The following is a 144,179-nucleotide window of genomic DNA, read 5'->3' on the forward strand; positions in this document are numbered from 1 at the left end:
CATTTTAAGCATCGAAGTATTTAACTAACATGTGAAATAGCGTGTGAAAAAGTGGTAGTTTTAAGCTTTTCTGCTAATATAATATGGAATCGCGTATCTAAAGAATTTAATAACGATATGATTATATTCGTGTACTGCGACAGGGCTGTGTAGGGCTGTTTCGCCTCTCTCTTCATGCGACTGTACCAGGAAGAGGATTTCTTTCTATTCGAAACGTGTATTTTAAAAGTTCAGGTGGGTAGCTGCGTCAGCATGCGTAGGCTGCAAAGGAACAAGTAATAGGTTTATTCCATGCTGAAAAAAAGAAGAAAGAGAACACAACGTTTCGGCCGTGGAGCCTTCTTCAGGTGTGAGAGAGACAGGGCAGTAGGCAAAGGTAAAGTAGCGGGAGAACAAAGGTTGGGAGGGAGGAGGAGTGAGAGGCGGGAGCAGGGGACAGAAAGAGAGGCCAATCAAGAGGTGTGAAGTCAGAATGGGTGCAGAGAGGTGTGAAATGAAACTTCCAATGAATGGAGAAAATTTAAAAGAACAGTAGTCTGTCGTTAAGGGAAGGGAGAAGGTGTGATCCTAGCTGCAGAATAATTTTAGTTTCGGTGGTCTTTCTGATGTATGAGTTTGGAAAACCTTCTTTGAGAACACAGACGGAGAGATTAGAGTGGTCGTGGCCGTCAGAGGTGAAATGAGAAACAATGGGCTTGGAGAGATCTTTAATCTTTACAGCCCTGACGTGTTCTCTGAAACGGTCTCCGAGTCTCCTTCCCGTTTCTCCAATGAGGGACGGCCTGACGGCCACGACCACTCTAATCTCTCCGTCTGTGTTCTCAAAGACGGTTTTCCAAACTCATACATCAGAAAGACCACCGAAACTAAAATTATTCTGCAGCTAGGATCACACCTTCTCCCTTCCCTTAACGACAGACTACTGTTCTTTTAAATTTTCTCCATTCATTGGAAGTTTCATTTCACACCTCTCTGCACCCATTCTGACTTCACACCTCTTGATTGGCCTCTCTTTCTGTCCCCTGCTCCCGCCTCTCACTCCTCCTCCCTCCCAACCTTTGTTCTCCCGCTACTTTACCTTTGCCTACTGCCCTGTCTCTCTCACACCTGAAGAAGGCTCCACGGCCGAAACGTTGTGTTCTCTTTCTTCTTTTTTTCAGCATGGAATAAACCTATTACTTGTGTATTTTAAAAGTTTAAGAAGTAAAAACCTTACAGCGTACACAGATTTCTAAACTGATCAGGATCGTTATCTTTGTCTTAAGCATAATAATGTTCACCGCTCTCTCCAGCAAATTAATAGTAAACTTTATTTTATATAGCGTTTTAAAAGAATAAGTAATTAGATTGCTCATAAACCTAATCACTTGCTTTTTCTTTTTATTTAGGCTCAGATTTCAACTATAGATCGTATTATTAATAACCATAATAACAACCAACCAACAAAAACAACCATATAAACATAATACCAACCAAAAACATAGATAACAACCACAATACAAAATCAAATATATCAAACCATTATACTCTCTCAAATTCCTCCAATTATCATAATCCCGCCCCTTATGCAAAACCAAACCCTCCTCCCATCCCAGTTTATCCTCTTTATCATAAACAAAATCCACCTCAATTTTCAACATAAAGCATTACACAAAATCAATACCTCAACACTCCATACTCAACAACGATAATTCACAAACAGCCAGAACATGTAACTCCACATTGCCAAACAGACTTCATTTCCATAGCCCCGCCCCTTATGCAAAACCAACATCCCTCCCCTGTTCTCTCTCTCCCCTGGCGTTTGTAATAGTTTTTATTTTCAAATAAATTTTAGCAAAGTCATGTATTTTAAAAATCTTAAGATTTTTATATTTATGTCTTTATTTAGTGGTTTCATTAGTGACAAAGGCTAAACTTTCTTGGAAAAATGTCTTTTATGTAAACCATGTTTGCTATTAATTCATTCAGGGCTAAAATATGTTCATTGTCTTCAAATGAAAGAAGGGTTCCTTTCGCTGTGGTCGGGTTGAAATTAGAAGCTTGCCACGCCCGGACTGTTACACCAACGTATTAGCATGTTAAAGCGATTTCATTGAGGAGCCTAGCCTTTCTTAACTAGCACTGTACTTACTGGGTTTTTGAGGGGGGAGAGGTGTCTTTCGCTGTGAAACCAGTTTAATTCGTCACAGCCAGCACTCCTGCAGAGAGGGGGGTTGTACTTGCAGTGTATACAGTAGATGGGAAAGCCAGAGCCGACCTCTACGCCGCCCACATGTTATGCTCTTCCTTAATGTCTAAGCCGGAACACATCATTATATCTCATTTTGTATTTCTTAAAAAAAAAATCGTTTGCCTAGCCTAACAGTATTGTTGTTATTGTTTTTAACCTGTAAAGCGCCTTGAGGAGCCACCTTTAAAGGCGCCATATACAATAAAGTTCATTATTATTACTATTGTTAATTTGCTGGACAGAGAGGTGAACATTATTACACAGAAGACAAAGAAAGCGATTTACGTTGCATTGTGCATTGTGCTGCTGTAATACATTTTTAAATAATTAGAAGTCTAAACAGTATCAGCTTTGTTTATGTTTTTTAAATAAAGGCGATTTAAACGTGATTTAAATCAATATAAATGTTTATATTGTTACGCCTAGGTGACTATTCATTGTTATTAAAATGACTTAAATTCGTTGTGATATTTAGAAATATAAATTTGTATGGTGCGAGTGAGGTTTTTTTCCCCCCAACAACTTTCCAGAGGAGCTATAAATATTTTAAATAAATACACACAGTATTGCTCATAAGGTCTACTATTTGAGGTCCAGTTATTTAGATGCATACATCTTATTTTATCTCAGCTTTTCAGCTGAGATACACAGATCATACATAAACAATGCAGTAAAAAAATGTCTCATCAAGTATTTAATCATTAGGTATAACAGTTTCCCTTTAGGCCTCTGAAAACACCACCTTCTACCTTGTGAATACCAGTACCTCCTAATTGTCTAAAGGCTTTATTTAAAAAATTTTAAAAAAAAACTGATGTGCTGAAACAGTACAATTAAACACGCTCTGCAGAAAAGGGGATGGTTGTTAGGTCAGCTTCAGTTTTACACGTACAGTACACATTTGATCTCATTAAAATTATGAGGTACCCTGTATCTGCAGGACTCAAGAGGCTCTCAGTCATGTCACTTTGCAGTTGATGTCTCCTAGAGGTTCCTAGATTCTTATTGTAAATAAAAGGAACAGTATACAGTGGGACTTTTTCAAAAACGGGGAACAAATTTCAACATCCGACTGCACCGAGCACACAAATATTGGTTCTAGGCTCCTGAATCACCTTTGGTCCCTGGATCATTGCTTTTAACCATTTACACAAGGTTTTTACTGTAAAGCACTTTCACAGCTCAACGTAAATGGACCTTCTGGGGCACAGGCTTTAAAGGAGCTTTTTAAAAAAAACAGACTTTGCCTTTCCTGTTATAAGCTATTCTTTTAGCATATGACAAGCATGCCCTTATTATGGTGATATCCTCCTAAACATTGGAGAAATAACTCTAGAATATCAATTAAAACAGAAATGCTTCAAATCACTTGGGATACAACAAAAAAGTGGTGTATTATAAAGTGTGTTAAAAATGTAGCTAGTTTGTTTTCATACCTTAGATTATAATAAAACCTCACCATTTAACACCAACAGGTGTTTTCTTGAAGTCTGCTAGCTTCAAAGTTTATGGTTTGGCTTTTGTGTATAATGATAGTGAACTGCATTGGAAATGTAGGAAAGTAAGCATTAATAAGCAGGAAAATTAAACCAAGAAACACCTAAAGTACTGGACTATATTGCAGATAAACTACCGATCTACCTTTTAAGCCTGTACAACCTGCAGAACTCCAGCTTTAATTGATTGGACTCAACAGCCTAAGTTTTAAGATTATCCTTACAAGTGTGGAAAAGCATGGGCGTAATGTTGCAGCCTTCACTGTTGTTTTAGAAGTTGTTTTTTCCAGCTGTACATGAACATTTCTGTCTTGAGTCTTTCTTAACAATATGGTGTAAACAGTGTCTGGTTTCTACTGTGATCATTATTTCATTACTGAAGTAGCCTTTTGATATTTGCACAGTATTTTTTGTTGCTATGGCTGTTTTCATATTCATAGTTTTCTTCTGTTAAAACTTAAAATCTCTCGCATTAAATTGGCTACAAATGCAAGAATTCAACCAGATATTCTTACTTGTAAAATGTCTACTGTTGCATTGCAGTTAGTTAATGTAGTTAGTCCAGAGTCAGCAATCTAAACTTTATTGCTAAGCTTTAATGATTGATGTTGTACCAGTAACCTTTAGAAATACTATAGTACTTCACAAATGCTTTGTGTGTTTGGAAATCTTTTGAGTAAAAGCCTTATAAAAATAGGTTTAGTTTTTACAGGACATCACAAAGAAATAGGATGGTATAATTCTTATAATTGCTTAGTGATTGTATTTGGAAGATTATGGACTAAACAGACTTCAGGGATGCCAGTGGATCATTGTGCTAATTGGAATTATTCCAAAAATCAAGTGACCTCTTTGCTGTAGTATCTTTAGTATTATTTATTTAGTATTAATAAAGAATAGATTTATTAAAGTCGTGCGATGTGTAAGCGGGATATGTAAAATAATGTAAAATAAAGTTTTTTTATTATTGTTATAGAGAAACATGATCAGATTTTCCCTGGTTCAGAAAAAAGACGATTAAAATCTGTAATCTTTCCACTTGTATGTCATCGGACATTAACGAGTACAACCCCCCTCTCTGCCAGAGTGCTGGCTGTGACGAATTAAACCGGTTTCACAGGAATTTTCAAAGTAGGAAGTACAGTGTTAACTAGTAGCTAGGCTCCTCAATGAAATCGCTTTAACATGCTAATGCGTTGGTGTAACAGTCCGGGCGTGGCAAGCTTCCAGTCAACTCAACTCGATTGGAAGACAATGAATGTATTTTAGCCCTAAATGAATTAATAGCAAACATGGTTTACATAAAAGACATTTTTCCAAGAAAGTTTATAATAATACGATCTATAGTTGAAATCTGAGCCTAAATATAAAGGAAAAGCATTTTCAGAGAGCAATCACGCTGTGTTTATGTAGAAAAAGCGATTAGGTTTATGAGCAATCTAATTACCTATTCGCTTAAAACGCTATATAAAATAAAGTTTATTTAAAGATGAATGCTAAGTGTCGCAGTTTAAATAATTTTCGTAGTAGGGCTTGGACAGATTCCAAGTGCATTTTTGCAATTTACGTTGCATTGTCCAATGTGCTGTTGTAATACAGTTTAGAATACAGTAAGTCTAAACTGTATCAGCTTTATTTATGGGTTGCAATTTAGAAAAAGTAAAAAACCACACTCAAAATGCAATTTAGAGCTTTCTGGCAAGAGGAGACACCCAAATTATAATCTAACATGCCACTGTTTATGCATGAACAAAGTTATACTGCAATTTTCCTTAGATACGCGATTAAAAAAAATAAATTTTTTGAATCCCCGGCGGAACACATTCCATAAGAATCAGCGCTTTTATACAGTATATCGCCTTTAAACACATATATTTAAACACGCGTTTACGATTTAAATCAAAATGCGATTCAAATCAATATAAATGTTTATTTTGTAACGCATAGGTGACTATTCATTGTTATTAAAAAGACTTAAATTTGATCATGTTGTGATATTTAGAAATATAAATTTGTTTGGTGCGAGTGAGGTTTTATTTAATCTCTGACCAAGGGAAACGTTTCATTTTTTCAAAGAAATGTTTGTTAAAAAATAAAGTCATAGTTCCATGGGATTCAATCACAGACCGTGTGACATGGGAGTCAGGAAACTAACCCACAGCGCCACCAGCGTGGTCACATGCTGAGGGCTGAAAAAGCACTACAGAAACATTATCGACAGACAATGTACAGATTTGATAAAGCTATAAAATAATGTAATTAGGCACAGAACAAGTTTACAGCACAGTACAATAATAAATGCTGACCATGACTTTAGAAGCATAAATTACCTTACACTCAATTTAAACGCAAGCTGTCTTTAGCCCTCTAAGCTGGTTCATACAGAAATGTAGAAAACCAGGCTCAGAACAAACAGCTTCATTAGCGAATACATATGCAGGACAACTGGAGAAGACGTTTTACAGTGGATGGATTTTTAGAAACATCCCATCAGTGACATCACTGAAGTCAACTCCTAGGTAACTGTCGTGTGGATAGTTTCACAAGAATCAGACAAAGGTTTAAGCATCACTTGTTCTAGATAAAACTGCAAAAAAAAAACAACAACCCATAATGTACTTCTTTGCGGCTCTGTTTGCCCAAATCATATATTCACAAAGTGAAATTAGAAAATAATATTATGTAACCAAAATCCGCAATATGGAAACAGAACCTGTGTAATTGTTGACAGATGATGTACTCGTAACGTTTTTACAAGACGAACTACAACATTTAAAAAATGACTTGTATGTACTTGATATCTCTAATCAATCCACTGCACTGCATTAAAACAAAACGAAAACTAGAACGCCCTGGGCATACCGTTTCGCGCTTCTTATCAGTTGCTCAAAAGTAATTTGACCGTATGAAATGCATAATATAAACCTAGAAACATATACGTGAGCAGTATTTACATAGTATCGGTGTCAAGACATACCTCTCAAATACTGTAAATCAAGTTAAAAATATCTCAAGACCGATTCTGGTCATAATGAAACCAAGTTTCGTGTATGTTTTCTTTAAAGTACCGAGACCAGCCATATACTGTATGTTTATGTTCCAAAATTAATATCGTTTATGGCCTTCACACGCGTTGCAGTATGCTCCTATTCTTTTTATGCTCAGGCACTAAGATTTCCCTTCAGTGGTAAAATTCCATATAAATATTCAATACTTAAACAGGCACAGTTAAGACATTAAATATACATATACATACTGTATACAGTACAGTTTGCATACGGTAATATGTTTATGTTCCTAAATCAATCTCTTTTATGAGCATGTGAAAGGCATGGTGAATCGATTCTCAAAAATTACTGTACTTTGCATGATTGAAAAAAAATATGTGATTGCGAAATGCTGTGGTGTTACTTTTACAAAGACGGTCAATGAAAAAAAGAATGTGGACCAGGGCAATACTTTGAGTTTACAGCTTGTCCAAGGTCATTTATTATTAATACTATTAGTAATATCTTCGTTAAAGACTTTGATGGCTACAGCTCAAACATGAGAGGTTGAGCTTTATTAGCTCCACCTTGCGGAAATTCCGGATACTATTATTTTGCTAGCGGTATTTACCGGTAACTCGCGGTAGACTGCGTACAGCGTACCGGAAAATAATGCGGTATCGCCCGTGCATTTTGAATGGCTGCATCTGTACCTTCTTCCTTGAGAAATTTTAATTATTGTCTGTGTCTGCCTCTTCCATTCTCTACTGCATTCTAATTAATTTTTTTTAGTTGTGCTAATTTTATCCTTCTTTTCTTCTAAACTTTTTTTTCTTCTAACTGTAAAGCGCTTAAAGAAACTACTTTTAAAGGTGCTACTTAAAATATATTTTTTTATTATTATATAATGTGCTAAGCATACTGATGCACTTTAGCTGTCGTTGCATCATCCAGGTGGGTGCTTCACATTTTGGTGGAAGGGAGTCTCCATTGACTATAAAGTGCTTTGAGTGGAGTGTCCATAAAAGTGCTGCAAATGTAAGGGATTATTATTAATTATTATAAACACACACTGAATGAACTACATTATTTGAGGTAGCTTAAAACTTAATTCACAAATGAAAATAAAAAGCTAATTAGCTGATAGTTACCATTGTAAGTGGAAAACCTCTCCAATCTCTGGTCAGACTAAACAAACAATCAGCAATGAAAGTCAATAAATTATTAAAATAGTTGAATAAATTATTTTGGAGCCGTGGTAGCTCAGAAGGCAAGGGTGTCTAGCTCCTGACCAGAAGGTCCCGGGTGCAATCCCAGGTAGGGGCAAGTGATATAGCTTGCTCTGATTCCTTCCAGATGGCTCCCAGGTCCACTCAGCCTGCTTTTCAAATGAGTACCGGGGGTTAATCCTTCCAGAGGTAATAGGCTGTTCGGAGTTGTTTTGCTGACCACATCACCTCCACTTCCAGTGTTGGATGGTTGAGAAAAATAGTGGCCCTTGCTCCCCACTCCCCAATGGGCCTTAATGGCCTGAACAGGGGATCTTAGCTATCTATAAATCATTTTAAAAGTTAATTTTTCAACTGTGTATTTTCAAAAATGTATTTTGTGCACGGCAAATTACAAATTTCAAAAGGTACAAAACCTGTTCATTACATACTATATGTATTTTGCTTGTATAGCACTTTAAACAGAAGTTAATGCAACTCAGTTTTTACGTTTCAGTAAAATGTATTTATACTGTTTTCAAGAATGAATTGTGCATGTGAAATTTAGACATGCAATTGTAAAAATACTTTTCATTAAAAATTTCATTCCATAGTATGATATTTCTGAGAGAACATTTTTCAATCTTTAATCCCCAAGCAAATTGATGCATACTATATTCATTGTACCTACAAGTGAAGCAGGACTGAAACACTAATTTAAAAAGATTTCATTTCCTAATTAAACACAGTTGTGCAAATCAAATGGTTACCAAATTAATTGGTGTCAGCCTGGCCACATGTGAAAGCTAAATAATAAAGCCAATGACAGACGATGATCCTTAACATATGTTGCCTAGTACGTGCAAACTTTCTGCAGCATTTTTAGCTTTCACCAGGTGTTAATAGAATAGGAGCAATGCAGTGACTTACAAATAAGGTACTACGACACAAGCATATAAAGTAATACTCCAAACTCTCACTTCCCAAAAGAATTACACAGTGAAAAGTTTTACTTCTGTACGAAATAAACTTACAGCAGTCTACAAAGCATCCCGTTCACTTTAATACTTGAAAGTGAATTGCTTGGAATACCAAAAGCACAGGGAGCATTAAAGCATGATTTAATGTAACATAAACATTTCAGTTTTATCAGTATTTCATTTTTAACATTACTTTGTTAGCTAAATGGACTTCAGCCATTGTTGACAAGGTAAACTTTCAGAAGTGATTTTACTCCACTCTTTTATGGACAGGAAGAGAATTTACTATTAACATGTTGCCATCCTTCCATCCATTTTCTAACCAGTTTTTCCAACTCATGGTCACAAGGGAACTGCAGCCTATCCCAGCAAGGCAGAATAAACCAGGGATGCAAGTCCGTTGCGGGTCAGACACACAGATACAAAAACAGATATCTAAATACTCTCACCTAGGGCCAATTTTCCCAGATGCCAATTAACCTACCAGTATATCTTTGGACTGTGGGAAGAAACTGGAGCACCCAGAGGAAACCCATACAAACACAGAGAGAACATACAAACTCAACATAGATGGTAACCCAGGTACGGAATGTCCCCAGTACTGTGAGCCAGCAATGCTAACCACTGTGCCACTGTGCTGCGCCTAGGTTGCCATGTTGTCATGTAATTGAAACACTCTCAAAAAGACATGGGATTAGGTGCAAAACTCTGCATATTCCCAGCTGTATTAGGAAGGTTTTCTAAATCACTAATGCCATTTTTCTCACACGCCGAATTTTATTTTGGTACAAAGTAATGGTTTCAATGATTACAGACTGCTGTATTTGTGAGAAGTGATAATATGAATGTTTTCATTTAAATATGCTTTCAGATGTTTATAGGACTTGCAGAAATGCAGTTCTTACTGTGCAGCTTCTCTTTACAAAGGTAATATATTGTCTTTCAGTGTAAGATAGGTGCTTTGCACAAAAACATTCCACCAGCTTTTACAGTAGATCACAAACTTTCATGAATTTATAAGTGTCACTTATTTATGGGAGATTGTGCAACATTAATAGATCATAATGACAAGAGGAAGAAGAAAGAATATGTGCATTGCACAGCAAAAATATATAACACATTATCTGACTAACAGAATTGACAATTAACAATTGAGAAACAACTTAGAACATATACTGTAAATGATGAAGACCACCTAAGCTTAATTAGACTTTAAAGTCTACAACATTAACTTAGTACATTGCGTGATGCCTGGAAAACAACAAATCCAAGGCTTTGTTAAGCATAAAGAGTATGGATAGCAAACTTGTTTGTCTTTCCATTGTCCTGGAATCAAGAACAAGGACAAAATAATGCTAAGTAGCACATAAAAAGCCCTCAAGGATTGGTGAAAGTATATTAAACATAACAGATAATTGGTGTGTTGTTTTCACTTAAAAGTGGTATAAAAATGAACCAATAGCTAACTTGCCATACAATGACACCAGGCTCCAGTTGAATGATGTATGGCTACCAGCAGTGAATTTTGCCAAAATGCACATCTGAAGGTTCATCAGATAATCAAAATATGCAAAGTACTGTATGGTTCTTTTGTAATATGTTAGAAGAAATTGTTCTGCTTACAGGATTACCATTGTAGTGTGCTCTCACGAGGAACCAGTTCTGTAGGGGTTTGGGCATTTACTGGGACAATTATTAATTGCAGCAGTAAATCACAAAATTGATTCTTTTAATGGCCTTAGAATCCAACCATGCGATATAACTCAAACAACGCACACACACAGGTACTAATACACAAGGATACATTTATTAATACATAGAATGTGCATATAAACCTAACAGATCTTATCATGAGGGTTATCAGAATACAAAAGGTATATATTCAGTCAGTAACGAAGAGTTACATATATCAAGAGGACATACGGTCGGTATATCATTCATTTAGACCGTTTCGTAATTGAACTTGGTTACAACTTCTACATTAGATACTCAAAACATACATAACTCTTAGGAATTAAATTGATATCAACTGGTTGGGATAACAATTTAATTCTCGAGCTGTAATGCAGTGAAGTTGAATACTCATCCAATTTCTGGGGATTCAGATCTCCTGAGGGCGCAAAGAAGCAGTTGCAGGCTTGTTGCTGTCCAATCCGCGCTCTCTGGCTCGGTGCCAGGCTGTGCTGTGCGGCTTGCGACGGTGCGCTGCTGATGCTCTCAGAAGACCGGCTAGTTAGTGTTGACTTTAACTAGCAAAGTTGTGCACAGGAGAAAAGATGACTGTGGGTCCCAGCAGGTCAGGAAGAGGACCGGTTCGTTCCTGATGAAGCGCTAGTTCTGAATAGTGATTCAGCTGTCCACAGTTCCGACCTGTTCACGAGGCTTGCTGCTGATGCTAACCTCGGGTGGATCTTTTGGTTACTCTCTGGCAACCTCCGCTCTCGACTCTTAGAACAAAGGAAAGTTCTGGCACTCGGACACACTGGCCGTTCCGTGGTTGTCTGGGCTGAGTCTCAGGATGGTCAGGAGGCGCGCTGCGAGAATGTCCTGCCCTTGGGAGCCTTTCTGCTCCTGGGCCGTCCTGCCCTGGAATTGTTCTTCCCCTGGAATTCTCCTTAGAATTCCCTTTAGAATAGTCTCAGGCCCTCTGTGTTGCCTGTTTTTACCTGGAGGAACTTCAGCTCGTTCATTGGCTGAAAGTTTCATGGGCATCAGAGACCCACGTGGGTTACTCAGCCCTACCAGTCCCTGATTGGTTGATCAAGGTGAGATATGAGTCACTTACTCCTGACACCTAGGAATGCAGTCCAGATGTCCATCTGGCACTCCCTAGACAGATAGGCGCCAATGGATGACCATTGATCATGATAGCCAGGCTTAGCTAAGTGCATCCCCATTTGGGAGCTATCCCTTATCAAAAGAAAACATCTTTAAATCAGCCTGCATGAATAGCTTCTCTGTGGCTGCACCACAGAGATGAAGAGAGAGATGGGGCCTCATTTAGGAAAGCACAGCAACACTTAATTCTGTCTTATTAACAAGCATTGCCGCTACACCATTTATCTTGTTACAGTACCTTCTTTTGAGCTTGGCTATTCCATAATATTTGTTGTTGCATTATTAGGCTAATTTTGTCATACAAAATGCTCAGAATTTGTTGGAAGAGAAGGCATAGACATTTATTTTCTTGTATGTGCTAAAGAACTGTAGTCATCCAGCACCTTTATGTGAAGTAAAAGTAGTCATGCTAGTCCATGAATGTTGCAATTTTACACTTCACGTGCTTGGAATGTACAGGACACTGTAGAACATAATCACTGTAAAGAAAGATAACAGTATGTTGTATTCAAATGAAAGAAAATGTGTTCATTTATGGCAATTATAAGTCACTTTTTTGTGGATGGAAAGAATGTTATTTAATTTCTTCATGAACTGAAAAACTGTTTATGCTTCAAACCTTTTCTTTAGCTCAGACACTTTTTTAACAGGTGGTAAGTCTTCTTCATTTGCAGGTGATGGTGTCTCAACAGATGTTCTGCCATCTCGCTCTCCTGCGTCTTGTTTTGTGTCTTGGTTGATTGTTTTGGTTACTAATCTTCCATTCTGTGAGACATCTGTCACTGGTGCTACGTATATTTTACTTGGGACAGTTTCCGGGCTACGACAGAAATTACTAGCTGTTTTCAGACCAGGGATAGGTTTGGGTGAGATGGTAGGTACCTGAGCTTTCCCTTCAGTTACAGGTTTTGTAACTTTGGACTGAAAAAGTGCTACAGCTGACTGTACCCTGGGCAGTGAAGGTTTGTTTTCTTTTCTGTTTTCTTCATCTGAATCTGCTCTAGATGTTGAATTTGTCACAGTGATGTCTGGGCCATGATCTCCCAGACATTTGTCCTTCTTTTTGTCAAAGACCTCAGGAACTGACTGTGATGCCAATTCCTTTTTAGACACTTTTGTGCTTGTGGACACATCTAAATTGCTCAATTTTGTGGCTTCAGGAGGAGTATTTAATTCCCCATCATTCTGCTGGGTATCGGTTTCTGAGCAACCTCTAGAAACCTGTAAGCCACTTTGCTTTGAGGTATATTCTGATTCCTGGAGATTCCCAGATGTAGACTCCTCTTTTCTTATTTTTTCAAAGTCTTTGTCAATTTCAGATTTGTCTTTAATTTCATTACCCAGCTCCCAGGGAATTCCAGAGGAAGGTGATTTATCTGCCATGGGAGAGGAGAGATTATCTTCATCTTTTAAGCATTTCTCTTCATCCATTAGGCCTCTGTCCCACATGCCACTGTTACGATGTGCAAGTTTTCCTTCAGACATCTGAGGTGACCCTGAAGTGCAGGGTACATTTAAAGAAGAAGGACTGGGGAGGTCCTTGTCAGATTTTGAAGCTTTATCAGTTGTCTCTTCCACTACAGGACTTTCCTCTGTACTCATCTCTCTGTTTTCCAAAGAAATCTCATCGGCTTCATCAAGTTCCCAGCTCAACTGACTCCCAGCCTGTGACAGAGAGTATACCAAGCTTTCATTGCTAGGGGTGACTGATTTCAGCTGAGGAACAAAGTGAAGAAAGTTATGATAAGTAACAAAGGAATGCACTCAAAAACATTACACATGCCAGTGCTTCTAATGTAGCGTGCTAAGCACAATTATGTGGCATTTAGTCTTGAAACATACATTAAGTACATACTTGAAACAAATAACATTATGTATTTTTAGAAAATAAAACGCTAAGTAATGATGGGAACTCATCAATGTTGTCTATAAAGATGCTTTTACAACCCCCAAGCACATGCTAGATAAACGCACAGTGCTTGATCGACCCACCCACACTGTAGTGCATCTTGCGGACTTGGTTCTCACACTCAATGCCTTCTCATTTAATAACCTTTTTTATCAGCAGGTTAGTGGAGTTGCCATGAGCACCAGGATGGGACCTAGCAATGCCAGTATTTTTGTTGGCTGGGTAGAAGAATGCTTCTTTGCTTCTTATACTGGCTTTGTCCCTGACCTCTACAAGCGATATATCGATGACTGCGTCAGTGCTGCTACATGCTCTAATGACCAGCTAGAGCACTTCCTGCATCAATTCTCTAACTCTCACCCATCCCTCAAATATACAGTTAACATATCTTCCACCACTCTTCCGTTTCTAGACATCTTTTAACCATCCATGACTCTCATCCTCAGTCTATTACAAACCCACAGATTCACACAGCTATCTCTTATACAGCTCTTTTCATCCCACTCACACCAAAAACTCTCTCCCTTTTCCACAGTTCATCAGGCTACGTCGACTCTGCAGTGACGACATGGATTTCCAGAACCAAGCACTCAAAATGTATCCTTTTCTCATCAACAGAGGATACCCCACCCATGTTATCGATAGGGCCCTCACCTGGGCCAAAAATAGTCCTCAGATCATCAACTCGACCAGGAACTCCCAGTCTCACAACCGCATTGCTTTGGTGCTTCCCTACCACTCTAACACACTTTCTATCCCCAGGACCATTATTAACAACTACTCCATTTTACAGGGTGATCCCTCCATCGGTACCCTTTTTTTCTAACCACCCAATCATCTCAAACAGCCGACCACCCAATCTACGTAAACTTCTGGTTCACAGCTCCCTTGACCACACTCGGCAATCATCCCCACCAGGCACCCTCCCCTGCAACAGAACTCACTACGTCACTTGCAAATACATAACTAACAACACGCTCATTGAGAGCCCCTCAGGTCAATTCCGGATCACCCAGACGACATCTTATACCTCCAGCAACCTCATTTACTTTTCTTCTAGCCCATGGTTTCTCATTTCACCTCAGACGGCCATGATCACACTGATCTCCCTGTCTCTGTTCTCAAAGAAGGGTTTCTCAACTCCCATAGCAGAAAAACAACAGAAACAAAACTCATCCTGAAACTAGGTTCACACCATCCAATTTCTCTCAACGACCAACTTATTTTCATGTAATCTTCTCTATTCTCATGCAGGTTTTGACACCTTTCTTCACCCTTCCCCACTTTGCACTTCCTGAGTGGCCTCTCTGCCTTTCTGCCCCTCCTGCCTCCTCCCCTCTCCCAACTTTTTTTCTTCTGTGCTATTTAATCTTTGCTGTCTGCCCTGTCTTTCTCACACCTGAAGAAGGTTTCACAGCCAAAACGTTGTGTTTTCTCTCTTCTCTTTTCAGCATGGAATAAACCTATTACTCGTTCCTTTGCAGACTATGCATGCTGACACATAACAATAATAATAATTAGCTGTTGTGGTGACTTAATCCAAGCAGTGGAAATAATAATTTATTATAGAGCAGTAAGTAAATATTATCCAGTACTTGCTCCCTTTGAGATTCATTAACACAACATTGGTTGGATTGTGCACAATATTTGGTATGGATGGCCATCATCATGGCTGTTCATCATCACCATCACTGCTATTACCATCATTACATTAACATTGGTGTATGATCTAATTTTTGTTCAATGTAAACTTGCTATCCATTTTATTATTTCTTACTCACTTAACAGCTTATAATGATCATTTTTGCTCTGTACCCAGAAACATGTAAATTCTTCATTATATATTTTCATTTTACATTACAGTTTTCCTTATGGTTCATGATATATTTCAGCCCCTTCACAGCTGTCTACATGCAACTATGTATAGCGTTAAAGCCACATAGCATCACAGTGAAGAATTTTATGCCGCCAAAGGGCCAGGCCACCTCTTCTGGAATAACTAGATTATATCTAGTATAGAAAAGTGTCATGTCACCCCATGTAACAGATACAGTTTCTGGATTAGCATTGTGGTGCAATTATATATATATATATTTTATGGAATGCTGCAGTTTTTAAAAAAACATTAATACAGAATAAGTGTTGGTAATTTTATATTGTATTAGAGTGCCCTTGCCCAGTATCAATCCAAGGTCTCCGGATGGAGGGGAAGACAACGAGAAGTAATTATTGTCCGGCTCAATGTCTTGAGGACTGAGGATTGCGAAATGCTATTGCTGTAGGTGCTGCTGATTGGAATTTCAAAGACGAAGAGCAGGATAATTAATAACAAATTTCGGAAGAGACAGAACACTGATAAAAGGGACACTTGATCTAAGTGGGAGGAATGGACAGCTCTATAAACTATTCATTCTGACTGCAAGTGTTTGGCCCTCTCTCCTGCCCATACTGTACCTTGCCTGGCTTTAACTCCATTCGGTTGAGATGGGTCATAGAACATGTGGCCCAGTATACCGTGGATCTGGACTGGACGGCTCAGTAGCAATGGGGCACAACTAAAAGATGCCAATGGAGAATTTTCTCTTGTAAAGTTTTCTTCATGCAAATAGTTAACTAAATTATTGTTAATTGAATGGAATGTGAATGTTCACATGTTTTGTTAATATGATTCCCTAAAGAGAGGGAGAGGTAAATGAATGTCAGTAAAACCAGAGAGGTGGAGTTATTCACACTAGATAAGCAAAACACATTTGTGCTGGGTAAATATGTATAGCCGAAGCTCAAAGTAGAGATTTCATTTAGGCTTTTGTTCATGGAGTTATCTTTCATTTGTTTTTGTTAAAATCCAGTTAATGGAGCCAGGCAGATCCCGTACCATTGCATTAGTATTGGTCTAGACCAGTTTTACTCTAAAAGGTGCCTACAGCTACTCTCTCTGAAATGAATAGTCTAGTTCTATATTTGTTTCAGTGTGGAGAGATTTTCATATTATTGATGTGATAAAAAACAAAATCAAACAAGATTTATTGACCTTATACAGAATTTTGCACTATTTGGGAGGATTAAAGAGGTTTACTGAAATAACTACATTTCTAAAGTAGCTGCATTGTTACATAATAAAAACAGCCATTTCAGTTTTAAAATTCTTCATCCCCTTCACCATTTAAATAGCCTATGACAAACAGATGATATCTGTCAATGACACCAGACAGATGATCACATACTGAATGAACCACTGTATTATATGTACTGTACCTGGACTTTATCCTTTAGCCTGATGGGAATATCTGAGAAATTAACAGTGTTACTTTAGGGATTTTGCTGTGCATTACATATGTAGGTATGATTTCACAATGTGAAGATATACATGGGGAGCAGTATGGCAGTGTGGCCATGAGTTTAAGAAGCTGACTGTGTTATAATAGAAAGGATTCTATTCTCTGAATAGTTTTTACCTAGAATCTTTTTTTCACAAAAATATGTTTATGGAAAATTGAGCAAAGTTGTGAATATTTATATTTAATTTCAGAGCAGTGAGAAACCTGTGTATTGTCATAGTTAAACTTCCATACCCTTGTGATGTAGTCCCCATTATCGGCACTGAAGACATCTAGGCTGCGAGTTCCGTAAAGTAATCCTCGTTCATGGGATGTCTGTGAACTCAGTGTGTCAAAAATTTCTCCTAGAAGATCCATTTCTTCTGAGACAGTGAAGAACTGCTCATCCGGATCTTCTAGTTCAGTTTGTTCATTGCTAGCCCCCATTCCTTCCCCATCAGCTGACCTAAAAGTCAGAAAAGAAGCTTTAATGACATTACCTCCATCATGCTACTGTTTGGAGTACAACGATGAACCTAGAGAGTTTTGCAACAAAGTCCTATGCAGATGAAACCAAAATAATCCTTTACCAAAGTGATGGAAGTGATAAAAGTGTGGAGAAAGAAAGAAACTGCAGATTTCCAAAGAATACCACCACATCTGTGAAACATGGTCTGGCAGAAGTTGAACGAATTATTTAGTTTACTTGAACATTTTGTCTGCTAATGTAGAAGAAAATGCTTCCATACTAATTAGTCAATGTTTCACCTTGTACCATGCAGGCAATAGAAACAAAACATTCATCAGGGTGAAAACAGTGGCAAATTTAGGACTAAATCGACCTCCAGATTTAAATGAAATTGACTACACTGTCCCAAAAGATTTGGAGGGCACTGCCAAAGTTGTTATTTAACATCTGGTAATTTCAAGAGAATGTGCAATAACACAAGTTGTTATATGTTAAATGTGTTAAATTATTTCTATTTAAGGGAAAACGTTAAACCCAAAGTTTTCCTGGGATTATATAGCAATATGGTTAGTACTTTAGCTAAAATCTCAAAATAGGAGAGTTAAACTCCCATTCATTGCAATGTGTTGTAATTGGAATGCTCAAAACAGATTTGCATAAACTTAAATTGTCACAGTAAGGCACTATTTATGATCTTAAAGTGCATGATGTGCATGATTAGTGTGAACATTAACTCCAGATTAATTGACTGAATTAAAATGTGACATCTAATTTAAGAGTGATAGTCTAGAATGCACATACTGTATTGTACCTAAAAAACATTTCTTTAATGAGATTACTAGTGAAAGCACTTACAGATTTCAACCAGCAGAAGTCCCAAAGCACATCTGTAGGTGTTTGCTCAGTGAGTTGCACAAACAAAATGCACAGATAGAAAACTCAGGAATGATAAATTAACATGCTGTGGGGAATAGATTGCAGTTATTTATAAGCTTTTTGCATTCTTTTAACACACTTTTTAGTGTTAGTGTTTTTAGTAATAATTCTGAGAAACATGTTTGGTTAAATTTAGCAGTTCAAGATTTTGGGTCATACCCAGAATCCTCATCCCAGCCCAGGGCCCAAGCACTATTCCTGTCTTCTGCCTTCTCCTCTAGTGGACTTGTAAATCTTCGGGGTGGACGTTTTGGTCGAGACTAAAAAATAAATCAGAATATTAGAAAAGAAACACAGTATATAACATAAATACAATAGAAATGTGTCAGATAAACTGAGGCTGACAGTTTTACTTTGTGCAACAGCTAACCTTGCCAAAGTGCTGTGTGATAGGTAGGCGGCTCTGCAGGCAGTCGGACTGTATCCTTCTTTGGAACTGGGGGCCTCCTCCATTATCGGCACGCAAGGAACCCCCACGCTGTAACCACCGCTCATCTCCAGAGTCCTGAGAAGCAGGATAAAAAACAAATCAGTAACAATAACCGATTTGTATTGCGCAGATCAAAATATGTGCACAAAATTATAAATGAGTGTCCTGCCACTGTACTAATGAATTGTTTGTTTAAACTTTTTATTATTTCATCAAAGAGCTCTAGAAATTAAAAAGGCTTGTAAAGACACGTTAATCAATTGAGATATTCTTACCTTGTTTGTTAGACGGTTTTTCATCTCCTTCAATCCTGATTTGGCATGGCCCTTGGCCTGGAAAATTTGTGTGAAATAAATTTTGCAGAACTAGGACAAGGAGTCATCACCTTTGTTTCTGCTTTTTATCTCTATAAACAAATTTATTTTCTATAGACAATAACAAGCACTGTAATCTATTACTGTTCCTCAGGTTGCACAAGTAGGTTTTGAATATTCTCAGGCAGTTTATAACAGTTTTGCAGTACACGTTTATTTTTTTCTTAAACACAATAAAATTCAAAACAGTATAAAATAATCTTCTCCCTTTTTAAAAAAACAGCATTTTTAATACAGAGGCAAAACATCTAGTACTGGTATTTACTCCTGGTCTGGGATGGTGGCTTTTGGGATCTCATTCCACCTTGAAGACCTTAATGACTTAAATCAAATCATTTGTTCACACCATTTGTCTATACTATCATAATATTTCCAGATCTTTCCTTATTCACTTACAAGGATTATAAATTGCCTAGAAAACCTAGTGAACTGCAGGATTTACAGTACAGGAACTGCAGTGAATAACAATATCAATGTCATTAACACATTTAGTAGTTTTGAATGTTTCAAAGTATGTGAGTATACAGAGTTCAAGTATTTAGATCACCTCAAAATTCAAAACAAAGCAAATTTCCAAAACCTATTTTGATGAAGGCAGTGAGTTTTTGAGGTTGTATTTTGCATTGCTCAGTACTCAAGTTTGATTCGGTCCATACTATTTTTCTCAACTGGATATTAGGAAGGGAGACACCCTGGAGATTGAGTTGACATCAGAACTGGAGTCCCCTATCTGTTCCAGAGAGGAGATGGGAACCAGCAGGGACAGAACTGCTTGTTTCCCAAGTAACTTTACTGTGTGAGTATCCTCCCCCTTTGCGGGGGCTTAAAGTGTGAGCAGATAAGCATTTGTGCCTCTAGTCTCTAAAAAGTTCAACCTGTACTTCAGTTCTCAACTAGTTTGTACTTATACTCCATATACTGTAAAAAAAAAACTCATGGCACAGTAGATTGTTGATATATAGCATTAGTCCTTGAATGCCTTGCATTATTGATTGGCATGTGCTGCTAACTTACAATACAGCCATCTATACTCTACACATTCAGTACTTACACATTTATACATGTTCAGCATGGCAGGATTAGCCCTGGACTTCACTGTAAGGATCAATGCACCACCTCCTTTCTATTGGAAAATGAGAAACGTACAAAATTTAAAAGCTGTAGATGGTGTCAAACCTCTTTCATAAACCCTCTTGTTATACAAGATTATATACTCTTTTAGTTAACTTTAATGGATAAAGCCCTGAATCCAAAATTATAAAGAGAAAAATGAAGAAGTTTGAAACCAAAGTCAACCAAAGTTTGGTTGAACCCAAAGTTTGAAACCATCTAAAGTCATGTCATATCTTTCAGTTCTGTATTTGCTCCTTCCCAAAACCTTGCTTTCAGCATGTGAGAATCTGTTTCCAGTTAACAACGCTGGGTATGTGTCCCTTTCTGAAGATTTTCTGGATGGAACAAAGGTCTTTACTTAAATATGGGATATAAAGGAGCAAACTGAAACTGCTCAAAAAATTTTTTTGCTGACCATGAGGTTGAAAAAACATTGTTCAGTTATCTGACTGGCTGATAGGTACCTCTTCAAGTATACACTCACAGCAGCTTAACATGAACTTTTGATAATTTCACTTAAGTAAAATGTAAAGTCAGACCACAGATTCAAAATATCTCTCCAACCAGCCCCAGCATAAACAGCCCACTTAAGCAGAGGATTAACTCTCTAAGCCAAAAGGCCGGCCTCCAGCTGTCCGGGAGTCCTTAGATTTCTGTTACACCTACTCTGCATCCTACCTTCTTTCTCCCAATGTAATTATCACTCTGCTTTCCTTGTTTATTTTATCCCCTATCCTTCATTCCTTGTCATTGTCTCTTTCAGTTTCAGCCCACCAAAATCTAATTGCTGCCATGGTTTTCTTTCTTTTCTCTATAACAGCTGGAGTATCTGCCCATTCTTTATATTCTTTTTGTTTAAAAATGATTTGGCCATTTCTGTATTTCATACTTATCCATTTTGAAATTGCAAATCACCTAATACACCTGACCACTACAACCCCTGCACCACACACGGGATTATATGGACCTAGAAACACAGCCCTACAACATGACCAGCTGTTAATGGATATGTTGCAAAGTTCCATTGGAGGGTTAGAGGAATGGTGTATCTCTTGATAACTGCATTGGAATATTTCAAACCCTTGTAGGTCCCATGAGTCATTGTTACATGACAAACCATGAATGTTTTGATCACTCCATAGTGTTCAGCCAGTTGTGTACTACCATTTGTAGAATTGAGGTCAAAGTCTGCTAATCAAATAGTCCAGACTGAAACTGCTGGTGTACAGTATACTATATGTTATACGTACTGTTATCATACAGTGCTCTGATCAAGTGCCTTTATAAGCTTAGCTACAGAGGGACCTTGAATATGTTATTTCTGTGTTAATTATCATGCTGTATTTTGTCTCGCAATATACAGTACATGCCTATTAAATACATAATGATAAAATCACAAGCTTAGTGACAGGTAATTCAGCATCATTCTGATCATGGACAGTTCCTTTTAAGACCCAAACTTTTCAGATCATTCAGAATTTCCTTTGCCAGTACTATACGCAGAAGTATGATAGAGTATAATATGTACAAGAATGATTTGCCATCTTCTCAGCTTGCAAAAACATCAAACATCAGAAATCAGGACATCACAGGAATATCACCAGTTATGTCATTCTTTATTTTATGTTTAACTTTCCCCTACTTTACAATTTGAGTGATTTTCAGAGCTCAAACGATTAAAATGATTTTAGATTAAAAGGCACGGTTAAATTAATTGATTACTATCAATATGGAATGTTAAGATATGTCCTAAGACATATGTCCTCAAAGATATGTCCTCAACCATCTGTCTAGTCAAAAGTGATCTAGAGATAAAACTATGGATCAAAACTGAAGAACGCAATCCACTTTGACTTCTGAACTATTTATCCAATAAAATATATACAGCATATTTAAATTATACCTTTAAGTTGCCCACAAGCTGCTGATATGATTTTGATCCTCCTAGAAGCAAAAAGATCAATGTTATTACAATTTTAAGTAAATACAACAGATTTTATATGAGTACAATGCAGTTTCTTCTTAACAGCAATGTTAAGAAGCAACAGGCTCTGAGACTGGTTCTAGAAAGAAGTACATTTTCTTTTCATTTTTGTTTTTTTAATGAAATTATCATCATATGATTGTTCAGATTAAATAAACACTGAGCTGTTGCATTCCTGTCATTACAGAGCATTTTATACTTTCTCAGCTAATAAATGTATACATTTCTAATGATAAAGATTTGATTCAAAATGTATGTCTCAAACGCCTAAAATACAAGCACTGAGCTATGCATCAGTAAAATTTGAAATATAAAAGTATCATTGTTTCGAGTTTTGAACTCGAGTTGGGTTTGAGTTTTCACCCCATTCCAATGATATCTCATTGATTTAATTTACATATAATTCAATTTGTATACATTCATCTATCCATTCATTTTCTAACTGCCTCATCCAGTACAGAGTCATGGGGGACGCTATAGCCTAACCCAGCAAGCAACAGGTGCAAGGAAGGATACACCTTGTACAAGATGCCGGTACCTTGCAGGGTACATACAGACACATACATATACACTCACAACAGGGTCAATATTTTTTCCAGGAGCAAATAAACCTAGTAACATGTCTTTGGACTGTAGGAGGAAACAGGAATACCCTAAGGAAACCCACACAAACACAAGGAGAACATGTAAACTACATGTAGATAACACCTCAGGATTCGAAACCAGGCTCCAGCCCTGCGAGGCAAAAATAACATGCAGTAGATTGTAACAAAAACATGTCCACTCTCTTTTTCAAGGAACTCTAACATAAACAGGAACAAATGCTAAACCATTTTCTGTGTAAATAAGCTTTAGCTTTCTGACCTGAATCTACTTTTAGCAGTTTATCTTGTTATGTTCTAAAAAGCTAGCGGACACTTAGAAACACTGGTTCTGTTTAAGCAGTTCTTTTTAAGGATGTGAATGAGGAGCAATAATTGAACTTGTTTATGTTTTTAAATGAATACGTTCCAATTTAAAAAGATTTTGTAGAATAAATAAACATATTTTTAAAATGTATTTATTTGATTGGAGAGCAGAAGGCAGACCACCACTAATGAGAGAAGCTGTTAGTGTCACTTCTTCTCTCAATTGCTTTGGCTAATTAACAAGGTCTATAATAACATGAATTTCTGTAGTGGTATAGCAGTCAGAATCCCTTCAAACCAAAAACAACAGTATAAGTAAAGGGAAATGCTTTGTGTCATAAATTCAGCTGTAAAACTTCTGTTGTTTTTTCCTTCAGAATGATAGGATGCCAAAGTTGTTCTATAATTATAAAGTTATGCACTGCTGTCATCAAAATAAACATTCCAGTCTGGCAGTAAACTAGAAGTATTTACAATTCAACAATTGTTGGAACTCTATGAGCTTTCTGAAGGATTTAAATTGTACTCTGCTGTTTCACAAATTGTTTATAACTTGGTTAAATATGAGCAAAACAGGTTGATACAGGAATTTGAAAATAATTAAATATCATTAAGCAAAGAATACATATTCATATCATTAAGTAAAGAATACATAAAACAATAAAATAGCTCATTAATGTGATAAAATAAGAAACAAATATAAAATAAGATATTTGGAAGATATTTAAGGAGTTGGTAATAAGACTTGGCCATGATGTAAGAATATATTTTAATTATTAAGGAACAGGTAAAGGTTTGTTCCATGCTGAAAACAGAAAAAAAAAGAAACACAGCATTGATTTTCTTTTCTTCTCTTTTCTGCATGGAATAAACCTTTACTTGTTCCTTTACAGCCTACTCATGCTGACAAAGCTACCTACTTGAACTATTTTAATTATTAGTTTCATACCTGCAGACACCCCACAGTGGCTAATTTCTTCCTCAAAAGCATCTGCAAATTCCTTCCCACTGTTTAACTTTTCAAGACGGTTATCGATGAACTAGGCAAGATATGAGAAAAAACAACATTGTCTGCTTAATTCCATTTTTTGGAAAAGAGAAAGTACAAATTAAGAACAACGTCACATTTCTCTAATAGTTCTGAATCTCTTCCCTATTTTTTGTCATTTTTATTAAACATATTTTGTTTGTTCATACTTAAAACACTAAACAAAAACCTAATAGAGTCCACGAGGGGGGGTCTAATTAAACATCAATATTAATCATATCTTGAGAAGGAGCCGGTTACAACCTGATCTCATCATATTTCAGGAACTAATCAAGTTTGGCTCTGGTCAGTATTGAGCTAGGAGAAGCTGCAGATGAAATGAGGCCCCGATATTGGTAGCTGCCTTTTTCAAAAATCGTACAGATGCAGCCATTCAAAATGCGCGGGAGATACCGCATTATTTTGCGGTGCGCTTTACGCGGTCTACCGCGAGTTACCGTAAATTCTCCTATAATACCGCAATTAAAATAATAGTATCCGGAATTTCTGCAAGGTGGAGCTAATAAAGCTCAACCTCTCATGTTTGAGCTGTCACCATCAAAGTCTTTAAACGAAGATATTACTAATAGTATTAATAATGAATGACCTTGGACAAGCTGTAAACTCAAAGTATTGCCCTGGTCCACATTCTTTTTTTCATTGACCGTCTTTGTAAAAGTAACACCACAGCATTTCGCAATCACGCATTTGTTTCCAATCATGCAAAGTACAGTAATTTTTGAGAATCGATTCACCATGCCTTTCACATGCTCATAAAAGAGATTGATTTAGGAACATAAACATATTACCGTATGCAAACTGTACTGTATACAGTATGTATATGTTTATTTAATGTCTTAACTGTGCCCGTTTAAGCATTGAATATGTATATGGAATTTTACCACTGAAGGGAAATAGTACCTGAGCATAAAAAGAATAGGAGCATACTGTAACGCCTGTGAAGGCCATAAACGATATTAATTTTGGAACTTAAACATACAGTATATGGCTGGTCTCGGTACTTTAAAGAAAACATACACACCAGTATTCCATTTCTCCCTAAACATTTTAAGCATCGAAGTCTTTAACTAACGTAATACCGGAGTCAACAAGCATACTTTTAGAATTTGATTAAAAGGGAATATAATATGGAATCGCGTATCTAAAGAAATTAATAACGATATAATTATATTCATGTACCGCAACACAAGAATAGTACACGCTGTACATTGTCTGTTGCAACGTAAATTGCAAAAATGCACTTGGAATCTGTCGAAGCCCTACTTTGTCAGGCATTTTCTTTTACTGCAACGGACATAAAAACTCCCTTGCTTTTAACAGAGCGTTTCATAATTTCTAACTACGAAAATTATTTAAACTGCGACACTTATCATTCAACCAGAGCTCGAAATATCACAAGGATCCTCAAGAGCACAGCAAAGACTGTATTAAAAGAATCGCGTATCTAAAGAAATTAATAAGATATAATTATATTTGTGTACTGCGACAGGGCTGTGTAGGGCTGTTTCACCTCTCTCTTCATGTAACTCTATTCAAAAGCCATTTAGCAAAGAGGGGATGAGAAGAGTGACAAACTAGTACACTTTAGATCTTTTTTTCTGAACCTGATCATGTTTCTCTATAACAATAATAAAAAACATTATTTTACATATCACCTTTAAAAGTGGCATCTCAAAGCAATACAGTAGATGGAAAAACAGTTAAAAGGACCAAAGTAAATACCAGACAAACGCAAACGCGTTTTTAATAAAATGCTTTTATTCATTCAGCAGAGAGTGAGAGGGACATCCAGCAGAGAGAGACACACACACCGGTTTTCATTGACAAAAAGTAATTGTTTTTTTACATTCCTCTTGTCTAACAGGAATGTTTTGTTTGTGGACAGACTGTTAGACTAGAGGAAAAGAGCGCCTCCTTCTACGAAGCATTTCGTTGATCCGATCACGAATTCTTTTCCAGTCGCACGAAGTAAGGGTTGAGAATCTCCGATTCACCATGCTACTAATGGTTTCCCGGAGATTGCAAGGCAAGGCACTTTTGCTTCTGGACCCATCGAAATTTACAGACGTGGTCCACCCCCAGTAAATTTCAAAAGTCACAAGATTTCGAAACACGGGGGCGGCATAGTGGTCGGCTCTTGCTTTCCCGTCCAATGAAAGGCAGGTTCCTTTTGCCAAAGTCAGGAGACATTAGAGGCTTGCCACACCCGGACTGTTTAACCAACGCATTAGCACGTCAAACCCCATTGAGGAGCCGGGCGCAATAATTGTTTTGTCCCTTGATTTACTGATCTGCATTAATTACAGAAATCGAGTTCCTGCTCTTTGCAGACGACCTGGTCCTGCTGTTGCCCACAGAACAGAGGCTGCGGCAGAACCTGGCACTGCTGGAGCAGCTGTCACGCCCTCTGTAGCCAGAGGGCGCTCCTTCTCTGTCCTGTACCTGGTTTCTGTCTGCTGTTCTTCCGGTCCCTCTCTTTCCCTTGGGCTACATATTTCCGGGTCTTGCACTCTGTCCTCGCTCAGCATTGACGTTCGGATGTCCTGAGACCCGCCTAGCACCAGGGCGCCCCATGTCCGCTCCCTGAGGGCATAGGTTTCTATACGGCATTCCTGAACTCTTTGCACTATGAGCCCGGGCCTTTTTCCCGTCTCGCCGCTAGGCATATGGGTCTTTTTCCGCTCTCCTGCTCCCCACGGTTAGTCCCTTTGGACGTCCGTGACAGAATGCTGAGCCACTTACTGACCCCGCGAGCGGCGCTTTTTGTCTTGCCGCAGTTTTTTCTTGTTCTCTGGGCTGTTTTTTTTTTCAGTTCCTCTATTCTAATCGCTGGATATCACTCCGATCTTCTGTGCCTGTGAGCGGGTCCTGCACCTGGCTTTCCTCGGGTAGATCACTCCGATATCAGTGATTGAATGTTGAGCTGGCTTTCCTATTCTTATTACTGGATATCACTCCGAGCTTCTGTGTCTGGAGCGGGTTTTCGTGCCTGGCTCTTCCTGGTCTTGCTCTCTCCGATATCAGTGATAGAATGGTAAGCTTTCTGCCATTCCTCCATTCTTTTCGCTGGATATCACTCCGGGCATCTGTGTCTGTGAGCGGACTTCGGTCTGGCTTTCCTCAGGTTGTCCACTCCGATATCAGCGTTAGAATGTGAACGTGCCCATTGCCCAGTCTGCGGTATTTTTCCCCGGGGTTTTTGTAGTTGTTTTTTTGTTTTTTGCCTTTTGTTTTGATTTTTTTTTCTTCCTGGTTTCCCCTCCTTTTTGGTCCCTCCTGCTCTGTGTCTGTTTTTGGTTCCTATCTGTTTTGTGTGGTTGTCTCCCTGGTCTTTCCCAGGTTTTTGTCTGTTGTGTATGTGCTTGTGTACTTTTTTGTTTTAAGTCTCCGGAGCTCTACTCTACTCCCCCTTCCTCCACCCAATAAAGGTTTATACCCCGGAGGAGGGGGTAGCTCTCAGCCGTGGACTCCCGGAGGTTTCCTTTCAGTTAAATGAGGTTTTTCCTCCCCCCAGTGCTGGGCAGCTCATGTATTTGTATGGGCGTCGGGAGCCGCCCATGAAGGGGGGGGTACTGTCACGCCCTCTGTAGCCAGAGGGCGCTCCTTCTCTGTCCTGTCCCTGGTTTCTGTCTGCTGTCCTTCCGGTCCCTCTCTTTCCCTTGGGCTACATATTTCCGGGTCTTGCACTCTGTCCTCGCTCAGCATTGACGTTCGGATGTCCTGAGACCCACCTAGCACCAGGGCGTCCCACGTCCGCTCCCTGAGGGCATAGGTTTCTATACGGCATTCCTGAACTCTTTGCACTATGAGCCCGGGCCTTTTTCCCGTCTCGCCACTACGCATATGGGTCTTTTTCCGCTCTCCTGCTCCCCACGGTTAGTCCCTTTGGACGTCCATGACAGCAGCACTGTCAGACCTGGGCGCTGACAGTCAATCTGGACAAGACCAGAGTTATGGTTTTCCAGAAAAAAAGCCAGACCTCAGGGAAACAGGTACAAATTCACACTTAACAACAACACATTAACACCTAACAACGGGAGCAGGGCCGAATTAGGCCAGTACCCACTATTGTTAAACATACAAAAAAGAATATTAAAGTATTGGCTTCAGTATTAGCCATACAGAACATTAAAGTGCCCCTTTCCATTCAGCGAGTGTCTGAGACGCTGTGTCCTATCTTCTGACAGTCGCTGTTGTGAATGTCTGTAGAGTGTATCTTATTTTTAGTACTATATTTTTATATTATATTCCCTATTAATCAAACTCTAAGAGCACTCTGTCAAAGTGCAATGAAATACAATATTGTTGTTGTTGCTGTTATTGTTGTTTTTATCCTGTAAAGCGTTTTGAGAAGCCACCTTTAAAGGCGATATATAAAAGCGCTGATTCTTATGGAATGTGTTCCGCCGGGGAACAAGTATAACCTTGTTCATGCACAAACAGTGGCATGTTACATTATTAATTTGGGTGTCTCCTCTTGCCAGAAAGCTCTAAATTGCATTTTGAGTGCGGTTTTTGACTTTTTTTAAATTGCAACCCGTAAATAAAGCTGATACTGTTTAGACTTATATTAGGATTTAGACTTATATTAGGATTATATACTTTGTGAAAAGTGATAGTCTTTTAACCTTTTCTGTGAATTCGCTTGTTATCTAACAAATGCATACTTTTAGAATTTGATTAACAGGGAATATAATATGGAATTGCGTATCTAAACAAATTAATAACGATATAATTATATTCATGTACTGTCTGGCGGAATAAACTGAAGAGGTTAGTTAATGCGACACGGAATTACTTTCCACCCCCTCTACATTCTCAGAGTAGAACAGACTAACCTTCTAATGAAAGACGGTCCACCCCCCACAGACAAGAAAAGTGCCCTCAGGCACTTAAACTTAATATGGTCAGTAACGGTAAACAGTAACATGGTCAGAAGGAGCACGTACAAATGTTTCCGAAATAACCACATGTAAGACTCTGATGCTTAAAATGTTTAGGGAGAAAGTGGAATACTGGTGTGTATTTTTTCTTTGAACTACCAATACCAGCCATATACAGTCTGTAACATAGGGATTTCTATATGTCTTTATTTAGTGGTTACATTAGTGACAAAGGCTAAACTTTTAGCTTCAGTAACGTGTACATATCTCCTCTTTTTATAAAACGACATGGTTGAAAACTGTTCCAGAGCCACTGTTGTTTCATCAGTGAAAAGTACATCATGAAATGCCTCTCCCTGTTCAATCCACTGGAAAAAAGAAAAGGAGCATAAAGCGTCTGATGGTCATAGACGATATTCATTTAGGAACAGCATCAGAGATATGTTTTTAACTGCACTGCATCGGAGAGAATACCATAGTGTGTTTTTTTTTTACTCCCCGGCGGAAACTGGCTTCCATAAGAATCAGTATGGCTCAGAGATTAAATAAAACCTCACTCGCACCAAACAAATGTATATTTCTAAATATCACAACATGATCGAATTTAAGTCATTTTAATAACAATGAATAGTCACCTAGGCGTTACAATATAAACATTTATATTGATTTAAATTGCGTTTTGATTTAAATCGCAAAAGCGGGTTTAAATATATGTGTTTTTTGATTCACAATCAGACAAATGCAACATAAATTGATATCTTTGTCTTCTAAGTATCTTAATAAACTTTCAGCATAGCTTTCTCCCCATTTAGATTTATTTTTCTTGGGATCTTGGGATCAAACATGGAAAGATTAGATTGTAATCGTTTTTATTTTTTAAATACATTTTAGAAAAGTGTAATCTATACTAAAAAGCTGTACACCACCTGCTATAAAGATACATATTGTAATACTTTCGGGTTCGGATAGGACAGACACAAGAACTCAGACTTGCGTAGTTAAAGCAAGTTAAAGCCTTGATTTTATATATCACATTTAAAAGTGGCATCTCAAAGCAAAGTAAATACCCAACACTGATTGTAACCATCTGTCATGCTAATAAAGCACCTTGAATTGAATTGAGAGAGAGAGATTTAAACTGCGACACTTATCATTCAACCAGAGCTCGAAATATCACAAGGATCTCAAGAGCACAGCAAAGACTGTATTAAAAGTATACTAGTGACAAACTAGTATACTTTAGATCTTTTTTTCTGAACCGGGGAAAATCTGATCATGTTTCTCTATAACAATAATAAAAAACATTATTTTACATATCACCTTTATGTGATATCACCTTAAGGACAGCACATACAAGGGTTAATTGCACAATGGACCGCGCAAAGAAATTTAAAATAGTCTTCTTTAGGTGTGAGGGCAGGAGTGGATCGCAGAAGGCATAATCAGCAAATTAGGAAAACAAAGAACAGGACAGGCGAGACGTTTATCCAGAGAGCGAGTGATCAGAAAAAGGAACAGCTGTTAGGCCCAGGTTTTACGCTCTCTCTCTGCTGAATGAATAAAAGCATTTTATTAAAAACGCGTTTGCATTTGTTTGGGTATTTACTTTGTAATCTGTGGTTTATATCTACTGTATTGCTTTGAGATGCCACTTTTAAAGGTGATATGTAAAATAAAGTTTTTTATTATTGTTATAGAAAAACATGATCAGATTTTCCCTGGTTCAGAAAAAAGACGATTAAAATCTGTAATCTTTCCACTTGTATGTCATCGGAAAATACAAGAAGTTTCTGTTTTGTGTAAGGATGGTATCAAAAAGTAATCCTGAGAGTGGTGAGTGGTGAGAAAGCTGTGCTCCTCAAAGTGCTTTACAGGATAAAAACAATAACAACAATAGTGTTAGGCTGGGCAAATGATTTTTTTATAGAAATACAAAATGAGATATAATGATGTGTTCCGGCTTAGACATTAACGAGTACAACCCCCCTCTCTGCGGAAGTGCTGGCTGTCAATAATTAAGCCGGTTTCACAGGTATTTTCAAAGTAGAAGGGGGCGAGATTTCCAGCGAAAGACACCTCCCCCCTCCAAAAGTACAGTACTTACTAGTTAAGAAAGCTAGGCTCCTCAATGAAATCACTTTAACATGCTAATGCATTGGTGTAACAGTCCGGTAGAAATGTAACAGTCCGGTAGAAATTAAAATTCATTCTATACAGGAATCGCATATTTGGGTACCGTTTCATAAAACTTTCATGCTTAAAATGTTTAGGGAGAAATGGAAGACTGGTGTGTATTTTTTCTTTAAACTACCAAGACCAGCCATACACAGTACAGTTTACGTACATACAGTAATGTTTATGTTCCTAAATTAATATCGTTTATGACCTTCAGCTGCGTTATGCTCCTCTTCTTTCTATGCTCAGCTACTAAAATTTCCCTTTAGTGGTAAAATTCCATATAAATATTCAAAACTAAGCGGATTAAAATGTGCACATTAAAGACATTAAATGATTAAATCTTTTCACTACCAACCAATGCACCACGAGTGCCCCTGTCGGTCATTTTGGCCAGCCAATCACTTACCGCGGTGCCCTGCGGTGCCCCGCGGTGGCTTGTGGGTAGTTTACCATACCGCGGGTTTGTACAGCGCATTTTGAATGGCTGCATCTGTAAGTAATATAACCCTGGTCTCTTGTGTGAATTCTACTCTGAAATTGGCCTCATTTTATACAGAGCACCTTTGTATTCTTGGGGGGTGAAGACTGTATAATTGCAATAAATAATGTAATATAAATAATAGCAGTAATCTGTTAGCAGTGAACCAGTCACATTAAACGTCTGCTAAAAATAAATTCTTGAAGCCTTCCGAGAATTGTAATTCAACTATTGAGATACCTAGGTGGAACTTCAAATAGTGAATGCACTTTATGTGCATGTTTAAAATGGATAAGCATACCTGCTTGAAGAATTGTAGGTGGACTGCGTTTTCTAGAAATTGCATCATGGTGTTAGATTTGTGGTTAATAAAGGATTCCTCGGAAAATGTAATTTGGTTGTCCTAGAAAACAAAGGTTGAAGATATAATCAAAATACGACATGGAGCTGCTGAATTTCTCACCTCACAGTTTAAGAGAGTTCCTCTCTTTAATGAGAAACCCGAACACATCAGATCTGATATCAGAACTCTTCTCCCAGTAATACAATATATAAAGAATAACATAATATGTTAAAAAGTATGGGAGCTCCTGAATGGCTTAACATATAGACAGTTAATCAGAACACAGGGTGAACTGACCCAGATGGTGCCATTTGATGGTGCCATTTTGAAACCGGTTCATGTCATTATCTGATGCATTTGTCCACACTGGATGTGCTTAAGTTGGACATGGTCAAGCTTTTGGCATGGCAATCTGTGATCTGCTGGACATTTACAAACTTATAGTGATGTCAGATAGGAAAACTTCTCCAGACGGCAGTAACTGTCATGTAATGCACTGTGCAACTCACAAATGTCTCTTCCAGGTGGGTCAGAGGAGTGTACACTGTATCTAACTGTTGTGAGGTCACTGTTCTTATGTGTGGTATTGGGGTTGTAGCCACAAAGAAAGACTTAAACTATTTGCCATTCAAATTATGGTGGGTATATGTCAAATTGAAAACATTTGCAGATTTTAAATTTCTGTATTATAATTCAAATAAACAAAATACATCAAACAAAAAATCAATAATGAACTAGAACTTGATGCCCTGATCTGTGGCTTGAGGACAGGGGACCATACTTACCGACTCACAGACAAGTGCGTCCCGGTAGCCCCCGAACAGCAGTGATTGTGCCCTCAGAAATGCACGTGCCACGCCATCCCCAGTAGCGGCAGACTGTTTCTTTAGTTTCATCTTCAAAAGTGACACCTGAGACAGATAAAGTCACAGATGAATCTAATGTGCTCTAGAAATATCTCCACTTACAGTATGACATTTTGAGCTGTTTGTGGGTTTCCACATCTACTGTTTCTAACTTCAACCTGTCCTTTTTCAGAAATCACGTGCTTCAGTGATCACTAACCTTTCCTTGACATGCCTTCAAAACAGTGCAAAACAATGTGTGTGGCATGCTTTACCAAAAAGCAAGATGACCTCTGGTGCCACTTGTTCTGCCTGTAGGCTTTTATTTCTATGTTTTTGTTCATTGTCATTTCCATTATTTTTATTACATCAGCAGCACAGATTCTGCTAAACACAGGGCTTTAAACTTCTATGCATGTTGAAGTCTCTATTTCAACCATATTCAAGCATGAAAAACAGCCTGATGTTTTGTGAAAAAAAATGTTATAGTACTAGTAGCTTGAAGCAAATTCTGATAAACTGTTAAAAATATCTTTAATACAGAAAATATATTATTTTACTTTGAAAAATTGAAATTGCATTCAAATAACTAAAAAAAAGTCAAACTTATTCTTGACTTCTTCAAAATATTTCAAGTCTTCAGGCAATGTTTACAAGTGCACGTCTTTTAAAGAGATTAGGATCTATCTCCCTCTGTGGCATTAGGCTTTACATAGTCACTATATTTAAATTTGAGCTGTCTGTTATACACCAGGTCTGTTTGGGAAATATTTTGAAAAGCTTTCTGAGTTATATTAGTGTGTCAATGTCAAAAATAGTTTTATCCATTTGTCTTTTTTCAATAGCTGCTTAGTCACAGTCACAGTGCCCAGAGCCTAATCACAAAATATTCTTGTCCATTACAGATTAGAAACCTTAATGTGCAGAAACGTATTATTTTAGGAAACTTGGTAAAGAAACAATGAAATTGTTAGTTTCCTGACTATACTATTAAGCACAGTATGCCATTTCAGGATTGTGAATGCACAAAATCAATTCTGAGAAACCCCCCCAAATTCTGACAGGACTATTGGATATATGTTCTAGTTGTCCTAGCCACATGTTTCTCTAACTTTTGAAACCACATACCACATCTGAAGGAATCTTCTTTAAATCTTCAAATGGTGATTCCATAGTGTTTGTGTCAACATTCAAAATGATGACATCTTCTAAAGCCCGACTCTTAACTCTCTGAAGGGTGAAAGAAGACAAAGGGTTGTACAGTTTTTGAGTCAAGTCAGGTCTTTTCAATAATAATAGAATGGAAACCATAGAAGAGTAAAAACCATCTAAAATAGATGGAAGCTCTTTTGAAGCTAGAATTTCAATACCAAACATTGCAAACTGGTTTGAGCTGTTAATTGTGACAGGAATTCCTGTTTCTAGAGCTGTAATTTGATAGTGTGCTTTTAATTTTGCTAACAACAAAAGAAAGCCATGTTTTTTATAGTATTTACTAAGATATCTTTAAAACCTGTGCTTCGCCTCTGCTGTTTCTGTCTTACCACACAAACTATTTCTGTAGCCCTGCATGAATATCTGTCTGGTTCTCCTTTAAAAAAGGAAATTACAAAGTTGCTTTGTAAATGATGCCCTTCATTTTTGCATTTCAAAGACTTTGTGCAATCCTAATCAAACCACCATTTTCATTTCCCAGCTATGATTCATGAAGAAATCTTTCAAGACATGTTCCTTGCTCTGAAAGCTAAATAGTACATTGAATGGCTAGCTAAGATGAAAAAAGTATAATAAAATAACAGGACACTTAATGCAAGATGTGATATGCATCTAGTAAGGAACTATTTGCAAACATGATTATATCAAACATGAAGATTTAGACTAGTCCATTAAACAAATGCAATCACAAATACTTCTTTATTTGTTTTTCCTTTAGGGAAATTATTTTAATGCCTTGTATTGGCATTAAAAAAGATTGTCTCCCTTTCTTAAACCAATAATAAAAAGAGAAGGCAATATGTGTCTGTATCTTTACATTCTTATATACAGATGTACTAACCTTTATCTATATTATTACAATTTTTTCCTGCTGGTGATAAAAAGGGCATGACTATTGCTTTGTCTTGTGACATAGAACCTGAAGTGTTGCAAACAAAATATGCTTCACATGCTCTTAGTCAATCCTGACCTTGGAATAATAGCAAGCTGTTGATGGTAGTGACTAAAAGTTACATCTACCCAGTGTAAAAAATGATTGAACTGTTCCTGTACAAAAATAAGCCTGGATAAACAGCTATGGTAGAGACATATTTCCCAATCCATCCATCCATTGCTATCTGCATTTTCCAATTCAGGGGCATGGGGTAGCCAGAGCCTATGCCGGCAAGCAATGGACACAAGGCAGGATACACCCTGGACTGGTCACCAGTCCATTGCAGAGCAACACAGACATGCACATACTCAAACCAGGGACATTTGTCCTGGAAGCCAATTAACCTATCAGTATGTCTTTGGACTGTGGGAGGAAACAGGAACACATTCCATGCAGATAGCACCCTAGGTCTGGAATTGAACTCAGGCCCCAGTGCTGAGAGGTAGCAAAGCTACCCAACTGTGTTGTCTCTCTCATATGTCTTACTGTGAATATAATATTCAGTAGAAACTTCTGAAGATAGTAAAAATGTACCTCCATTAGACTTGAGTGGACACCAATAAGGTAGGGCATTGGAGCACTGCAAAACAGAAGAGAAACAATGAAGCACTTTGATACAGAAATGCATAGGTTTTGTTTTTATGTCTCATTCCACAGGGACCTACCAGCAGTAATCCAGCAGGTGGGGTGGCAGCACTGGGATGAATATGTGTTGCCAGTACATCGGATAGAGCATGGCACTGGTGGCATGGACACAGGCAGTCAGCTGAAACACCATCACAGAAAGAAAATGACATATTTAAAAACAGAAAATAGCACTAAAAGAAGATTGTAAGTCAATGCAGCTTAAACTTAGAAAACTGATAAATTGCTTTACCAACTGGCAAACAAAAAAATACATAGAATAAACATAAAACCAGAATGAAATTAATTATTCTTTAAGGAGGAATACCACTAATGGTATACCACTAATACACCTTTTCAAGCTTTGTAAAAAAAGGCAGGATGGCTCACTGTGCTTAGTTTGCTTGAAGTGATGAGTATTCTCCTCTCGAATAGCATACTGGCATAGAGATGCAGAAGGTTGCTGACATCCACTGTCACTACCAGTTCTGTAAGATTCCTCTAAGAAAATGCAGATGGGGAAACAATTAGAGTCTTTGCATCTTATTGCTGTAAATGCATGCAAAATTTCAGATATTTGAATGTATAGTGTAGCCAATCATACAGTACATACACACACATACACAATATACCCACAACTTACTGCATGTCATCAGAAAACGAAAGCAGAAAACAAATTAATCTTATATTTAACAAGGTAAATAAAATTAACATTGATGATCTGGAGACTCATTTACACAACAAGATATTTACTAAAATAACATAAGTGAAGTATCTTTCTCTAGCGTACACCAGCAATAACCTACCCAAACAGCAACCCACATTTGAACCCCAAACCCATCTGTCTGAAGTCCTAACCATTATTCCATGCTGCTGCCTATTTTCTACATTATTCAGTGGTAATTGAAGGTAAAGACATTTAATTAGTGTGACCAGGACTGAAGATTTGCTGTCAAAGATTCCTACTCTTTCCTTAAACAAAGGCAAATTAGACTCATGTTATTTCTCTCTATCCCATGACCTGCCATGTTTTGGATCGCAGATGTTGATGATTGGTAACTACTGTATCTTATTCTGATTGGAGTTAACATTTCTTTCAGTGAATAACCTGATTACTCATATTTTTCAAACAGAAATCATGATGGTTTTTGACATCAGAAAAAAGTGCATTCTTGTTTTGGACATGTTGTGATACCCCTTATCACCCCTTGACAAATAACTTTTTCATTAATAAATTAATTAAATGATGATTAAAATTAAAAGACGTAGAGCTTAGTTATTATTAGATTATTTGATATTTATTACTTAATTAGAGCACAGGCACTATTTTCACAAATATATCAAATTCCAAACATACAGCAGCACATCACTGTGGATGTGTAATTTTTTTCTTTTGTGTGCATTCTATTGTATTAGTGAGCACGCAGTTTTAGCTTTAGGGGCATTGTGTAAATGTGAAATAAAGGGTGTTGTTTAAATTAATTTATTGTATTATTTAACCTGGATGTTGTAGTGAGATTATACAAGATGGTCAATTCAAGCAGGGAATGTTCAGGAAGCCTGATTTGGAATAGCAGGGTTAGAACACTTGATCTAGTAAAAAAAAGGCTACAATGGGACTTCTAGTGTGGAAAGAAAGATCACTTCTACAGACCAGAGCTACTGCTACCACTCTTAAGAGGAAGCACCCCACATACGATCTTCCAACACTATTTCCAATAGTAACCTGATGTTCTTCAAGGGTCTGACCATAAGCAGGTGTTAATGAGTTTTCTGAGATCTGAAAAGATCAGGCTTGATGGTGGTATAGTCACTGGCATTTCAAAATTGTTGCAAATGAAATTTCAGACAAAACCCAAAGCCAGTAAATACTTCACAGCAAAATACAAAAATTAAAAATACAATCTATACAATTAGGTTATTCTGAAGATCATCAGCACTTACACTTTCAGGTATGGTAGGCAGGCTTCCTAAGTCTGGCGCGATGAAATATGGCAGCTAACGGCAAAAGCATTAAGAAAGAAATGGTTAACCAGTTTCTCAAGCAAGTTTCTCTTGCTACCTACAGTGAGCACTGTGCATTTCTAAATAGAAATTTTTATGCCCAAAATATATACAACAGGACTGAATGTTAACATGACATGTTGAGGATGACAATTAAATTGTGAAAATATGTTATGTTCTTTGGATTTTAGGTTAGGTTTTAGGTCACCAAAATTCAAGCAAAAACTCTAAAAGCCCATTGAAGACACATCATAGCGTGGAATCATTTCAATAAAAAGATAAGAAATGAGAAGACATCATATTCTGTTTGGGCCATTGAGTTGCTTGTTGAGTGAGAATTGCCAAATGTTGTTTCTAGAAAGCTGTAAGACACTCATTGCCAGGTCTCCATATACAGAAGAGTGGAATATGAAATATATTATTTTTTCTTTTAGCTACTAATTTACCATCAAATTCATATCAGAGCAAATAATTTCTAGATCAGCAGGGATGTTGAATGGATGTTTGTTTTTTTCAAATCCAATTTTAGCATGACAAATGTATGATGAATCACAGCCCCAGACTGGATCTGAAATAATTATATACATACTTCAGCATAACATAGTATAGATAGTACGTTTCAAAGTGGAATATTAAATTAATTTCTGATTAAACTCTGATTTATCCATTTTATAAATTACAAATAAGCAACCCCTCCCACATACTTATGTGTTCCTTAAAGTTGTTATTCTACAGATATTCTACAGGATCTACAAGATATTTACAGGATCTGCATGTTAATGTTAATGGAGCTCATACGTGGTGTTTTCTAAGATAATAAAAGAGTATTGCTCTCAGTTGTGGTCAGTCTAAACTACACTCACGATGTCCTCCTGGCACAACATAATAGAAAGTACAAACATACCTAAAACATAGGGTTGGTAATCTTTGTTTCCGTTCACCACACTTCCAAGTTGACAACGATGTCACGAAAGGTATATTTTCCAGTTTTATTAGTTAGAACTGTTTTGTGTTCACTTCTTTCATTCATATGTTGCATAACAGAAACTTAGCGTTTTTTACACCCATGAAGCTCTCTATGAGGACTACTAATGAAAAGCAACACGCACATGGAAAGTAGTAAGGTGTTGTATAGAACAGGGGGACAGGTACGTTTCTCAAAATACAGAAGTGGTACACTCACGGCTCATACACACATTCTCTTTTACACACACCCTGTCTGATTACATGAACAATACAGACCTTCTTGTCAGCTCTTTCTGTTAATACCAAAAACAAATAAATAAGTCTTCAGACCTTCCAGACTGGTTTTTGCAAAAAATTGTTTGTTAGTATAGAACAATGCATGCAGCATTAATTGATTTTATTAGTTTGATTAGTTACATATTAGGAATCTTATGCAGATTTAATTGCGGACCTGAGCATAGTTATGCTAAACAAAGTTAAGTATGCTCTCTCCATATGGACTGGTGTCAGGACTCAGAAAACCACACAGTATACAATATATACTGTATATATACAATATATTTGTCACATAACTCCTTTTCCATTTGCCTTTATAAGCATTAACATAAATACAAAGAAAAGACTAATTATTGGGACAGTGAAGTTTAATTTGTCATTTTTGCAAATAATGAACTTTGTATTTGAGATCAATCAGATTAGATTAATATGAGAGAAAATACAGAAATTCAGACTATAATGTTATTCAGTAAATATGTATAGTGATTTTTGAATGCTCTAAAAGAGAGATGTTTTATAAAGCCAAGTAATTTATCACTGAATTTCTTAGCAGATCTCTTCAGATGTGCCCTGGACACTATTCAAGTAACACTCTTTAAGTAGGTATGAGACCAAAATATTAGTGTGAGACCTTACCTCACTTTTTTATTTTCTGCAATAAAATTCAGTAAGAGGTTTTTTTTTTTTACATAATTTAATACTTTTACTTTTGTGAAATTTGGGAATTGCTGGTTAAGCCACCTGAAGTGACTCATTCCAAATGGAGAGTGGAAGCAGTAACATCATGTTTGCTCATTATTTTTGTATTCAGAACTCACTGTAAGTAAACAAGCTACTGTATAAAGCAGTAACCCTCTGACAAACCAACACACATCTTAGATGGTAATTTTTTTAATATTAATGAAAATCTTTTTGAATTTGCTCCATTTCCAATTTTTTCTCTCTCAATAAACCCCAAAATGACAACATATTATTGCATGTCTGCCTTGGTTGTAGACATGAAGGACTACACTTGTTAGTCTGGTTAGCTACAGGCTCAATGGCACATTCTGACACCAGAATCTTACACTCACCCCGAGATTCCCACTAGACAGGTCTTTAATATTCTTGCCCTGCTGTTTGAGCAGAGCCACTGTGGTGAGCTGCAGCTCCTGGTCCTTATTGTGAAAATACAGGGCAAAATCATTTTTCATTACACTCCACGTCTTTCAGCACAAATGTCTATACAGTAAGCATTGGGAATGTCAGTTGACCCCACAATAAAGAGACATTTTGACACAGAACACACTTCTAAAGTTTCCCCTAAACTGAAATAAATGTTAAAAAGTATCTTTTAATGTGGATATACAGAGAGGCATTGACATTGTGACAAATTGAATTTTATTAAACACAAAATACATAGTATTTCATGTTTTAGAAATACAATTGTTTTAGAATTTAAAATTCAAACTCATTACATTTATTTGTTAAATTTTAATTTAATTAATTTTTCAGTTTTCACAATAATATTTCACTTCATATTAGTCATATCACTTTACTGTTTTTTTCATTGTTGGCTTGTGGTATTTAAGATACAATGGTAATTTAGCAAAGGAATAATGCTAAAGATACATATTAATCTATTTCAGTTTAGAGTATGGGAAACTACTACTCTACTGCCTCTTAGGGCCTAATTATTGTGGGTCCTTTTACATGCTCTGGTCTTCCTGCATGCAACTCTGCTGTGATTTGCATGCACTTGGCATGAAAACAATACCTTTGCAAAGTCATTTTTTTCATAATCCAGAAGTTGATTTTTATAATATAATAGGCATGCATGTGTATTTTTTTTACCTTTCCACTATTTGGATCATTATGGCAACAGTTCACAGTGCTGGGAAAAAACATGAAAAGGCATGGGAATGTAAAATTCCATCATGATGAAACGATTTTCCTCCAAAGGGTTTAATTGACTCAAGTAAATCAAAATGTCAGTAACCCCTTCTATATTCTATATAGAATGATTTGCAAAATAATACACTCCTCAGTTACAATATTAAATAACTGTGTAAAGTTACAATGAAAAATTACAAATGTTTTTGTTTTAAAATGAAATGTTTCATTCAAAAGAGTGCTGATCAAATTGAACACTGTTGTATGTGAAGAATGACAAAACCTGCTAAGATAAAATTAAGTTTACAGATTGTGCTTAAGTCATTACCCGGTGGAAGCATCTTTGGCAGCAATTACTTGTGTCAGTGTTTTTGGATATTTCTTTTACAACTTTGCAGAAGACCATTTTTTCTATTTTCCATTATTTCCACTTCTGCCCATTCTTTCTGCCATAATTGTTCCAGTTCTGATAAGGTTGTTGGTTATCATTTATGGACTGTAGTCTTCAAGTCTTGCCATACATTTTCTATTGGGGTGAAGTCAGGACTTTAACTGGGCCAGTCAAAGGCATGATTCTGTTCTTGTCAAAAATTATGAGTATGACTTTGCTCTGCTGCTTTATAGCATTATCTTGCTAAAATGTAAATTGTCAACCAAGTTTTAGATTCTTGTGTAACTCAATCAGTTTTTCCTCTAGGATTCACCAGTACTTTCTTCAGTAAGATGAAACCATAATATGGAAACTTTGCAGAACATTAACCAGAATTTTCTCACTGAGAATAATAGTAAGAGAACATCTAAATTATACATAATAGCTGTCAGTACATTTAATTAAAAGAGCGTTCACCAAAGGTTCTTACATAGCTATAATGATAATCATTGAAGTTGCATTACTCTTTCTGATGTGCATATTATGTGTCTTTTAGCACTAGTGACAGATTAGTAGATTGCATTGTTCTTGTACAAAGAGTTTATTCTAGCATAAAAGGGGCACAAATAACACAATGCCCTTCTGTTTCTTCTGGAAAAAAAGCATTCTGAACCGTCACTGAAGCATCTAAGGTCAGACACTAATACAGTATACTGTATCTTCTGGTATTTTTACATTTTACAGTATTTGATATTCTCAAACCCCTGCATAGAAAAAATAGACTTACAATGTCTCATTTTTAACAAGATTCTACCAAAAATATTGCTGTGTGCACTGCCTGTAGCAAACTCATTTAATATCATTACCAGTTCTCTCCTTTAGTTTAATATTTAACTGTTTATAAGCAATGCATAATTTCTCTCTAGGAACCAGACTGCCATTATTTCATATTTTAAAAGTCTTTATTAAATTATTAATGCAACTTATAAATGTATCATATTAATGCAAGTAATAAGATACATTTATATTTTTCATAAATACTGTATTTATTATTGTTTAATAATTTGCTCAGGACAATATTTTCTCTCACCTTGTCTTAACATGTGGTTAACTTTGACTTTTTAATTTGACATTCTTTATATTTTCTTGTTATATACATCTAATAATTAAATTTTAAAAATGCCAGCAAAATCAAGATCAAAACAAAACCGTTAATGAATAGTGACATTATTATATTAAAATTTCTTCTCAAACATCATTTTGCATGCCCTATGTCTGACAATGTTTTAAAACAATTTAAAAATTGTTGGTTGACATCATCCCCTTGTACGGTATGTTTATTAAGTTATTTTATTATATTTAACTTTTTCTTTGTACTTAGGTCTAGCTAGATTCTATCCAGCCTTTATTTAAGAATATTTTGCAAACTCATCTCCATGAATTTTTCCATATCCCCCAAAAAGACAATGGAACTGGGCTACCCTATGACATATACAGTAATACCTCTTTCCATCTACTGTATTTTCAATACTATGCATCCAAATAAAACAGCAGAGAAGTAAAGTAACATACCATTTAAATCCCAGACCAACAGATCTTGCAATGAACAAAATGCAGTTGATTGTGATGTAAACTGTTTTTTTTTATGGTCAGAGGCTTGCTACAGGGCTGACACTTAAATCAGTGGGAGGCTACTGATTTTACAAAGCTCTCATTGTTTTTCCTCCTGTGATATAGTTTCCATTCAAATGGAGTCTGTGTCCTGATGGTGAGATATTACAGACTCTGCTTATGGAGGGGATGGGTGCTGCAACCATTGACTATTATTAGACTTCACTGGACTTCCTTTTTGCACTGATCGTATGATGAGGTTGGTACTAGGAACAATTTGTTTTCTGGTTAGAGATAAAGGAGGTAAATCATATTTTCCTCCTTGCAACCACAATAAACTAGTTGAAAAGGTTATGTTTATTTAGAAGAGGTATCCCCAACTATAAGCCTTGGTGTGCAGAACCCAGCAGACTTTCTATGTCTGTTTAAATCTTCAACAGCTTAAATTATTTAAAAAAAGGGGATGGAGTGATGGCTCTGTGGCTAAGGATCTGGGGCTGTGGCTGGAAGATTGGTTCAAATCCTGTGGCTGGCAGAGGGTTCCTACTCTGTTGGCCTCCTAAACAAGGCCTTTAACCCCAGCTGCTCCAGGGGTGCTGTACAATGGCTGACCCTGTGCTCTGACCCCAAGCTTCTCTCCCTGTCTGTGTGTCTCATGGAGAGCAAGCTGGGGTATGTGAAAAGTTTAATTCCTAATGCAAGAAATTGTATAGGGCTGATAAAGTGATTACAACATTTTTTTGTTTTGTACCTGTACATTTTCAGAATTATTGTGAATAAAGCTACTATTTTAAAGTCCAAGTCCAGTATTTAATCAATCTTTAACTTATACTGGTGCCATCCTGGGGCAACTACATACTGAAAGAGGGTACTAAATGTCATAAAATGGCAAAGGTTATTATTTAAGAGGGTATCAACTGTATTAATTACAATTCTGTTGTGAAAAGAAGTGCAAAGGCTTTTCATTTTGGTTCTTTCAGTTCTGTCTCATTTTGTAAATGCTCAATTAGAATTCTTTCAGTTCTTGGGAAAAAAATGATTGGATTTAGTTATAAAAAATAATTATTTTAAAAAGGGACACATACCAGTTGGAGGACAACAGGGCTGTCGGGTTGAGGGATGGGATGTTTGTAGAGAGCTGAAAGCAATTCCTTCATTTCATTTTTCTGTGAATAAATATGTATAGTTATTTAGCTTTTCTTTAGCTTTTCCATGGGCAGCACTAAAGGCAAGAACTAAACTGAGTTAACCCGACATAATATCATGACTAAAATAACATGTTAAACACATGTAAATTGTAGTGTATTTTAAACCCAGTGTGTATTGTTATTTGACTTGTAATGGGTTGACTTATTTGTTTTATAAAACTATAAATTAAAGGAGACTGGTCAATATAGCTTGCAAATCCTGCTATGTTTATCCTTTTAAGTAGGAAGGCACTCAAATGTTCTGGTAAAGAAATGTCTTCCACATTCAGAACTTGAATATAAATATATCCCTGATATAAAAACTGTATATCAGAACTTTATAAATCCCCAAATTATATACTGTAATTTATATAATTGTTTGTATGTCCTATGGTCTTTTATTTTGGAAACAAAAAATATAACACAATGTAGTTCTAATAACTGCAGGTAGTAGGTATTATAAATACAGTTCATTATTAAAAAAACTAAATAATTTTAGATATTCAGGCTGTTGAGTGGTTCAACCCATGCTCTTATTTGTGAGAGGCTGAGCTCTATGATCACAGTCTGGGTCATGTTACTAGCTGACTGTGACCACGATTCCCCAAGTGGTGGTTCTCAATTGGCTAAGCACCATGGACAGTGAGGTGGGATTAATCAGTCAGGGTTGTTGGCTCTGAGTTACACAATGTCCCCTTTGGCCTCCTTTGTGCTTGTAGGTATGTAGTGCTGTCCCTGGGGAAGTGCTTTTTCTCCAGTCAGCGCTGAACCTCCTGTACAAACTGCCTGTGCTGCCTGTGATGTATTAAAGCTGGCTCAAAGATGGGCAGAATGGAGAAGTCTGCCTACACTTCCTAATATAAGTTCAGGTAGGTAGCTGTGTCAGCATGCGTAGGCTGCAAAGGGACAGGTAGAGGTTTATTCCATGTTGAAAGGAAAAGAAAAGAGACACAACGTTTCAGCTTTGGAGCCTTCGTCAGCTGAAGGCTCCACAGCCGATACATTGTGTCTTTTTTCTTTTTCTTTCAACATGTAATAAACCTTTACCTATTCCCCTACACTTCCTAATAGCCCATTTCCTGACCCACTCAAGGTGTGGTTCCTCCTTCTTTTATCCCACATTGGACGGACACAGAAACAGGACACTAGAAGGGGTGGTGTTGAGGAATAAACAGAATAAACAGAATAAACGGAGACAAACAAAGGTGAAAAGCTATTAAAGAAAAATTAGTGATCCACCAGAGGAAAATAGGAATGCACACAAATACAGGAATCAATTACATCAATATCTTTTGGTATCACTATTTACTATAAATGACAGGTACGCTTATTCCATGGCAGGAAAATAAATCTGTCACTGCTTATTCAACTTATTATCAGGTTGTGACAATAGAGAGAGATTCTCTCTAATCACTGACCAAAAGTGTTACTTAGCTTATTTTTTTCTTTTGTTGATATCACACAGTGTACATAAGGGCAGAAAAGTTAGGATTTTAGTGTAGTATGTGCCAGTCTTGGCTTACAGGCATAATAAAAAAGTGGTGCTAAACTTAGGACATGATGGAAAACGTGACCCTAATCATGTTGTTTGCTGTTGGCTGAGGCCTTGAAAGAATGTCAATTAAACAATAAAAAAATAAATTAAGCATGATATCTCATAGAAGAATTCTGACTGCGACCACACTTACACTTAGTAATACAACAAAATCAAGAACCTAATTGTACAGCTGAAAAGATTTATCAAAAAAGAAAAGTTTCTGAAATGAGTTCTAGAGAGACCAGTGTGCTGCACACTTGAGCCACAGTATTGACTCACAGTATTTCTGCCCTTTTATTAAAATGAAACAGTATGAAAGGAGAATATTTTTTTCACATTTACCTGAAGTTTATGTGACTCACAATTTTCACATGGCTTACACAGTACAAGTGTGAGCACTAAACTTGTCAGCTCTCTATACCTAAATGGCACACCTAGTTTGTCAGTAGCTGTAGTGCATAAAAGGCTTATAATCTTTCTTTTCATCCGTAAGTTGTTACTTGCATTTGCTTAAAGATCCGTTTCCAGCTATTAGGAAAAATTAGCATTCAGTAACCCTTCAGTGATAAATTAACATTTTAAAACATGAGTTTATTTGTAATTACAACTATATATTGTTATTTTTAGTTACATACTGTATATACTGTCTCTCCTGTCAGATAGCCCTACCTGTCCTTTAGTCAGACAGTCTGCCAGGTTATTCAGAAGTTTGTAGAACACTTCAAACCAAGGTAGATAACTGGAATAAAAATGGTGATGGGTGACAAGAAACAAAAGGTTATTTGAAGTGAAGCTGTTTTCTCTCAATCTATGTGGTATTTAATATTTTCAGTTGTCATTGATGTTATTTTAATGAACAGCCTTTCAAATTACAGAGACAACACTAATGGGATTTTCCACACATCCTGATAGAATCTAAATACATCTTTAATACAGAGTTGCCCAGCAGACAGAAGGCTTGTCAGATTTTTCAGAAATATGGAATCAAAGGTATTGTCTGGATACTATTTTATTACTAATTAAATCCTCCCAATTAATGGTGGATTAAGGTCAGATAACTAGAGATGTCTGTGTATTTATTTCAAAATCTTTTGTTCCTTGGGATGATTCTGATTGAAATTGTTCTGTTTTAACCGTTATTATTATTTTCAAAAATAAATCCTTTACTCCACAAGTGACCTTCTCATATTAAAATGGGATGATAATTTGCTGTCATTCTGCTTAGAATAAACTACCCTTCATCCTTCTTGTAAATAAATCTTCACTCCATCTACAAATAATGATTGTAGTCATAATGGCACATTCACATTATAGTCACTGCTGTTCAAAAATTGATTCGATTTTTAGTAATTTTTTTAAACATTCTGGATACAGTATGTAGTATCATACTGTAGGTGCTAACAGATCTCCGCGGCCTCTTTCCTCATTGTGTCTATCGAAAATATACAACAGGCATTAGGGAGAATTTGCTATAAATAAACAAAAATAATGGATACAAAATGTATCTTTAATTTTAAATATTTTAAATAATTGTCAATAAATGTAGCTCATAATGCAAGTAATGGAGTCACATCAAGGGAAGACTGTCGCACAATTAATTTTCTTCTCATTATCATAAATTACCATTATTTCCAGTGATCTTAAAAAATAATGTTAAATATACAAACATTGGTATATTTGCCCATTTAACCATTCACACACTTTTATCAAGTTAACTGTATTGATTAGGTTTATTAGTAATTCGGTATAAAAATTACTTTTTGGATCTTACCATTTAACTTTAACAAACCTACCTAGGTGTATATTTTGGTTGAATATGGATCCAACTTCTCCTACTTCCAATTTCTCCTGGTTTCAGTGTGTCAAATGTATCTCTGTCATCCAATTCTCCAATCACTACACTAAAACACTGAAGACCAGATGTATACTTATTGTATATATCCCAGAATCAAACCTCTCTTTTCGTGTTTGTCTCATGCAACCTTCCTCCACCCGTGCTTCTCCCTCTTGGTTAACTATTCACTCTGCATGAAGGTCCTGAATTTCTCATCCTGTGAGCAGGGTTCTGGACCTTAGCCCAGAGGGTTAAGACAAATATCACTGTACCTATAAACCCAGAAATCATCGTCAAATACATCTAATACATCTAACGTCTTTTTTTCCCATGAATATCTTTTTTTGCACCACTTGCAAGATAAAGAGGACTATTGTGGAAGATATGTGGATTAAAAGTACTGGAGTTTTCCTCACCTGAGGATACAAAGACAAGTCCTGGAATTGGAAGTGAGACGACAGAAACCAAAGCGCTGATTGCCTTCCAGATCTGTCAATACAAATGTGAAGTGCTGCACTGCTGGGCACTCTTTCACCCTAGAGGCCAAAAATAAAAATGAATACTGGTGCTCTTTTACATTCTGCATTTTTTGCTTAAAACTTTCCAGTTCATCCAGGATAGAGTTTTGTTTTCCACTGGCTCAGGGATTGACTCCTGTTTGCCACAGCCCTTATTAGGAAAGAGGGAAGATTGTCTTACCAAAACAATTATAAAGTCATGTTAATTAAACCAAATTAAATAGGATTTTACAGATTTCTGTTTTTACCTTTCAACGTCATAGGGAAAGCAGAATCTTGGTAGAGTTTGCCGGGATTCCTAAAACAAGGAAATAAAGCAATTAATTATTATATTTATTTTTGTCTCTAATGCAACTTACAATGGCACCTATTTACACAACTGGACATCTTGGTGAAATAATATGAAGTATTGAACCAATGGGCACAGGAGCAGTGTTTCATTTTGTTCATGATCTTAGAACCTTCGTTTTAAAAGCCCCTAACCACTACTTCACATTGCTGCCTAAAATAAGACCACACAGTACAAGCAGAAGACACATGGGCAGTTAAAAGGAATACAAAAACATCATGATTAAGAGATCACATTTTAAACTAGTGTCCCTTGTCATAAAAAGTGTTATTTTTGCCACATACCTCACAGACATCACAGACATTGAAACAAAGAGGAAAGATGAAAATAATGTTGACCATCTCATTTGTGGAGTAAAAAGGGGGTAAAGACAACAAGATGAGGGAGGTACAGGGGCAGGGCTGACGAGAAATAAGGACACTTGCAGGATGTGTGCAGTGGATATGAATGGAAGACGCATGAACCATGCAGATCACACAGACCATGCAAATGGACACATTTTAGAAATCTCAGGCACAGGGAAGTAGCACTGAAAGTTTCATGCCCTTGCACAAAGAGACTAAAGGTTGTCAGATATAGATTGACAAGGAGCATGCTGGGAGTCAAGACTGCCACTTGTCATTGTACAGGTCACTGGGAAATCAAGAAAGGTGTAGTTCTGGAAGGCAGGTCGTCATAAAACTGGAGCAGCCTCATTCCTGGTGTGACATCAGTAGCACAGTGATGAAAGGACAAAAAATGTGACCTTGAAAGTTGTAAAGAGTTTTGAAGTAGTGGTTGCAGAAGATACAGGAAGAGCGAGGCAGGAAAGAAAGATAAAGCACTTAGGAAACAGGGCCTTTTATGCTAGAAGGTACCAGGAATCCAAAGTGGTTGGACTAGAGAGCAGTAAAGGATGAGGCCTGGTCCTACTGAAGTAATCTCAGAGGCCAGGTTTGGAGCGGAAATATCCTGGAATTCAGGAGCAACAAGGTTGTCTATTCAAGCAGACAGTTAAAGTGGATGTGATACTGATCAAGTTGATCTGGCTGGACATTATTATTAGCATTACGCATTATTATTCTATGCAAGGACGTACTGTATGTAAGTTGAAAACATCAGCACTGAGAAATGTTACAATAATGCATGGGGCATGAAAATGAAGGCCAATTGTAAGTGATTATGCAAAAACAGTTGTTGATTCATGGTTGACACCGTGAACACAAGCAGAAGACACAAGTCTCTGCATGTCATGTAGCATAAAAAAACTGTTTGAGTTAACTTTTTGTTTGAGTTAATTAATTGTGTAATTTAGGTGTTATGATCATATATCTTCTTCCAATCTTGAATTCAAATATTTCATTTTAAATATATCCTCTCTTAGAGACATTCCTGTCTCTAACTGTAAGTGATCAGATTACTGGGATGTTTTTTCTCACTGCTGCACAGAAATAGGCAGGAAGGGCAGACACGAAACTGGTTAGCTCATATGGGGAACTGACATCTTCCTGGCATTTTAATGTTGCTTAGGAATCTTTTTTTAAATGACTTTCAATTACTTTTTTAAATACCTGGTCATTGAAATCTTCAGGGAATTGAAATAAAACCTCCGGATCTGTGAAACGATAAGCAAAAAAATGTTATTCCTATCAGTGTTGTACATCTTTACAATCCAATCTAATTAGGTAGGCCAATTCAGAGTTCAGAGTGATCACAATTTATTTAATGGTCAGTGGCCAGAGGTTAAAAATAAGAACATAAGTTAAATTTGAGAGTGTCGAACAAAGTGGTTGAACTTACAGATATCAAACATATTTTTTACTTAATGCATTAGAACATACAATGTTACAAGCAAGTGGTGGCTAGTTGTTACAACAATGCTCAGGAGTCCTGGGTGTGAGCTTGATGGGGTGGTACCAAAAGTAATAACTCTACACTGTGCATCTGCAATGGAATGTGTGCTTTTACATTTTAGAATTCAGACAACACATGTTATAAATGCCAGGAGGCTCTTAAGTTTGCCTGCTCAAGGGGTGTCCTTATGTACTGTATGTAACTGATATGATTCTAATTATAAATTGCAAATTTCTTAAATTTGATGATGATGTGGGGGAATGGCCTGTAGTTTGAAGTTATGAATATCGCAATAAGCAGATCTAATGCAAATTAAGCTTAGTATAAACAATTAGAATATTAATTATAATTACTACTAATTCATTCTGTTTAGTATTTTTCATCATATAGATAAGCAATTAGACTGGTAAGTGTAACAACCTTTGTGATGAGAAAAAGTGTTGGATATTAATTATAAGATGTGCAGTGCAGACGCGCACAGTTTATAATGACAAACTGTGGCATCTCTTTTTCATCAAATTAGTTTACAGAGAAGCAATGATAAAAGAAAACTGGATGTAAGAGAAGACACTACAGTATAATTCAATAAAAACCATGCAGTAGAATACAGGGATATCATAAACATATACTGCAAGTACATTCAGAACAGATTCAAGGAATCCTTTTCATCTATTGTTACACTGAAAGATTAATGTTTGGAATAGTTTGCCTAGTTATGTCACTGAAGTTGATACACTGGGAGAGATCAGGGAAAAAAAGGAGGATGCTGTACTATTTTAGATTGGAAAATGTGAGTAGAGTTCTGATAGGATGGACTACTATATCCCATTTCAGGCTAATCTTGAAAATTAATTTTAACAAGATGTCCACTGTTTGTAGCAAGCAGGTCTTCCATTTTTACATGCATAATGTAAATTCCTTTGATCTCATCAGTCAGTTTTCCTTTTATTGTTTTGAATATGTGGCAGCCAATAATAAATTATTTAAATAAATAGAAAACCTTGGCAAGGTACAACACTCAACAAAGACCCTTTATTAGCAAAGCAGGTGACAATCTGATTATTCCTTCTATGCTGAGAAATTCATCTCCCAAAAGGACCTTTTAAAAAAATACAGAAACCTGTCTATTATTTTCCGAAAACATCTGAAAACATCAACAGGAAGACAAGTCAAATTGTTTCTCAGTGTGGTTTTTCAATAGCTAGACTCATGGGTCACCTGACAGGAAATCACTCTGTGACTCTCAGAACATAAAAAAATTCATTAATCACTGGCTAATTTTTACATTTATACTAACATTCATTAAGTTTCAGTGTTACAAGGTTCAGAAATAGGTTAGACCAGAAATAGGTTAGATAAATTTAATTTAGGGCTTTCTGGATGAAAAAAAGTCAGATGCAGGCCAGACCTGAATAAACAGTAAATATTAAGGGGAAAGAAAATATAAAATTGATATAAGTGATACTGCGTTATAAAATTGCTTCTGCTGAGTTTAAGGAACTTAGTATGGGTGCATCTTTCAAAAAAATATTAATATAAATATAAAATAAATAATGAAGTGTTTTGAATCTGTTTTAAGTCTATGTTATTTCAGTGATGTCTTCAGTAATACATATGCAATGCTGATATGCTGAATGTGAGCATAAACCTTGATCTATCGAAATATTTTGACTTGTCACCTTTGTCCTTGGCAATGGGACAGGATGCTTCAAAGAACCAATAAAATGTTCCTTCAGGATTTTCTCTGTGAAGAAAAATTACAAAAGCAAACAGGAAAAATTTTATACTCAATAAAGCAAATGAAGATGCTGAAAAACTGAGATTAATGTCTATATCAATAAATGTCACATGCAAACACAATACAGCCTCACAGGTAGAATATGTCATTATCTTTTCTCAAAGGATGTGTAAGCACTTGTTTCAAACTTATTTTATCTAACTAGTTTAAAATTAAGAACATATTCTTGCAACAAGAAAAAAAAACTCTTTTAACTATTTTTAGTATAAAAATAGACTTCAGAGAAGGAAACTGTAAAATTAAATGGGTATTAATAAATTGTTACTTTTGAAATCATCGATGCATTCTGTATTTTTGCAGATAGCTATAGGATTGGAACAGGTTGTTTAAGCTGCTTGCCATAATAATAATAATAATAATAATAATAATAATAATAATAATAATAATATCTGTTTTGCTTTTGTAGTATTTAAACCATGAGCAGTAGATAAAAACAACCAGTTTATCTAGCAAAACACTTACAGTATACACTTAACCTAGGTACTGAAATATAAATGTATTTGTTGATTATATCTAAACATCACCAAGGAAACACCCATGAAGTAGTTTGAATGTTAATTTAATTTGAAGCCAAATTAACTACACCTCTTCAACATCTTTAATAAATAAACTGTGCACTGCATGCTGACAAGCTACACAGGATGTCTGTGTGGTCACTATCGCTTTTTAAGGAAACAGTATTTCAAGAGGCCTACAGATAGGAAATAACAGATCTCTCCTTCAGAAGAGTCACTGTTAAAAAGACAGCTCTACTTTTTTACCTTAGGTCTTTAAAGTCTGTGCTCTCTTGTTGAATTACAATAATTGGTATATGACACAATGTTGAAACAGTAAGATCTGTAAAGCATTCAGATTAAGAGTGTCATTGAATTGTCAGTACACAGCACCTCAGTTTTCTTTGTACAACAGACTGGAGGTGAAAGGAAGTAAAAGGACTAGAACTTAATAGAATATGGTGAAGAATAGCCTAACTAAAGAATTAAGTCTAACAACTTTTAACTTGGTAAATAGTTGGGTTTAGGAATTATGTGTTAAATACTGATATTTCATAAGAAATATTTTAATTGGAAACAAACTAAAGTACTAATGAGTGTGAAAAGCATTAACAGCATTTGGAATGGTTCTGTAACATGTATCAATATAGTTTTCCATCAAAAGATGCAGTGATTTATAAAGGCATTTCCGATGGTCAAGAAGATGCTACCAGTATGAGATTTGGACATATCTCAGCCATTGTTAACTACAACGAAGTATGAATATTTATTTTGAATATTGAAAAGGAAAGAAAGACACATAAACCCATCAATTGAAATTGTAAAGCATTAAAGATAAAAGATTTTGAGAGACAAGGGGTTTTACAGCAACATTTTGTATAGTATACGCATTGCAACAAATCAGAAAACAATTATCCAATAATAAATTTCCAGTACACATTTCAACAGTGAAAACATCCTGTCTCAGTCATGGGGTAAGATGTCTTGAAGAGGTGTTTCTGGAGGTCCTAAAATTAATCTTTGATGAACTACTCTATGTGCTTTTGAGGATGAGAGGACACTCAATGTTCTGAAATGTGCTGTCATTAAAGATGAAAAACTATTAAAATGGGTTGAATGGGTACATTCTCCTTAGTATGAGCATGTAAGTTAATTGTAAATTAGCTCTGGTGTAACTAATTGCCTTCCAAATCACACAAAAAGCTAAATACCCTCCACCTTTGGGTGTGTAGACTTTCTATTTGCGCTTAAGCTTAATATTTTGGAATATTCTCTTCTTTTCAGTGTTTTTCAGAAACATAATTGATAATCTTCCGTTGAAATTTAACTAACTGCAGGTTAAACCATGTAAATCTGTATGCTACATTGCATAATATCCCTTTACTTTTGTGCATATGTAGAGTGGAACAAATTGATGATAAGGTACACTTGGCAATGAGCTGATTAATCTGATGATAAAATAATGGTAATGGTTATATCATAAGAAGGCCTACAAATAAGGAGAGGTCATTTGGCCTGTCTAGCTTGTTTGGTAGTTAGTAGTTACTGTAATTAATCCAAGGATCTTATCGAGCTGTTTCTTGAAGGATGCCAGAGTATCGGCTTCAAATAAATGGCGGGGTAGCTTGTTCCACACTCCCACAACTCTTTGGGTAAATAACCACCTGTCATTTATTTAAAAACTTTATTGGTTGTACTTGTACTTCCATGCAGTTTCCACTTGTGTCCTTTTGTATGCGTTTCATTGTCCTTCACTGGCAAAAGTGATGATAAGAAAAAAAAAATTTTTCTGTCCTTTCTTAACCTGTTTTCCTTTTTTCTAAACATTGCCTCCCATTTGATATTAAAATATTTGCAGTTAGTTGATCAACCTAATTTAATTACGCAGACCCCAAAAATGTCAAATGAAATATGGTATTGATATGAAATATGAATTGCCTATACTTTCAAACTTTAAGATTTTTTTCTTACATCATTAGTATACAAGTTTTGGCTACAAATAATCCAACCAACAAGGAATTCACAATTAAATAAGTGCTATAGGCCTAAATGACTTAGTCGCATTTATCATATATCTTTCATCGCTGCGTGATGCTTTCAATGGATTGATGATTATTTGCTAGCATTAAAAATAATTGAATGTTAGACTGCATTCAAAATACTTAAGTGTTAAATGTCTCACAATTTTAAGAAAAAAGAAGAAATGTTATTATATTAAAAAGTTAATATACAGTACAGTAATCATTCTGACTCTCCCATCTGCAGAAGAAGGCTTAGCAAAATCTAGTTTTAATCATAGCCAGAAACTGTACTGATTAGGAACAGATTCTAATAAGGTTAATTAAAAGAGTTCAATAAATTAATGCTTGCTTTGAAGCAAGTGTATTTGTTAAGTGTTACTTGCAAAGAAACATTGTAGGTTATGAGTAATACATTTTATTCTATCAGCATTTTTCAGACATTGTATTTTTCATTCTTTTTACAATACACTCACACATATCTGTCTCATTGTTAAATTCTCACAAATTAAGTACTGCATGTACACTCCTAAAAATGCTGAATTCCAGATTTGAAAAGAGATGAAAGCCTTTCAGTTCTTTTTTTTTCACTTACTTCACTCTTACATGACAGCATTACAGATCTCTGATGGGGGAAGTAAGCTTAAAAACCACAGTAACAAAAAAAGTCAAGATGATTCGTTATGGAGCATCACAAAACTGTCTCGCTAAGACACCTTAAATAAAAATTAAGACTTACTTGATCCTGGATCCCATAATTGTTTGGTAACTTCACATGTCAGTTTTAAAAAGAATTGTCTTTACAATTTTTAAATGAAATAATTCAGGAACTAGCACCCAGGCAACAGAACTCAATTATAATACCGAGGCTGTGCATACTTCCTGAATGCGGCATGACGTTATTCTTCTAACCATAGGAAATATATCCGGCCAGATTCAGCAGTAGAGCGTATATACCATATATATAATTCTTTTGTAAAATACATGCTAAAACTATATAATCACTAATACAGTAATACATAGTTAATACTGATAAATAACTCAGTGCTCTAACACCTTTACTCCTTCAAAAAGTTTTCAAATTATCGGATCATTAGCCCATATGAAAGTGTACCTAATATTACTTCTAGTTCTCATGCAGTTGAAACTCCAAACCTAAAGCTGTTAAAATAAGAATGGTAAAGTTACTTAAAGTACAGTGCTCACAGAACACTGTAAGATTTTGAAAGAATTGCCAAACCTTGATTGATTCTAGAAGAAATCAAAGGCTAAGACACCTGGACACTTGTCACTCGAATCCTTTAAACAAAATAACTAATTAATTAGTAATTTATCATTAGATGTTGTAGGAAATATGAAAATGTATACAGTGTTGTAAAAAAGAAAATACACCCCTGTATGATTCTAAAGTTTTACATATTAAGACATTTATTACCTCTATCTAGTCCTCACCAAGATATAGGGATAGTAGGGATCCCACAGTGAGTTCTTTACTCTGCCTATGGTCAGATGACACAGCAACTGACCATACTCTATGCTAATGTAATAGAGATGATAAGTTTTTTTTTATTCTGACGCATATGCCTAATGTAAATAAGCTGCTGTGCTCTAATCATTGTTTGAAGACCATATAAAAAACGATTGATTGCCCCTTTTTAGGGCCCAGACTGGAGGTTAGTACTTTCTAATCATAGATACATACATGTATGTGCATAAGGTTATGCTACCAATAAAATATTTGAGACCAGGAAATAAAGTTCTCTTGCAGCTCTGGTTAGTTGAAAGAGAAGAGAAGACACCGGTGATTGATTTTAAAACTGGGAGTTGTGTTTACTAAAGTAAAGCAGGGATCTGCAGTAAGACACCTGTCCTTTCTAATGATTTAGGTTAGTAGTACTAATCAAAATTACAGATGATACCACAGAAAGATCCCAAATACTGTAGGAGCTGCAAAGCAAATAAAAATAACTTGGACTTATTTCAAGATGGGACAAATGTCCGGGCAGATGGCAATTAATATTGATGGATACAGTTACAGTAAGTGCATGGGAAACACTGAAACTCAATAAGCCATCTATGAAGAAGAATCAGATGTCTATGTTGGTGCATTGTGAGGTGGATTTGTGAGTGAAGCACCTGTGAATGGGAAAAAAAAAAACATGGAATGAGTCAGACTAGATCTGATTGAGCAAATAGCTCAGTGAAATTCAGTGGAATTCCACAGGAAGGAGAAGAGCTGACAGTATTTGCTATGGGTAAATTAAGAAGCTTATAAAAAGAGCAAAGAGAAAAATTATTTGAGACTGTGTCTAAGCTCAAGGCTCTTAGGAGTGAGTGAATGTACTGTAGAGAGAGCTCATCAATACACGTTTTAGCTGACTTACAGTGTAGTGCAGAGAGTTTGGGATAGTTGACCAAATATAGCTTAGGTCAGTACTAGGAGCTGTCATCAGTGCTAAGTAGGTGGCTGTTAGGAAGATTGTTCGCCTGTTGGAAGAGTTCTGTGGAGCAACAAGGAGGACCAGCTGAACCTAATGCTGATGGGAGGCATTAGGACCTGATGTAGCTGGACATTGCTTGTCAGTGTATCAGTGTACTTCTTTAATAAGTGAGAGGAGTCTAGAAGACATGGGTAATATTCAGGATTCAATCCATCTCTTCAATATCAGCAGATAAATGGGCAGTCCTGGAGTGTGTGATGAGAGAAAGTTTCACTATTGCCATTTGTTAGGTCTGATACAAAGGTACACCTGCCTAAGATCAGCTGAAAGAGTTAGTGATCTGGGGAGCTAGTGGCTGAGTGACCATGGAATTGAATTCTTTAGTGCATGAAATTAAGATTTTGAAGAAGATAAGAAACTGAATGTCAATGGAAGCACTGATGTCTACAGCAGATTCAACTAACATGTGTTACATACTGGAGAGAGTCAGGTCCAAAAGACCAGACTAGATCACCTAGTATGTGAAAAATATTACTTCCAGTGGTATGTGTGCCATCATAATCGTCAACTTTTTCTTAAATTCAGTTCTGGGCATTGCGTTATAAAAAGATTTTGTGCTCTGGAATCGGTCCAGAGAAAAGCAACAGGATCCATTTTTTGGGCTTAAAGCAATATCCCAATGAGAGGTGACTCTAGGTCGAGCTCCCAGCTCTTCACAGCATGCTTCTTCCTCTGATGAGGCCACTGTGTCCCAAGGTTCATCTGCTTTAAGCTATGGCAGTGCCTTTCCTTGTGAATGAAGGCCTGCCCGTTTTCTCCAGGGATGCACTGTCTGGGAGCTCAACCTAGAGTCACCTCTCAACAAGTAACAGGTGTAAGACATGCATCCAAGACTGAACCTCAAAGGGAGGTGGTGAGCCTGCTCCGAGACTTTCTGTCTGGGCAACAAAAGAGAGAGGAAGGATTGTTTGAAGAATTACGTGGACGTAAAACCTCCCTTCAGGAGATCTAAATTGTACCCAGGATTGTACCTGCATCGCAGGCTCAGGGAGCAACACCTGGAAGCACGGAGACAGCAGAAAGTCCAGGGCTTGCTCTTTCTACACCGGCACTACGTCAACGCACTACAGTGACATCGGGTCAGGACCAGTGTCCACCAAGTTTGACACCCATGTCTGCTACACGTGCTTCAGCAGAGGGCATGTTCCGGAAAGAGCCTAAGATGCCCCCCTACCAGCAAGGTGAGGACATTGAAAACTATCTCCTGTGATTTGACCGCATGGCCAGAACCTGGAAGTGGCCAGAGGAGGAGTGGGCCTGTCGGCTAGTACCTCTGCTTACAGGCAAGGCCTTGGAGGCTTACAGTGCCATGGATGAGGACCGATCTAACATATACAGTGACTTGAAAGGGGCGCTACTTACTAAATTTGACATATCCCCAGAAACATACAGACATCGCTTCAGGATGACCACAGTTTCTCCAGGAGAAACGCCTACGGAAACCTACTACCGCATGAGGGGTCTGTACAGAAGATGGATTCGCCCAGAACAGTGTTCCAAAGAGGAGACTGGCGAGGGCATTATTTTGGAGCAGCTGCTACGTGTCCTCCCCTATGACACCAGGACTTGGGTGAAAGAGCATGAGCCAGCCGATATGTTGACAGCAGCCAATCTGGCTCTGCAATATATCAACGCGCGACAAGGGGGCCATCCACGACATCCATCTTCTGTGTCAAGAAGGACCAGAGATAATCAAGAGCCCAGAGGTAACTCTGTTGATGTAACGAACAGTTCTTTCCGGACCCTATGCGGACGACACAGTCCGACGGAGTGGGGGAACACTAGGGAAACGTCATGCAGGAATACGGGGCTGAAGACAGGGGGGCGTGTCCAAGGTGCGCTGGTGCACGGGGGAAGGTGTGGCCGAGGCGAACAATCCGAGAGAGTAGTCCTTAGGGATAATCCAAAACGCAAGGGTAAGTCCAAAACCAGGAGATCCATCAGAACAAGATAAAAACCACGAAGGCCGGGTCGGAACCGGCGGACGGGGAACAGGAACGGGAACAGAGGTTAAAACCTTAACGGGACCAGGCGCTTCCTGGTCCCGGACTCGCATGATATGGAAATCAGATGCAGAGCCCGGATGAGCGTCAGCGCCTGGCTTTTAAGGTGGGCTGGGAATAGGGAACAGGTGCAGAGAATAAAGTCTAGTGAAAGGGCTGGAGCACCCTTAAGGAGGGGGAACTATAATCGTGACAGTTGAGGCAAGGAGGACACAGGGGGAGGTCAAGGACCCTAGTTTGCGTGGTACTAGTAAAGGCCTGGTCTATTTTTATTGCCAGCAGCCAGGACATAAAGCTTCCGCCTGCCCAGTGCACAAGCCAAAACTGACTAGGTTTTGTTATGTCCCAAGAGAGGATGACATTCCTGGGTGGGAAGAAGGAGGAGAATATTAGCAGTTTTGCAAATTGTTCTGTTCTAATTAATGGTCAGAAAGCAAATGCTTTACTGGACACTGGCACTTCAATGACTCTTGTAAAAAAATCCCTGGTTTCGGATAGTAGAATCAACTTTGAAAACCAAACATCTGTACAGTGCATACATGGAGATAAAAGGAAATACCCAATGACAGAACTTACTGTGGGGGTGGATGAACAGATGTATTTGTTAAATGTAGGGGTTTAGTCTCGCTATACTGTAGCTGCAGTGGAGAGCTGATAGGACCTAAGCATGGTAGGACTCCTGGTCTCTATTTCTTAGAGAAAGGGTTTGTTTTTTTTGTGTGTGTATTAAGTTCCATTTTTTGTTTTTTTTTGCTATATATAATTGTTTGTGGGGAGCACTGTCCTAATAAACTATCACTTTTGCACCTAAGTGCAATTGCGGCTGAGCCATCATTTTGTTTTAAAAGGACTCACTTGGGCGACCCTCCTGCCCTCCCGGTGACAGTGATCTTATTTGCATGTGGGTTATTAGCTATTATTTCAAGCTTTGCACAAACAGCCAAATTATAATGCACTCTGTTCTCTGATCTGTGTAATTTTTCTATGATAGAAAGTCCAATGGCTCTCAGGTTTTACATCTTGGGTGATACAAATTTTAATATAAGTTGCTGTTCCCTGTGCTGAGGAAATATTTCTGGAAATGGATCCAAAACACTGGATTCATACAGCTTTGATTTTATACATTGCATTTGAGATTGGAAAGGCTGTTATCTGAAACCACTACATACAATAAGAGTATTTTACCAATTGTATTGTTAGTATTTAAAAAAAAGACATTGTTATACAGTCATGCCTGCCACTGATTTTTTTAATATCCAGTTTTTAATATTTTCATGATCTATTCCTTAAAGATCCTTTCATGCAATGTGAAGATTTCTTAAAATCCTCAAAATATTGTTTCCTAATACTCTCCTTTGCTCTAAGCTCCTTACATTGGCTTTGTCAGCAAATAAACTGAGCATTCTAAGTCGTTTTTCAAATTCCTGATAATTCAATTGTGTAAAAAACATTTAACTATAATAGCCGCTTAAACCACTTAATGTATTGCTTTATTAACAGCTCCATTACATAGCATAGCTAAGGTGATGTTAGGTCCAATTTGATTTCATTCCAATTTTGAAGTTATGTAAGTAATTTGAATAATTTGAGGTAAAAAGCATAGGTAAATATATAACACTAAGCTTACAGTAAGTAAGTAGCTGTGACTTGAACTTCTTCAAACTATTTCTGCTGCGACCCACTATGCCTTCTGCTAAATCTTTTCCTAGACCACCTCATCATTCCTTCTTCTCCTCCCTGGGCTACTTGCTCCCTTCTCTCCATATACAGCACTATGCCACCTATTCTTATTAGAAAATATATATATACACAGTAGTGCCATTAGATCCTAATGAAATCAATGGTCAAATTAATTCGAGCTTATTTGACGCAAGCTGAGAGAATGGCAGTCTGACTGTAAAGATAAGGATGACTGAACACTCCTTCACTTTTGATAGTAATGAGCAAGGGAGCCGCTGCCAGGATGTGCTTGATGAGCTAAAACTTCATTGTTAAAGCCTACTGTGTAAAACCAACCCTTATGGCCAGTCAATTACCTGGGAACCTGCAGTGTTATATGGGGGTAGTACTATTTCAGTCCTCCTTTCAGACGTGTAGTTTTGCTGTTTGTGCCATGTGAAGAGGCACTCTGATGAATTTCAGAGAAAGATGTCTTCATCTGTTTTCTGCTGGTAAAAGGATTTTACAGAATGATGTGGATTGAATGACATCTCTGTGATTTCAAATTTTGATAGATAAAGAAAACCAATCTCCTTATTGGTATTTGAATGGAAATTTACAATAATCAAGCAAATATTGTATAATGATTAAAATATAATTTAAAATGAATTAAACTAATGTGGTTCAGGTTCAAGAGATTCAGATACATGTGAACTCATATTCCTTATCTAGCATTTTTCTGTTCCTTTTTCTGATTTAGTGCTGCCATCTAGAGGGTGATTTCAGCCAAGCAAAGGGACTGGAGTAAAGAATAAAATCACAAGGAGGACTGCAAAAAAATCTGTTTCACCTCTTTATTCTGCTGAAGCAATACTGACATCTTGTTTAATCAAGTGCAAGAAAGATTAACCACTACTGCGTTTCCTTTTCATTTCTGCAAGGCATGAAGAGACAAAGAATTTTGAGTGCATTCATTTCCCACAAAACAAAACATCACAGTATTATGCTACACCATCTTGACTACTATAGCAGGGGAAGGTAGGTGAAAGATTCCAGTGTGGATGTGTCTTGAAGAAAGGAAGGGAGAACTTGGAAAAACATCCAGACTTCTAATCATGGAAAACCACCTATTTCCAAGAACAAAACACAAGGCTTACAGAAAGACAAAGAGAAAGAGACCGCACTGGCTGACAATGTGATTTTATGCAACCTCTTCTTCTGCCTCTTCCTCAAATTCGCCTTCCTCGGCAGTGGCATCTTGATACTGTTGGTACTCAGACACAAGGTCATTCATGTTACTTTCAGCCTCAGTGAACTCCATCTCATCCATGCCTTCACCGGTGTACCAGTGCAGGAAAGCCTTGCGCCTGAACATAGCGGTGAACTGCTCAGAGATGCGCTTGAACAGCTCCTGGATGGCCGTGCTGTTTCCGATGAAGGTGGCAGCCATCTTAAGCCCTCTGGGTGGAATGTCACAGACAGCTGTCTTCACATTATTGGGAATCCACTCCACAAAATAGCTGCTGTTCTTGTTCTGTACGTTGAGCATTTGCTCATCTACTTCCTTCATGGACATCCTTCCGCGGAAGACAGCAGCTACAGTCAGATAACGGCCATGGCGGGGGTCGCAGGCCGCCATCATGTTTTTGGCATCGAACATCTGTTGCGTGAGCTCGGGAACTGTCAGAGCACGGTATTGCTGGCTCCCCCTGCTGGTGAGGGGGGCAAACCCGGGCATGAAGAAGTGCAGACGAGGGAAGGGCACCATGTTGACAGCCAGTTTGCGTAGATCAGCATTGAGCTGGCCAGGGAATCGAAGGCACGTGGTGACCCCACTCATGGTGGCAGAAACCAGATGGTTCAGGTCGCCATAGGTTGGGGTGGTAAGCTTGAGCGTACGGAAGCAGATGTCATACAAAGCCTCATTGTCGATGCAGTAGGTCTCATCTGTGTTTTCCACCAGCTGGTGCACCGAGAGGGTAGCGTTGTAAGGCTCCACAACGGTGTCAGAGACCTTAGGTGAGGGCACGACGCTGAAGGTGTTCATGATCCTGTCAGGATACTCCTCCCGGATTTTGCTGATCAGCAATGTGCCCATGCCAGACCCAGTGCCTCCACCCAGAGAGTGGGTAAGCTGAAACCCCTGCAGGCAGTCACAGCTCTCTGCCTCCTTCCGAACTACATCGAGAACAGAGTCGACCAGTTCGGCCCCCTCTGTGTAGTGTCCCTTTGCCCAGTTGTTTCCAGCACCACTTTGCCCTGGAAGGGACATGTATACAAATTCATCCATTTAAAGCACAATGTAAAAGTATTTATTTTAATGAAAAACTGTCAAGGAATTCCTGCCCTGAATTATGCAATCCACACTAACTTCACAATATGAACAAAGCATGGTTTTGGTTGGTTATTGATTTCATAGGCTAAATAAAAAGATGATGAACCTTTTAGTCATATCTTTGACTTACCAGTCAATTTCTAACTACAGCAAAATGAGCCAACATATATAAAGGGATAGCATACTTAATGCTTTAGTATGTGGCATTAATTTGCTTGGAATAAGAAATAACAGCCCTGGCCAAAGATCAACATTGCCACAACCTCCCTTATTTAACAAGTAATGAACCAGGGAGGCAGCTACAAGTGTGCAGCTTGTAGCGGAGGGAGTGGAGCTAGTGTAAAATTATCATTTTTCACACTTTATCCAGTGTGGCAGATGGTCCCATGAAAGGATTGTGATAAGCTTGGCCTGCCACAAGAAGATGCCAAAAATACAGCTTAAAAAAATTTCCTGAAATAGATTAAGTGATTGTTTAGTAGTCAATGATTATACGAACTGGAAATATTAATTAATTTTCACATGGAGTAAATAATTTATTTTCTTAATTTATTTAATAGTGTTGGGAGCAAACCTTTTGGAGCAGTTTCAGTTTGTAAGGAGCAGTAAGACATCATAAGGTAATCAAAAGACTGGGGGGAGTTGATCAGAAAGAATTAATTGTGCTTACTTATTTTACATTACCAAGTAGTATTTTGTTTTGTTTTGTTAAAGCCTTTCAAAAAATAAAACTAGGAAACCACCTGAACTTTCAAAAACAGCTGTGTTTGCAGTGGTCTATGTATGAAGGTCTCCTGACTCATGCAGCCAAAAACAGGGATTTTCCACACCAGTTTTTAGGCTGTAGTCAGACATTAAATTCAGTAATAAATCAAATTCTAACTAATGACTTTATTCATTTTCTATTATTTTCTTAATACATGTCAAAGTGTGATAAAAATATTACTCACCGAACACAAAGTTATCGGGCCTAAAAATCTGACCAAAAGGCCCAGACCTCACGGAGTCCATGGTACCCGGTTCCAGGTCCACAAGGATTGCTCTTGGGACATATTTTCCCCCTGAAATCCAGAAAAACAGATAATCAGGAGATGCCTTCTCTGTATAGGTGTAGAAGAGAAACTTGACAGCCTCCTGTATAGCCTACAGGTTCTGTTAAACACTCTAGCAATAGGTATATTTGCATAACATTATCATTATATCTATAAAGTACCCAGACAAATGTCTCCAGACATAAACCTGATTGAAAACCTGTGATCTCAACTGAAGAGGGCAGTCCATAAGGATACCAAGGACCTGGAATATCTCTGTATAAAGGAATGGTCCAAGATTCTTCTCAATGTGTTCTCCAACCGTATTAACCTTTACATGAAATGGCTTTGTGCTGTTATCTGTGCCAGAGACAGTTACACCAAGTACTAGAAACAGGGGATCCAATACTTCTAATGCCTATGTTTTTTGGAAAAAATAGTGTTACTCATCAAAAAGACATTTGTTTTGAAATAACTGTATTAAAATAAAAGCCTATATTTTTATTTTCTTTTTTGCTCATCTTTATTGAGGATGCCAATAATCATTCAGCCCACTTTGTAATATGGGTGAAGACACAATAAAACATGAAGATGAAATGAAATGACCTATCAAAAATCACGTTCTCCTAAGTGGAATGATAAAGATCTGAATTTAAAGTTTGTCTGATTGTTTCTATAGCCTGAATTTAATAATAATAATTAATAATTACTTACACTTATATAGCGCTTTTCTGGACACTCCACTCAAAGCGCTTTACAGGTAATGGGGACTCCCCTCCACCACCACCAATGTGCAGCATCCACCTGGATGATGTGACGGCAGCCATAGTGCGCCAGAACGCTCACCACACATCAGAATTTAACATTCAATCTTAGCTGGGATTGCGTAAACCAGGGTCATGTACAAAGTTTCTCTCCTTGGATAAAAATATAATATACTAAACCATATCAATTCAGTGTGTTCCGAATGATAGCCTTTGTAGGAACAAATTGTGTCCTTTAAACTAATTTAAACTGCTGAAAATATCTTTGCCTTCACTTTTCATGGATATATGGTCAATTTAGGAACACAACACATCTTACATTAATAATATAATAAGATAAATTATATACTACAGAAACTCAGATAACCAGGTTTTGTTTACAGTACTTGTCAGTTTTAATATTTAAACATTTGTGATGTTGTAATTGTGTTTTAGTCTGATATAATCTGATTATACCAATAATCAAAACTTTCACAGGCTCCTTCCTGTGCTATGAATTATATTGATTACTATATTTTCACCAATTGAAGAATGCTATTATTTTCAATAGAACAGCGAATTCAATAGTGTTAAATAATCACAACTACAATATTTTAAATAACTATGAGTAAAAATGATAAAAAACATATTGTATTCAAAGGGTAATAATCATATTCTAAGGGACAGTAAAGCCAGCATCTAGTCAAGTTAAAATTAAAGTTAACTGCAATATAAAGGCACGTTATTATAAAAAGCAACAGCAATACTACAAAGAAACAATACTTGTACAGGATGTAGGCTGAGCCTTGTATTTTTATAATTTATCATGTTAATGGTTATCTTAAAGTAGTTCCAGATCAACTCTATCCCAGCACAGCAAATGAGTTTAAAACCCGTATCCTAGACAACATCCCCTCACAGTCATGCTTCGCTGACTTAGACACTGTTAGAGAATATATCTTAGTCTTTTTTCTGCACATGTACAAATTGGCCTTTGTTCATTCTCCATTGTTATCTATAAACCACCATAGTGCCCATTTATTGCCATCTGAGGGCTGTGCTTGACAAACGGTCTTTATCCATTAGTAAATCAATATATGCTGCTTAATACAGATTTCTTCTCTTTCTGATTGATGGCAAAAATATAGTTTGTTCAGTGATTTTTTCTGTTTTTATCATTTGTCTTTTGGTCTGTAATTATAAGGAACAAGACTTTAGTGAGCCTTAAATTCAAAATGTTTCTATGCTTAAATAAAACAAATTTAAAAACAAAATGTTTTAATTATAGGACTATAGTATGATTAGGTATTTTTCAATAATAGGGACCAAACTAATGCTATAAGAGTAATTTAAAATGAAATGTAAATGAATGTAATTTTATTTGCATGATCCTACATTAGAAGTAATAAATGGGTGAGACTGAATGAAGTCATGGAAGTAGTAACACATGCAAAACGAAGAAATAAAGAGCATAGGAAACCTGTGTGTTACCTGTGGCCTCATTGTAGTAGACGCTGATCCTCTCAAGCTGCAGGTCACTGTCTCCATGGTAAGTTCCAGTTGGGTCAATGCCATGTTCATCACTGATGACTTCCCAGAACTACCAGACAAACAGAGAGTTCATAATGCCAGGAACTATGCTGGTGGAATAAGGCAAATATCTAGTTAGACAATTAGATAAGATCACTTCATTAGCCATAAACAATTTCTTGTATTAGGAATTTGTCTTTTTGCATACCCCAACTTGCTCGCCATGAGACACACAGACAGGGGGAGAAGCTTGGGGTCAGAGCGCAGGGTCGGCCATTTATACGGCACCCCTGGAGCAGTTGGGGTTAAGGGCCTTGCTCAGGGGCCCAACAGAGTACGATTCCTCTGTCGGCTACAACATCCGAACCAGCAACCTTCCAGCTACTGGCACAGATCCTTAGCCACAGAGCCACCACACTGGCCCTTTTAGTGAATTAGGATAATTCACTTGTCTTTACAGTTGTCTTTATAGTACCTTGACTAGCTGAGTAATTGATTTGCATTGTCCACCCATCCATTTTCTAACCACAAACATTTTCTAACCCAATTCAAGGTTGCAGGGGAGCTGTACAAGCAATGGGTGAAAGGAATGATACACCATATGCACCAGGATCAATACACATGAACACACATACAAACTCCATGCAGGTAGCATTCCAGGTCCAGAACTGAATCCACCACTGCAAGGAGGCAATGCTAACCAATAATTGAATATTGAGCTCAAGCTCAAGAAGTGTTTGATACTTGAGTCGAGATATTGCCAAAATGAGACAAAATGATTTTAATTAATGCAGTACATGGTATCACAGTGAGGATTTCCTGCTTGCTGTTGGTATCTTATTGTAAAACCTTATACAGTAAATATCATAAGCAGGCATATCACTCTGCAACTCACAACTGGCAACCCACTGAAACTAAGCAGGTGTGAGCCTAGATAGGAGACCTCCTGGGAAAAAGTAAGGCTGCTGCTGGAAGAGGTGTTAGTGAGGCCAGCAGGGGGTGCTCACCCTGCGGTCCATGTGGGTCCTAATGCCCCAGTATAGTGATGGGGACATTATACTGTAAACAGACGCTGTCCTTCGGCTGTGATGTAAAACCGAGGTCCTTACTCAATGTGGTCATTAAAGATTGCAGCTGATGTGTGGTGAGCGTTCTGGCGCACTATGGCTGCCGTCGCATCATCCAGGTGGATGCTACACATTGGTGGTGGTGGAGGGGAGTCCCCATTACCTTAAAAGCGCTTTGAGTGGAGTGTCCAGAAAAGCGCTATATAAGTGTAATCAATTATTATTATTATAAGCCTCCCTATATAAGAGTGTCCTATCATAATACATGGCCAACAACTAATTATAATGATTAAAGTTAGCCTGTCCAGAAAACAGATGCCAGGAAATTGGCTCTGTGAGGAACAAGCCATGTTTTGGAAGGCAGGAGGGTCACTGCAGCATTCCAGGACCATCCATCCATCTGTGTAATTATTTTCAGACAGCAGTGGCTACATGAGAAATTCCAGGAAGAAATAAACATTCCATCTGCAGAAAGATACACTCGTGGTCTGCAGGAAAATGATCTGCTGGCTCAGATGCCACTCAGGGGTAACACTGACAGCTGAGAGATGAAGCTGCCATCTTCTGTAGGGCATAGTACATCAGAGGTAGTGGCAGAGAGGGTGCATAAGTGTGTTTTTCACAAATGAAGGCCGGTTTGTCTCAATGCCTGTGGTACTGTTCAAGTCAATAAAAGGAAAAAGAAAAAGTGTGATTATGCAAAGAGGAAACTCTTTAAACAAAGAAGTGCCTTTGGTGCTTATTGACAATCTTACTACTAAGAAAGACACAGAAAAAGCCCTTGATCCAACAGATATCCTATTCCTACATACCAGTCTCTAAGTGTTGTAAGTGATCTTCCACCAGAACAATGTAAGACCACAATTATGCTGGGATTAGCATACTACAACTATACAATTTCAAGAAAACCATACTGTAGCTTGCTCTCCTACTCATTTCTGGATTTCTTTTATGCTGGCCACCACCGAGAATCTCTACAACTAGGGTTCCATGAACCCTACTAATGGGGAATTGCACACAGGTGTTTCAAATAAGGAATTACACAGGCCAGCACTTCTGGTCTCACCACACATATATTCTTACATATGAGAAGGCAACAGCACAAAGAATATTCATAAACTTATTTTGTCATTGGCTATGTTAAAGCTCCATAATTCAATTCTGGATCAATTATGTCTCCTATTGTGCTTGACAGCTGAACTCACAGGAACACCTGAAAACATTTTCCAAAGATAAAGGAACATATTTTTGACACAAGGACAATAGAGATACATGGTCAGAAAGACAGGCACCACTATGTTTCAAAAACAGTACTAAAGACTACATCTTTTCATAGCTGTTCCAATCAGTAAATTATTTTATTTGATATAGCTCTCTTCACAAAACTTTTCCAAAGAGCAGATTCCCAAACAGAAGTCCCTGCAAATCCCTGATGCATCTGGTGTTCTAAATAAATTGTGTAATGTTCAAAAACCAGCAATTCAGGATATTATCAACTAAATGTTTAATTATAATAACTATTTAAAATCAATAATCTGTGCAATTCATTTTTCAAACAACTACATAACTGCTGTGTCATGATCATGACACTCTTGGGTCTGTCCACCGCAAAGAATATTGGAATGTGATTGGCTTGCACATTGTAGTTATTAAAAAAAAATCAGTTGCTCTCTGGACGGTACTCTGACCTTAAAGCAGGGATTCCCAATCCTATACAATCCTATACTGTATAGGCTATAGGCAGGTGTTTCTACAGTTTGCAGTGCAAATGGGCTCCGACCTAAAAGTGCTCATTATTAGCATAATTGGAATAGTTTAACAAGTTCTCTGAGCTCTTCATGTATGGGTACTATAAGGGTATTTGGATATTTTAGATTATATGTATGTTTTATGGAGTAACCAAAATATTATGTTGTAATGTTCTACAGTATGTATTCACTTGAGACAGAAGATGGTCAACGTGGGAATCAAGGGGTTGTTTTAAGATTACAAATTCATTTTTTTTTGCTTAAAATATTACTAATACTTTATGTTCTCAGGATACAGATACTGGAGAAGGGGCTTGTGTACCGCAAAAAATGCATTTACAGTATCTATGTGTGCCAGGGGATGAATCACTGCTTTGTAATAGCGAAAACCTGCAAAGCTCATTGGCCCTTCAGTATCAACCTACGCCAAAGAGAGGCGCAACTGTTGCGGATATGAAGCTGTTAAAAATTGCTAGCCAGCAGAACATTTGTTCTAATCTGATAAATTTAAGGTAACAGAGATGTTAGTCAATTAAATTTCGTGGTACCTTACGGGGCGGTTGCATGTAATCGGGTCACTGGAACCCGTGTGGTGGCGGTAGTTGCACACCGCACTCGCACCCTGCAGTGACTGATTATCATATCAAAGCGCGTTTCACTGCAAATATTTTATCCTCCAATTGTTAAGTATGGTTTTTGGTCTCAGCTACAAAACAAAGAATAGAATTAACGTTGATTCGTTTCAATCCAGAAATGCAAGAAACGCAATGATTTCAAATGTTATTGTATTATTCAAAAGAGAAAAAATAACGGACAAAAACGTATGAATTAATCGTACAATAAAAGAGGTCAATGCTGAATCTATAACAGAGACTGTGCAGACCGAAAAGATGAAAAAAGCAGGAAACATCTTATTTTCCCCTTTATCCTTCAGAAAATGACACATTCCATCTTTCAGAATGGGTCTTTCTATTCGTTTTTTTTATCTCGTAAAAATTCTGCATTGAAATATTTTGTTATTCATATAAGAGCACAAAATTATGAATGATAATATGCAGTTTGTTTAAGGTCTTGCATGTATTTTTTCAATCGTGAAATACATAATCAAGCTAATTGTGTAGTAAATCATTTTTCACTTCCCCGACCTGAAAAATTCAGATAATAAAATCTCAACCGAACGCACGATTTCATAATTTCGTTGATTACGAAAAACTAGCTACATGCAAATAATTAAAATGTAACAGCCTGTGCTACATTCCCGAGTTGTTTTTTTTTCCACCCTGATGGATGAGAACAGCCACCATTTTCTACAGTACCCTTTCTCCTGTACTTTACCGAGCCCCGCCGCTTTGATTTAGATTCTGGAACAATCTGAGAATTCAGAAAATTTGATTTAGCAATTCTACATACTTGACAAACTCATCCAATCGGTTATCAACTTCGCATCGTGAAAAGATGGAAATAAATGCATCTGGCGAAAAGTAAATTAATTAAACAATACAACTGTAGTAATTTAAATTTTGGCCTTTTCTTCTTCGGACAGCATTATCGCTAGGGCTTTCTTGTATTGTATTTACCTTGGCTCCAATTTGGTTTCCACATTGCCCAGCTTGCAGATGAACTATTTCACGCATCTTGATCCCGAAGAGCAGATATTATAAATGCTGCCACTGATATTGTTTAATATTATTATTTTACGCGAACTGTAACACCTGAAGAAGGATGCCACTAGTCTCTTTAGCTCTCACGCCCAGCTCTCCCTGATATGCGCTCATATGTACTGAAATGTACTGGTCCTCTACTGCAGCATGACGTCATCCCCATGGCAACTACGAACCTTAAAGGGAACCGCTAGACTACATGGAGGTTTAGTTCTTTATTAAAGCTTATTGAATTACACATTATACAATACTGGAAACGCTATTTACGTAAATTAATCTGCAGTATTTATCGTATTGTTGCACATTTATTCAGAATTTGACACTAGGTTAATAAAATCTGTCCCCGGTAACACAAGACTAGCTTTTTCAGTTTCCTTTCTGAAAGAAACAAAAAATGTCAACAGCAGGACTTGTTTTGTCTTTTGGGAAAAAAAAAACTATAAAAAGTAGTTCTCTAACTACATACTGAGATTTATTACATCAATAAATTTAAAGGATTGAATTATATTATTGTGTCACATGATTGCACTCAGCTAGATTTTAGCAAATATTTTTCCTTAAAGTGATTAATAATAAGAACTCCTTACACTTATTTAGAGATTTTCTGGACACTCCACTCAAAGCGCTTTACAGGTAATGGGGACTCCCCTGCAGCAATGTGCAGCACACACCTGGATGATGCGAAGGCAGCCATAGCGCACCCGTATGCTCACCATACATTAGCTATCAGTGGGGAGGAGAACAGTGTGATGAAGCCAGTTCATAGATGGGGATTATCAGGAGGACTTGATTGGTAATGGCCAATGGGAAATTTTAGCCAGGACCTTGCGGTAACACCCTTACTCTTTTCTAAAAGCACCCTGATATTTTTAATGACCACAGAGAGTCAGGTCTCACTGAAGGACAGCACATTTTTAAAGTATTGTGTTCCCATCACTCTCTTGGGGCATTAGGACCCACACAGACCACAGGGTGAGTGCCCTCTACTAGACCCATTAACACCTCTTCTAGCAGCAACATCATTTTTTCCGAGGATGTCTCCCAAACAGGGCCTTGGCAGGCTCACACCTGCTTAGCTTTAGTGGGTTCCCAATTGAGAGTTGCAGGATGACATGGCTGCTAGCTGATGATTACCACATTTCATTTTTTACCTTTTTTCTACCTTTCAATGACAACTTCAAAGGGAAATTTCAAACTAACGGAATCCATCCCAATTGATTAAGTGAAGAAACCACAGTTAATATCATATCTTGAGTAAGCTCATAAGTATAAATGAGTTCAATAATGTCTGGTTCAGATGTATCAGGTTGTTGATCAAAAATTTTTAATTTTTAATGATGGACACTTAGATGATACTCCTATTATTGGGCTATCACCATTCAAGAGCCCAGTGTGGAACTTCTGAATACTTTAAAAGGCATTTATTCCATTCCATGTGATAACCACTTAGGTTTAGAAGTACATACTTTATTGTAATCTGAACAAGACTATATTTCTAAAATGTATCACCACAACCCTTTTTTCATCTAGGGATACAGCCATGCAGGATTATATCTATAAAAATCTTCAGGACTTTTATTACTTTGACTGTATTTAGCCCATTACCTCTGCTGTTTTGTTTTTTGTGTCTGAGCTTTCTGTGGACTCTATCATAGATATCATCAACTATTCATTCTGTTTGTTAGCAAAATAAACCACTTGCCTCTCCTTATCTCCAATCCCTGCATTTCAGTTCTACTGGGAAACCACTTGGACACCCTTTCATACCCAGAAATAACTATTGTGGGATGTATTAACAACTTAACAATGCTTGGACAATAATTCTAAACCTCACTTCTGAGACACCTGGCTTCCCTTCTAAATTAGCTGCAGGGTTAATTGATGTCTTTACTTGCAAGTTCAGTCATCTTGTTAATTTGTTTCTACACTCAGTGCTGAGTTTCAAAAATACCCCAATTATAGAGTTTCCAAAGGCTTTACCTTTCAGAACCTTCTCCTCACCTTAGTTACCCTTATATCTGACTATTTTAGACTTTATGTCTTGTTTCTTGTATGTTTTGTTTCAGGGACAGGAGTTATGTTTTATTATGACATGCAATACAGTGGATATAAAAAGTCTACACACCCATATTGAAATTGCAGGTTTTTGTGATGTAAAGCCAGAAATCAAGATACATCATGTCAGACCATTTACCATCTTTAATGTGACCTTGCAAACAACAAAATTCAAAAGAAAAACAAATAGATAATGATTAGGAAAAATAATTGAAATTTAAAACCCTACTGAACCCTTGTTGCACACCCTTTTATAATTGGGGCTGTAGCTGAGTTAACCAATCACATTCAAAATCATGTCCAAAGGTAAGGAACATACACCTGTCATCAATGAAAATGATTCTGATTAAACCCAAATAAAAATCAGCTGTTCCTGTAGGATTTCCTTGAAACGTTCGGGTTGCATCCTACTGGGATAGCCATGGTCTGCAAGGAGCTGACAAAACATCTACGGGATCTTATTGTTGAAAGGTACTGATCAGGAGAGGGGTATAAAAGAAAATCAAAGGCATTGAATGTACAGTACCATGCAGCACTGTGAAGACTATCATCAATAAGTGGAGACACAGGGACATTGCCAAGATCAGGATGACCCTCCAAAGTTGATGACAGGACAAGGAGAAAACTTATCAGGGAGGCTACCAAGAGGCTTACAGCAACATTAAAGGAGCTGCAGGAATGTCTGACAGATACTGGTCACTCCTTGCATGTGGCAACAATCTCAAGTATTCTGCACATGTCTGGGCTATGGAGTAGGGTGGCAAGACATGAAACAATTTTTCACAAAAAAGAACATCCAAGCCCATCTAATCACCCCAAACCATGTGGGGAAAATGTCTTATGGTCTGATGAGACAAAGGTTGAACTTTTTGGCCTTAATTCTAAAAGATCTGTTTAGCGCAAAGACAACACAGCCCATCATCCAAACAACACCATACCTAATGTGAAGCATGGTGGTGGCAGCATCATGCTTTGGGGCTGCTTCTCTTCAGCTGGGACCAAGGCTGTAGTCAAAATAGATGGGATAATGACTAGCTCCAAATATCAATATATTATGGCACAAAACGTGCCGGCCTCCGTCAAAACTGAAGATGAAGATGAATCTCACCTTCTAACATGATAAAGACCCAAAGCACACATCCAAGTCAACCAAGGAATGGCTTCAGAAAAGGAAGATCAAAGTCTTGGAAAAGCCCAGTCAGAGCCCAGACAATATGCCTGTCCAATGGGAACTACAGAGCATTAACCTCATCTGTGACACTACTCACTCTGGAGAGGAAACCACAGAGAATCAGAGTGCAGCTCGATTATGACAGAGATAAGGTATATTTCTTTGATTCCAGTGACAAGACAAACATTTACAAGAGAAGCATGTATTGAGAGGGTGTATCTGATCTTCAGTTCAGGAAGTGATCCTGGTGCTCTGCCAATTAGTTATGTGAAAGTTACAATAAACATACTGTAGGATAGTATGGTGTGTTCAGGGTCAAGAAAATTCCATACAGTTAATTGCAGATGCACGAACTCAAGCACATTAGAGTTTTCACTACACATCAGAATAAAAACAGTAATGTGAATATTATCACCAGAGAACTTCTTAACCACTTTACATTCCCTGCAATATTAAATCCCTGTTATTAATACTCCACTGCCATGGGCTTCATGCACTGTACTGAATGCCTATGAAGAAAAATACAAGATGTGAAAAGGGGGTTAACTTAAGTCCTTTCTGCCTGAAGATTAGACTTCTAAGCAACAGGAGTTTATAGCAGGAAAGGGAGAACTGATAAGGGTTCCAGATGCCAGCCATGAAACCCCAGAGGGTAACTTAAATCCCTGACCATTTGGCCAAAAGGCTGTAAACTGGCCAAACACCATGACCTCCCCCCTTTACCATAATAATGAGTGACATCAGAAGTGGCAGGAAAACCCTATATAAACTGAAAGTTTGTACCAGCACTTTGAACAATACTTCGGTTTTGTTGTTTCTTGAGGGAAACAAGACTTCGGCTTTATTGTTCTTTGCATGCAATAAACTCATCTGTTTAACTTAATCTCGGGATCCAATACCTCATGCTTTCTGTTACAACACCTAGAATAGAAATGGGAATTATTTTTTTTAGCAGGATACTCTTATTTGATTGAAAATGGTCTTTTCTTACATAGCCAAAGAGATCTATACAATTTTGAGCAATTCACCATTTTTTAAAACTCAATGGTGTATGAAGTAGAAAAAAATGAATACTTACTATAAGAATCACTGTATGTGAAATAATAAGTATGTTAAATATGAAGTGTACTTTATGTAGCAGAATTAAAGGAGAAATCGGGATCAGGGCATGTAATTAGGAAATAAGACACAAGGACTGTGTGGGCATCCCTGTTCTTTATAATGTTGAGGATCTTTGAGTAACTGGTCTTCACCATACAGGCTAGTGGAAACACACAAAAGTTACAGCCAAAAGAGATATAACAGGACCTCAGAAACAGAGCAATTAATGTTTATTAGTTTGGAGAGGGATACAGAACCTTTTCTAAACACTTGAGACTCCATCCATCCACTATGAGACAGACAATCTATGGATGGAAAATATTAAATACCAGTTACAATACTGACCGGTCGGTCAATATTAAATCACACTCGGTTATTAATTATTTAAAAATTAAAAAAACAAAATAATATGACATGCAAAAACCTATAGTAAGTACAGTATTACATGCAATATTGTATTTCTTATTTGATAATTAGTCCACCGTTATTTAGGTATTAAGGTATAACAAGTTTATGCTTGCTTTAAAACCTGTGTAACAATGTAGTGATGTTGCCGCCTTGAAACAATGTAGGAATCTCTTGCAGTGAAAATCATCTGGCACAGAGCAGTTTGCTGCTCTCTAGAGAGTGGGGATTGCTATTGCTCAGCTCTGTAACTGTCATGCATTTTTTGCATGTTTTTTTTTACATTTTGAAACCAGTTTCCCTGGTTCTTCAATATGTACAGATTCGGGTTTTGCAATGGGCTTTCGCAAAGCAGGGAACAACATATTTACAGAAGGAATTTTAAAAAATGTATACTTGTGAGCAGAACAGTGCACATAACTGTACTTCCTTCTCTTTCGCACACATGTATCTGAAGAAAAATATATGCAGTGCCTTATGAAATGAACAGTGAAATCTTAATTATGGAATTGTTATATGAAGGAAGCAAAATTAACAGACCTCTCTCTAGCTCAAGTTCAAGTCTTATTACTGAGTACAATGAAATGCTTACTTTAATGTTTTCCTCACATGACAAATGGCATAATAGATTATATGAAAGATGACATTGACATAGAAAATGACATTACAAAAGACATCACAATTCTTGGAGACAGGAACAGGGTAGTGGCTGTAATTTTAACCAGCATTTAGAAAGCAGCTGTGCGCAATTCAGAAGAGGCAATATTTTCAGTTCAAAGCACAAATTCAGGTGGTAGCAGTCTTTTGAGTTTAGTGCAAAACAGAAGGGGAATAAGTGGGGGGAGAATTTAAGATGTTAAGTTTAGGAGTCTTATGGCTGTGGAGTAGAAGCTGTCTTTGAACCTAGAGGCCCGGGCTCTTGGTTTTTGATTCTATTATTCACCTTTCTGAAGCAGCGTGTGGTAAAAGTGGTCTGGATGGAAGGGAGTTCTGTACCAGTGATGGCCTCAGCTGTCTCCACCACCTTCTGTAATTTTCTTTTTTCTTTCATGAGCTGAGCAGTTACCAAACTGTAATGCATCCAGTGAGAATACTTTCTAGTGCGTATCTGTAGAACTTTTGAGTGTTTGTGAAGCCATACCAAATCTCTTGAGTCTCCCGAGGAATTAGAGGCGCTGGTGTGCTCTCCTGATTGCTTTGTCAATGTGACAGGACCAGGTCAGGTTCTTGGTGATGTGAATGCCCAGGAACTTGAAGATTCTGACCATCTCCACAGCAGCCTCATTGATGTAGATGGGGGTGTGGCCACTTCCATGCTTCCTGAAGTCAACAGCCAGCTCCTTAGTTTTCTTGAAGCTGAGGGAGAGGTTGTTGTCCTGCCAACATACCACCTGGTTCTCAACTTCTTTCCTTTAGATAGATAGATAGATAGATAGATAGATACTTTATTGATCCCGTGAGGGAAATTGCAGACTCTGTTTCATCATTATTTGTGATCAGACCTACAATGGTGGTGTCATCAGCAAATTTAAAGATGGAATTGGAACTGTATCTAGTCATACAATCATGGGTGAACAGGGAGTAGAGCAAAGGACTGAACACACAGTCCTGGGGGGCTCCTGTGTTAAGGATCGGAGTGAAGGAGATGCTGTTGCCTATTCTCACAGATTGAGATCTACCTGTAATGAAGTCCAGGATCCAGTTACAAAGAGTACTACTAAAGCCCAGGTCCGAGAGCTTGATGACTATCTTGGAATCCACTGAAGTGGATCAGAATTGTCAATGAAGCCAGAGTTAATGTGTGTCATTATTAACCTCTCAAAGCACTACATTTTAATGGATGTGAGTGTTATTGGGCAATAGTCATTAAGACACATTACCTTATTTTTCTTTGGTACTGGAATAATGGTGGTCCTCTTAAAGCAGGTAGGAACAGCAGACTATAGAAGATAAACATTAACTCTACATTCCCCGGAATCCTACAGAGATAAACTGCTGCATGTCATCATTGTCTGTATCCAGTAATTGGGATTGGTCAGGTAACTACATTGTAACGCAGCTAGGTTGTGGTGAAAAGGATCCGATGCAGATGCAGGAGTCCTTGGGAGGCGAGTAAGCAAACAGAGCAAAACCAGGAGCTGAGTCGTAGTCCGAAGGCGTAAGGTAGGTCAAGATCCGGTTAAGGCACTGGTGGCGAACAATCCAGAACATGAGACAGGTTTGTGGTCGAAACAAGAGCGGCAGGGTCAATTCCGAAAATAGTCACAGGTAGCAAACAATCCAAGGGGCGAGACGAGAACCGAAGTCCGAAGGCAAAAGGTGAAGTCAGAAATTCCAGTAAGGCAAAAGGGAAAGAAACGCTAGGTTGAGCAACAAGAAGTGAACTCAATACCGAGCAGCGATACGCGGGTAAGGGAGGCTTAAATAATGCAGCCTGCCGCACAGTTAGGCGGCTGATGAGAAATTAACACGTGCGGCGGCGTTTGTAATTATCACCCTGCTGCTGGAACTGATTAGTCCTCTTGGGAGCTGGTCTGGGCCGGTTAGTGGTCGTGACATACATGAACCATAATGAGAACGTCTTCCCTTAAAGTTCTGAGCTCAGAGTCACAGTGGCTATCATCTTTTAGGACTATGGTGATCTTAACACAGTTTTCCTGAACATACTGTACTTGGTTCTTTGTACTGTAGACATAATCAGTGTATCCTCTCAATGTGATTCTTCTCCTGATGGTGGAAGATACATACTGAAAATGCATATGAACCATTCACTCCATGGGTGAAGTTTGTACTAGCATTACACTAGAATATTATGTGAGTTTGGATCTAGTCCATCAAACAAGTGTCTTTCTTCAATGCCTAACTGGAGAGAATATTCAGAATGTGATTGAAAACATGTGGCCAGAAAGGAGTGGGATACATGATTGTGTTGAGTGAAAAATAATCTTATATACAGTATGTATTTTGCTACTCTAAGTTAAACTCTCTAAATAGTACTAATTTTGCCTTGCCAGTCAGATATGATGAATGCATTTTAAGTTTATTATGCAAAGGTTAGTGTACTAACTTTTATTTTTTTAATTTTCCAATACATTTTCAAAGCAAATGCATGAGTGAAGTTTTCAATCCCTAAATAGCAGTCAACCCCAATTTTGTTCATTTTGTCTGCAGTTTCAAAACAAAAGTTTGAGAGAAAACAGCAGTTCAGACAAATGGTAATAGAATCTACATGAATACAACAATCAAAGCGCTGACTGACAAAGAACTTTCTCCAACAGAAATTTAATATTACTTGCTAATTGCAATTACTGTAAACTTGCTTCACCATTTAACAATATTCCTACATCTGTGTCCCTTTCTAATTTTTGTCAATTAACTTGATTGTGTGGCATTTTCCTTTTGCATAGAGTGCAAATAACCTCTTTGTGATTTTTTAACTCATTTGTTTTAACTGATTTCTCCCACAGGCTTATATCTTACAAGTATGGTACTGTATATTTTCTTTCTTAAGTTGGCTTGGATAAAGATGCCTAATAATCAAAGCAATGATAAGAGCATGACCCAGAGAGTTACAGTATGTATTACCATGCCCAAATATAACTAGCCACACTTTCATGCAAACAATGGTCAACTGAGATAATCCCGTAACATACAGTACCTGCTTCTCATTATTTGCCATTATTGGTTTGTGTGTCATGGCAGCACAGTGGCACTGTGGTTAGCCACCATTGCTGCCTTTCAATGCTGGGGCCCAGGGTTCAGTTTCAAAACTATGATGTTATCTGTGTAGAGTTTGTATGTGCTCCCCTTGTTCACATGGGTTTCTAAATACAGGTTCCAGGTCCTCTGGTTTCCTCACACAGTCCAAGACATAAGTTTAATTGGCTTCTGGGCCCTGGTATAAGTGTGTGTTTTTCTGTGCCTGCGTGTCTGCCACTTTCCCACCTTGTGCCTGTTGTTTGCAAGGAAAGGCTCTGGCTAATCTGAATGAAGCATTTAGTAAATGGATGGATGGTGTGTATGTATTTGTATGCACAGCTTCAGGTATGCTTCACACCCGAGAAATGCAGATAAACTACCATGTTCAGTTTGGTAACATTTCCGTGGACAAAATGCAAGGCAAATTCATGTGGGTGGACAAGATCTACAAGTACTTGGGAGACTCTTTTCTCACTGTGATAACACCTTCTAAGATGTTCTTGATTTTTGCTGGGGTATTTTGTCATATTTTGCTTTGTATGTTTATGTATGTATTGTTCATAGCTATTGAGTTGCTAAACCTGCCCAGTTTTTTAAAGAACCAAAAAACACTAGTGTGCAGAGAACCATATGTAATGCCCTTAACTATTTTCATCAGACTTGCTCAGCACAAATAGACTGAGAACTCAAATGCAGTGTCCAGAGGATTTCTGGCACCTCACACTCCCACACAAGGTCCCCTCTGGGCAGTGCCTTGGGATAATCAGAGGAAACAACAAGTTTCACCAGTTGCCCTTCTCTCCCTTCTCAAAAGTACAGCAACTTCTAGCTTTGAAAGTTCCAGCCCATGTGTATCTCCCTGCTGAGCACACAGTACTTTTCATGTGTCATTTATGTTATATCATTAGTCAAAACTAACAAAATAGTCTTTTTTTATCAATGTACAGTAGTTTATACTGTACATCACTCTGTTAGGAAATGTTTTCATAAAACCCATTAGAAAGTGAGCACAGATATCCAAAGTTTCTTCACACCCAATAACATTTTCATCTTAGAGACCTTTTTGTGATATTTACTTTATTTGTTGACATTGTTATTAGATTGTTACATCCCAGTGTGTGGTCTGTGTGTGTTTTGTTGCTGTGTTCCATACTTCCTGACCTTGATTGTTCTCCCTCCCTCATCGGTCCATCATTACATCATTGTTTCTGTGTGACATCATCTTCAATTAACTCTCGGCCAATCAGAATGCAGATTATACAGTATATTAGTTGGAGGTTTTTAGAAGGAAGGGACGTTTTGTTTGACTTCGGTCCCGCTCGGCTTGGCTTCGGTTTCATTTCACTTTTGGTTTTGCTTCGGCTTCGTTCGCCTCGTGTGTGTGTGTTTCATATAGCTTTGTTGCTTTGTTGCTTTGTGTTCTCCTCGTACTTTCGTGTTTGTTTGTGTTTATCCTTGTTTAGCCATTACCTTGCCCAGACGTTTTGTATCCACCTCTGTGTTCTCCTCTGTGTTCAACCTCTGTGTTCCAACCAAGATGGCGCCGTGTTAGTGGCAGCCTGCTACAGCAGCTCTGTGTCTTTTTGTTGTCTTTTTGTTTCTTTCAGTTAGTTAATGCTAGTGAGTTAGTGTTTTTTTTTTCTTCATACCTTTGCCGGCAACTAGATTTGCGATCACAACATGATGGATACTAGGAAGCTGAGAAACGTTTTCTTGTTTTTTCTGATACTCGGATACAGGCATTGTCTACACGCGGGACCAGCTGATCGCGCTAGTGCGTCCGGCTCTACTCACTGGAGAGAAGTCATCGGTGCCGGAGGAGCTGAGGAGGAGAAGCCGAGGCTGTAGGGCTGGTGCGACGCGAAAGGCGAAGAGAAGGAGATTTAAACCCTACCTTCCTTCGATCATCATGGGAAATGTGAGGTCCTTAGTGAACAAGATGGACGAACTGGGAGCATTGGTGAGAAGCCAGAGGGAGTATCGTGAATGCAGTATCATGTGTTTCACCGAGACATGGCTGCAGGAACTTATTCCGGACTCGAACGTTACCATCGGCGGCTTTCAGACGGTGCGGGCGGACAGAAACACCGAGAGCGGTAAGAGGAAAGGAGGGGGGCTCGCGGTGCTTGTGAACAACAGATGGTGTAATCCTGGACATACTCATGTTAAGGAGCGCGTCTGTAACCCGGACATCGAACTGGTAGCCGTAGGACTGCGTCCGTACTATCTGCCGCGGGAGTTTACATGCACCATCTTTGTTGTTGTTTACATTCCACCTACGGCAAATGCAGAGGTAGCGTGTGATGTCATAAACACAGTCACAGCCAGGCTACAAACAAAGCACCCAAGCGCTTTTATAGCTATTTCAGGGGACTTTAACCACGTATCTATTTCCACCACTCTGCCTACTTTCCACCAGTTTGTTAAGTGCCCGACCAGAGAAAACAAAACACTGGACTTATTATATGCCAATGCTAAGGATGCATATAGTTCCACAGCCCTTCCCCCCCTTGGCAGATCAGATCACAACCTTGTCTTGCTTACACCACTATACACGCCTATTGTCCAGCGCCAACCTGTGACCATGAGGACTGTGAGGAGATGGTCCCAGGAGGCTATGGAGGATCTACGTGGTGCTTTGGAGGCCACCGACTGGGATGTGCTTTGCGAACCACATGGGGACGACATAGACAGCATGGTGGACTGTGTCACTTCTGCGTGTCACTATATTAACTTCTGCGTAGACAACACCATCCCCACCAAAGACGTACACTGCTTTTCCAATAACAAACCCTGGATCACCAGCGACCTGAAGGCTCTTCTGAATGACAAGAAGAGAGCCTTTAGGAGGGGAGATAAGGAAGAGGTCAAGCGTGTACAGAGGGAGCTAAAGCAGAAGTTAAGAGAGAGCAAGTACGCATACAGGAAGAAGGTAGAGGACAAGCTGCAAAGGAATAGGGTGAGAGATGTATGGAGCAGCATGAGAGAGATCACTGGCTTCAAACAGGCTGGGGGTGCAACAGAAGGGAACCTGGAGATGGCCAACGAGTTGAACCAGTTCTTTAACAGGTTTGATTCTGGGTCCTCTGTGGCGCAACACCCATCCCCCCACAGCCACACGCTCCCTAACCCTTCACAGCTGCGACTGCCCAACACCTCCTCCATCCCCCCACAAACATGGCCGCCTACAGCGACAACCCCCGACGGCTACTCACCCACCCATCCCCCACAGCTGCCACTCTCCAACACCTCCGCCATTAACACCTGCAGCACTGAAAGCACTATGAGCACCATCCCCCAGGCCAGGCTGACCATCACAGCTGACCAGGTGAAGAAGGAGCTGAAGAGGCTGCATGAGGGTAAGGCCACAGGACCAGATAACATCTGTCCCAGAGTTCTGAGGGCCTGTGCTGATCAGCTGAGCGGAGTGCTCCAGCGACTGTTCAACCTGAGCCTGCGCTTGGAGAGAGTCCTGGTGCTCTGGAAGACATCATGCCTGGTCCCGGTACCAAAGAAAGGGCGCCCCTCTGTCCTCAATGACTACAGACCAGTTGCACTGACTTCTTACATCATGAAGACACTGGAGAGGCTGGTTTTATCCCACCTGAGACCCCTGGTCAGCTCATCACTGGACACCCTACAGTTTGCCTACCAGCCCAGTGTTGGTGTGGAGGATGCGATCATCTACATGCTGCAAAGGGCCTACTCACACCTGGGCAGGGCTGGCAACACTGTAAGGATCATGTTTTTCGACTTCTCCAGTGCCTTCAATACCATCCAGCCCTTACTTCTAAGGAGGAAGCTGGAGGAGATGCAAGTCGATGCCTCCACGACCTCGTGGATCACTGACTACCTGGCAGGCAGACCACAGTCTGTGAGACTTCAGAACTGTGTGTCTGAACAGGTAGTGAGCAACACAGGGGCACCTCAAGGGACAGTTCTTTCTCCATTCTTCTTCACCCTCTATACTTCGGATTTTAAGTACAACTCAAAGTCATGCCACCTGCAGAAGTTCTCAGATGACTCTGCAATTGTGGGATGTATCAAGGGTGAGCAGGAGGAGGAGTACAGAGGACTGGTCAGCAGCTTTGTGGAGTGGTGTGGGGTTAACCACTTGGAACTGAATGTTACAAAGACAAAGGAACTGGTGGTAGATTTCAGGAGGAAAAAGGTCAAACCTACTCCTGTCTACATCCATGGGACTGGCGTGGAGATGGTGGACTCGTACAAGTACCTGGGAGTGCACATCGACGATAGACTGGAATGGTCTAAGAACATCGAGGCCATCTATAAGAAGGGACAGAGCCGACTTTACTTCTTGAGGAGGCTCAGGTCCTTCAATGTGTGTAGTAAGATGCTACACATGTTCTATCAGTCGGTGGTAGCGAGTGCCATTTTCTACGCAGTGGTGTGCTGGGGCTCTGGGATTAGAGCAGTAGATTCCAAAAGGCTGAACAAGCTCATCAGGAGAGCAAGCTCTGTCATTGGGTCTGACCTGGACTCCTTGGAGGTAGTGGCTGAGAGGAGAATGATGTCCAAACTAGAGGCCATCATGGACAACTTCTCCCATCCCCTCTATGACAGGCTTGCAGGAATGAAGAGCACGTTCAGCAATAGACTGATTCATCCACGGTGCGACAGGGAGCGCTACAGGAGGTCATTCTTGCCGTCTGCCATAAGACTGTACAACGCATCCACCTTGCGTCTTGGCAGAGGCAACATCAACAGTGACCTGTTTCTGGACTAAACACATCTACACATCTACTGCTACATCTGTTCTCTTTCTTTTTCTTTTTCTTTTTCCCGTTTACAACCACTTTTTGTGCAATATATGCCAGGGACCTGTGCAATACATTTATATTTATATCTATAGCTACATCTATATTTATATTCATATGTGTGATACGATTTTCTGTGTACTGTTCTGTTCTAGTTTGTTCTTGTGTGTCCGGACTGTGAGTAACTCTTGTATTGTATTGTATGTATTGTACTATTATTATATAATTCGTTACACTGTGGCTGTGTGTGTTAAGCTGCTGTTGCACTGCAATTTCCCTCACGGGATCAATAAAGTATCTATCTATCTTTTGTACCCTGTTTCTTGTGTCTACTCTCGGTTTCACTTATTGGTATTCGTAGTTCACTTGTGTATTTGTGTGAACTTTTGTGTATAGGGTTAGTTTAGGTTGTTGGGTACATTTTGTTTGATTTTTTTATTAGTAACACTAGTAGTATGGGTGAGTGCCTTTTGTCTTGTATGGTTTTGGGTAGTCAGTGAAGGTTAGCTAGGGTGTTTGAAGACGCTGAAGACTGTGTGTTTTGGGTTTTCTTTTGTAGTTAGGTCAGCTTCCGCTCCGCCCGGGATCACAAAATACGGCAGAGGGTGGTGAAGTCAGCGCAGCTCATTACCGGCTGTGAGCTACCAAACATCCAGGATATCTACTCAGCTAGATGTCTGAAGAAGGCCAAGTCCATTCTCAAGGACCCCAGTCATCCCAGTTACAAACTGTTTTCCCTCCTACCGTCTGGTAAACGGTACCAAAGCATTCGGTCCAAGTCCAACAGACTACGGAACAGCTTCTACCTCCAGGCAATAAGACTGCTAAATAGCCAACCTGCAGCTCCTTTAGCAAATCACCTGTAATGGCTACATGGACACACAGTTTTCACTGTATTGAGCATAACCACACTACTTGTATATATTGCATACACCATGGACACATAGCAGCTCTACTCATATTGAGTTTTATTCAATTTCTATTACATCTATTATTTTGTAACCTTATTTTCATCACCTCAATTTTGTGATTTTTGTGATTTCTGTGATTCTTGTGATTTTTGTGAGCTCGCGGAAAAGACATTTCATTGCCAGCAACTACTGCTGCGTGCTGTATTGTTGTGCATTTGATAAATAAACTTTGATTTGATTTGATCCCTCACTTTCTTAGCTAGCTCCATTTTGATTGTTGTTTTCTTTTATTTGGCACCACTCTAGTTCTCTACCCCTGTGTGTCCTAATATTGTGTCCTATTACGTACCAGTCACTTATTCACCTTAAAATAATCACTTTTGCATCAACACTTGTTATCACGCTTCCTAGTCCCTCACCAGAACCCACCTGTATCCAGAAAGTATCCTAAATGTTACACCCCTTTACCCCTAGACACTTGGGGTCATAACAAGATTAATAAATATAATATTGTGTTCTAAATTTGATGACAAATATAAGTATGAAACTGACTGGAAAATCTCCATTATAGCTAGTGAAAAAAACTAATTTTCAGCATTCGTAAAGGGCTCAAAAATGTTTTTAATCTCATAATATTCAAGAGTAAAAATGCATTAGAAACAGTGGTTGAAAAAAAGACTGTGTGAGGACTGTGGACATTCAGGTCCAATAATAGATTCTGTTCTAAGAGTGGATTGAAATAACGATGATTATGACATTGTTTTTAGGGGTTGGTTTAAGCTAGATTTATTCTGAAACCCCAATCTCTCTCCAAACATACAAATGGACCTGGATGTTTTGTTCTTCCAAGGACTGTATAAGTACTGTATATTGTTTTTCCTCTGTTTATTGAATTTATCATCTCTGAGCAAAACATCTTCTCCACTGGTTCATTCCCAAAGACCATAGGTCAAATGTTACTATCCATCACCAAAAGGAAGACCCACTAATAATTGATCTGTAGGGTGTAGGGTGTAGGGTGGGTACCAGAAGCAAACCTGGCATCTTAGCCAATCAACAAGTGGTGATATCTCTCTATATAATTTGAAGTCATTTTTCACCAGTTAATAACTGGTTCTCTCAATCTCTTTCTAAACTGGCCAAATGCTTTTACAGCCACATGACTGCAAGCTGTCCAAGTCAGGACTTGAACTTCTCTCCAAGGAGCTAGGCGGAGAGAGTGAGTTAGTAAAATACAGAATTCTGGCCAAGAAATTATCTCTGAAATAGAAGAAATCTTGTGTTCACAGTCCCACTATTATTTGTGCCTGATCAATGAAATTAGACAGTTAGAATCTTTCTTTTTGTATTTCTGTATTTGCCCTGAATTGTTATTTATATAATTTCCCTGAATTTTCCTGGTGTTGTTTGTAAAATTCCTGTGCTCAGGGCATATAGGTGTATGGAAACCTGGAGTGTGGCCCTTGCTGGAGGATCAGGTATTTTCTCTGGAAGCTAGGTGTTTTTTGGAGATAGGGAAATTAGCTGTGTTATTTTTTTGTTTGTTTTTGATGACAATATTATTTTGGAAAACCAAGATTGAAGGTGTTTTTTTTTCCTTCTTTGTTTATGGAAAATTTAAAAAGAAGTGTCTCCATTTTTTACCTAAACACTAGAGAACAAGCCAGGAAAAGCACAGTAGCTGTGACCTGCCAAGCCACAAGGTGTCATAAAGGGCATGGCAAAGGAACTTCAAACACAATGCCAAAATATTATTTCCTTCATCAAAACAAATTCCTTGTCACTTATCCTCTATCATGCTCAAGAATACCACACCCCAAGTTTCTAGTTACTGAACTTTAAATAAAGTCATGGCCCCAAGCCCTTAACTGTATAAAGTGTTTATACAGGTTTATACAGGAATCGTTAGACCACAACATTTAATTTATATGTGTAAGAGGACCCGGGGAAGGGTCATTTATAACCGATATTTCTGGAACGAAACACTGAAAATACTTGATATAGACCTGGGCAAGATGGCCGCCAAGGATAACCAGCTGACCCGCTGTTGGAAAAGGCCTATGCAGCAAAACAAGGAGACACAGCTGAACTACATCAGGAAACAGAATATAAATGTCCCAGAAGCGGTGAGCCGGACGGAAGCTGATAAGGTGAATGCGTTTTGGAGGAAGGAGAGGTTTAGGATTGTGCTGGAAAGAAATAAGGAATAATGGACTACGGTTTACGATTTATGACTACGATTTATGGACTACGACTTGGTTACGGTGTGGATTGGTGTGGACATATGGACTTGGAAATTTGGATTGTTTAAGGATACTGGAAATGGATTACGGATCGGGATTCGGACAAAGAATGGAGAAGATCAGTGTGGTGTGAGTAACATCCCTTTTACACCTGCTTTTCCCCCGGTGACACCACAATTGGTGGAGGATGCGGGCACTCGCTGCTCGGGTTTGAGAATCGAAGAAAGTAAGTTTTTTTTTTGTGTGTGTGGAGGTTTCGCTTTGCGTGTGTGGAGAAAACGGTTAATACAGCAACTGTCCCAGGCCACCCTCACCCAGTTTCAGGCTTTAAAAGGACAGCAAGAAGCTATCCAAGCGCAACGGGAGGCAAATCAAATTCAAACCGAAACTAACCAACGAATTATAGAGGAGCAGAAATTAGTGAGAGAAGAATTGCAAAGGTTAGGGGAGGAAATCAGACAGACCCCAGTAAAAGGGAGAGACACCGTTCAGGCTGAACAAATTGGGCTACAAAAGATGACAGAACTTGATGATGTGGAAGCTTACTTAACCAGATTTGAAAGAACTGCATCTCAAAACGCATGGCCCAAGGAGCAATGGGCCAGGAGAGTAGCGCCTTATTTAATTGGAGAAGCCCAAACCAAAAAGCCTATTATGATTTAAAAGAAGAAGATGCAGAGAATTATGAGACTCTGAAAAAGGAGATTTTGGCAAGACTAGGGGTAACAATGGCAATACGAGTGGTCCGGTTTTACAATTGGAGATATCAAATGGACAAGCCTACGAGGTCTCAGATGTTTGACCTGGTACATCTGGCAAAGAAATGGCTCCAGCCAGAAGAATTAAACCCAGGACAGGTGGTAGAAAGGGTGGTGTTGGATCACTTCGTGAGGAGTCTGCCTGTTCATCTGAAAAGGAAAGTGAGTGATGGGGATCCCCAGACACTAGATCAGGCAGTGGACTTAGTGAACAGACACCATGCCACGGAGGCCTTGATTAGGGAGGAAAAAGGGGACTTTCGAAAAAAGGAGAGAAGAAGCCCCAAGAGTCTGGAAACTGAAATGAAGTATCGGCCGATTAAGTACAGTGATTATCAAGGACCTACACAGTTTAAGAAACCCCTTCGGGAAAGGTCAGACTCAAGGCCCCGACCATGGAAAGAAACCCAAAGATGTTTTAATTGTCATGAAGAGGGACATTTAGCCAGCCATTGCCCCTGCCTGTCCGAACCCATGCAGGTAGACCCAAGAGATGAAGCCAAGTGTAACTACCTTACAGCATGGGTCCCAACCTGCGAGGATCCCCACCTTACGATAATCGAGATGGGGGAGAACCGGTTGAGGCCTTGCTGGACTCCTGCAGTACTGTGACCCTGGAGACCCCTACAATACTTCTATAAGAACTGGAGACTGGGGAACAGAGGGAATACCTATTACTTGCATTCACAGGGACACCAATGTCTATCCGACGGTAGAAATTAGCATCTCTACGGAACAGGGGACATACCGTTCAACTGTCGGAGTGGTTGAGCAGTTGCCTTACCCTGTGGTACTGGGATGAGACTGTCCCCACTTCCTCCAAATTTGGAACACTGTCCAAACAGCTAGGCTAAGACTATTTCCCTGTCCTGAAGGCCGGGGTGATGCCCCTAACGATGTCCCTGATGAGACAGACCCACAAGAAGGAGGAACTGAATTTGGAGATGAATTCGTAAATATGGATTTACCGGACTTGGAGCCATCAGAACGTCGTGGTAAGTTTGGGACAGCCCAACTAGAAGATGGAATTTGAGACATGCGTGGGGACATGTCAGGAAAATCGATGGGAAGTGGTGTACTGATCCAAGTACATTGAGTTACCCATACAGATGCAGCCATTCAAAATGCACGGTACAAACCCGCGGTACGGGCAACCACCCACAAGCCACCACAGGGCACCGCGGTAAGTGATTGGCTGGCCAAAATGACCAACAGGGGCACTCGTGGTGCATTGGTCGGAAGTGAAAAGATTTAATCATTTAATCTCTTTACTGTGCACATTTTAATCCACTTAGTATTGAATATTTATATGAAATTTTACCACTAAAGGGAAATTTTAGTAGCTGAGCATAAAAAGAAGAGGAGCATAATGCGTCTGAAGGTCATAAACGATATTAATTTAGGAACATAAACATTACTGTATGTAAACTGTACTGTGTATGGCTTATCTTGGTAGTTTAAAGAAAAAATACATACCAGTCTTCCATTTCTCCCTAAACATTTTAAGCATGAAAGTTTTATGAAATGGTACCCAAATATACGATTGCTGTATAGAATGAATTTTAATTTAAAAAAATTATTTAACACGAAAATTAAGCTTTTACATCTTCCGCCTGAGAACATAGTCACCCGTTGCTACCCAACGCAGAAACACAGCCACTAACTAGCAAAGAGAGGACATTAGCTAGCCAATATGATAAAGAAATAAATGATTATTTCGTTTATTTCTTTTGCACATTTATTTGAACATTTCCATTGATTGTACAAGCACTTGGAAACTGTCCAATCCCTAGTTCATCAGGCATTTTCTTTTACGCTGTGGGCATTCTCCCGGTCTGGCGCCGGTCTGTGTCTTCTAGGATATAATGCCAGCGATTTTTTGTTAAATTTGGGTTTCCAGTAACACCGCAGCAAACTCTTGTTTTTATGTCCACTATAACAGACAATCTCCTTTGCTTTTAACCGAGCGTTTAATAATTTCCTAAAATGAAAATGATTTACTTTATTTCCCTCACGGGATCAATAAAAGTATCATCTATTTAAACTATGGGACAGAATTCTGGGGTCTCTCTATACCAGAGATTACGGTAGGGCTTCAGAATGGTGATTGGCTGACACCATCTGACACCCCTCTGATTGGGGAAAAAAGACGTGCTGATCTGCTCTACATACTGTACCAGGAATAGGATTTCTTTCTATTCGAAACGTGTATTTTAAAAGTTTAATTAAGAAGTAAAAACCTTACAGCGTACACAGATTTCTAAACTGATCAGGAGGAAGAAAAATCACCCGTGTTTCGTGCATAAAAAGTGGTTATTAACTATCGAAACCTGTTTTATTTATTTTATTTTTATTTAGATTAAGAGTTCCCGTCACCCCCATTCCCATTTAAATCACAAACCCGTGTTTAATTAAATGTCTTTTAACGTAAATCGTTATCTTTGTCTTCTGCATAATAATGTTCACCACTCTGTCCAGCAAATTAATAATAAACTTTATTTTATATAGCGTTTTAAACGAATAAGTAATTAGATTGCTCATAAACCTAATCACTTATTCTACATAAACACAGCGTAATTGCTCTCTGAAAATGCCTTTTCTTTTTATTTAGGCTCAGATTTCAACTATAGATTGTACACTAATTACTAGCAGTAAATACTGATGTTTTGCTCCCTCTTACCACAAAAATATTAAAAATAATGTATTGTAGCTGGGATGAACTTTTTTTCAAACGTGTCTTTACCTGCTGCGACTCGGACACTGAATGGTTGAAGATGGCGACAACTCAGGCACCCAGAGATGGGGGTGGGGGGCGTCTTTCTTTCCATAACTAAAATGCCAAATAGGAGTAGTTTTTAATTCAGTTTGAATTATAACTGTACGTACTGTCTTCGTATTTGGCCAGGGCTTTAAAGAGAGGGCGCGCCAAAATTTTTCGGTGCCGTCGTCTGCGCTTTAAAGGTACCCCTGTCACGGAACAATTTGACCTCGGAACGTTCACCCAGTGTAATTATTGTAGTTCATTGCACTTTGACAGATTGTCTTTAAATCAATTGTTGTCAGAATATCCCCACCTCCAAACAAGAACAAAATTGCAACGATTTTATTAATTGGCTGTTTCAGTAACCTAAAGTATATATTTAAAGTAATAATTTAACAATATATGTAAATGTTCTAAGATATGTTTATGTTGTGAATGTCTGTAGATTGTATCTTTATATTTTTAGTTTTTTTTTTGTTTCACGTTAATTTTATAAGGGAATCTTGATTAAAATACTTTTATTTTTTTTACAATCTGGTAATGCCAGACAGAATTCACATTCTCTGCAGCCAAATGGCCTTGCAGATCAGATAGTGTATCAATGAACAAAACAATTATCGTGCCCGGCTCCTCAATGGAATCGCTTTAACATGCTAATGCATTGGTGTAACACTCTGTGTCTACAGTACATTGTGAACAAACTGGTTTCACAGGTATTTTCAACCCCCAACCAATGTTGTTTCATCTGTTGTTATCCTGTAAAGCGCTTGGAGGAGCCACCTTTAAAGGCACTATATAAAATAAAGTTTATTATTATTATTATTAATATTGATCATATTTTTCCTCCCAGAACTTGTAAATTGTTGTTGTTATTGTTGTTGTTATCCTGTAAAGCGCTTTGAGAAGCAAACTGTCCAGCTTGTCAGGTGCATTCTTTTGTAAAATAATAAGTAGAGCTTTGGGTTTATTAGTGCTCCACTTACAGCAACCCAATGTAAATACATTTTGTCTCCAAATCCACCACCACTTGTATGAATCATAGCCCTGCCAAACGATGCAAATTCCGCTGCAATGGTTGTGTGCAGGAATTATTCAGTATGGCATCTCCATGTTCAGGTAAACACTGCTCTGTGTGCAAATGCAAATGCATTTAAAAAAAGTTTTTTTTTTAAAAAAAAGCCACCTTTAAAGGCGCTATATAAAATAAAGTTTATTATTATTATTAATATTGATGATATTCTTCCTCCCAGGACTTGTAAAATTGTTGTTGTTATTGTTGTTATCCTGTAAAGTGCTTTGAGAAGCATACTGTCCAGCATATTTTATTTCATTGCACTTCGAGAGATCGTCTTATAATCACTTGTTGTTAGAATATCCCCCAAGAGGATATTCCCCCCAAGAGGATATAGAGGATATCCCCCAAGAGGTATCCAGGTAACAGTGAAACGGGCGTACAGTCTGGGGAGATCGCCCATTTTCCATGTAAGTAGTTCCCTGGTTCCGCACCCCTTGGTGTCTCTCTCTCTGTCTGTCTGTCTCTGTCTGTCTGTCTCTGTCTGTCTCTCTCTCTGTCTCTCTCTTGGGCCCGTGCTCTTGGCGGGCTTGTATTGTGTTTCTCTCTCATCTGGGCGTGGGAGTGCTGCTGGCGGGTTGTGACGTAGAAGAAATAAAGCGCAGTTTTTAACTCCACAGGTTTGAGTCTCTGTGTTCGTCCTCAACGAACCCAAATTCATTACATTGGTATTAGAAGCGGGAGGATGGAAAGTGAACGGCGGATGATGTCGGACTCAGAGAAGCATCAGTTCCCCCAGCAGCCGAGTGACCCCCTAAAGCGCCTTTTGGGGGCGAGCAGCAGCCGCCAGGGGCCGAGACGACCCCTCAGCACCCTCAGTGGCCACAGCCCTTATCAGGGTGTAGTGGTTTGATGGGTTTACTGAGACAATTATCAATTGTAGCAGTAATCACGAGGTTGTTCGTTGGGGCTTTTAGAAAATCAATCGTCAGAACAACTAACAACGCACACACACGGGTTCAATACACGAGATACATTTATTAATATAAACTGTGCACCAAACATATACTAGTCTGCCTGGATACGAGCGGCAGACCTTACTGTGAGGGTTATCAATATACAAGGTATATAATCTCGAAGAGATGCAAACACAAAGAGATACACAACAGAGAATATATGTCAATATATATCGTTCGGTTACCAAATCGCTAATCAGTGTTATTACCCACTGTTACTCTAAACTCGGAAGTAAATACATTACTCATGAATTAAATTGATAACAACTTGTGTTGAGGTACAATTAAATTCTCGAGACGCAATGTAGAACATGGGGTTTACTTATCCACTGTGTTTGGATTTGGAATTTCCCGGCACGAACACCAAACCAGCTGACAGGCTCTGTTGCAGCCTCTGTTGCAGCGGTTGTCCAATGGGCGTTGTGTCGGCGTCCTCTGGCTACCGGCCAACCAGTCGAGGTGCAGCTCGGAGTAGGACGGGCGGAGGAATCTGACTGCGGCGCGCAGGGCAGTCGTTGCTCCGAGGGGATCTACCAGCAGTCCGGCTGGCTAGTAGAAAGTCTCTATGCACAGAGTGTGACCGCGAGTCCTCACAAGTCACTCTTTTGCCTGGGAAGAAACTGGTTCGTTCCCGGTCCAGCGCTGCTTCTGAATAAGCTATTCAGGTTGTCGACGAGGGTCCAACTGTAGGCTGCCGTTGATCAAGCGGAGCATTCACGTTGGTAGAATTCTGAATACGTACGGGATCCTCGGCCTCGCGCTTAGAACAAAGTCCAAGTCCTTTTGCAGACAACAGCAGTTGTCACGTGATTGTCTCTGAGGATGCGCGAAAATGGCCAAGGAGAGCCCAGAACTGAGCTTGCGCTCCCTTTTTGATCAAGACCCAGATGTGTGCTGATTGGTTGAGAGTTTGGCGGGCATTGGAGACCCACGTGGTATTACCACGCCCTGCCAGTCCCTGATTGGTTGGTCAAGGTGAGATATAAGTCACTTACTCTTGACACTTAGGAATGCAGTCCAGATGTCCATTCGGCACTCCCTAGACTGATAGGCGCCAGTGGATGACCATTGATCATGATAGCCAGGCTTAGCTAATTGCATCCCCGTCTGGGAGCTTGCTTCTTATCAAAAGAAAAACATCTTAAATCAGCTTGCATGAATTCTTTCTCTGTGGCTGCACCACAGTGATGGAGGGTGAGATGGGGCCTCCTTTAGGAGCATACCAACGCTTAATTCTGTCTTATTAACAAGCATTGCCGCCCTTGAGCGACGCTACCCCCGCTCCTGAAAGCCAGAAGGAGCGCTTCACCCCGCCTGCTGTGGGAAGGGTTGGCCACAGCCGGGGCTTATTTCTTCCCTGCCTCATCGAGGGCAGACCCTGCCAAGCCCTCGTCAACACCGGTTCGACCATCACCCTGCTGCGGCCTGGTGTCCTGCCGGGCACCGAGGCAGCCGGACCCCCAGGGCGCTCACCGTGCACTTTGGGGCTGCGAGGGTGAAACAGCCCTTCTACCTTGCCCCAGTCCGCGAGGAATGTATCCTGGGGTTGGACTGGTTGCAGCAAGTGACCTCGCCGCTGGAGGGCACCCGCCACCCCCGGCGCAGCACCCTGTCCCTCACGCCCAGGTCAAAGCAACCACCCACTTGCTGCAACCAGTCTATGTCTAGCTAATGTCCCGTCCTTGTTAGTTAGATCAACGAAATGCTGTGTTGTTACTTTTTGTCGTTGAAAAAATAAAGTCTTTTCATTTAAAATGACGGTTACAAATAATGTGGACCAGCGTAATGCTTTGAGTTTACAGCTTGTCCAAGGTCATTCATTATTAATATGAGTAATATCTTCGGTAAAGGCTTTGATGCATAAAATATTTCTGCATAATTAAGATATTAATGATAAAGGTAGGTTGTGTACTTTTGCCCTGTAACAGTGCAACCTCTGCACACCTCTGCACAGTGTACGAAGTAAATTATTTTCGCAGTAATTAATTTATTACATTTATTACTATATTTATTATACACGTGTAAATTAATTACTGCGAAAATAATTTACTTCGTACACTGTGCAGAGTGCCGTATACTCCTAGTTGCGGCACACACGATACATACAGTAAAAAGCCTCAGGCACTGTGTTAGATGTGTTTTCGACGTTATATATGCGTTTATTCATGTCGTTGATTTTACGGTTGCAATTCGACGTTGATTATACGTCGCGGCGACGTATATATACTTATGGCCATATTTTTGCCGTGAATATACGTATATTCGACGAATCAATGCCCACAGCTCGGCATACAAGGGTTTTGCGGAGGGGGTCTTGCCACCTGCCTGAAAAACAATAAAATGTTTGAGTGCCTATAGAGTTTCTATTTTTATTTTCTTGAGAAAAGTTGATACCATTTCCTGGACACCCCGTCCCCCATCAGTGCACGGTGTCCGGGGAAAAATCTGTAGGGGGGTGTCTGAAATTCTGAGGGGGGGTGATATTTCAGTTGAAACGGAGCTGTTCGGTGCAGCTACCCAAATGAAATCTCGCAGCTATGCCATTGATTAGTGCTTCATGATAGAAGATAATGACTAGCAATCTGGTATTTGCGCTGAAGTTCAGTTTCACATTTTTCGTCACTCTCGTGGTTTGTATTGCCTGGAGCGAAAAGTACCATAAGCGTTCATTTTTGCAGCTACATGGAGGTTCTGAATCGTTAAGAAAAAAATGTTGTAAAACCAACAGAAAGCACAGACTGCTATAACTAGTCCCAGTTATATAACGATTTTAAGTATAATGATAAACTACTGCAAGGAATCGGTCCACCTGAGCAAACAGGATCGTAATGTTGACACTCAATAACGACACTGATATGTGCAGTTCCTGGACGGATAGTCCTCCTGCACATCAAACAGTCTGAGTGACTGTTAGTGTCATTTAGTGTTGTCTGACCATTGACAAAGTACAACTATTTTTTTAGGGCGCAAATTAAGTTAGGTAAATCTTTTTGCCCAAAACTGAAGGGACGACACTCCTCTCTCCCCCCGTGATGCCAGGCCTGTCCCCATCCTATTCCATAATGTCATTATATATAATACCATACAACAGTGACCGATCCTTACTAACTGCATGCGTTAAAATTGCACATCAGCACATAGCAGGGGGCACATAGCCGCGATTTATTATCAATGTTAAATTTCAACCATAATATCGACAACATTAATAAATGCATACGTTGAGAAAATATCTAACCCAGCATATTTTCCAGTTATATACCACAATGCATTGCTAGTATTCGTTGGTCACCATTTTGGACACGTTTTTCAAACGTAGGAGTATTTATCCGCAAATATCTCAGCAATCCTCTTTTGACGAGTAAGTATGAATAATAACAATACTATCTGAATACATACAGATCTTTCTTAATATTATTTTTATTAAAATAGTACGTGAATAAGCAAAAAATGGCACATAAAAATAGTGTGAATGGGGAAGATGACACAAAATCGTTTTGCCGTTTCTCTATTCTTATTCTATGTTGTACTTTCAAACTTTGGGTACTCTTTATGACAGACTTTATTGCTCAACTGCTATGATTCAAGCCAAATTTTATACATTTATTTCAGCTTTGAGCTTAGTAAACCGTTCATTTTTTAGATTATACTAAAGAAGATATTAATCATCATTTATTTGGGAAGTAATATTATATAATTTTCTCCTAGCTGCGGTGCTGAAGTCCCACCCTACATCAACAGAAAAAGAAATAAAGGAGCATGGAATGTGTTACTTGAAGAATGCATATGCAAGGTAGGGGGCCAGGATATCTGGACACTGAAAATAATAGGTTTTTGGTTCTAACTGTTAGGACAATTAGACAGGGTTTGCAAATAGTGGACAAAAATCGTCTTAACTTCCATTGTAATATTTTTTTTTCTTGGAAATATAGAAGTTGTACATTTTAAAATGTATATTTGAATCATAATGTGGTTTTGAGTTAGTGTGTTAATGTAATTAGTTTGTGTTTGTCATTACTATACTGTATATTGCCATGTTACCAGAATTTGTAGCTGAAGTTTAAGACTAGTTATGTTTTTTATGATTATTGCCCATATGTTGATTGTTGATTGATTGTATACAATGTATAATTTGAAATACATATTTTTCAGGTGTGAATGTGTATTTTCAGAATAAATTTCTAAACCAAATCATTGGGTTGATTTACTAGTTTCTACACCTGTAAAACCTATCTTTGATGTATAATAGACCTCTACCCATATACGTATAATAGACCTCTAAAGTTATACGTATAATAGACCTCTAACCATATACGTATAATAGACCTCTAAAGTTATCCGTATAATAGACCTCTACCCATATACGTATAATAGACCTCTAAAGTTATCCGTATAATAGACCTATAACCATATACGTATAATAGTCCTCTAAAGTTATCCGGAACTTCTACCATATATGTATAATAGAACTCCAACCATTTACATATAATAAACATCTAATCATAGACATATAATTGACGTATAACAATAGACGTATATTAGAATTTCATTCTAGACGAATTGCGGACCACATTTAGACGTCTAAGGTATGCGTTTAATAGACGTATATTATACATCTTTTGCCCATTGGGTTAGTTCCAACCCCAAAGTGTAAATTCTTGGCATCCTGGCAGGGGCCTTATGAAGTGGTGGAAAAAGTGGGTCCGGTAAATTATAAGGTCAAGCAACATGACAGAAGACGGCAGCATCAAATCTACCACGTCAATTTGTTGAAGAAATGGCATGGTACCGAAGTTCTGCTCACCCACTTCTCCCCTGACCCTTTGGAAGAAGAAACGGGTGCTGTATCCATGGGAGACCTGGCTCTGGGTCAGAAACAGGAACTACAAGAATTCCTAACCCAAAACAAAGATGTTTTTTCCCAGACACCTGGTCGAACCCATCTTATACGACATAAGATTATCACGGAACCAGGGAAGAAAGTAAGACTTCCCCCGTATCGAGTACCAGAAGCCAAAAGGAAATTGATTAAAGAAGAGGTGGAAAAGATGCTAGAAATGGGAATAATCAAGTGGGCTAGCCTGATAGTTCTGATCCCCAAGCCGGATGGAACTATTCGATTTTGCAACAATTTCAAAAGGTTAAATGAGATCTCGCTATTTGATGCATACCCCATGCCCCGTATAGATGAACTAATCGAGCGATTAGGTAACGCCCGATACATCAGCACCCTTGATCTTATGAAGGGATATTGGCAAGTGCCACTGGCCGAAGAAGATAAAGCCAAAACCGCTTTTGCCACCCCTGGGGGGCTATATCAGTATAGAGTCCTACCCTTCGGTTTGCATGGAGCTCCCACAACGTTTCAAAGATTAATGGACCGAATACTGAGACCATGTCGTGATTTTGCAGCTGCCTACTTGGATGACGTCGTAATCCATAGCATGACATGGGAACAACATCTACAGCACCTGGAAGCAGTGACGGGAGCTTTGCGAGCAGCAGGATTAACAGCCAACCCAAATAAATGTTGCCTGGGGGCTCGGGAAGCCAATTATCTTGGTTATACGATCGGGAGAGGATTGATCATGACCCAAGATCAGAAGGTGCAGTTAATTAAAAACTGGCCCAAACCTTCTACAAAGAAGCAAATCCGAACATTTTTGGGACTGGCGAGTTATTATCGATGTTTCATTCCAGGATTTGCCTCCATTGCCGCCCCTCTGCACGATTTCACAAAAATGAGTTGTCCAGAAGAAATAAAATGGACCGAATTGGAAGAGAGGGCCTTTCTAGACTTAAAAACAACTCTCTCTTCTCAACCCGTCTTACAGGTACCGGACTTCAATAAACCTTTCATGGTACAAACCGATGCTTCTGACACTGGAATTGGAGCCATACTCTCGCAAGAAATTGAAGGAGTGGAGCATCCTATTTTATATATCAGTCGTTGTATATATTCGTAAGTTGAATCCTGCAGAAAAACACTATTCTATGATAGACAAAGAATGTCTAGCAATAAAATGGGCCCTAGACTATTTAAGGTATTATTTACTGGGAAGACGATTTATATTGTACACAGATCATGCGCCATTAACATGGATGTTACAAAATATGGATAAAAATGATAGAAATGCACGATGGGGTCTTAGTCTGCAAAGGTTTCAATTTCAAACGGTATATAGACCCAGAAGGAAGCAAGGAAACGTAGATGCCCTCTCCCGAATGCACTGTTTATTTTTTTCTAGACCGCCCGAGGACGGGGCTGATCTCAGGGGGAGGGAATGTAAGAGGACCCGGGGAAGGGTCATTTATAACCGATATTTCCGGAACGAAACACTGAAAATACTTGATATAGACCTGGGCAAGATGGCCGCTAAGGATAACCAGCTGACCCGCTGTTGGAAAAGGCCTATGCAGCGAAACAAGGAGACACAGCTGAACTACATCAGGAAACAGAATATAAATGCCCCAGAAGCGGTGAGCCGGGCGGAAGCCGATAAGGTGAATGCTTTTTGGAGGAAGGAGAGGTTTAGGATTGTGCTGGAAAGAAATAAGGAATAATGGACTACTATTTACGATTTACGACTACGATTTACGGATTACGACTTGGTTACGGTGCAGATTAATGTGGACATACGGACTTGGAAATTTGGATTGTTTAAGGATACTGGAAACGGATTATGGATCGGGATTGGAAAATGTACGGACAAAGAACGGAGATCAGTGTGGTGTGAGTAACATCCCTTTTACACCTGCTTTTCCCCCGGCGACACACATATGTTAATAAGTATTTCTGTGTTAATCAGCAATATGCCTCATAGCTGCTTCTATCTGTTTCCGTTACTTTCCCTGTGATTGTAGATTTTTTCCAGGTTATCTTCTGTGATCCAGGTTTTGGTCCTCGTAGAGTAGTGTTTTTACATTTCAAACATTTGGTCAACTGAATGATATCGGCAATGTCATTCTGATTAAAAAAAACTTAATTTAAAACACTTCAATTATTTATTTTATTTTGTGTGTGGCAACAACAGTGTCCTTTTCATTTATCGATGTATACACACAAGCATTTTACATTCATACTGTACAGAGTTTCAGACGGAAATATTGAGTTAATTGACTTACAAATTCAAATTCACACAAAGTTCTAATTTCTCCAGATGTATTGTAGACAAACATACAGTATGCATGACAATGAATTAGTGATAATTACGACATCAACTAGCTATTGTTTTGGCAAGAAGCACATTTTTTGATTGGTACTTATATGATTTATTTATATTTGACAATACAGTTTGTCTCTATCTTCTCTGAACTCACAAATATTATTGTGCATTGTGTTTCTTTCTGTTTTGCAAGGTTTTCTGCAGTAAATTACATTTTAGGTACTTGTGTTTTGATTTTGTCCACATTTTTTCACAGGAAAACCTTCCTTAATTGATATTTTCAGAGCAAATTTGCGCACAACACTTTGGTAGAACAGCTAAGGTTGCTCCCAGTTTCAACGTACCTCATGGGATTCACGAGAGAATTATGTTTAAAATATTTGTGTATGAGATTTATGTTAAACCTCAAACTATTAAAGCTGCTTTTCTTTGGACTGCTCCTAAAATAGGCAAAATGTTTTTTTTTTATTTCAATGACCAGAATTGACAACCCTTTAATCTTCACCAAAACTTGCTGTGTGGGCTGCTATTGACATTTTAGTCTTCTACGTTATTTTATTTAATTAAAAAAAAACACAAATACAGTACATGGGGAAAACAAGGGATCATAGAATATAATAAAATGAAAATTAATTAAAAACCGAACATAGTAGAAACAAAAGAGAAAATGAAAAATAACACATATAATAGGAAAGTACAGATGCAGCCATTCAAAATGCGCGGGCGATACCGCATTATTTTGCGGTACGCTGTACGCAGTCTACCGCAAGCTACCGGTAAATACCGCGAGTTACCGTAAATTCTCCTATAATACGACAAGCAAAATAATAGTATCCGGAATTTCCGCAAGGTGGAGCTAATAAAGCTCAACCTCTCATGTTTGAGCTGTGGCCATCAAAGTCTTTAACGAAGATATTACTAATAGTATTAATAATGAATGACCTTGGACAAGCTGTAAGTGTAAACTCAAAGTATTGCCCTGGTCAACATTCTTTTTTTCATTGACCGTCTTTGTAAAAGTAACACCACAGCATTTCGCAATCACGTATTTGTTTCCAATCATGCAAAGTACAGTGATTCACCATGCCTTTCACATGCTCATAAAAGAGATTGATTTAGGAACATAAACATATTACCATATGCAAACTGTACTGTATACAGTATGTATATGTATATTTAATGTCTTAACTGTGCCCGTTTAAGTATTGAATATTCATATCTAATTTTACCACTGAAGGGAAATCTTAGTAGCTGAGCATAAAAAGAATAGGAGCATACTGAACGCGTGTGAAGGCCATAAACGATATTAATTTTGGAACATAAACATACAGTATATGGCTGGTCTCGGTACTTTAAAGAAAACATACACGAAACATGGTTTCATTATGACCAGAATCGGTCTTGAGATATTTTTAACTTGATTTACAGTATTTGAGAGGTATGTCTTAACACCGATACTACAGTGCTTAAGTACTGCTCACGTATATGTTTCTAGGTTTATATTATGCATTTCATACGGTCAAATTACTTTTGAGCAACTAATAAGAAGCGCGAAACGGTATGCATTTTACTTTCGTTTTGTGCTGGGACCCGTGGATTGATTAGAGATATCAAGTACATACAAGTCATTTTTTAAATGTTGTAGTTCGTCTTGAAAAAATGTTACGAGTACATCATCTATCAACAATTACACAGGTTCTGTTTCCATATTGCGGATTTTGGTTACGTAATATTATTTTCTAGATTTCACGTTGTGAATATATGATTTGGGCAAACAGAGCCGCAAAGAAGTACATTATGGGTTGTTGTTTTTTTTTTGCAGTTTTATCTAGAACAAGCAATGCTTAAACCTTTGTCTGATTCTTGTGAAACTATCCACATGACAGTTACAGTACCTAGGAGTTGACTTCAGTGATGTCACTGATGGGATGTTTCTAAAAATCCATCCTCTGTAAAACGTCTTCTCTAGTTGTCCTGCATATGTATTCGCTAATGAAGCTGTGTGTTCTGAGCCTGGATCTCTACATTTCTGTATGAACCAGCTTAGAGGGCTAAAGACAGCTTGTGTTTAAATTGAGTGTAAGGCAATTTATGCTTCTAAAGTCATGGTCAGCATTTATTATTGTACTGTGCTGTAAACTTGTTCTGTGCCAAGTCACATTATTTTATAGCGTTTTTATAGCGTTATCAAATCTGGTGGCGCTGTGTTAGTTTCCTGACTCCCATGTCACATGGTCTGTGATTGAAACCTGTAATACCGGTTTAATTCGTCACAGCCAGCACTCCGGTTGTAAAGTAGAAGCAGGCGAGATTTCCAGGAAAAAACACCTCCCCCTTCTTCAGGTGTGAGGGTCTTCTGCTCAGAATGAAACGCTAAAATGTAATGTAGGCTCTGAATGGGTTCAATTATGATTTGGGCTTGATTAAGGTCGCTGCCTTTCATCTAAAACCCTACTTGAATCCTTCTAAACTAAAAATCAGTGTTAGTGAGTTCTAAATAAAGAGGTATCCAGGTAACAGTGAAACGGGCGGACAGTCTGGGGAGATCGCCCGTTTTCCATGTAAATAGTTCCCTGGTTCCGCACCCCTTGGTGTTTCTCTCGCTCTCTTTTGGGTCACCTGATCATTAGCTCGAAAGATTTGAGTGCTTTGTGTATATTCTAATGGTAGTGGGGGCAGGGTGTGTGGGAACAGGTTTGGTTGAAATTGCATTGGAGATCTATGTTCTTCACACCTGAAACATTTTCTCTGAAAGCATTTTCTTCGCAGTTTAACCGATCTTGTTACAGCATGTTACAGTTTACTATTATTAACCATATTAATTTTAAGTGCTTAATGTAAAATCTTGTAAAAATATATTTTCATTGTTCAAATATACATTAAGTCTGACTATCATATAATAAGTTAAATACAAAACTAAAGAAAAAATAGGGTTAAATATAATTCAAAATATTTTGCTAACAATGTTAACTGTTTATGAATAATAAAATGTATTAACTAAGGAGTAGGATGGCACAGTTGTTAGTATGTTTTTTGTTTTGTTTCTTTTTCATAAATACAACAGTAGTACCTGATGTCTCAGTGGCTTTCAAAATTAAATTATGCATGCAAACCTGTGAACTATAAAGATAACTAAGATATCCATCCATTATATTCCATAATATCCATGAAATATATGGCGCTAAAATATGTGTGACGCAGTGGTGGCCTGACACGGTGAGGTGCCCTGGCAGCTGTATGATGCAGTGGTGGCCTGGCACGGTGAGGTGCGCTTGCAGCTATGTGACGCAGTGGTGGCCTGGCACGGTGAGGTGCGCTGGCAGCTGTGTGATGCAGTGGTGGTCGGGTATGTAGAGGTGCACTGGCAGCTGTGTGTTGTGACGCAGTGGTGGCCTGGCACGGTGAGGTGCGCTGGCAGCTGTGTGATGCAGTGGTGGCCTGGCACGGTGAGGTGCGCTGGCAGGTGGGTGATGCAGTGGTGGCCTGGCACCGTGAGGTGCGCTGGCAGCTGTGTGGTGTGACGCAGTGGTGGCCTGGCACGGTGAAGTGCGCTGGCAGCTGTGTGGTGTGACGCAGTGGTGGAAATGTTCACCATGTTTCACCATGCTGAAAATGTTTGTACCAGACTTTTTTGAGGCCTGTTTAATTGTGTCTGAAGTCTGATGTTGTAAATTTTATTGTTAAAAAGATCCATGAAAATGTCACTACTAAAGTTAGCTGGTACTGTTGGTATTGTAAGTGGCAAGTAGAGCTCATATTTTAGATTTTGTGTAGTTGCTAGCTTTGAACTGTGTGTTGGATGCACATGAATATATTCATTATATGCCAGCGCACCTCACCGTGCCAGGCCACCACTGTGTCACACCACACAGCTGCCAGCGCACCTCACCGTGCCAGGCCACCACTGCGTCACACCACACAGCTGCCAGCGCACCTCACCGTACCAGGCCACCACTGCGTCACACCACACAGCTGCCAGCGCACTTCACCGTGCCAGGCCACCACTGCGTCACACCACACAGCTGCCAGCGCACCTCACCGTACCAGGCCACCACTGCGTCACACCACACAGCTGCCAGCGCACTTCACCGTGCCAGGCCACCACTGCGTCACACCACACAGCTGCCAGCGCACTTCACCGTGCCAGGCCACCACTGCGTCACACCACACAGCTGCCAGCGCACCTCACGGTGCCAGGCCACCACTGCATCACCCACCTGCCAGCGCACCTCACCGTGCCCGGCCACCACTGCATCACACAGCTGCCAGCGCACTTCACCGTGCCAGGCCACAACTGCGCCACACCACACAGCTGTCAGCGTACCTCACCATGCCAGGCCACCACTGCATCACACAGCTGCCAGCGCACCTCACCGTGCCAGGCCACCACTGCGTCACAACACACAGCTGCCAGTGCACCTCTACATACCCGACCACCACTGCATCACCCACCTGCCAGCGCACCTCACCGTGCCCGGCCACCACTGCATCACACAGCTGCCAGCGCACTTCACCGTGCCAGGCCACAACTGCGCCACACCACACAGCTGCCAGCGCACCTCACCATGCCAGGCCACCACTGCATCACACAGCTGCCAGCGCACCTCACCGTGCCAGGCCACCACTGCGTCACACAGCTGCCAGCGCACCTCACCGTGCCAGGCCACCACTGCGTCACAACACACAGCTGCCAGTGCACCTCTACATACCCGACCACCACTGCATCACACAGCTGCCAGCGCACCTCACCGTGCCAGGCCACCACTGCATCACATAGCTGCAAGCGCACCTCACCATGCCAGGCCACCACTGCATCATACAGCTGCCAGGGCACCTCACCGTGTCAGGCCACCACTGCGTAACACCACATAGCTGCCAGCGCACCTCACCATGCCAGGCCATCACTGAGTCAGAGATTAAATAAAACCTCACTCGCACCAAACAAATTTATATTTCTAAATATCACAACATGATCGAATTTAAGTCATTTTAATAACAATGAATAGTCACCTCGGCGTTACAATATAAACATTTATATTGATTTAAATAACGTTTTGATTTAAATCGCAAATGCGGGTTTAAATATATGTGTTTTTTGATTCACAATCAGACAAATGCAACATAAATTGATATCTTTGTCTTCTAAGTATCTTAATAAACTTTCAGCATAGCTTTCTCCCCGTTTAGATTTATTTTGGGATCAAACGTGGAAAGATTAGATTGTAATCGTTTTTATTTTTTAAATACATTTTAGAAAAGTGTAATCTATACTAAAAAGCTGTACACCACCTGCTATAAAGATACATATTGTAATACTTTCGGGTTCGGATAGGACAGACACAAGAACTCAGACTTGCGGAGTTAAAGCAAGTTAAAGCCTTGATTTTATATATCACCTTTAAAAGTGGCATCTCAAAGCAAAGTAAATACCCAACACTGATTGTACCCATCTGTCATGCTAATAAAGCAGCTTGAATTGAATTGAGAGGGGGGGGGGTATATTTGCTTTGTGTATAAAGTACATTGTGAATGTTTTCACAGCCTTCACTTTGTCGTTTTTATGCCATTTTTTGACCACGCACGAATATTCCTATGTCCGTATCTTCGCAAGGGAATCAGTGCGAATTTTAATACTAATTAAATGACCGCGGGCACTTTCCACCCCCTCTACATTCTCAGAGTAGAACAGACTAACCTTCTAATGAAAGACGGTCCACCCCCCACGGACAGGAAAAGTGCCCACAGGCACTTAAACTTAATATGGTCAGTAACAGTAAACAGTAACATGGTCAGAAGGAGCACGTACAAACGTTTCCGAAATAACCACATGTAAGACTCTGATGCTTAAAATTTTTAGGGAGAAAATGGAATACTGGTGTGTATTTTTTCTTTAAACTACCAATACCAGCCATATACAGTCTGTAACGTAGGGATTTCTATATGTCTTTATTTAGTGGTTACATTAGTGACAAAGGCTAAACTTTTAGCTTCAGTAACGTGTACATATCTCCTCTTTTTATAAAACGACATGGTTAAAAACTGTTCCAGAGCCACTGTTGTTTCATCAGTGAAAAGTACATCATGAAATGCCTCTCCCTGTTCAATCCACTGGAAAAAAGAAAAGGAGCATAAAGCTTCTGATGGTCATAAACGATATTCATTTAGGAGCAGCATCAGAGGTGTTTTTAACTGCACTGCATTGGAGAGAATACCATAGTGTGTTTTTTTTTTTTACTCCCTGGCGGAAACTGGCTTCCAGAAGAATCAGTATGGCTCAGAGATTAAATAAAACTTCACTCGCACCAAACAAATGTATATTTCTAAATATCACAACATGATCGAATTTAAGTCATTTTAATAACAATGAATAGTCACCTATGCGTTACAATATAAACATTTCTATTGATTTAAATCGCGTTTAAATCACCTTTATTTAAAACCCATAAATAAAGCTGATACTGTTTAGACTTTTAATTATTTAAAACTGTATTAAAGCAGCACGATACACAATGCAACGTAAATTGCTATCTTTGTCTTCTGTGTAATAATGTTCACCTCTCTGTCCAGCAAATTTACAATAGTAATAATAATGAACTTTATTGTATATGGCGCCTTTAAAGGTGGCTCCTCAAAGCGCTTTACAGGTTAAAAACAATACTGTTAGGCTGGGAAAACGATTTTTTTTTAAGAAATACAAAATGAGATATAATGATATGTTCCGGCTTAGACATTAACGAAGAGCATAACGCGTGTACTGTATACACTCCAAGTACAACCCCCCTCTCTGCAGGAGTGCTGGCTGTGACGAATTGAACCGGTTTCAGGGGTATTTTCAAAGTAGGAGGTGAGATTTCCAGCGAAAGACACCTCCCCCCCCCTCAAAAACCCAGTAAGTACAGTACTTACTAGTTAAAGGCTAGGCTCCTCAATGAAATCGCTTTAACATGCTAATGCGTTGGTGTAACAGTCCGGGCGTGGCAAGCTTCTAATTTCAACCCGACTACGGCGAAAGGAACCCTTCTTTCATTAGAAGACAATGAACATATTTTAGCCCTGAATGAATTAATAGCAAACATGGTTTACATAAAAGACATTTTTCCAAGAAAGTTTAGCCTTTGTCACTAATGAAACCACTAAATAAAGACATAAATATAGAAATCTTAAGATTTTTAAAATACATGACTTTGCTAAAATTTATTTGAAAATAAAAACAATTACAACCGCCAGGGGAGGGAGAGAACAGGGGAGGGATGTTGGTTTTGCATAAGGGGCGGGGCTATGGAAATTAGGTCTGTTTGGGAATGTGTAGTTACATGTTCTGGCTGTTTGTGAATTATCGTTGTTGAGTATGGAGTGTTGAGGTATTGATTTTGTGTAATGCTTTATGTTGAAAATTGAGGTGGATTTTGTTTATGATAAATAGGATAAACTGGGATGTGAGGAAGGTTTGGTTTTGCATAAGGGGCGGGATTATGATAATTGGAGGACTTTGCGAGAGTAAAATGGTTTGATATATTTGATTTTGTATTGTGGTTGTTATCTATGTTTTTGGTTGGTATTATGTTTATATGGTTGTTTTTGTTGGTTGGCTGTTATTATGGTTATTAATAATACGATCTATAGTTGAAATCTGAGCCTAAATAAAAAGAAAAAGCAAGTGATTAGGTTTATGAGCAATCTAATTACTTATTCGTTTAAAACGCTATATAAAATAAAGTTTATTATTAATTTGCTGGACAGAGCGGTAAACATTATTATGCATAAGACAAAGATAACGATCCTGATCAGTTTAGAAATCTGTGTACGCTGTAAGGTTTTTACTTCTTAAACTTTTAAAATACACGTTTTGAATAGAAAGAAATCCTCTTCCTGGTACAGTATGTATAGCAAACCAGCACGTCTTTTTTCTCCAATCAGAGGGGTGTCAGATGGTGTCAGCCAATCACCATTCTGAAGCCCTACCATAATCTCTGGTATGGGGAGACCCCAGAATTCTGTCCCATAGTTTAGACAGATGATAGATACTTTTATTGATCCCGTGAGGGAAATAAAGTAAATCATTTTCATTTTAGGAAATTATTAAACGCTCGGTTAAAAGCAAAGGAGATTGTCTGTTATAGTGGACATAAAAACAAGAGTTCGCTGGCATTATATCCTGGAAGACACAGACCGGCGCCAGACCGGTAAAATGCCTGATGAACTAGGGATTGGACAGTTTCCAAGTGCTTGTACAATCGATGGAAATGTTCAAATAAATGTGCAAAAGAAATAAACAAAATAATCATTTATTTCTTTATCATATTGGGTAGCTAATGTCCTCTCTTTGCTAGTTAGTGGCTGTGTTTCTGCATTGGGTAGCAACGGGTGACTGTTCTCAGGCGGAAGATGTAAACAGCTTAATGTTCGTGTTAAATAATTTTTTTTAATTAAAATTCATTCTATACAGCAATCGCATATTTGGGTACCGTTTCATAAAACTTTCATGCTTAAAATGTTTAGGGAGAAATGGAAGACTGGTGTGTATTTTTTCTTTAAACTACCAAGACCAGCCATACACAGTACAGTTTACATACATACAGTAATGTTTATGTTCCTAAATTAATATCGTTTATGACCTTCAGATGCGTTATGCTCCTCTTCTTTTTATGCTCAGCTACTAAAATTTCCCTTTAGTGGTAAAATCCATATAAATATTCAAAACTAAGCGGATTAAAATGTGCACAGTAAAGACATTAAATGATTAAATCTTTGCACTACCAACCAATGCACCACGAGTGCCCCTGTCGGTCATTTTGGCCAGCCAATCACTTACCGCGGTGCCCTCCGGTGCCCTGCGGTGGCTTGTGGGTAGGTTACTGTACCGCGGGTTTTTACCACGCATTTTGAATGGCTGCATCTGTATAGGGTCAAAAGGTTTAATGAAAAAGAAATATAGATAAAATATCTTACATTTCTGTTGAAGAAGGAAATTCGTCTTTAGCACATCATATTCTTTTTTAGTGAGATACTGTAATTTTCAGTGGGACTGCTTGGGATAGTACTTTTTGCATCTTTATTTAAACACAGGAATTTAGAAAAAATTAGAACTCTCATATGATATGAGACAGACACTACAGAATCAGTACATAAACAACTGTACTGTATGTTAAAAACACAAACAGGCCCAATTAAAATTGGTAGCTGAGATATGCATAATTGGAGACCAATTTAAATTAAAGCAAAATTGCAGATTTTAAATCAAAAAGAATGTTGTAACTTAATTCCTCAGAAAATAGAATGTAACACCTCCAGCATATTAGTACAAACTCTGTAAAACACAATGACAGTGCTTGAACTCCATTGTTTGTAACGTGTGACACAACCAATGAAAAAGTGAAAAACCTTACTGACTTAAAATTCTGGTTAAGACTGTGGTGCAATCGTTGACAGCAAATTATCCAACATTCTAGTTACTGAGTCGAACCAGGGCATTGGGCTTGAGCTGGTCAGGCATTTGGTGAAGTCTCCCAAACCTCCAGAGCAAGTGTTTGCCAGGTGTTGAGATCCAGATGGACCAAGAGCAAAGGTAAGGGAGGTTTTGAGATGGTTTTAAATAAATATTCCAATCTCAAAAACTCTGGAGCAAATGTACAGATGCAGCCATTCAAAACGAGCAGGCGATACCGCATTACTTTGCGGTGCGCTTGACGCAGCCTACCGCGAGTTACCGTAAATTCTCGTATAGTACCTCACATATCACATACCTAACATATTACCGTATGCAAACTGTACTGTATACAGTATGTATATGTATATTTAATGTCTTAACTGTGCCCGTTTAAGTATTGAATATTTATATGGAATTTTACCACTGAAGGGAAATCTTAGTGCCTGAGCATAAAAAAAATAGGAGCATACTGCAACGTGTGTGAAGGCCATAAACGATATTAATTTTGGAACATAAACATACAGTATATGGCTGGTCTCTGTACTTTAAAGAAAACATACACGAAACATGGTTTCATTATGACCAGAATCGGTCTTGAGATATTTTTAACTTGATTTACAGTATTTGAGAGGTATGTCTTGACACCGATACTACGTAAATACTGCTCACGTATATGTTTCTAGGTTTATATTATGCATTTCATACGGTCAAATTACTTTTGAGCAACTGATAAGAAGCGCGAAACGGTATGCCCAGGGCGTTCTAGTTTTCGTTTTGTTTTAATGCAGTACAGTGGATTGATTAGAGATATCAAGTACATACAAGTCATTTTTTAAATGTTGTAGTTCGTCTTGTAAAAATGTTACGAGTACATCATCTATCAACAATTACACAGGATCTGTTTCCATATTGCGGATTTTTGTTACGTAATATTATTTTCTAATTTCACGTTGTGAATATATGATTTGGGCAAACAGAGCCGCAAAGAAGTACATTATGGGTTGTTGTTTTTTTTTTGCAGTTTTATCTAGAACAAGCGATGCTTAAACCTTTGTCTGATTCTTGTGAAACTATCCACACGACAGTTACAGTACCTAGGAGTTGACTTCAGTGATGTCACTGATGGGATGTTTCTAAAAATCCATCCTCTGTAAAACGTCTTCTCTAGTTGTCCTGCATATGTATTCGCTAATGAAGCTGTGTGTTCTGAGCCTGGATCTCTACATTTCTGTATGAACCAGCTTAGAGGGCTAAAGACAGCTTGTGTTTAAATTGGGTGTAAGGTAATTTATGCTTCTAAAGTCATGGTCAGCATTTATTATTGTAATGTGCTGTAAACTTGTTCTGTGCCTAATTACATTATTTTATAGCTTTATCAAATCTGTACATTGTCTGTCGATAATGTTTCTGTAGTGCTTTTTCAGCCCTCAGCATGTGACCACGCTGGTGGCGCTGTGGGTTAGTTTCCTGACTCCCATGTCACACGGTCTGTGATTGAATCCCATGGAACTATGACTTTATTTTTTAACAAACATTTCTTTGAAAAAATGAAACGTTTCCCTTGGTCAGAGATTAAATAAAACCTCACTTGCACCAAACAAATTTATATTTCTAAATATCACAACATGATCGAATTTAAGTCTTTTTAATAACAATGAATAGTCACCTATGCGTTACAAAATAAACATTTATATTGATTTGAATCGCGTTTTGATTTAAATCGTAAACGCGTGTTTAAATATATGTGTTTAAAGGCGATATACTGTATAAAAGCGCTGATTCTTATGGAATGTGTTCCGCCGGGGATTCAAAAAATGTATTTTTTTTAATCGCGTATCTAAGGGAAATTGCAGTATAACTTTGTTCATGCACAAACAGTGGCATGTTACATTATAATTTGGGTGTCTCCTCTTGCCAGAAAGCTCTAAATTGCATTTTGAGTGCGGTTTTTGACTTTTTCTAAATTGCAACCCATAAATAAAGCTGATACAGTTTAGACTTACTGTATTCTAAACTGTATTACAACAGCACATTGGACAATGCAACGTAAATTGCAAAAATGCACTTGGAATCTGTCCAAGCCCTACTACGAAAATTATTTAAACTGCGACACTTAGCATTCCTCTTTAAATAAACTTTATTTTATATAGCGTTTTAAGCGAATAGGTAATTAGATTGCTCATAAACCTAATCGCTTTTTCTACATAAACACAGCGTGATTGCTCTCTGAAAATGCTTTTCCTTTATATTTAGGCTCAGATTTCAACTATAGATCGTATTATTATAAACTTTCTTGGAAAAATGTCTTTTATGTAAACCATGTTGGCTATTAATTCATTTAGGGCTAAAATACGTTCATTGTCTTCCAATCGAGTCGAGTTGACATTGGAAGCTTGCCACGCCCGGACTGTTACACCAACGCATTAGCATGTTAAAGCGATTTCATTGAGGAGCCTAGCTACTAGTTAACACTGTATTTCCTACTTTGAAAATACCTGTGAAACCGGTTTAATTCGTCACAGCCAGCACTCCGGCAGAGAGGGGGGTTGTACTCGTTAATGTCCGATGACATACAAGTGGAAAGATTACAGATTTTAATCGTCTTTTTTCTGAACCAGGGAAAATCTGATCATGTTTCTCTATAACAATAATAAAAAACTTTATTTTACATTATTTTACATATCCCGCTTACACATCGCACGACTTTAATAAATCTATTCTTTATTAATACTAAATAAATAATACTAAAGATACTACAGCAAAGAGGTCACTTGATTTTTGGAATAATTCCAAATAGCACAATGATCCACTTGCATCCCTGAAGTCTGTTTAGTCCATAATCTTCCAAATACAATCACTAAGCAATTATAAGAATTATACCATCCTATTTCTTTGTGATGTCCTGTAAAAACTAAACCTATTTTTATAAGGCTTTTACTCAAAAGATTTCCAAACACACAAAGCATTTGTGAAGTACTATAGTATTTCTAAAGGTTACTGGTACAACATCAATCATTAAAGCTTAACAATAAAGTTTAGATTGCTGACTCTGGACTAACTACATTAACTAACTGCAATGCAACAGTAGACATTTTACAAGTAAGAATATCTGGTTGAATTCTTGCATTTGTAGCCAATTTAATGCGAGAGATTTTAAGTTTTAACAGAAGAAAACTATGAATATGAAAACAGCCATAGCAACAAAAAATACTGTGCAAATATCAAAAGGCTACTTCAGTAATGAAATAATGATCACAGTAGAAACCAGACACTGTTTACACCATATTGTTAAGAAAGACTCAAGACAGAAATGTTCATGTACAGCTAGAAAAACAACTTGTAAAACAACAGTGAAGGCTGGAACATTACGCCCATGCTTTTCCACACTTGTAAGGATAACCTTAAAACTTAGGCTGTTGAGTCCAATCAATTAAAGCTGGAGTTCTGCAGGTTGTACAGGCTTAAAAGGTAGATCGGTAGTTTATCTGCGATATAGTCCAGTACTTTAGGTGTTTCTTGGTTTAATTTTCCTGCTTATTAATGCTTACTTTGCTACATTTCCAATGCAGTGCACTATCATTATACACAAAAGCCAAACCATAAACTTTGAAGCTAGCAGACGTCAAGAAAACACCTGTTGGTGTTAAATGGTGAGGTTTTATTATAATCTAAGGTATGAAAACAAACTAGCTACATTTTTAACACACTTTATAATACACCACTTTTTTGTTGTATCCCAAGTGATTTGAAGCATTTCTGTTTTAATTGAACTTCTAGAGTTATTTCTCCAATGTTTAGGAGGATATCGCCATAATAAGGGCATGCTTGTCATATGCTAAAAGAATAGCTTATAACAGGAAAGGCAAAGTCTGTTTTTTTTAAAAAGATCCTTTAAAGCCTGTGCCCCAGAAGGTCCATTTACGTTGAGCTGTGAAAGTGCTTTACAGTAAAAACCTTGTGTAAATGGTTAAAAGCAATGATCCAGGGACCAAAGGTGATTCAGGAGCCTAGAACCAATATTTGTGTGCTCGGTGCAGTCGGATGTTGAAATTTGTTCCCCGTTTTTTAAAAAGTCCCACTGTATGCTGTTCCTTTTATTTACAATAGGAATCTAGCAACCTCTAGGAGACATCAACTGCAAAGTGACATGACTGAGAGCCTCTTGAGTCCTGCAGATACAGGGTACCTCATAATTTTAATGAAATCAAATGTGTACTGTACGTGTAAAACTGAAGCTGACCTAACAACCATCCCCTTTTCTGCAGAGCGTGTTTAATTGTACTGTTTCAGCACAGCAGTTTTTTTTTTAATTTTTTAAATAAAGCCTTTAGACAATTAGGAGGTACTGGTATTCACAAGGTAGAAGGTGGTGTTTTCAGAGGCCTAAAGGGAAACTGTTATACCTAATGATTAAATACTTGATGAGACATTTTTTTACTGCATTGTTTATGTATGATCTGTGTATCTCAGCTGAAAAGCTGAGATAAAATAAGATGTATGCATCTAAATAACTGGACCTCAAATAGCAGACCTTATGAGCAATACTGTGTGTATTTATTTAAAATATTTATAGCTCCTCTAGAAAGTTGTTGGGGGAAAAAAACCTCACTCGCACCAAACAAATTTATATTTCTAAATATCACAACATGTTCGAATTTAAGTCATTTTAATAACAATGAATAGTCACCTAGGCGTAACAATATAAACATTTATATTGATTTAAATAGCATTTAAATCGCCTTTATTTAAAACCCATAAACAAAGCTGATACTGTTTAGACTTTTAATTATTTAAAACTGTATTACAGCAGCACAATGCACAATGCAACGTAAATCACTTTCTTTGTCTTCTGTGTAATAATGTTCACCTCTCTGTCCAGCAAATTAACAATAGTAATAATAATGAACTTTATTGTATATGGCGCCTTTAAAGGTGGCTCCTCAAAGCGCTTTACAGGTTAAAAACAATAAAAAACAATACTGTTAGGCTGGGCAAACGATTTTTTTTTTAAAGAAATACAAAATGAGATATAATGATGTGTTCCAGCTTAGACATTAAGGAAGAGCATAACACGTGGGCGGTGTAGAGGTCGGCTCTGGCTTTCCCATCTACTGTATACACTGCAAGTACAACCCCCCTCTCTGCAGGAGCGCTGGCTGTGACGAATTAAACTGGTTTCACAGCGAAAGACACCTCCCCCCCCTCAAAAACCCAGTAAGTACAGTGCTAGTTAAGAAAGGCTAGGCTCCTCAATGAAATCGCTTTAACATGCTAATACGTTGGTGTAACAGTCCGGGCGTGGCAAGCTTCTAATTTCAACCCGACCACGGCGAAAGGAACCCTTCTTTCATTTGAAGACAATGAACATATTTTAGCCCTGAATGAATTAATAGCAAACATGGTTTACATAAAAGACATTTTTCCGAGAAAGTTTAGCCTTTGTCACTAATGAAACAAAGGTCACTAGCCTTTGTCACTAATGAAACCACTACATAAAGACATAAATATAAAAATCTTAAGATTTTTAAAATACATGACTTTGCTAAAATTTATTTGAAAATAAAAACGATTACAAACGCCAGGGGAGAGAGAGAACAGGGGAGGGATGTTGGTTTTGCATAAGGGGCGGGGCTATGGAAATGAAGTCTGTTTGGCAATGTGGAGTTACATGTTCTGGCTGTTTGTGAATTATCGTTGTTGAGTATGGAGTGTTGAGGTATTGATTTTGTGTAATGCTTTATGTTGAAAATTGAGGTGGATTTTGTTTATGATAAAGAGGATAAACTGGGATGGGAGGAGGGTTTGGTTTTGCATAAGGGGCGGGATTATGATAATTGGAGGAATTTGAGAGAGTATAATGGTTTGATATATTTGATTTTGTATTGTGGTTGTTATCTATGTTTTTGGTTGGTATTATGTTTATATGGTTGTTTTTGTTGGTTGGTTGTTATTATGGTTATTAATAATACGGTCTATAGTTGAAATCTGAGCCTAAATAAAAAGAAAAAGCAAGTGATTAGGTTTATGAGCAATCTAATTACTTATTCTTTTAAAACGCTATATAAAATAAAGTTTACTATTAATTTGCTGGAGAGAGCGGTGAACATTATTATGCTTAAGACAAAGATAACGATCCTGATCAGTTTAGAAATCTGTGTACGCTGTAAGGTTTTTACTTCTTAAACTTTTAAAATACACGTTTCGAATAGAAAGAAATCCTCTTCCTGGTACAGTCGCATGAAGAGAGAGGCGAAACAGCCCTACACAGCCCTGTCGCAGTACACGAATATAATCATATCGTTATTAAATTCTTTAGATATGCGATTCCATATTATATTAGCAGAAAAGCTTAAAACTACCACTTTTTCACACGCTATTTCACATGTTAGTTAAATACTTCGATGCTTAAAATGTTTAGGGAGAAATAGAATACCGGTGTGTATTTTTCCTTTAAAGTACCGATTCCTGGAATCTGACTGGCTGACACCCTTCTGAAGTGGTTCCATAAGATCTGGTATACGGAAAAGAAAGCGTTGATAAAAAAGCCTGGATTCCCATGTATCTCAGAGAGCGAGTGATCAGAAAAAGGAACAGCTGTTACACCCAGGTTTTACGCTCTCTCTCTATTCTCTCTCTATTCTGTTGAATGAATGAAAGCATTTTATTAAAAACGCGTTTGCGTCTGTCTGGGTATTTACCTTGTAATCTGTGGTTTACATCTACTGTATTGTTTTGAGGTGCCACTTTTAAAGGTGATATGTAGAATAAAGTTTTTTATTATTGTTATAGAGAAACATGATCAGATTTTCCCTGGTTCAGAAAAAAGACGATTAAAATCTGTAATCTTTGCACTTGTACAGTATGTCATCGGAAAATACAATCAGTTTCTGCTTTGTGTAAGGATGGTGTCAAAAAGTAATCTAAGTGGTGAGAAAGCTGTGCTCCTCAAAGCGCTTTACAGGATAAAAACAATAACAACAATAGTGGCTGGGCAAACGATTTTTTTTTATAGAAATACAAAATGAGATACTGTATAATGATGTGCATGAACAAAGTTATACTGCTATTTTCCTTAGATACGCGATTAAAAAAAATAATTTTTTGAATCCCCGGCGGAACACATTCCATAAGAATCAGCGCTTTTATATATCACCTTTAAACATATATATTTAAACACGCGTTTACGATTTAAATCAAAACGCGATTCAAATCAATATAAATTTTTATTTTGTAACGCATAGGTGACTATTCATTGTTATTAAAAAGACTTAAATCCGATCATGTTGTGATATTTAGAAATATAAATTTGTTTGGTGCGAGTGAGGTTTTATTTAATCTCTGACCAAGGGAAACGTTTCATTTTTTCAAAGAAATGTTTGTTAAAAAAAAAACTCATAGTTCCAGTGGGATTCAACCACAGACCGTGTGACATGGGAGTCAGGAACCTAACCCACAGCGCCACCGGCGCAGTCACATACAGACTGCTGAAAAAGCACTACAGAAACATTATCGACAGACAATGTACAGCGTGTACTATTCTTGTGTTGAGGTACATGAATATAATTATATCGTTATTAATTTCGTTAGATACGCGATTCCATATTATATTCCCTTTTAATCAAATTCTAAAAGTATGCTTGTTGACTCCGGTATCTCTTTAGTTAAAGACTTCGATGCTTAAAATGTTTAGGGAGAAATGGAATACTGGTGTGTATTTTTTCTTTAAAGTACCAAGACCAGCCATATACTGTATGTTTATGTTCCAAAATTAATATCGTTTATGGCCTTCACACGCGTTACAGTATGCTCCTATTCTTTTTATGCTCAGCTACTAAGATTTCCCTTCAGTGGTGCCCTCTGTTGGTGCCCACCGGTCTCCTAGAATACGGCATCAGCCTGCTCAGCCAGAGCCAGGGCCTGCTCCAAGGGGACCGGCGCGGCCAGCATCAAGTGGCGCTGCACCTCAGTCGGCGCCAGGGCCCAGAGGAACACCTGGAGCACTATCTCCCGGTTGGCCTCCTCCGGGAGAGTAGGGTAACCCTGGCGGGCTAAGTAGGCCACATCTGCAGCTGTTACCTTCACTGTTACCTGGATACCTCTTTATTTAGAACTCACTCTTCCCCCTGCCTGTCTGGCTTCTTTTAATCCTTCTGTGCCCGGATTGCAGCGGGTAAGATGTTTTTCCAAGAAAAAAAGAGAAATTAAAAAAAGAGAAATTTCACCAGAGCCTCTTCTCTTCTTGTGTCTAATTTTTAGTTTAGAAGGATTCAAGCAGGATTTTAGATGAAAGGCATAATTGAACCCATTCAGAGCCTACATTGCATTTTAGCGTTTAATTCTGAGCAGAAGACCCTCACACCTGAAGAAGGCTTGCGTTTACCATCTTACCGCTTTCATTTTTACTGTCCTGGTGGTAGATTTCAAAGATCGTTTCGCCCGTGCGGTGTTTTCCTGAAGAACAGGCTACGAAGAAATATTTATAATTGAATGTAAAATTCAAAACGGCAATAATACCTTGTAATATGCGCTATAATCGCATATTTCAGATGAAGCCTGCTGTATTTGCTTACCCTTCGCTCTTTGGAAGCTGGGGCGGCAGAAGCACCTCGTCTCTTCCCGTAAAAGGTCTTAGTCTCCATACTCTACTGTGGTCGCTGTAGTGCAGGCTCACAAAAACCCAATCCCTTGGTGTATTTATGCTATATTCTCATGTACGGCTAGAATGTGTTCATTGTCTTCCAATGAAAGGCAGGTTCCTTTTGCTGAAGTCAGGAGACATTAGAGGCTTGCCACACCCGGACTGTTAAACCAACGCATTAGGACGTCAAAGCCCATTGAGGAGCCTGGCGCAATAATTGTTTTGTTCCTTGATTTTCTGATCTGCATTAATTACAGAAATCAAGTTCCTGCTCTATGCAGATGACCTGGTCCTGCTGTCGCCCACAGAACAGAGGCTGTCTCAGAACCTGGCACTGCTGGAGCAGCACTGTCAGACCTGGGCGCTGACAGTCAATCTGGACAAGACCAGAGTTATGGTTTTCCAGAAAAAAAGCCAGACCTCAGGGAAACAGGTACAAATTCACACTTAACAACAACACATTAACACCTAACAACGGGTGCAGGGCTGAATTAGGCCAGTACCCACTATTGTTAAACATACAGAAAAGAATATTAAAATATTGGCTTTAATATTAGCCGTACAGAACATTAAAGTGCCCCTTTCCATTCAGCGGGTGTCTGAGCCGCTGTGTCCTATCTTCTGACAGTCGCTGTTGTAAATGTCTGTAGAGTGTATCTTATTTTTAGTACTATATTTTTTTATTATATTCCCTATTAATCAAACTTTAAGAGTATGTATCGGCTTGTATCCAGCCAGTACAGGAGGCTCTACTGTACACAGAGAGGGGCGGGAGGGGGGAACAAGCTGTCCAGCCGTGTGGAATGCTACAGAACCCTAAACAGACAATACACACTAGCCGAATATTTGACCGAGATATCCAGACACAGCTGGATGAGCTCCACCAGCCAGGACGGGCGAATAAGATACACTCCACAGACATTCACAACAGCAACATATCATAAAACTTTTGCACATACTGTTAAATTATTACTTGTTTTTCAGGAAGCTAAAAAAACACTTGAATTACTTATCCAGTCTCTCGAAATAAAATTATTTTTCAAGCAATGCAACTAACGTCGGGCAATGTGTTTTTTTTAATCCAACATTGACAGCCACATCTTAAATCTTGTCAGTCAGCTCTTTTTTCTCTATTTGAATTGTGGCGATTCAAACAACTTGGGATAACAAGTGGTCTCAAAGTCACCGAGCTCGCAGAGCTTCAACAACAGATGACAACTTCCTTAGTCCTTCCTTAGTCTTCCTGAAATTGTCAGATTATGAGTGAATAAAACCATCTTATTAAAAACACGTTTGCGTTTGTTTGGGAGCTATATTATGTATTTTTCATATGTAAGATATAATGATGTGTTCCTGCTTACACACGCACGACTTTAAAAGCTAGAAAAACAGGTTTCGATTCACATTATCTGGCGAGCCTTGTTTTGTCAAAGGACAGCACATACTTTGAAAAGACCGCAAATGTATTAGCAAGGGTTAATTGCACTATAGACCGCACAAAGAAATTTAAAATAGTCTTCTTTAGGTGTGAGGGCAGGAGTGGATCGCAGCAGGTATAATCAGCAAATAACAAGAAAACAAAGAAAACAGGGCAGGTGAGACGAGTATCCAGAGAGCGAGTGATCAGAAAAAGGAAACAATTGTTACGCCCGGGTTTTCGATGCAATTTTTTTTAACTTGCTAATGCATCAGACACATTTCCTGGCGTATTGTGTTTTAAATAAAAAAGGAGTGTCTTTCCCTGGTATAAGCTCATCGGTATGGTGTAAGTTTTATCTGTACCATACTGTATACAGGTACAGACTTCAAGCTGCACCACTGTATCACTTTGGTAAGGAGACGGACTATGGCCAAAATCACGAAAGTCTGATAAAGACAATCTCACGTTTGTGGACAGTCTGTCCGCAAACAAAACATTCCTGTTAGACAAGAAGAATGTAAAAAAAACAATTACTTTTTGTCAATGAAAACCGGTGTGTGTGTGTCTCTCTCTGCTGGATGTCTCTCTCTCTCTCTGCTGAATGAATAAAAGCATTTTATTAAAAACGCGTTTGCATTTGTCTGGGTATTTACTTTGTAATCTGTGGTCCTTTTAACTGTTTTTACATCTACTGTATTGCTTTGAGATGCCACTTTTAAAGGTGATATGTAAAAATAAAGTTTTTTATTATTGTTATAGAGAAACATGATCAGATTTTCCCTGGTTCAGAAAAAAAAGATCTAAAGTATACTAGTTTGTCACTCTTCTCATTCCCTCTTTGCTAAATGGCTTTTCATACTAATATGATCAATCTAACTGCCTGTTTATTGTGCTTTCTCTATCCTTTAAAATAAACTATTATTCCACAATGCAGGGTATTACATGGCCAGTATCACAGGCCAGTTCAAAGGTTTGCATGCATAATTTAATTTTGAAAGCCACTGAGACATCAGGTACTACTGTTGTATTTATGAAAAAGAAACAAAACAAAAAGCATACTAATAACTGTGCCATCCTACTCCTTAGTTAATACAATTGATTATTTATAAACAGTTAACATTGTTAGCAAAATATTTTGAATTATATTTTACCCTGTTTTTTCTTTGGTTTTGTATTTAACTTATTATATGATAGTCAGATTTAATGTATATTTGAACAATGAAAATATGTTTTTACAAGATGCGGGGGAAAGTGCAACAACTTATTACAGTGCTAAATTCAATATTATTGATTACTAATAGTTTATGCTAACACCTAACTTTCTTAATTAAAAGTATTTAAAACAGTGAACTACTGTAAGTGTAACATAACATAAAGAAATACAATCGAAAATAGTTTTGTGGTGTTTGTAAAGATGAAACGTTTCTAAAATATATAACGGAACAAAATTAAAGATGATAAAAATCTGCAGAATTCACAGACGCCAGTGGAACGAACAATTCTCCCAGATATCCAACTGTTGCCCATCACTCAAGAGAAGGAGGGGGGGTTGTACTTGCAGTGCATCGGTATAGATGGGAAAGCCAGAGCAGACCGCTACGCCACCCTCGTGTTTGGGGTGCTTATCATTCTCAGTGCATAACAAGGAAGATTAATAAACATAAACATAATCTCATGGTTAAATAGTCAAGTCTAGCCATGTGTGAGTCTAGTCTCACAGAGCTTCAACAACAGATGACAACTTGTGAGTTAGATTAAGAATGAATATAAGCATTTCATTAATAACGCGTTTGCGTTTGTCTGGGTGCTGACAAAGTAAAAAACAATTACTTTTTGACAATGAAGAACTGTGTGTGTGTCTCTCTCTCTGCTGGCGTTTGTAACCGTTTTTATTTTTAAATACATTTTAGCAAAGTAATGTACCATAAAAGTATTGTGAGACATATTTTGGTTAACATGTTCAGTGTTCAGTGTGTGGTAATTTGTTTGGTGCGAGTGAAGTTTTATTTAATCTCTGACCCAGGGAAAAGTTTTATTTTTTCAAAGAAATGTTTGTTAAAAAAAAAAAGTCATGGCTCCGGCTGGATTCGAACACCCAACGTGTGATGTATAAATCAGGAACCTAACCCACAGTCCCACTGGCAAGGCTACAAGAGGAGTGTTGAAAAAGCCCTACAAAAACAGTATCAACAGACATATTCCATATTATATTCCCTTTTAATCAAATTCTAAAAGTATGCTTGTTGACTCCGGTATCACGTTAAAGACTTCGATGCTTAAAATGTTTAGGGAGAAATGGAATACTGGTGTGTATTTTTTCTTTAAAGTACCGAGACCAGCCATATACTGTATGTTTATGTTCCAAAATTAATATCGTTTATGGCCTTCACATGAGTTACAGTATGCTCCTATTCTTTTTATGCTCAGCTGCTAAGATTTCCCTTCAGTGGTAAAATTCCATATAAATATTCAATACTTAAACGGGCACAGTAAAGACATTTAAATCTTTCTATGACCGACCAATGCACCACGAGTGCCCCTGTCGGTCAACCAATCACGTACCGCGGTATTTTGCGTCACGATGCGCGAGGCCGTAGCCAATTACCCGCGGTACGTGTCTGTGCCGCGTACTTTGAATGGCTGCATCTGTATTTACTAAAAAAATTTTAATGTTTGTTTTTCAGTTACATTGCAAATTGGAATCAGGGGAGACTGAGAAACAATATGAGTATGTGATTGCATATCAGGTATTGGTCTGCAATCAGTTCCTGTTCCCTGATCATTATTATACAGGACATCTCCACACAAAGAGATTTCCACTTTCACACTTGTTATTCATTTACAATACAGGCATATGGCATAGACCAATGTTTCCCAACCCTGGTCATAGAGGATCACTACTGATTTTCACTCTGAGAATCTGAGAAATAAATCTCCAGTGGGAATCTATGTCTTCATTGATCTACTTGTTTATTTTTATTTAACATGCTTTTTTTGCCAAACAAAAGTATAAAAAATACCAGATTTTAAGGGTAATGTTTCCAAGTTCTTTCCAAGTGGTTCTTCAGCACACTGAAGCTTATGCAACCTCTCCTGAATGTGCTTGCTGTCATTTCTGACTTAATAAGAAACAGGAGCTGCAGGCTCAAAATGTGACTAATGGCAAATAAAACCCAGTGTTCAAATACCTTCTCAAATACCAAATAGTGCTCTGCTGTTAGGAAACAATGTTTCTAATTTTCATTAAGGTTGAATTTAATTAAAAAACACTTTTTTTAGAATATTCCAAATGTATGGACTGTATGTGTCAGCTGGACTGGGAAAAGTAAGAGATGTGGATTTGAATGATCTGGAACAGAAGGGTAATTTTCTAAAAATGTTTTATTTCAGGATTTCCTCCCATATCCATGACAAGCTGCTCAGGAAAGTGGTCAGAAGAGAATTTCTTGCAGTAAAGCTGCAATTGTCAACATCTCCTCTTTAGCAGCCTCCATTGAAAAAATCCCTCAGACCTTTTCTGTCTATGCTCTTTATCCCTACTGCACCAGTAAGGTACAGTCTAAGAGAGGATGGTTTCAGACAATTACACAGCACAAAAACTGCCCTGGTTAAAGTCATTCTTCTTGACCTCAGTGCTGCTCTTGACATTGTTAACTATGAAAGCTTAATTTCCCATCTTGAAATTGAGTTACTGATCACTGACACTTGGGGGCTTCATGTGAAGTCTGGTGTTTCTCATGGATTGATACTGGGTCCCTTACTATTCAATATTTATATGTTCCCACTTGGTCTGCAATCAAGATCACATGGTCTAAATTAAAAAAATATATAATTTTCATGCTGATGATACTTGATGATACTACTGTATGACCTACAGTACATTCATATTAAACCTGAAACTTAAGTGTCTCCGCTCTCTAATTGCATCTCTGACATAAAATATGAATGACTCAAAATTGATTTAATTTAAGCTGCAAAAAGACTGAAGCCATGCTTCTCGGCACCTCACAACATTGTAAAGCCGATGTGATAACCCTACCGTGGATAGCACTGTACTTGAATTTCAGTATAAATTGAAGAACATGGGAGTGATATTTGATCCAGGCTCGACATTTGAACCACAGCTCACATCTCAGCCTTTCTCGACAGCCTTATGAGAAAACTGGTTGAAGGGCTTCCTTCATATATCAAGGACACTAATCATGCCCTCCAACCTTTTAACGATTTCCAGTTTCAGTGCCCGGAATGTTACATTTTTACCATGGTCATCACATCCTTATACACCGTCATTCCCCACAATGATGATCTTACAACCCTCAAACACATGTTGCACATTGCTTGATCCACCCACCCACACTCTTGTATGTCATGTGGAATTGGTCCTCATGCTGAATGCTTTCTCATTCGATAACCTTTTTTATCAGTAGGTTAGTGGAGTTGCCATGGGCACCAGGATGGGATCCAGCTATGCCAATATTTGTCAGCTGAGTAGAAGAATGCTTCTTCGCTGCCTAAACTGTCTTTGTCCCTGACCTCTAAAGGCGATACATCAATGACTGCATCAGTGCCACCTCATGCTCTAACGACCAGCTATAGCATTTCCTGCATCACTTCACCAACTTCCACCCATCCCTCAAGTATACAGTTGATATATCTTCCACTACTCTTCCATTTCTAGATAAAAAACCATCCACGACTCTTTACTTCTGTCTATTACAAACCCACAGATTCACACAGTAATCTCCTGTACAGCTCATTTCACCCCACACATACTAAAATTTATCTCCCTTTTTCACAGTTCCTCAGGCTCTGCTGACTTTGCAGTCACGACATGGATTTCCAAAACCAAGCTCTCTAAATGCACTCTTTTTTCTTTAACAGAGAATAACCCACCCATGTTATTCCTGAGCCAAAAACAGCCCTCGGATCATCAACTCAATTAGGAACTCCCAGCCTCACAACTGCATACCATCGGTGCTTCCCTACCACTCTAACACCCTTTCTATCCCCATGGCCATTAATGACACATTCCCCATCTTACAGGATGATTCCTCCACTGGTACTCTTTTTTCTGACCAACCCATCATCTCATATTGCTGACCACCTAATCTGTGTAATCTTCTTGTTCACAGCTCCCTTCACCGCCCTCAGTAATAATCCACACCAGACACTTTCCCCTGCAACAGAACTTGCTGCTGTAACAAGCCACGTTGTTGTTTGAGTGAAGAACGCTATGCGGAATTGGGGAGACGAGTCAGGAGAGATTTCTGACAAATCCAAAATGTTAGGCAGAGGCGTAGTCGAGGGCGAATTCCGGGTTCGATACCAAAGACTATCCAGATGGGGAAAGGCAGACAAATCCAAAGCGCTAGACGAGGTCAAAGGGAAGATCTGGTTCAAGTATCCAAAAAAGGCAAGAGGAAATTTAGGTAATGCGAGGCAAGGAGTTCTGAAGAAGCTAACAATACCGATCAGTGTTCAGTGAAATGGAGAGGGTTTAAGTAAGTCTGGAAGTGGAGGGTGTCTTAACAAGTGAGGTGCTCTGATTGGATGAAGGGATAGATTGGCAGGGTTTGAGGAGATTGCCTCCAACTGGTGCTTGATTGGGATGAGACCGCTTGGCAGCGGACGTGACAGCTGCATCACTTGTAAATTTATATTCAATGCAACATACATTTAAGGCTCCTCTAGACAATTCTGGATCAATCAGTTGACATCTTGTATCTCCAGCAACCTTATTTACTGGATGTCTTGCAGAAAATGCCCAGCTATCTACATTGGTGAAACAGAAAGGAGACTGAGAGACCATTTCAGGGAATATGTCAGGGCTGTGAGGATCAAAGATCTCTCCAAGCCCATAGTTTCCAACTGCGTTCTCGAAGAGGGGTTTTGGAACTCCTATTGCTGGAAGACATCTGAAAACCAAAATTATCCTGAAACTAGGATCACACCTTCCCCCTTCTTGTTTCCTTCTAATCCTCTCTATTCATTTGCAGGTTTTGACTTCTCAGCTTCTCACCTTTCTCAGCATAACACCACCTGAGTGTGCTTCTTTCCTGCTCCCGCCTCCTTTCCACTCCCGGCTTTTGTTTTAACTGCTGATTTTCCTCTCTCTCTCTCATATGGAAGAAGGATCCACGGCTCAAACGTTGTGTTTCTTTTATTCTCTTTTCAGCATGGAATAAACCTTTACTTCCTTATTTGACCCACAGGTGCAACATACTGTACTGTAAAAAACACATTCTTCCTGTTCAGAAATATCACCAGACTACATCCTATGTTGTCGCTAACTGTTGTAAAGCTGATCAACAATTTTGTCTGGTCTATCTCCTGTAAATCTCCTTAAACTGATTACTGTAATGCTCTACATGCAGGGTTATCTAAATCCACATTGAACAAACTTCAGTATATCCGGAATTTGTCTGACAGAATTTCAAACAAGGCTTGTGCAAGTGATCACATTACTCCTATCCTTTGAGTACTTGCACTGGTTTCCTTTCAGGTTTTGTGTAAACTTCATCTAAAAGGCTCTGCATGGCTCGGCACATCAGTACCCATCTGAGTTACTGCCGTCCTACTCCCCACCTCGCAACCTTCATTTATCTAATTCTGGTCTCCTGTCTATCCCCCAAGCCCATCTACACTCAATGGGTGACAGGGCCTTCTAAGCCATATCACCCTGCAACTCACAACTGGCAACCCACTGAAGCTAAACAAGTGTGTGCCTCGTCAGTACCTGGATGGGAGACCTCCTGGGAAAAACTAAGGGGTGTAACCCCAGCATCCTAGCCAAATTTTCTATTGGCCTTTACCAATCATGGCCTCCTGATAATCCCCATCTATGAATTGGCTTCATTACTCTGTTCTCCTCCCCACTAATAGCTGATGTGTGATGAGCATTCTGGCGCAATATGGCTGCTATCACATTATCCAGGGTGGATGCTGCACATTGGTGGTGGAGGGGAGTCCCCATTACCTGTAAAGTGCTTTGAGTGGAGTGTCCAGAAAAGTGCTATATATGTGTAAGCAGTTATTATTTTTTATTATTATTATTCTCCTACTATGTTCCTAAGCTCTGCAATTCTAACCCTAAGGATATCAGAGAATCACATTCCCGAGCACCTTCAAATTAAGACTTAAAACCTTCTTCAGAAAGGAATTTATTTAACTAGTTCTGTTTTCCCCTTTACTTTCCTACTGTATTCCAAACCCTAATTATAATTGTGTAATTCTGCTGTCTCCTCATTGTGTACTTTTTTCTTGCTGTAAAGTGCTTTGAGAAGCCACTTTTAAAGGCTCAATATTGAATAAAGTTAATTATTTAAAGACTTTTTATTATCCACTGGCAATTTATCATTTAGAACTGATGGTTATTTTTCCATTATACTTGACTCATATGAGTAGTATAAAGCGACACCTTTCGTCAAACTTTTGACAGGTACCACGCCCCCTTTTCCAGTCAATGGTCGTCCGCGGTGGTTGGCTGTCCCGCTCCCTTGCCAGCCAATGTCGTGTTGTTATGTGTGCATGTCCCGCCCCCTCAGGAGCCAATGGTGTGGGTCGGAACTCCCGCCTCCCCCCCGGCCGGTCGGTCCGTCCGGCGCCTCAGGGTCCCAAAGCCCCAAGGCGGCGCATCCCTCGCTTTAGGTGTGTGAAAGTGTGTATTGGTTTGGAAGGGGACCATGTCTGCCGCGGGGTTGAGTGCGCTCTATTATAACCCTCGGAAATCGGGTAGTTACGGCGGCGCGGGGAGTCTGGTGCGGGCCGCGAGATCCCGGGGTGTGAGCGGCGCCAGCCGCGGCCGGGTGGTCGAGTGGTTGTCCGGCCAGGCTGCTTATACGCTGCACAAGCCGTGTCTCAAAAGCAGCAGGGTTGTAAGCACACACACACACACACTGACTGCGTAAAGTCTCGCGGAAAGAATTTGCAGGACAAACACCAAGTGAAATGTGAACCGCTTTATTTCAACAGTAGGTTTTCAAACACAGAAACAGCGCAGCAGAACTTTTCACACAAGTTACAGACTCCAGTTTGCAAGTATGTGAAATGTGAACCGCTTTATTTCAACAGTGGGTTTTCAAACACAGAAACAGCGCAGCAGCACTTTTCACACAAGTTACAGACTCCAGTTTGCAAGTATGTGAAATGTGATCCGCTTTATTTCAACAGTGGGTTTTCAAACACAGAAACAGCGCAGCAGCACTTTTTTACACAAATTACAGACTCCAGTTTGCAAGTATGTGAAATGTGAACCGCTTTATTTCAACAGGGTTTTCAAACACTGAAACAACGCAGCAGCACTTTTTTACACAAGTTACAGACTCCAGTTTGCAAGTATGTGAAATGTGAACCGTTTTATTTCAACAGGGGTTTTCAAACACTGAAACAACGCAGCACACATGCGTTACCGGCTCCTGTTTGCATTCAACAATTAAATGTTGGTGCGGAAAATTAGTTCGGTACGCGTAACCACCACCCCCACATTGCTGAGAAACTTTGCGGCATCTGAAAAAGCATTCATAACCCCCTTCCGCTCCCCGTGTCTAAAGCCACGCGAACCACACTGGGCGATCCGATCTAGCAGGGCAAAAAAATTTGCCTGCGTAATCAGCGGGATGGTGTTACCACAGGTTCTGTGCAAAACACGCTGTATTTTGGAATACACACTGTAGAACCCCCCAGGCTTCCTTTTCTGATCTGAAAACATCAGATCTGCAATAATTTCACTCAAGTTCTCGACATACACATCTATCTCTTTAACAAATTTAAGGACATTAGCATTCGACTCTTTGTTTTGCATATCAAGCTTTGTAGAGAGAAGCGTGTAAAGCACTCTTAGTAAGAATTCAGACGTATACATTCGAAATTCTTCATTCTTCGGACGATGGCACACCCGGGTCTGTAAAACAGAGTGAAACCTGTATTCACATTTTACATAGATCTTTTTTTTTCAGCTGTAAAAATAAGAATAGTGTTTCTTTTGCAACTCATCAAAAGTCACGTCTACTAATTTTTCATCCAGCTGTTCAAGGGTGGCGTGTACATGCTCGTATGGGGAGCGGTCCTCAATTATATTTTTTAGCAACTGTTTTATGCACCGCTCAGTGTCATTTGTAATGGTGTACGAACCCAGACACCGGGTGGTGTACAGAACAGCCGATAAAATTCGGGCTAAACTGAGAGACTTATACATTTCTAAAGCGGCAAATGTCATGTCTTCACACCCATCTGCGTAGCCGCCAGACAGGCATGTGTGACCCAGCTGCCCGGGATGGTCAATCAAACAGGCCGGGCAGTCATCAACCAGGACCCCCTTTAAACAGTGTTTGAAGATGCAATAAACTACTGCTTTCACAATCTGGGGCATAACATCGGGCTCATTAGGGACATGGGCATCAGCTTTATTAACATTTGGGCGAACACACAAGCATAGACACGAGACATTCACATGTGCCGGTAGGCTGAAGATTGACCTGTCCACATCCTCTTTATTCTATTAAAGGAAAAAGAAAAGGAAGGCTTAACAAAATAGACATGCTTTGTACCTAAAATATCGAGCATTTAACGCACTTTTGAGCTAAGGTTTTTCGTTAATATTTACCATTTGTAGCGTGGTATCATCGCTAGCAACCGGCTGTTCTTCAACATCTGGTACCCCAGCTGAACTCACACCCCCGCCGCTGTCACAGGGCGCAGAGGGTGGGGTCGGGTTTTGCTAAAAAGAAGACCAAGTATTAAAATGACATACGCTAAACACCGATACAACAATTCCACGATCAGAAAAAAATATTTTAGCCGCCTACCTCTTCACTTTGTAGAGTAGCGGACCCCGTTGTTTCTCCACACAAAGAAGCCATCTCAGCAGCTCCGCGGTGTCTGACAGCTTCAAGCACGCACTGAGACCCTGTCAGGCCGGAGCGTTTAAGAATATGCGCCAATGGTGTAACACGCCTACATAACACAAGACATTTTTCAATTGGTTGTGATGACCCCCCTGATTTATCGAGAGCGAAAAGTATTCACATATCAGTTTATAAGTTTTAAAGTATTAACACACAACGCAAACATAAATGATGTGTTTCACCAGAAAATAAATTTTAAACACGCGGGGTTGGTCTTAAAGTTTTTAAAATAACGTAATAAGACACAGTTTATTTTTAATAACACATTCGCGACAGCTTTTTCGAAAGTTTGAGATAAATTTCCACACAGCGCAAGCATAAAAGTCTTTAAGGTATTAACAGACAACAAATGATGGGGTGTTGTTCTTCATACTTTAACGGATTGGTCCTAAAGTTTTAAAATTGTTTCCCAGTAGAGATAATTTGTGATGTTATTGGAGACAGCGGTGTGTGTTGGGGGATTAGTTAAAGTGGGGTGGGGGTGGGGGGAACCCAGGGAAAGTTTACAAACATTTTAAATTCATGTTGTAGTGGTTTGATGGGTTTACTGAGACAATTATCAATTGTAGCAGTAACCACGAGGTTGTTCGTTGGGGCTTTTAGAAAATCAATCGTCAGAACAACTAACAACGCACACACACGGGTTCAATACACGAGATACATTTATTAATATGAACTGTGCACCAAACATATACTAGTCTGCCTGGATACGAGCGGCAGACCTTACTGTGAGGGTTATCAATATACAAGGTATATAATCTCGAAGAGATGCAAACACAAAGAGATACACAACAGAGAATATATGTCAATATATATCGTTCGGTTACCAAATCGCTACTCAGTGTTATTACCCACTGTTACTCTAAACTCGGAAGTAAATACATTACTCATGAATTAAATTGATAACAACTTGTGTTGAGGTACAATTAAATTCTCGAGACGCAATGTAGAACATGGGGTTTACTTATCCACTGTGTTTGGATTTGGAATTTCCCAGCACGAACACCAAACCAGCTGACAGGCTCTGTTGCAGCCTCTGTTGCAGCGGTTGTCCAATGGGCGTTGTGTCGGCGTCCTCTGGCTACCGGCCAACCAGTCGAGGTGCAGCTCGGAGTAGGACGGGCGGAGGAATCTGACTGCGGCGCGCAGGGCAGTCGTTGCTCCGAGGGGATCTACCAGCAGTCCGGCTGGCTAGTAGAAAGTCTCTATGCACAGAGTGTGACCGCGAGTCCTCACAAGTCACTCTTTTGCCTGGGAAGAAACTGGTTCGTTCCCGGTCCAGCGCTGCTTCTGAATAAGCTATTCAGGTTGTCGACGAGGGTCCAACTGTAGGCTGCCGTTGATCAAGCGGAGCATTCACGTTGGTACAATTCTGAGTACGTACGGGATCCTCGGCCTCGCTCTTAGAACAAAGTCCAAGTCCTTTTGCAGACAACAGCAGTTGTCACGTGATTGTCTCTGAGGATGCGCGAAAATGGCCAAGGAGAGCCCAGAACTGAGCTTGCGCTCCCTTTTTGATCAAGACCCAGATGTGTGCTGATTGGTTGAGAGTTTGGCGGGCATTGGAGACCCACGTGGTATTACCAGTCCCTGATTGGTTGGTCAAGGTGAGATATAAGTCACTTACTCTTGACACTTAGAAATGCAGTCCAGATGTCCATTCGGCACTCCCTAGACTGATAGGCGCCAGTGGATGACCATTGATCATGATAGCCAGGCTTAGCTAATGGCATCCCCGTCTGGGAGCTTGCTTCTTATCAAAAGAAAAACATCTTAAATCAACTTGCATGAATTCTTTCTCTGTGGTTGCACCACAGAGATGGAGGGTGAGATGGGGCCTCCTTTAGGAGCATACCAACGCTTAACTCTGTCTTATTAACAAGCATTGCCGCTACATATCCCCCCTTTTTGAAGGTCACGAGGTCCTGAGGCGTTGTTGCCTTCAAAACAAAAACAGTGTTAAGTGATGTTTGTTGTACCACGGTGGATTCTACCACCCAATATTCACATTACCTCTCGAGAATTTGTACAGGAAATAGTGTTGGAAAGAACATTGCGTATACCTGCTCTCAGTTATAAGGTACCTAGGAATGAGGCATTGGGCATCATCATTAGCCCTAGACCTTAAACTTCCGGCAATTCACTATCAGTATCGGATAGCTCTGCAGCAGGCAGACGTTTGGGAGTGGTTACCTGATTTCGGTGATAAACCATTGCTCCCTTTGTCTCATTCAAACTACCCCGCAAGGCTTTGATACAAGAGAACAGCATCCAACACATTACCCCAGCCATGATCCAGCTACCCAGCAGCAGTGTCAAGATGACCACGTTTATTGTTCCTAGCGCCCCAGAGGATCCACAACGACTGTGCTTGGGACCTACCAGTGTAGTTTTTAAGTTTGTGTCGTTAAGAACAAATTCGACTACCTGTACACCCTCAAGACTTACTGTCTCTTGGATTCTCTCATCCAAGTCAACACCGTGTCCTCTGAAAGCGTCCACAATCTCGAGTTCCGTTTCATACAGTTCTGACTCCAGGTGATACAGTGCTAAATCGTTGAGATGCACTATCGCTCCTTCAGGAACTTGTAGAAAAACTGTTTGGTTGGGTAGCTGCACTTCGGTAGCTGTATCATGCCTGTCATATGTTATTGTAACCATTAACTGTGGTGTGCTGACCAGCCATTTCTTTCCCACCTGCTCAACCTGGGGTTCGTTAACCTCTCTTTTGCTCGTCACTGTGGCTTTACACTTTTCAGTGGCAGCCCCCTTTCTGATACCACACAACCTTTGAGTTGTGTCCCTAAGGAAAGGCTTACTTGGACATACCCAGTGGATATCCTTGGTTGACATACACAGTTCCAGGTTTGGAGCAAGATACAAATTTGGATCATCCTCCTGGTAAGCTACGAGCGGTGGGGTGGTCAACTTCACATGCATGTCCCCCCTCCAGAAGCCAACGTTCGATATAGACTTGAGTCTATAGATATCCTTGCCACTCATGATGGGAAGGTTCAACAGGAAACCTATTTCCTTGGCTTCGGGGTTGACATGTATAGGAATGGCACTGCCTAGACTGTATGCAAGATGTACCTGTAATGGCTGCACCATCTCAGAAGTGGTTGTCCTAAGTACTTCTTCTACTAAGGACAGTGGAACCAAGTAAGTTGGAATCTGTCCCATGGCTAGGCTAGTTATCCTGGCACTAAGCTCCCTAAGCAAATCCTGCATCAGCATTCTGACCTGTTGCACGTAAGCATAATCTCACTGTAACACGTCGACAATCCTGCCCACGGTGTGGAGGGTGTTATTTAACACTGCTGCATGAAGGTTTACTGCTAATATTGTGCCCTGTAAGGTTTTCCCTAGGCTTTCCAGCCGCTGCTGCTGTTGATATAGCCTGTCCTGAATTTCTGGCATTTCCTTAAGTAACCCAGACACCTGCCTTCTCAGGGTGGTCAGGGTGACAGTGTTAGCAGCAAACAGACCAGCTGAAAATAGCGAGCCCACGGCGGAGGCCGCAGCAATCAGACCCCCCAAGAACCTTTTGGGGCGGCTGAGGCCTGTCATCTCCTCCTGGCTGACTGTTGCCTTTCTCAGCTGGCGGAGCATGTGTATAGTGTCTAGCTGGGCATGCCATACAGCATCCTTAGCCCACTGCCTGCCATGATGGGACACCCTACTGTTCATGTTGATGTGCTTCCGAAACACATCACCTGGGTCCAGCCGCACATACACTCGCTGAGTATATGTTCTGCAATTTGTTAACAACAATCCGGGAGCGTCCTGCAGGACTATGCCGGTAGGAGGACCGGGTTCCACAACTTCAAGGGGCTGTGTTGAGGCGATCCACAGCACTGTCAGGACCAGCCGTGGCAGTTTTAGGGTTCCCATTCTGGAACACAGATGAGGCACATGGTACAGTTCCACTATAATTTTGAATATATTTTCCTAGGAGGACCTACACTACAGTACCTAACTACCTGCAGCTACAAAGGGGCACCCCCCTCTTGATCGGGTTTAGACTTTTAACCCTATTCTGTGTCCTCCGGCGCCATTTGAGGTGGGCGATACAACTGGAGGTGGTTGCGATGCACCCACTTATAGACCAGAGATTGTCTTCCTTTTTCAATCCGAATTCGATAAGCTACCGGTGATACCTTATCGACAATCTCGTGGGGTCCTGTCCAACTGGGTAAGAACTTCCGGGCCACCCCTGTGGGTTTGGCAAATTGGAAGTACAGGACCTTGTCTCCTACTTGGAGTTCCTGGTTAACTGCCTTTCGGTCATAGTATGCTTTCCTACCCTCTGCACTCCTTCCCAGATTGTTCTGGGCAAAAGCAAAGGTTGCCTGCAGATGTGCTCGCAGGTCTGACACATACTGATGGGCCGTAGCAGCCCCCGTCGTGCTCAGGTCCTCCACCCCATAAAGACAGTGTAGGGGAAGAGTCATCTTCCGACCTGTCATCATCTCAAAAGGTGGGACCCCCGTAGAGCAATGGGGCGTGGCTCGGATGGCCATCAGAACCAGGGGCAGCTTAATGTCCCAGTCCCTACTGCTGGTGGAGACAAACTTTTTGAGCATACTAACCACCGTTCGGTTTGCCCTTTCTGCCTGGCCCGAGGATTGAGGGTGGTAGGAGATATGCAACTGGGCCTTGACCCCAAGCATATTCCACAGGGTTGCCATTACTGTAGCTGTGAAATGGGTTCCCCGATCCGAGTCCACGGTCAGGGGGAGTCCCCATCGACTGAACACATGGTTCACCAACAGCACTGCAGTTGTCTCTGCCGTGTCGTTGGGCGCTGGGAGGCACTCAATCCATTTTGTGAATGCACACGTAACCGTGAGGAAATATTTGTTCCCTCTGGATGACCTCACCAGCGGCCCCACCCAATCCATTTGTAGATTGGACCAGGGGAATGTCATGCCCTTTTTCTGGAGTGGTGCATGGTGCAAGGGCCGTGATGGTTGGAACTGGCTACACATCAGACACCCCTTTACATAAGCGGCGATGTCTTGGCCCATGTGAGGCCAGAATGCCACCTGCTGGATAGTGTCGTATGTGGCCTTGATTCCCTGGTGACCCCCACAGGGCTCGTCATGAGCGTGTTGGATCATGACCCCCCGATGGCAGCGGGGAACTACCCACTTTGGGACACCTTGTGCAACTGGTACACAAACCAACAACCCCTTTATAATTTTTAGGTTGTCTTTCACCTCTGCCAGCTCCTTCAGCTCTGGAGACTGGCTCAGCACCTGCTCCGAAAGAGGTTGACGCACTGGGTCAGCGATATGCTGATACATTAGCCCAATTGCTGGGTCCTGTTTCTGCATTTCCGCAAGATCGGTGTTAAAACCCTGTGACCCAAGCACTACAGATTGAGGGTCAGCTCCGACATCCTGTCTAGCCCTGCTTCGGGTGACCGCCTTGACCTCAGCCACGGTTTCTGGGGGTAGCCATTCCTGCTGGAACTGCCAGGGTTCACCCTCTAAGGCGCCAGATTTAGCCAGCCGGTCGGCCTCATCATTCCCGTCTTTGTCGGGTCCCTTCACCTGGGAGTGTCCCTTCACCTTCCTCCAGTAAACCATCATTCCAGCCTCGGTCGTGAGCTTGTCACTGGCCAGGAACAACTCTTTGTTCTTTACTTCCTTGCCCCGGGCATTTTTCATGCCATTACCCTTCCAATACGGAAGATGGGACACGAAGCTATGTCGGGCGTAGTTCGAGTCACTACAGATGACAAATTGTTTAAGGCCATTTGTCAGGGCCTGCTGGAGGGTGATCAGCACCCCAGCTACTTCCGCATACTGACTAGTCTTTGGTCCTAGCTTATAGCGGGTCGGCCCACAGGGAGTATTGTCTTGCCAGACTACTCCTACCCCTGCTAGCACCTGCTGTTCGTGGCGAAAAGAGCAACCGTCAACATAGGCCATGGGTAAGCCCTGGCCCACGTTTTCATCGTAGTACCGGTGATTGTTCAGTAGCTCAGCAGCGGGAATTGTTTCTGGAGCTTCCATGTCAGTGTCACAGCCGTGACACACTTGGCCCAAAGCCAGGCCCTGTCCCAGGTACATTTTCTTGCTCTGTGCATAACGTACCTCTATCTCATAGCCTTGTAGGGCCATCATCCATGCCACAATCCTGCTATTTGACACCCTGCCCGCTTTCAGTCTCTGGCTATGCAGGAATGTCACAGGTTGGTGGCAGGTTTCGATGATGATCTTTTGTCCCCCTACATAACTACGGAAGTGTTCTACCGACCAGACCGTAGACAACAGGGCCTTCTCGCAGTCCAAGAACTTCTGCTCCACTGGGCTCAGGGCTCGACTGGCATACGCCACCACCCTTCGCTCTTGGTCATATTCCTGACTCAGAGCAGCCCCAAGGCAGTGCTCTGAGAACCCTGCTTCAAGGTAGAAGACCTTATTTTTGTCAGGGTAGGCCAAGCACGGCGCACTACCGAGTCTGCGCTTCAGCTCCATTACAGCCTGTTCTGAGGAAGGTCCCCACTCAAAGGGCACGTCTTTCTGCAACAGCTTGTGGAGGGGCCTTGCTATTTCAGCGTAATCCTCAATGAACTGCCGGGAATAATTACATACTCCCAGAAAGCTGCGCAGTTCAGACAGGTTAGTGGGCGACTTCATATTCTGGATAGCTTGGACTCTGCTGGACTGTGGCTGTATGCCTTGGGCTCCAACCAATAGTCCCACGTACTCCACTTGGGTCCTACACCACTGTCCCTTAGCCAGAGACAGTTTGGCCCCTGCACGGGAGAGCTGGGTCAACACATGCCTGATCTCGGCCATGTGTTCTTCCCAGGTCTGACTCCGCATCAGAATATCGTCCACATAGACCAAGTTGCCCCTGGCGGCTGCATCACTCATGGCTTTGTGCAGAAATATGTTGAACTCCGCTGGGGAGTTGGAATACCCAAAGGGGCATCGATTCCAGGTGAACTGCCTGTTTCCAAAGGAAAAGGCCAGTTTGTACTGGTCTGTCGGTTCTACCTTAAGGGTCCAGAACCCATTGGCCACATCCACTGTGGTGAAATATTTCGCTGTTGTCACCTTGGCTAACTCCTGATCTAGGTAGATCATTGGCCATCGTGACAAAGGAACCTGTTTATTCAACTGCCGGTAGTCAATGGTCAGACGCCACTTACCATTGGGTTTCAGCACCGGCCACAGTGGGGAGTTATAAGTGGAGTTACACTCCCTTATGATCTGACGCTCTAGTAGAGCATCCAACGTCTGCTTTATGGACTCGTATGCTGTGAGGGGAATGCGATACTGCCTGACATAGGTTGGGCGGGCGCCAGGGGCCGTAGGAATGCGCACTGTGTGCAAATCCGTCACCCCGCAGTCATAGGCGTCCCGTGCAAACACTTCCTGGAAATCCTGGAAGATCTGACGCAGCTGCTGACGCTGGCTTTCCATTTCCAGGGCATCTGCCTTACCAACCTGTTCCTGTACCTGCTCCAGGAACCCCGCTTTTGACGGCATGGCGGTATCCCGGGTCGCACTCTCGGCTGAGTGGTCCGTCGGAACCCCTGCGTGTACTGTATACACAACCATCTCATCCTTATCGCTAAGGTCCACTCTGCACACCTCCTGGTTGCAGAATCCCTCTATTGGCATAATTGCAATCATCCGCCGGGGGTAGCTGTAGTACACCTGCTCGGTCCCCCCCTCCCTGGCCAAGGGACCAGGGAGCTGCCCCAGTACTGGGATGGCCAGTTCGAAATCATAGAACCCATTGTCAATTACCAGTCCCATGTCAGTGCGAGCAGGGATTTTGACATCTTGTTTTGCTATGTTCTGCACCAACAGGCAGGTGGCTCGGCCATTCCGTTCCAGTCTGGGGGTACCACAGACTGCTAGGTTCAGTCTGATAAACTGAGCTGATGGTTGGAAGAAAACCATCTCAGCATCCATTCTCTGTCCCTTCTTTAGGACAAGGCGTACCGGAAACCCTGCTGTTGATGCAGGAACGATCAGGTCCGATTCGTTTACTACCTGGCAGGCCTGAGGAATCGTCTGACCTGACCGAATGTTCTCGGGGTCGCCGCTTAGAGAGTGGGCATCTGGGTTCACCCGTGTCCACAGCACACTGTTTACTGTGTCCAGCTGGGCGCCCCGTCGAACCAACAGGTCTGCACCAATACAGACCGAATGGGTCAGCTGAGGTGGTACCTGGAAGTAGTGAGCAAACTTCCTTTTTCCGATGGAGATGGAAGCTGCACAGCTTCCTTTGCTCCAAATAGACCTATGAGGTGGGGGTGCCCACCACAGAACCTGTGATTGCGTCACCAGGGTCACCTGACGGCTTCGCGACAGGTCCTCGAACAGACCTTCACTGATTATGGACTTCTCAGAGCTGAGGCTGAGAATTACATCATCAACCTGCACTTCTGCCACCTGGACCCCTCCCACCACCATGGGGTGGTAGTCCTGGCCCCCCTGAGGTACCAGGGCGCACAGAAAGGACTCCCATTCATTACCGGACAGGGAGATCCACTCTTCTTCAGGGATGAAAAAGGGGTGTGCTTTACCTGGCGGGTCAAGCAGCTGCTCGGAGCACTGCTCCTGTAGTTGGGAGACCGTGGGAGTGCTGGCCTGGGCAGGACTTCCCTGTAGTTTTGGAAAGCAAGAAGAGACATTTATTTCTCGTCCAAAGGAACCAGGAGGATCCTCCAACTCAGCTATGGTGTTCAGTGGGCACTGTGTGATCACAGCATAACCACTGAACCCCCCTTTTTGCTGTACGACAGGCTTAGGGTGCTTGACCTGAGCCCACAATTTTCAACGCTGGCAGTCCACCAGAGGCTCCAGCCTGTCAAGCAGGTCTTGGCCAATGAGTAGTGGCTCTGTTTTAAACCTAGAGATGTAAACAGGATGCACCACGTTCATTGGCCCGAACCTAAGTGCCACCCACACTCGGTGTGTGATCCTGGCATGATCCTGGGTATAGCTGGAAATATCTATCTTACACGGTTCTACCTTAAGTCTGATGCCTTTTCCTTTCGCTACTCGTTTGAGCTCGCTGAGTAGATCGGCTGACATCAAACTAATTTCAGCCCCAGTGTCAATCAGTGCTTCTCTATCTAAGACGTTTTCAAGAGAAACCTTGATATAAATACGCCTTGCTTTGCCTTTCTGGCTGAGATTCCCTAAGAATTGTTGGAAGCTTGCCTTTTCTTTGACTTCAGGGGCGGGGTCAGCGCCCAACTCAGAGTCACAGCCTTCTTCCAGGCAGGAACCCTCCCACCCAATCAGATAGACTGAGGGAGGGGTTTGGGATGGATCCCCGCCTCCTCCAGTGAGAAGGGGCGTGGTCCCCCTAAGCTCATTCACGCTTTCGGCATTCGGTGCGGAAGGTTTACCCTGTCCTGATCTCTCAAGCAGGGCTTGTTCAAGCCTGGCCAGGCGGGTTGCAGTCGACTCCCTTCGTCCAGCCTTCTGATAGGCTCTGCCTGTGCCCTTGCCTTCCCCATAGCGCTCACGGCGGCTCTGACGCTTAGTGTGGTCCTGCCTGCCTATTTTGCGCCGGGGCTTAGCGGGCTCAGGAACCTCAGCTCCCTCGAGCTGAGGCGAGTCGTCAACCCTGCTGGCTTTAGTGGCGAACACGGCCGTTTTAGCAGGTTTTCGCTCTGAGGAAGCAGAGACTTCAGCTCCCCAGGCTTTTTGAGCCAACCTTCTAATGTCAGCCATTTTCATCGCTTTTGCATCAGTGTGCATCACAATCATTTTCCTGATTGAGGGATGCAGATTAGCAATGAATAAACCTTTGAAATTCACGTTCTCTTCGCAACCCTCTTCATTCCGCCCTGCAAAATAAGTGCGCCTAAGCCTCTCATAATAGTCGCGAGGGGCTTCAGCTTTTTCGTGCTTAATATGGTGCGCAGCGGCCACGGCAGCTATGGGATCGATAAAAGCCGAAAATTCTCCGATCATTGCCTGACACAGCTCCTCAAAGCTATTACAGACCTCCGGTCCTTGTCTAGACATCCACTCGTGGACCGCTCGGCTAGTAGTTTTCCTTACTAACATAGCCTTTTCCTGTTCGGACGCTCCGGGCATAAACTGCAAAGTGTGTCTCAGCTCATCGATGTAGGTTTCCACATTATTCCCTGACACTGACGGGTCAAACCTTTCTACATCTTTGGCTAACTGCCTCAGGGAGTGGAGGTTAATTTTTACGGTTTCTCCGCGGGCAGGGGGTCTCTGCCTGAATTGCATCGCCCTTGCGTCTCGCGCAGGACTTGGCGATCTCCCCCATGCCGATCCGACCACGGACCCTGGCCGGGAGAAACCTCCCCCCGGCGCGCTGGGTGAGCGCTCCGGGCTGCTAGATGGGCTGGCATGCAAGTGGAATCTAGCCTGTTTTGCTTCCAGTACGGCAGCATCTAACTCCTTTTGCCTTTCCTGGCTGAGCTCATTTAAACGCTCAATTTCTTTTTCTTTTTCTTTCAAGCTCGCTTCCAGGTCTCTCCTAGCTACCTCAGCCGCAGTTTCTCTAGCAGACAGGTCATCTAATTTACCTAAAACTTCCCTGAGTCTGTCTTCACTTTCCTCATTTTTCACTCTCTTTTCTCTGATTATATCCAACAACTCAACTCGCTCCGCCTTATATCTTTCTAGCTTTCCCTGAAGCTTTTGAAACTTTGTCAGCTCGGACAAAGACAGTTCCAGCTGTTTAGCTAGATTTAAGGCGAAACTCGATAGGACCTGAACTGCGTTCACGGACCCTCCTGTGTTAAACTGGTTCGCTACCTTAGCTACTAAACCTATTTGCAGCTTCTCAATATCATCAAAGTTCAACTTTTCGATACCGCTCCAGTAACCAGGATTGTCGTCGCTAGAAATAGTACTTATAAGCGACTCCACTTCAGACATTTTAGCAGCCATTGTCATTACGTCAGAGAAACTTTAAGAGTATTACTTTTTTTTTTCTTTTACCAAAATACAGTATGGAATCTAAACACCCGAGCAGATGGATTTCCAATCAGCACACATTGTACTAAACGCTAGAAAACAGGGGGAATTCTTTACGCAGTTATCAGCACACCCGGTATTCGCGTATAGAAGCCGCGGTGCTGTGCTGAACTTGAACTCACAGCAATATCAGTTATTCTGTGCGATTGATTCTCATTTCATTCTAAACGGCCCACCCAGGGACACCAGTAAATGTAGTGGTTTGATGGGTTTACTGAGACAATTATCAATTGTAGCAGTAACCACGAGGTTGTTCGTTGGGGCTTTTAGAAAATCAATCGTCAGAACAACTAACAACGCACACACACGGGTTCAATACACGAGATACATTTATTAATATGAACTGTGCACCAAACATATACTAGTCTGCCTGGATACGAGCGGCAGACCTTACTGTGAGGGTTATCAATATACAAGGTATATAATCTCGAAGAGATGCAAACACAAAGAGATACACAACAGAGAATATATGTCAATATATATCGTTCGGTTACCAAATCGCTACTCAGTGTTATTACCCACTGTTACTCTAAACTCGGAAGTAAATACATTACTCATGAATTAAATTGATAACAACTTGTGTTGAGGTACAATTAAATTCTCGAGACGCAATGTAGAACATGGGGTTTACTTATCCACTGTGTTTGGATTTGGAATTTCCCAGCACGAACACCAAACCAGCTGACAGGCTCTGTTGCAGCCTCTGTTGCAGCAGTTGTCCAATGGGCGTTGTGTCGGCGTCCTCTGGCTACCGGCCAGAGGTGCAGCTCGGAGTAGGACGGGTGGAGGAATCTGACTGCGGCGCGCAGCAGTCCGGCTGGCTAGTAGAAAGTCTCTATGCACAGAGTGTGACCGCGAGTCCTCACAAGTCACTCTTTTGCCTGGGAAGAAACTGGTTCGTTCCCGGTCCAGCGCTGCTTCTGAATAAGCTATTCAGGTTGTCGACGAGGGTCCAACTGTAGGCTGCCGTTGATCAAGCGGAGCATTCACGTTGGTAGAATTCTGAATACGTACGGGATCCTCGGCCTCGCGCTTAGAACAAAGTCCAAGTCCTTTTGCAGACAACAGCAGTTGTCACGTGATTGTCTCTGAGGATGCGCGAAAATGGCCAAGGAGAGCCCAGAACTGAGCTTGCACTCACTTTTTGATCAAGACCCAGATGTGTGCTGATTGGTTGAGAGTTTGGCGGGCATTGGAGACCCACGTGGTATTACCAGTCCCTGATTGGTTGGTCAAGGTGAGATATAAGTCACTTACTCTTGACACTTAGAAATGCAGTCCAGATGTCCATTCGGCACTCCCTAGACTGATAGGCGCCAGTGGATGACGATTGATCATGATAGCCAGGCTTAGCTAATGGCATCCCTGTCTGGGAGCTTGCTTCTTATCAAAAGAAAAACATCTTAAATCAACTTGCATGAATTCTTTCTCTGTGGTTGCACCACAGAGATGGAGGGTGAGATGGGCCCTCTTTTAGGAGCATACCAACGCTTAACTCTGTCTTATTAACAAGCATTGCCGCTACAACGTAAAGTTTTCTAATTTACAAGCACCACATGTATTTCACGCAAAAATGTTCTTAACAGCGCAGCGCGAAAAAATAAAACCTCAAAACGTCAAGCTTGGTTTGTGAACACGTCCCTTTAAAGAACAGATACATAATAAAAAACATTTTGCTTGATAATATTCTTAGCGGTCTGTTGGTGAATCAAACACAGACACCGCGGCACATTTTCGCCACGTTTTAACAGCTATAAAATTTAGACACCATTGTATGTCTTAAAATAATATAGATTTTAACATTATAACGGTCTAAAACGTTTTCTAAAATGTTTCTTAAAATAATTTCTACAGACCAGTATGTGCACCCCCAACGATACCTAAGATTAATGGTTTTATGGGGGGGCCATGTGTGTTTCTTAGAAGAGAATGTTTATCGGATTGAGTATAAGTACCAGCGGTTTAACAGGCGAAGATTTGGCTGGATTCCAATTCCTACAGTCTCACGTTATCGCCTAACTCGTCAGAATGGATCACGCCGATCAATTACAACAGTCTGAAGATAGTCTATTTACAGACTTAACACTGTTCGACTTGATAGACGAAGACGAGGATTCCACGAATTTCAGCGGTATGTATATCTGGCTTATTGTGAGACAATTACAACGTCACAGTGCATGTCTCGTGTTAGCTATAGTTACAAAACGTTGTATAATATTTGTATACTAGGCAATATTGAATGATTATAATGGAATTACCGTGGAGTTGTGCCGTAATGTGGTCGTGACTGTGTGTATCCATTCATCTCCATTAGCCCCGAAAACCACAGCTGTAAAAAGACCAGTTACGGCGCAGCACAACACTGGTGAGTAATTACGACAATGTTTTGAATAACGCTTTACGACCATGTGAGTCTTAAAGACACAGGGGTATATACGCCACACCAAAACTCGTATGTGTCTATTCCGCAGACGCGGGCGAAGGGACAAGTCGCTACACATTTAAAAAACCTCGTTTGGGGTTTGCATTACAAACCCAAAACCTTGTGGAGACACATGCAGATGTTCACATCATACCAGACGGTGCGGGGGATATGATCAGATCGCCTGAGAGAAGAGGTCGGTATTATATAAAACATTCTTTTAGCATGGCCATTTAAACGTGTCTATAATAAAAATCCCCACCGTTTTTCTATTTTACACTAATGGTATTTTCCCACTCCGTGCAGACCCCGGACCTTCAAAAAATAAACTGCGACGAGCCAAACAAGTTAACTGGGGCAACGAGCTCAAAACGTCTGAAATCAACAAGCAAAGGTTAATATAATTTAAGCGTGGTCAAGATGTGTTATGATCCACTTACGGTAAACGTTACTTCTTTTGTTAGGATGTTAATTCGCTGAAAGATCCTACTTCGCGTAGTTTTCTGTTTGGGAGTGTTAAAAAACCTTATTTTAAAACTGCTTAGCTTTTAAAGTTTAAAGTGACTGGGCTGTGCGAGGGTCTACAGGCCGTTAACCACGCCGCTTGACCCAGTAGCGCCACCACAGCCATCAAGGAAACCGGTGTAACAACATGTCCGGGTAACTTGTTCCATTCACCCGCAGCCCTTTGTGTAAGGATGGGCCACATGTGTGGCGTTTTTATCATAGTTATCGTAGTTTTCTGACTTTGACAGTTTAGATTTAATTGATTGTTGTGTTGAAAAGTCTTTTATTTTTATCACAGTGTAGTTTTCAGATTTTGAGATGTGGAGCATTGGCGTGGTAATAAAAAGTCTTTTATTTTTTCACACAGCAGCTGTATCAACGCGCGGCGAAACAAATGTGGCGGAAACGTCAGACCCTAAGGTGGTGACTGCATCGGAGACGGCTGTTAAGACGCTGACCAAAGCCAGACGTGTCAAGCCTTCGGAGCGAAATCATAACGCGCCTAAAGACTTGGTGTTGGGTGATGTGCTAGATTCAGTGCGCGGTATTACACAGTCACTATCAACGGCGATCACTAATGAGGTGTCCAAAAAACGAGCTTTAGAGCGTCTAAGAGCGGTTTTAGCCGGTGTACAGACCTTGTTTCCAAAACAGATCCAGGTTTTCACCGCTAACCTCTTAGATATAATTTCTACAGAAGATGCCGCTCTAAACTCAGGATTTCAGACCATGATGATGATATTTCATGCTTCATTGGTGCAAATCCCCGGTGATAAATGACTAAACATGCGGTCTAAAAAGTGCTTAAAAGACCGACCGCTTGCCACCATCAAGCGTTTGTACATAAATAAAAGAATTAAACTGGCAAAAGCATGTTTGTTGCGTCGTCAAAGATTCAGAGAGAGGCATCAGATTTCCCAAGGGTCGCCCGAACCACGCAATGAGAATGCCGTGGTAGAAAATAACTTAAGGCCCGAGGGTGTTGTAGCAGAACAGGATGGCGGTAACCGTGAACCGGTTGTACTGAACGATCTGAATCAGGTTGGTGGCGGTGCAGGGGCGAATAGAGACCCCTTAGTTTTCCTGGAGCGTATACGTAGTTATAACAGGTCTTA

General features: G+C 39.6%; 3 protein-coding genes across 4 annotated transcripts in view; all 3 read right to left on the bottom strand.

The window, feature by feature from the left end:
- Positions 1–10,689: 10,689 nt before the first annotated feature.
- dennd1c (DENN domain containing 1C) lies at positions 10,690–55,272 on the bottom strand. Of its 2 annotated transcripts, XM_088931606.1 has the most exons (24): positions 55,137–55,272; positions 51,767–51,831; positions 49,805–49,848; positions 48,154–48,203; positions 47,804–47,923; positions 46,223–46,292; positions 43,915–43,995; positions 40,050–40,133; positions 37,675–37,728; positions 36,121–36,231; positions 35,772–35,872; positions 35,641–35,686; positions 34,086–34,187; positions 32,898–33,023; positions 32,071–32,172; positions 24,132–24,222; positions 22,194–22,234; positions 20,229–20,300; positions 19,079–19,135; positions 18,744–18,878; positions 18,533–18,633; positions 17,224–17,434; positions 12,362–13,458; positions 11,745–12,221 (listed from the first exon to the last, which is right to left on the bottom strand). In XM_088931606.1, exons 1-24 carry the CDS (start codon positions 55,151–55,153, stop codon positions 12,152–12,154), a joined length of 3,048 nt encoding a protein of 1,015 aa, XP_088787732.1. In that variant the 5' UTR covers positions 55,154–55,272; the 3' UTR covers positions 11,745–12,151. The 2 variants fall into 2 exon arrangements, with proteins under 2 accessions (XP_088787731.1, XP_088787732.1); XM_088931605.1 differs by lacking the exon at positions 40,050–40,133 and having other exon boundaries at positions 10,690–13,458.
- A 6,128-nt stretch (positions 55,273–61,400) lies between these two features.
- Positions 61,401–70,814, bottom strand: LOC148820914 (tubulin beta-4B chain-like). The gene is made up of 4 exons (XM_088931607.1): positions 70,592–70,814; positions 66,161–66,269; positions 63,846–63,956; positions 61,401–62,819 (listed from the first exon to the last, which is right to left on the bottom strand). Exons 1-4 carry the CDS (start codon positions 70,646–70,648, stop codon positions 61,762–61,764), a joined length of 1,335 nt encoding a protein of 444 aa, XP_088787733.1. The 5' UTR covers positions 70,649–70,814; the 3' UTR covers positions 61,401–61,761.
- A 56,792-nt stretch (positions 70,815–127,606) lies between these two features.
- LOC148820915 (uncharacterized) overlaps positions 127,607–144,179 on the bottom strand; it is a 24,311-nt gene continuing 7,738 nt past the window's right edge. The window contains exons 5-8 of the mRNA XM_088933410.1: positions 129,037–129,184; positions 128,835–128,948; positions 128,682–128,726; positions 127,607–128,132 (exon numbers count right to left, since the gene is read on the bottom strand). Coding sequence (XP_088789536.1) covers positions 127,665–128,132; positions 128,682–128,726; positions 128,835–128,948; positions 129,037–129,184 — 775 coding nt within the window. The 3' untranslated portion in view covers positions 127,607–127,664. The remainder of the gene's footprint in view (positions 128,133–128,681; positions 128,727–128,834; positions 128,949–129,036; positions 129,185–144,179) is intronic.

The sequence above is a fragment of the Atractosteus spatula genome, chromosome 14 (assembly GCF_055471065.1).
Source record: "Atractosteus spatula isolate fAtrSpa1 chromosome 14, fAtrSpa1.hap1, whole genome shotgun sequence".
Classification (NCBI taxonomy): Eukaryota; Metazoa; Chordata; class Actinopteri; order Semionotiformes; family Lepisosteidae; genus Atractosteus; species Atractosteus spatula.

Coding starts and splice junctions, on each gene's coding strand:
- LOC148820914 (XM_088931607.1), bottom strand. CDS start 70,648: ATGCGTGAAATAGTTCATCTGCAAGCTGGGCAATGTGGAAACCAAATT. Junction 66,270..70,591: donor GAAACCAAATTGGAGCCAAG/GTAAATACAATA, acceptor TTTGTCTGGTAG/TTCTGGGAAGTCATCAGTGA. Junction 62,820..63,845: donor GCCCGATAACTTTGTGTTCG/GTGAGTAATATT, acceptor TGTCCCTTCCAG/GGCAAAGTGGTGCTGGAAAC.
- dennd1c (XM_088931606.1), bottom strand. Junction 17,435..18,532: donor GGCTGGGATGAGGATTCTGG/GTATGACCCAAA, acceptor TCTGACTTTTAG/GTCAGCTGATGGGGAAGGAA. Junction 12,222..12,361: donor GTGTCTGAGCTAAAGAAAAG/GTTTGAAGCATA, acceptor CTTTCTTTACAG/TGATTATGTTCTACAGTGTC.